We start from the raw sequence: 121,896 nt of genomic DNA on the forward strand, positions 1-121,896 counted from the left end.
AGTTCTTAACCTGAAGCACTATTTCTGGGTTAGAGGGGTCTGTAACCTGAAGCGTATGTAACCTGAAGCATATGTAACCCGAGGTACCACTGTACTTTTCTGTAGTCTCTTCCCTCAAAGGAATGTAAACAGTGATTTGCGAGGTCCAACAGAACACCACACCAGAACAAAGAGAAAGGGAAAGTGAGAGACCTAGACTCCTCGTGGCCTGAGTATTATAGTCAGCATAACCTTGACAGAAAGGATAACAGAACCAGTTTAAAGCAGCTGTACTCAGCTTCCCAGAAGGAATAACCCAAACATCAGAAACCTTCTGCCTGCTTCTTCCACATGGAAAGAAACCTTCCAGAACACTCTTGAATTAAGTAGAATAGGAAAGATCTCTACACATCAGATCAATACTTTCTGTACTAAGAAATGCAAACTGACAGTATTTGCATTCTCACACTTGTCCTGGGCCTAATGAACCTGCCAGAATCTGGCTCTGGTTTCTTGGAATCTGCTTCGTGTGATGATGGCTCCCTCCTGTTTTCAGTCAGGGTTGAGCCCTACGAAACAACCATCTAAGATTGATAACCCTTGGAGAAGGAGGACTGCCCAGGCCTGGAACTGTGACTAGTTACAATGTTGGGCAGAACCCAGCACGCTTGGATATGACTCTGGTGGATTTTGGTTTTCATTGTAATTGTTCATTTAGAGATACATTGAATTTGATGGCGCTGTGGTCACGGTTCCATATTGGTTCAGCTACAATTACACTGGGTCCTGGGCACCATCCCTCTGCTCACTCCCATCTGTTCTAGGACACAGTCATTTGTGGTATATAACACTGGAGATAAGAGAGTGTTCTGTGCATCCCATAAAGTTGGAGCTGAAAGACACCCTCCCAGTGCTACTTTCTGGACTCCATCCCAGAGATACGATTGGAACTACTGTAACACAATGCGCCCAATTCCCATTCCTTTAGAACTGGTCCAAGAGGATGCTATGGTCAATAATAAGCTCTATGAATGATATTTGAAAACTGTGCCAGATATAATAATAATAATAATAATAATAATAATAATAATAATAATAATAATTTATTTGTACCCCGCCCATCTGGCTGGGTTTCCCCAGCCACTCTGGGCAGCTTCCACAGAAACCAAAAATACACTAAAATATCACACATTAAAAACTTGCCTTAAGATGTCTTCTGAATGTCAGGTAGTTGTTTATCGCTTTGACATCTGATGGGAGGGCGTTCCACAGGGCGGGTGCCACTACCGAGAAGGCCCTCTGCCTGGTTCCCTGCAGCTTTGCTTCTCGCAATGAGAGAACCGCCAGAAGGCCCTCGGCGCTGGACCTCAGCGTCCGGGCAGAACGATGGGGGTGGAGACGCTCCTTCAGGTATACTGGGCAGAGGCCATTTAGGGCTTTAAAGGTCAACACCAACACTTTGAATTGTGTTCGGTAACGTACTGGGAGCCAATGTAGGTCTTTCAAGATAAGCCAGTTTCCTAACTGGATTCCTCCATCCAGGTATTGCCAGTTTTGACAACATCCATCACATGTTCTGGGGTGACTGAACCCAGTCCGTCTTGCTCAACAAATGGTCAGTCTTGTCAAAACTGACAGTGTCAATTATCTGTTTGAGAGTGCACAGGAGCGCATGCATGCTCTTATGTGTAAAGCCATGCCCTCTTTGCACTTGAGAATCTGTGGATCCTGATCTTGGTTCTTCTGGGTGCCAGAAGACATGACCCAAAGCACACACAGCGCCCAAAGAAGAAAAACTATTTGAAATAGGGCTGTGCTGAAACCCATCCTCCAATTTGTCACAACTTTTATTCCCCCTGCAAAGAGGCTTCAATGTTCCCGTCTCATTCTCAGAGCATTTTAGAATTTCTTCATTCAAAGGTTTGACTTAAAATAATAATGAACAGCTGTCAGGCACACATGAGGCTTGCAGGAGAACGCATCTTAGGGTGTTATAGTGTTTTCAGAAAGCACTTGCACCCATGTGGACTGCAGGGTGCTGAAAAAGACGATTTGCAGAACGAAAGAAAGGGCACTCACAAAGTAAGCTAAGTGCAATTTTAAAAAACCCTTCATCACACCCATGAGAATCTCAGCATGGTAATTTCATATGCAATTTATTTTGGCATTAATTGCTGGAGAAAATAAAACGAAAGGCTTTTTGGCACAGCACTAATTTAAGATAAAAAGTTAGATCATCACTGCAATGTGAAAAGGTTGAACATGCCACTATTTTTCTAAAATGGCACCTTTAAATAAATGAAGCCAATGCTTCAATAAAAAGTGGCCATTTCTGCCTTGCCCTTGTTTCATTTCTGTTAACAGCAAAATGCCTGTTTCCTGCGCCTAGTTTCATTATTCCCTTCCCTTTTGTTTCATCAAATGAAAATATTATTTATGTGAGGGTTGAACAACATGTTTTATTGTACTATTTTTCTCGTGGTTTTATTGGAAAAGATAGCATGATTTTATGTGTTAAACAGTGGTGGTGACTAATTTCCCTAAACTGAAAAATGAGAGGTTCAAAGTTTAAGTCTTCACACACAGTAGGTTTTGTTTGCTTGTATTGGGGGGGAATAGGTGGTTATGGACAAGAAGCAGCTTGTATAAAATTCAAGTTGTCCAGTGCATAATAAAAATGAACTTCTGCCAATTGCCCAAATGTTCTTCCAAAACAAGGGCGGTGTACCTTTGGCCCTTCAGATGTTGATGAACTGGATCAGCCCTAACAAGTGTGGCCAATGGCAAAGGATGATGGGAGTTGTAGTTCAGCAACAACTGGAGTGCCAAAAGGCCACCCATTATAAAGTCACAAAGAGTAAAGGACAGGTTCACACGCAGAACAACATAAGCTCTCATGTTGGTGAGGACAAAGGTTTCCAAGATTTCACAAACTCCCCTTGCTAGCCATTCATGGTACGTATAACAATGGAAATTAAGAAAATGTGTATCCAGGCTTTAGATAAAAAAACCAAGTAAGAAAACCATGAAAACTTATGAAAAAATAAATCAAATGTATTAGATAGCATATATTTTGACTGTTTCCTAAATATATATCTATTTATCTATGGAATTTTTTTTTAAGTAGCAAAACTCTAGTTCGCCTGACTGAAAATTTTGATATATTTATTGCCTTGTTTCAAAGTGATGGAGTACATAATGGCAGAATATATATGATAAGTAACCTCCTTTTGGATAGGAGTGTCCTCTCTGCTTTCAGAATCTATGTAAAATAATAGCAACGGTTAGCAAACCTAGAGATACTCAGGAAGTAGAAGACTTAAATTATACTGATACAGTTTAACGTGAGATTTTCCAAAAACTGCAGGTAAAATCATTTTGGGGGGGTTGCATCTATAGAAACATCATGGGTGTATAAGCAAAACACAAATAATTTGGCTGGCATATTTATAAGGTGATTTTAAAACCCCTCACCTAACAACCTTGAAGGAAGCCAGTTGTATTTAGTCCAATCTTTATTAATATGTATTTAAATAAATTCACTGTACAACTGCATTATCCAAGACAAGAATATAGAAAAATTATTAGAATCTGGTGAAGAGTGGATAAACATCCGGCGAGCCGGGTCCGGTCCAGAGGCTGTCACGTGACGGTGTCTTTCAGGGTGAGCGCGCGCGCACAGACACGTGTCCAAAAAAAGAACCCCTGTGGGAATGCGCCCTTCTAGTCTGTTTGTTCTTGAATGGGCTTGTGAAATGTCCATCTTCTTTGCAGTGCAAGAATATGAGGCATCGTTAATGTTCAGAAAGGAAAAGGGCCCCCAGCAGGCTACTGGGGAGCTTGTGGATGCCCTGACCGTCCAAAATGCTGCTTCTGCCCTCCTCGTTTTAGTGAGACACCTACCAAGGGTTGGGGGGGTTGTTTTGCATTTTTTATATAAAAAAAATGTTTTAATGTTTCTTTAAGCAGAATGTTCTCCCGTTGCACAGGAGGACCCTGAGCACTTTTTAGGCAAAAGGAGCCGGAGCTGCGGCGTCCCCGGCGGGCGCAGGGCGCTCCGGGTCTGCGCCAGCCCATCTCTCCCGCTCTGTCTCGCTGAAGTCGGTTGTCTATTTGTTCCTTCACGGCTCCTCGTCCTTAGATTAGATTTCTCCTTTCTCATTACCAACCTTAATAGACCTTTCAGACCTAATTCCAGCCCCAGATATTATCTGACCCGTATAATTAATTAATTATAGCCCAAATATTATAGATTATTAAAAATAGCATAACTAATAGTGTAATATCTCAAGCTGTCGACTTTAATAGTCAACATTGTCTTGGTCTCTCTTATCAGGCTGGGACACCCGGTGAGAATATTGATTCCTGGTAATTTTAACCATCATCTGCCATCCTGATGGGTAATTGTCAGATTTTCACCCGAGTCAACGCTCATTTGAAATCGTTAAACCGTCGGCAGAGCTCCCGGTTGATCTTAATGTTTCCTTTTTCTCCCCCTTCAATATGTTGCAGCAACCGAGAGGAAAATAAATAGAGGGGGAGAAAAGAGATAGTTGTGGCAGGAAAAAGCCATCTGATTCTCCCCTCGCGCTCGCGCTCTGACAAAAAGGCGAGCGTTACGAATGGTCCCGGCGGCTAATTTTGGCCTCTTTTGTTTTATTTCGAGATCGGCCCGGTTTTATTTAAAGCAAGAAGACGGGGAACCTCCCTCTCGCTCCCCGAGGGGAGGCGGCAGCCAGGCAGCGGCTCTCGCCGTCCCCTGCGCGGCTGCCGGCTGCCGGGCAAGCGCGCACTGGAGTCCGCTGCGCGGCGCCTCCCCTCGGGCTCAGCCGGCCACTTTGCCGGGCTGGCGGGGCTTCTGTTTGCGGGCTCCCTTTGAGTTCAGGATCTGGGCCTTGGAGAGGAAGAAACTCCAGCAACCAAGCGGGGCTGGCGCACCTCTAACTGCACAATTCCTGTTTTCGTTTCGTTTGGAAAGGCAAAAAGGCGCAGTTCCGCTACCGAGGCCCTTGGGGGGCTTTGGGTTTATTCAGATTCGGGGGGGAGGCGTTATGCAGGGTCAGAGCAGACTCGGAGCTGAGCCATCGAGGACTCCACCGGGCCGAGGCGAGCCGCTGCTCCTTGGGGGAAGGCGCTGGCGCAGAGGCGTCTTCCAAGGATCCCTGCACCCCAACGGGGACAGATTTCGTAGGGGCAGCCTGGCCTCTCTGAGGGATCTACCCGGGTCGAGATGAGTGACGAGGGGAGGGGATCCTACAGAAGTCAGAGGGCAGGAGACGAAATCATTCCGACGGCATCAATGCATGGCAACAACATTTATATGAATAATCTGTTTCAACTCCGGGGACTGGAGAGATCAGGTGTGAGGTCCGATCAACAGAGGAGGGGGGACGTTAAGCAGGATTCTGGTGGACTCTGGTACAGGGGTGATCAGCCACGTAAGAGGAGCTGAGCCGAGACGTCATGGGAGAAGCAGGCACTAGCAGGGTCCGCGAGGGTGGGCTGGCGGGGAAGAGATTCTTCTGCGCGCGCGCGAGGTTCCCAGGCCCCCATCCCCGAGCGCAGCACCCCTGGATCCTGCAAGCCCAGCTGCCTGTGCGCGCCTCTTTCCCCGGGAAACCAGCGAGAAGGGGGGGGATACCCCCGTTTTAATAGGCCCTCGGAGGATTTCCCGGAGCATTATTTAAACTTCTAATTATGATTCATGCGTGTGATAATATTAATTTAATAATCAAGGAGATGTGCAGGAAGCATTAACCTCAATTAAGCTCATTACTAGCCTAACCTGAAAATCCCCTGAGCTTTTAAATCTTCCAGGATGAAGAGCTGACAATGTATTGATAGAGGGCAAGATCAGCTCCATGGCCTCTTTCCCTCCCACCTACCCCCATTCCATTTGTTGGGGAGAATTAATGTCTCTTTGACTGGGGCTTGATTAGCAATTTAAATAATTTTTAACCTTTATCGTGAAAACAATCTCTGCTCGCGTCATTTCAGGAAGTGGGAGAAACCCAAACAACATGGAACTCATCTCGTTGTGTGCCCCATATATATATTGCCACTGCTGAGAGTTTTATAAGAACCTGCGAGCAATTTTAAAAAACTCCAGTAGCCGGACCTCTATCTTGAGCCACAAAGTGTCTGGGACTCAGCGAGGTGGGGAATCCTCCCCTCTCCAGAATGGAAAAGTACCCACGAAAAGTTTGACTCCTTGCACGCGCAGAGGTTTGCCTGTGGTGTCCCGGGACGGTGCTGCTTTTCAAAGGGACTCGGTCCTCCCCAAAAGCCCCATACGGACAAGAGCAAGAAGTCCTTTCCAACCCAGCCTATTTAGAGACTGCCTAGTGGGCCGGGCTAGCTCCTGTATTTACGAAATGCGGGGGGGGGGGGAGTGTGGAACCACGAGGCAAGCAGAAACCAAACGGACGCAGCTAATTTTTTTGCTGCCAATTCCCGACGCGTTTCCAACACGAAATTCCTTCCTCCGGAGAAGTGAATCAGCAGCAAAGCCAATGGAAGAACAATAATATTAAGGTTTGCGATTAGGACCGGTGCTGTTCTTTCATTCGCTTCGTTCCAGATTCGTTTTCCCTGAGGAAAGACTCTCAGGATTGAAACGCTGTTTAATCGTAAATGTTGGATCTGGCCCAAGCAATCATGGTTACATCACTGTGCCTGGAGATTTCCAAAGTGCCCAAAAATGGTCCCTGCCCCCTAGGAACTACCAGTCTATTATAACTCAGCACAATGACGCCTGAAAGGGACTGAAAGTCAGGGATAAAGAAAGCAAGGCTATGTCCTTCTCTCAGCGACAGATACTTCGAGCTGTTCGACAGTGGAGCGGACTCCCTCGGGGCGTTGTGGACTCTCCTTCCTTGGAGGTTTTTACGCAGAGGTTGGCTGGCCCTCTGCCATGGGTGCTTTAGCTGAGATTCCTGCGCTGAAGGGGGTTGGACTAGATGACCCTCAGGGTCCCACCCAACTCTCCAATTCTATGATTCTAAGACTTAATTGCAGCACGGGAGTTGTACCAAAGAACTGACAAGCTCAGCTGCGCGTTGCAACCGGGCGCTCCTCCGGTTGAAGCTACCCCGAGTGAGTGGCGAGAATAAAAATGGGGCAGCCCCCGCGCGCCATAGGGTGCAAGCGATGCTCTTTAAACAAAACCTGGTCGTCGTGCTGTTGGTGTAAAAGCTGCTTGTCTTTCTGTTGTCAATTGTGCTTTCACACCAGTGGAAACGTCTCTGCGTTTTGCAAAGTGTGTGTTGGGGGGGGGGGAGGAGTTCAAGCAGAACTGAAAGAGTCTGGTGGTTCTCCTGGGGCAAAATGACCCGCCTGGCTGTGCTCTTCTTGCCAGTACCCAGTCCTCGTCATATTGGCCGTCGCTGCGCTCTCGGGAAATGATGGCGGCCTCCAGGAAGAAAGAGAATCGCTTCTTTACGCGGCGCTCCAAATAAGTGCAGCCAAGACAGGACAAAGGGCGAACGCGCGACGGGTGCTCTCGTCTTTTCCCGTCGGAAATGTTACAAGCGTTGAAGGCACGGGTTTAAATTCATTCATTAATTAATTGGCCGGTTTGGGAAGAGACGCCTTCCCTCCTCGCCCGCGTCTCCCACCCTCTGAGCACCTTGGGGTGCAGGGCGCGCAGGACAGCCCCCCCCCCCCCGGCCGGAGCCTGGCTCCTCGGTACCCCCAGCCCGGGGCCTGGGCGCGTTTCTCCTTCCCCCGCGATGACCTTTCCGTGCTCTCGGCACACGTTTCTGATCAATGCTCGCGGCTCGGAGGCGCGGAGGAGGGGGGATGAGCACCCCCCCCTCCTGCCCAGTTTCCCCCCACCCCGTGTAAATCCATCAAAGTGACCTTCCCAATATAACAAGGGCTGCTAAACTGTTTTACCACCACGATAAATGTCCTTAATTACCCTGAGATCTGCCTGCGCCGCTGCAGGGCGATGATGAATGGAGGAAAAGAAAAGGTTCATTTGTTGACTGGACTTGGGAAGATCTAATTAAAAAGGAAGTTTGGCGCTGAAACTCCGGAGCGGGACGCGGAACCGGCTGCGGGGAGGGGGTTGGCGGAAGGGGCATGAAAAGACTTTCGGTCTCCAGTCGCTTGGGCAGCCCTCGGGGCAGAGAACCAAGCGGGCGTCGAGCGCCCGGTGGCCGCCTCGACGCACGGCTGGGCCTCGCTTGAAAAGCCCCGGGGCACCCGCGAGTCCCACGAGCTCGGCCAAGAGCCCCCTCGGTTGCCGCAGTTTCTTTTCCCCGGAGGTGCCGAGCTGTCCCCTGCCCACCCACCTGCCTTACAACGCGGCGCCCCCGGAGGGCATCGCTTCTAAGGCAGCTCAGGGACAAGACAAGCTGCTGCCTCGCCCAAGAGGCCGTGGGAGGGGGGGCAGTTAGGGTTGCCTTCCGGGTCCAGTAGGGCCCAGACGTGCCTGCGGGAAAGAGATGTCCGAGAGGAGCGCCCCCAAGCCAGGGACCCTCTGATCCGGTGCCACCTGCGACAGCCCATACCGGGCAACCGGGAGGAGAGCAGGAGAGTCTTGTCCCTGCTTCGGGCTGCCTTGGCCCTCTTCCCCTCCTGCCTCCCAGAAACGGAAAGGAAGAGGTTGTGGCCGCCTGGCTCCTGCCCCGCCTGTGGCCGGGGATGAGGCTGAGACCCTGCCCGAGCGAGAACGGAGATATTATTGCCTGCCACAGCTCGTCGAGGCCCCCAGAATCAGCGCCAACTTTCCCGAGAACAGATAACCGGAGATGGCAGATGGATGGAGATTGCGCAAATGAGCCTCTAATTGACAATCAATTGTGATTAGGAGCAATGGAAGGCCTTCCTTGCGCGCGCCCGGCTCCTTCCTCCTGCCAGGCTGGGGGGGGGGGGGAAGGTGGAGGCAGGAGGCCCAGGAGGCGGCTCCCCGCTTCCAGAAGGTCCCTCTGGGGCCTGTCAGCAAAGACAGAAATCCGGCGTTGGTTCTTCCCCTGGGGGGCTTTGCGTCGGATTAATGCGCAATTAATTGCTCGCCCAAAGTGGCCAAGATGTGTAAGATGCAGATCATGCGGGACGAGTTTTCCCCTAAATATTACTAAGTCCTAAAGCACCCTTCTTGAGCCGGGGGGGGGTGCTCCAAGTAAAAAAGAAGAAAGGCCTCCCTCGGATACCCTGCCAGCGAGGTGTCCAGAAAGAGCCGCTCCGCGCCGGCTCTCCTGCCTGCAGGGACTCCCCTGGGCCCGGCCCACTGATGGGCTAATCATGTCCGAGCCCGACCAAAATTACAGCTGATTGCTTTACCCATTATTCCTTCCAAGTTTTAATTTCTGCTTTCCAAAGGATCATTGCTCGCGGTAATTGCAAAAGACCTGCCCTTGTATGTGTCACTAGACTCAAAGGCAAAAAAGAAAAAAGGGAAAGGGGAAAAAAACCCCACCCCCCTAATTTTTCGTTTATTCTGTCTCCAGTCCCGGCCTTTCTTTTGGCAGGTAATTCAAGCCGCCGTGATCTAGACATCCAAAACAAGAACAGAATTAACGCCCTCAAAGAAGCAAATTGCAGAAATTTCCAGATAGCAAAGGAAATTGCATTTTCCCCTACCCCCCCCCATGGGCTGAAAAGTCCTGTTCTTTTTATTGTATGTTCCAGCTGAAGTGCAAATTATTGGGTGGGGAGTTCTAATCCCGCCGCCCTCCCCGCACTGCTTTGCAGGAGGTCTTGGCATCCCAGGTCTATCTAGCCCGGGCCCCCTGCTCCTGGGCAATTTCCTCTCTCACTAATTCCAGAACAGGGTCAGGAGGGGAACCTGAATGTGGAATTCGAGGGGTTCCCTTGCGCTAAGAGGGCCGGATAATCCGTTTGGCGTCCCTCCACCTTCCTGTGAAAAGGTCCCGAGCTTCTCACGTATCTGTGGTTCTTCTGAACGTCAGTGTGTCCTTGTTCGTGAGCAAGTGCTGCTACTTAGGGGCGGATCTGGAGGGCGGCGATGGTCAAGACCCACCGTGGGACTGGGGGCGAGTGACTTTTGCGCGCAATTTGCGCCTGGGGGTGGAAAGCAGCCTCTCCAGTCGCTGAGCCCGAGCGCGGCGTTTCGGCGGATCCCGCAATTATTTCAAAGCGAGCGCCTCCTTCTCCTCCCACCTCGCCAAATAAGGCTATTTAGATGCTTTCCAGATGAGTGGAGGGCGCTGAAACCGAGCTGACAGCGAAGTATATCTCCGGCAACCCCGCCATCCTTCACCCTCCCGGCCGCCCCCTCTCCACCCTCCTGCGCGCTCCTCTGGGACCAAGGTTGCTGGCTGTTCTGGGCAAGGGATTAATTTGCAGCCAATTACCACCGGGTGCTAAATATGAATGCATAACGAAGCCCCCCCTCCTGCGGGAAAGGAGGGTGGGATAAATGTCTAGGCTGCCCCCCCAGAGAGGAGGGGCGGGGGTCAGAAGCCGCAGCAGCGCAGGGACCTTTTGGAGCGGAGCGCACAGACGCGCCCGCACACTCTCCGCGCCTCGCTTTCCCTGCCAAGTTCCTCCTCCTCCTCCTCCTCCGGAGGGGGTGTTTCCAGGCGAAGTTTGCAGAAGGAAGTCATCCGGAGGGGGAGGGCGGTGGAGGGGGGAGGGCTGCTCTGTGAGGAGTCATGAACGTGAGGCGAGACAAGGCTCAGGTGGGTGACGTCTCTATTCCGGCTGCAGCGGCGGCGGCGGTGGCGGCGGCGGCAGCGAGCCCTCCGGAGTGCCTCTTGGGGGAGCCCGGGTCGTGCAGCTGGCCGAGGGGGGACAGCATGGACGGGCCGGCGGAGCAGCGCCTGACGCCCAGCAGCGACCTGCCGCCGGTCTACTCGTGCCCCGTCAGCAGGGACAGGCAGGGAAGCGAGAACGCCAACAACACGGCCGGGCCCGAAGGGGCGGGCGGCGCCTTGCCCGTGGTGCACAGAACCACCTCCTTCTCGGTGCTGGACATCCTGGACCCCAACAAATTCAACAGCAAGAGCCGCAGGCACTGCGCCGTGCTCTACAAAGCCGCGGCCGGCGGAGAGTACACGCTGGTGGGCGAGGAGAAGCTGGACGAGGCGGGCGTGGATGCCAAGGCTCTGGCTGACGACTTCCAGGCAGCCAGGAGAAAGTCCGCGGCCGACCTGCGCAGTAAGTACCACGGGCCGCCCTCGCCGCCTTCCTGGCATCCCCGACCCCGCAGCAGCAGCAGCCACGGATGACCCCGGTGGGTCCCGTCTAATCGCCTGCATTGGCTCGTCCGCCCCTTCTGTCTCCGCGCAGGAGGCGCTCCTCTGTTGCTGCGGGCCAGCCAAGGGGAGCAGAGGCGCTCAGGAGAGCGGGCAAGCCCCCGAGGCCCTCTGCAGAGAGGGGAAGGGAGGGCTTGGCGGAACTCTTCCCGGTCAGTCGCGCCCAAAGTTTTGTGCCAGGCAATGCCACCAAGTGGGGGACTAGGCAGAGGGAGAGGGAGCCTGGGAAAGGAGAAAGACGCCTCCTTTCTCGGCCTGGAGAATTTCTCTTGCCGGAGAGGAAGGGGCCCGGGCCGGCGCTCCAGCGCTGGAAGATGCCTGCTCTGTGCGCGCCTAAGCTTTAAGGCCGGGGCAGACTCTGCGCGCTGCTTTCTTGGACTCAGGCTGAAGGGAACGGACAAGCCAGGCAGCATCCTGCAACTCCAGGTGGCCGGCTAGGTTCTCAGGAGATGGCACCACGCAGCCAAGTCCCCTTTTGAGGGGGAGGCAGCCGCGACAACCGCCTGGGCCACTGGAGAGCGGCTGGCGTTAGCGGGAAGCCTGCCAGAGCCCTCCAATTGCTTCAGAACCGCAACCGCCGCCTTTCCTGCGCGGGTTCTGGTCCCCCAAGTTAACCTTTTTCGGGGGGAAATGTGCCTTTAAGGTCCAGGGATGTTCTTTTTTTAAAACACACACACACACACACAAGCACAGACCTGGCTTTTCGCTCCCGGCGACAGATTCAATTTTCTCTCTCTCCCTCCCTCTTTAGCTTTTTTTAAGGACAAATCAGACTAATTGTGACAAAATGCTGGTTATCTCTGGAAAAACAATTAAATTCCTTCGATTACATTTAAAGTAAAATGTGCTTAGCAGCGTAAAGAGGCTGCATAATGGGGGAAATCGCCCCAGAGTGGCGTGTAGGACTGAGCGGGTCGATATCCTATTATCGAATTGTGCATATCTCTTTCAAGCACCTTGCAAACTCTCGCCTAACATCTAAATTATAGGGTCAAAATTCGGATAATTACTCGATTAAAACCTATTACACTTATTAGGGCTGCCTATCGACCGGGAAGGGCGTTCGACCCGGGCGCCAGATTGCTTTTGCCTCCGCGGGTCCCTGCTAGGCTCCCGACGCCCCCGCCCTCGCCCTTGCTCCCCTCCGGTTCCGTGGGCTGGGACACCCCTGCGTGGGACCGGGGGGGCCCCGGGGTGCTGGAAGAAGCAGAGCCGGCCACATCCCTGGAAACGCGAGCCGCCGGAGGCCTGCGCAAAGTCAGCAGGCGCGCAACTCCGTGCCCGGCGGTTCGCACCCAGCCTCCAAGGCCTGCGTCTACTCTTGGGCCCCGCGCTCCGGGACACTCCGGCTTCCAGCCGCTTGCTCAGGGAGCCCAGAGAGGTCCTCGGGTCGCTCGGGGCCGCGGGTGTCCCAAACAGTCCTGGCCAGGAGGCGCGGAGGCCCAGCTTTCCTACTCCCAGTGCCAGGGCCCGTCTGGACCCCACTCCTGGGGCCAGATCCTAAGGGCGTGGTGGGGCAGGAGAGGATCTTCGAGGAGTTTAGGGACCTCGATCGGCGAGACTGCTGCGCTCGCACTTTTCTTCTAGGCAAAACTTTGGGGCGCAGTCGAATGGGAAAGCCTCCTATCGAAGCGCCCCGAAAGGATACAGTTTTGTGGCAAGAAAAGCCCCCGCGCAAGAAATGCCGCGCGCACCCAGAGGCTTTGCAAAACCAAACCATTTTGCCTAAACTTTCACTGAGCTTCAAATTTCCCGATCGCGCGCCGGAGTTTCTGCACCTTTCCCCGGGGGAGGCGACAAGCCAAGCTTTGGAGAGCTCGATTGTCCGACAACTCCCCACTTCAGAAATGAGGTTGCGGTTTCTTTTGTCCGGCGAGGATCCTGCAACAGCCCGCGTTAAAACAATTTCTCTATAAATTCGTTTACACCGAGCCAAATTTGAGATCCGCTGTACAATTAGTTCTGGTTTAAAGGAGGTCGATATTGCACAGGAAGGAAATCTGTGTATTTTACGCCCAAGCCTTGTATCCTGGATTTCATGTTTCCTCCAATAATTTAAGTGCGCGAACTTCCCTGAGAAGTTTGGGGGGTCTTGGCGATTTAAGGCTTTTAAAACCAAACAAACAAACCATCCCCAGGCCGCGTTTTGCCACCCGGGAGCTGCTGGCTTTCGAAAAGTGAGATTTTCTTCTTCGCTCATTTGCCTCGTCGGCGAAAGCAAAACACTGGGGAGGTCTGGGGGCACCGGCAAGAGCCCGACTCTCGCCCGAGTCCCATTAATTGGCGATTAATATATAACCCCAAACAAATTAAGTGACCGCTAACTGCTTTGTACATTACACAGAATTGGTTTAATTAAGTTTGGATCTGCTCTAGCAATCGATACAAGTATTTGGTCCAATTAAATCCTTCTTCCAGGGGATAACCAAAAAAACAAAAACAAAAACAAAACGAATAAGCAAATAACGGACAGACAAAGCTTTGATGGGAAGTGAGCGACGTACGGCTTGCTTTTCCGGCTCCATTCGGATCAAGGGCACTTTCTGACCTTTTTAAATAAAACAAAGAACAACAACCAGCTTTTTAAAAATCAGGCCATAAACTGCATGTGTTCTGCCTGCCTTCAACAAGTCCTTTGCAGTAGGGAATGAGGGGGCCATTATTTCCACGAAATCTGGGTGTTGCGGGACGGAGTGCCCGCCATTCGCCCAGCTCAGCTGGCTGGAGAGAAGCGTTTCTCCGGGCTTCCCCCGCGGTCCGTTCCCGGCTTCTCAGGCTTCGATTTGCGCAGGCTGCAAGGCAGCAAGCGAAGGACACCGATCCTTTGACCAATGAGATAGTGCTTATTATTTTTTTAATCATTAAGCCTTTTTTAAAAAAAATAAAATATTATTATTTAGTTGGGAGTTTTGTCCTCCAAGTTGAGCCCGCGCGTTCCTGGCAGTGCAGTACTTTTAGGAAGCCAAAACAGTTCCGTCGACTGATAATCTTCTGGGCTGAGGGGAAAAGGACCTGAAGTCTATAGTGCAGGATGCCAGCAGCCTAGGAAGTCACCCCAGAGGTCCCATCTCCAAGCCATGCCAGGGAACGCGCGCTTTGGGTACTTAAGGGGGACCCGGAGTTTTGTGGTTTGGCGGTTCAAAGCAGGGGAGTGAAACCTCCCCCTGGGCCTGGGCTCCCCTTCTGGGGGTCTTCTGGGCCCTTCCCAGCACGACTCGCAGGCCCCCTGGATGGCTCTGGACGCGCGCGATGAGACCCCCAAAACAACAGAGGCGACCATCGCCTGGCGGCCTGCCGCGAAGGAGGAAGCTCCTGGTGTCGCCCCCCCGCCTGCCCCCTCCCTCTCCTCCTAAATTGCAGCGGCAGAGCATTCAACAAATAGGTCCCGGGGCTCAAAGGCGACGCCACCCACCTTCAGGCCGCGTCCAAAGGCCTCTGCCGCGCTCCAGTTTCGCCTTTCCAAACAGAGCCTCCGGCCAGCTGACCTCACACCCGGGCCCCGCTTCTGCTTCCTCATCTGCCGCTCCCTGAACTTTCAAGGCCGCAAGTTGAGGACAAGGAGTGGGAGTAAGGCGTGTAGAGGGTGGGACTAATAATAATAATAATAATAATAATAATAATAATAATAATTTTGAAGTAGTTTTATCTTGCCCAAGGTAACCCAAAGTGACTTACAACCAACTAATCCTTGCTTTGCGTAAAATGGGCATTCACAGTGATTTTTCTGAGGGGGGCGAAGGAAGTAAAAACTAAAAATAAATAGACAAAGCTAACTTGCATCAGAGAGCAGGTCTTCAGCGGTGACGCCTGGACAGACCTGGTCTCTGAGAAGCTGGTGCTCCAGGTCTACTGCCCACCTACAGGTGGACACGGCGTCCAGACCAATCTCTGTCCGTTTTCACCACTGACCACCTGAATTATTTCCCTGACTCCATTTACTTCCTCCTAGCCTTTATTAATTGCTCTGACAATCAACTTCACAGCCCGCTGCGTAAAACAAAACAAAACACACAACAAAAGCACACGACCCAAATACCAGGTTAACAACACTGAGCTATACTTTAGGGCTGTCCTAAAGTACTTCAGCAAAATGGGTATAACGACACTAGGTTACTTTGTAGCGCTGGCGAGACCCCTCAATTTCTTAGGCACCCTCCTGTCCCCTGCAATATGGCAGAAACATGGAGGATTTTATGCGCATTGGTATTAACAGAATGAAGAAAATCACATTTTTTTGGGTATGAAATAAGACCCAAGTTAGAAACATTATGAGCTCCCGTCTTGGCTGTTACCTTGGCTGACACGCTTTTATTATGAATAAATTTATCGGTAAACAATACTACCCCAATCAAAGCTAAACCAAAACTCCAGACCCCCGAATTGTTTTCCTGTGGGGCAGCAATCTTTTTTTTTCTCCCCACCAGCGAAGACCAGCAGAAAAGGTTTTATAAAAGACCAAGAGTCTCGCCTTCTGTTTGTTTCATTGGCTAGCTCTGCTTTTCGAGATCTCGGTCCCTGATACAACTTAATTCTTCAAGCACCGAGAGCAGAGCAGGGCAGGCAGGGAGGCAAGTTTCTCACGCAACAAATGAGAATGGCTACTAGAAACTTTCTCTTTTAAATGAAAAGTGGGAATCTGGAGTATTAGGGTGGGGGAAGGAGAGACGGCCCCCTCCCGGGTGCGGACACCAATGCCCACCATCAGGATCACGAATAATGTAAAAGTGGCTAAGTAGACGCGCCTCGCTTTTGAACGACACATTTCTGACCCCTACTAGGGCAGAACCGCAGATCCACGCATGTTTGCAGAGCTGTAGTCTGAGGAACTTATGGGGAGAGGGGTAGGGTGAGCAAACTAGAACCGAGAGACTTCGGTTGTGCGGGTGGCGAAATGTGCCCAAGACTGGACGGCTGGCAAAGGAATGTCTCCTCCTTTTCCGTTTTTGACGGGCTGCGCCTGGCGCTGTTGTCCTGGGCGCCGGCCACCCCGGGCCCAGAAGGGGCTGTATGTGTGCTTTGCGCTTGGAGGGGTGGGGGCGAGGACGGCCGCAGGAGCCCGCCCGGCTCACTCTCTTTCGCTTGTGTGTGCAGAGCCCGGCGAGCTGTACCGGAGCGAGGAGGCCGAGCTGGATCCGAGCAAGCGGAGGAGCCCCTGCGCGGGCAGCGAAGCCCCCGACGAGGAGGAGGACGAGGAGGAAGAGGACGAGGAGGAAGAGGAGCTGTGCAGCGAGGAGAGCAGCAGCCACAGCGAGGGGGGCGCCCTCGAGGCGGGAGGCGGCGGCAGCCTAGCCGCGGACGACCTCGGGGCTCACCCGCCGCCCCCGCCGCCTCAGCAGCCCGGAGGCGCCTCCGGAGGGCAGCCGCCGCAGCCTCAGGCCCAGGCGCAGGGCCAGCAAGCAGCGTCGGCGGCGTCCGCGCCGTCGGGCAAAGCCAAGCGCAAGCGCCCGGGCTCGGATTCCAAGTCGGGCAAGCCCCGCCGGGCGCGGACAGCCTTCACGTACGAGCAGTTGGTGGCTTTGGAAAACAAGTTCAAGGCCACACGGTACCTGTCGGTGTGCGAGCGACTCAACTTGGCGCTGTCCCTCAGCCTCACCGAGACGCAGGTCAAGATCTGGTTCCAGAACCGGCGCACCAAGTGGAAGAAGCAGAACCCCGGCGCAGACACCAGCGCCCCGACGGGCGGCGGCGGCGGCGTGGGGGGCGGCGGTGGGGGGCTGCCCGGCGCGCTCAGCCCCCTCAGCCATTCGCCCCCCATGGGCGGCCACGGCCTGGCCATGCACGGCCCGCCGGGCGCCTACGGCAGCCACCCGGCCAGCGGGCTGGTGTGCGCAGCCCAACTGCCTTTCCTGCCCAGCCCCGCCGTCCTCTCGCCCTTCGTGCTGGGCTCGCAAACCTACGGCGCGCCCGCCTTCTACACGCCGCACCTCTGAGGGACCGACGGGGCCCCCGCCGCTGCCACCAGCCCTTGCGGAGCAGGAGACTTGCGCGGGGCCGGCCTCCTACGGTCCCCGCGTCCACCCGACGGAGCGAAGAGGATAGGTACCCTGGCGCCTGGTCCACGGACGATTCTCGCCTGCGGGCACCCGTCACGTTGCTCTGAGCTGCGGGACAAACTGAACAGAGGCCGAAGGAGGCCGCCTCTCCATGTAAATAATGCGCGCTGCCCCTTCTTTGCCCGGGTCCCCTTTATCCACCGCCCCCTGTCCAAGATGCCTCTGCCCCGCAGACTCTCATGGGGAAACGGGGCGCGGCGTCCCTTCCAGGCGCCGTCGAAGAAATGAGGCGCTCTCCGCCCACGGGACCCCGCGCTTTTACGCACTTCAGCGTCGCTGTTTTTAAAAAAGGACGAGGAACTGGGAGGAGGGAGTTTAAAAATGGAAAACCGAGGGGGCTGTCTTACCGGAAATGCGTTTAAAAAAAAAACGAGGGAGAAAGAGACAAGCTTTTTTGTAACATCAGTCAACTATGTATATTTCTGGATGTTATAAAAATTTTAACTTTATAATTTGTGTATAAAGTGCGCAGGAAACATTGATCCAAAAGGTATAGAAAGCACTTTGCTGGAAATCTAAATCAATAAAGAATTGATTTAGTCGAATATGTTCTGCCTGAGCGACTGTTTTTAACCTTTTTTTAAAAAAAAGAAAGAAAAAGAGAAAAAACACTGCAGTCATCGCCAGAGTTAGTTGGCGTTGACAGAAGAAGCAAATAATCTAGGTCACTCACGATCCAGCCAAAGTTAAGCAGTTCTTAGTCCCCCGCCCCTTGTGATTTCCGGAAGATTTCAAGGCGCGCGCTCCGCTATCCCGTTGCAACCGTGCAGGCCGCTTAACCGTACATGGATCCGGCTGCCTTTAATGTTTCTAGTTTTCAAATAAGCCCAAAGCCACCGAGAAGGCTGCCGCGTCTTCCCCCAACACCTCCAGCGTTTCTGGTTTGGAGAGAAACATATTCCGCATGTAGACTTTTTTCTGTGTGGACGTTATTTCCCCTCGTTTATTCCCCGGCCCCTCTCCAATAATTCGTGTGTGCGTGTAAAGGTTCTTCTCTTGGTAGTTTCCAAAGACAGCGAATATAATGTGTTGGGATTAAATAAGTGTAATAAACCGGTCGTGGTTGTATTTTTTAAAATGTACCAATACTGCCATTATTTGTGTACATAAAATATGTAATCAGTTTCTTAGCCAATATTTGGTTTCCCCCTCTTTAAAACTTGCTGCGTTTCGGGAGCTTTTTCATTTCCCATTCCGACCCCCCACCACGCCAAAAACAAAAACAGAAAAACTCCGCTTTCCCTCTCAGTAGCCGGTGTAATTTAGAAGTCAAACGAGATGATGCATATTATCAATAATAATGATTTGTCATTTAAGCTATTTATTAAAAGCCAGAAATATTTGGCTTATCTTCCGCAGCTCTGTGGCGCGTCGGGAGGCGCGCAGGACGGAGTTCAACCCAGGTCAGTAGGTTTTGCAGCCAGGCCGAGGGGGGCACTTTGCATTCCCTTCCCGATCCCCACAGTTTGGCAACGTTAGCCTTTGGACTTGCGAGGTGCGGATGTTTTTAGATTGCAATGGGGGGGGGGACTTCTCTCGCGGGCTGCATTCCTGCGCCCTCCAGCTGCCAGCGCGTTTTCGACGGCGCGCAAGATTCCTGCTGGCGAGGCGCAAAGCCCCGCCGCGTTTTGCAGGGGGCCGGCTGGGCAGCGTTAGCCCTGCTGGCCCCGGGGCCGGAGGGGGCGGGCGAGGGGTCCCCGCTGGCTCCTGGCGTTCAGGTGACAGGGCCTTCCTTTGGGGACGGACGGTCCTTCCTCGGCGCGCGGTGACAGAATTAAACGACTTCTTTCTAATCCCATTAGCTCCTTCCTCTCGTTTGCTTCCTCCGCTGAGCATTTTTGACAGCCTCTTGCTGCCACCGCTGACACTTGAGGAGCGAGGAAGTTATAATTTCTGACAGAGAAATTACAGCTTCGCGCAGACGGCCTCGACGGCTGGGAATGGAAAGGGAGCGAGAGGGAGAAGAAGGAGGGGCGCGCAGCTGGCTGGGTCTGCGCTGGGCGCGCTCGGCCGCCAGAGGGAGCAGGAGGAGCGCGTGACGGGGCTAGGGGACGAAGGAAGGCAAAGAATTCCGCTAATAAAACGCAGAATTCTGCTACTGACATATGCAGACACGGCTGGCTAGGCAACAAAAAACTATATACAAAGTTGCATCGTCCCCAGGCCGGTCAGCGTGGCCATTGGTTAGGGAGGATGGCAACAGGACTGTATAATGGGAGGAGGAATTCCACCAAGTGCTATGTCGTCAGCGCTGGGTGGGAACTGTGACTTTACGTTGCCCAAAGCAACCCAAGGTAAAGATAAAGAGACCCTGACCATTAGGTCCAGTCGTGGCCAACTCGGGGGTTGCGGCGCTCATCTCGCTTTATTGGCCGAAGGAGCCGGCGTACAGCTTCTGGGTCATGTGGCCAGCAAACCAGAGCAGCGCCCGGAAACGCCGTTTACCTTCCCGCCAGAGTGGTACCTATTTATCTACTTGCACTTTGACATGTTTTCGAACTGCTAGGTTGGCAGGAGCAGGGACCGAGCAACAAGAGTTCACCCCGTTGCGGGGATTCAAACCGCCGATCTTCTGATCAGCAAGTCCTAGGCTCTGTAGTTTAACCCACAGCGCCACCCGCGTTTACGTTGCCCAAAACGACCTACAAACAAACAAACAAACGCATCAATGCATCGAAACCAAGCGGGGCATGCCTTGAAATTTTATTATTTATTGAATTTCTTAGCCGCTTTATCTTGCCCAAGGCAATAACAACAACAACAACAACAACAACAACAACAACAACCCTCCCTCTTGCACTGTTCTGGGGTTCTCCCGCTCCCCTGCAGCCAATTTTTGGGGGGGGCTTGGGGAAGGAGAGGGGGGCACTGCTGCCCCAGCAGGACCGGTTGAGCAGCTGACAGGACTCCTTAGCCGAATCCCACCTTTTGCGTGGCTACTCAGAAGTAAGCCCCCCTGAGTTCAAGTGTGTGCACACGCGCATTTGTATCCTCAGCAACTCCTAGGCCCAAACTGACTGCCCCCCTTCTCTCTCCGCCCACCCCCAACCCATGAGCACAAAAACACATTTCAGCAGAGCCAGTACTTTCCCCTGTAGCAGCTCTGAGAGCCAAGGCAGAAAAGAGTGGCTGGTAAATGTTCTTCATCTGCTCATAATAGCAGCACCCAAATGTGTTTATTTATTATGTTCCTATGCCACCCTTCCCAGGTCCCACAGAAGAAAGAGCTTTAGAGGGATAGATTTGGGCTGGGTTCTTATGATTTGACTTGCTGCACAGTGTCCCCATCTGCTGCTTGGTCTGGGGAAAGGATTCTACCGGGAATTTAAACCTCCTTTCTGGTGTTACCTTAGCTGTGGGCAAGCGCCTGCAACGCCAAGGGGATCCCTGCCAGGCTACCACCTCCAATCCTAGATCTGCAGTGGCTCTTTTCCTACAAAGGCTCAGATCTCATCAAGATTAGAGGGTTTTGTTGTTGTTGTTTGTTTTTTGCAGTAATGCTACTTATTGGTTGCTCCTGAGCCACATGGTGAATTCATCACCCTGTAGTTACTCAGCTGCTTCTGGTCTTTTATTTTAGAATTTTCCTCATTTTATTATCCCCCTGCACTATTTTGGTTACTCTTGTGACAGATTTCCATGTGAACCAACTACTATTCACTATTGTTGGGGATGGTGCCTTTCCACCACAGAACCTGTTTGCCACTTTCCTCTCACCTGTATTGAACCTTCGACCTCGGATAGGGGAAATGGAATCCTTAGGAAGGAAGAGCTACCTTCTTTTATATTCCCCAAAACTGACAGAACCATATTTATTTTATATTATTTATTTTAATACTCGTTCTCAATACACACTTTCCCCAAAACCTTCACTTTTCACTGCAGGGGAGATAAAAGTTTGTGATTATCCTACATTTCCCTGCACCTTTTGCAGAAGTGTGTGTGTGTGTGTGTGTGTGTGTGTTTTCTCAATGGACCTTTGCAATGCTGTGCAACAGTTATCCGCAGCCACACACCCCTAATAGAAAACATTGCCAGTGCCACAGAAGATGTAGCTGATGAGTGCCCATCAAAGTGCAACTGTAAAGTGTGGGAATGTTCAGGGAGGCAGGAGAGGATATATTGTTTAATTATATTCTTCCCAACTTGTGTTAACAAGTTCTATAATTTAGCAGAGTAACATTCCCCTTTTTAAACTTCTACAGTGGATAACGTCTTTGCCAGGCTTGTTTAAGCCTCTAAAATAAGTTTCCTGGTAATTCCCCTTTATTCTGTCTTTAAAAGATTAGACACGGCACAGTCTTGTATAAAAGAGTTTACTCACACACATTCTGTTCACAGGTGGATCCCAGAAGGCAGACTTAGGTTACAAAATATATACACCTGGAATCTATCCCATAAGGAGATAGTTCCTTTGTCCTCTCTTGGCTGGAAGCCTCTCAGACTAAGAAAATGTTGCTTCTTCGAGGAATGGAGTCAGAGAGAGAGTTTGCTGCATCCCCTGTGTTCTTTTGTTGCCTGCATAGGTGAGGTCACGCCCACTTCTGGTCACATGCAGAGGAGGAAACAGGAAGTTCCGACTGGCTGGTCCAGACACCCCTTTTTACTGTATGTCCACTCTAGGAATGTTGCATTTGACTGCTCTGTGTTTCACATCCCACATAACGTACCCTTTCAGCTGTACATCTTAACTTGGTAATCTTAGTGTGTTCAGGGTGTTGGTGACTTGTGAGAATCAGATGATACTTCACCACACCTCAACCGGTGTGATGCGTCAGCAAAGGATGCGGAGCCCCAGCAGAGACTTCAGAGATTTCCTGCTCCCGGCAGACAGCTTCTTCCAGAGTCCCCAGTTAAGGGGAAAACTGCTCTCCCACACAGTTCAAAGTGACGAAGTAACAAAGTGTTTATTGCCTCCAGACACAAAGCAAAAACTAAACACGATATACAGTTCCTCAGGACTTTCAAGTAAAGATACATATGTACAGAGAGATCTGCTAACACTGTCACCCTGCTAGTTAATGCTGCTGTGTAAAACCCACAGCCTCGTCCTCTGGCTCTCACAGATTCAGAGTCAGACCCTGACAAGCCAACAGTGCAGGGTCAGTGTTGGTACTAAAGGGTTAAGAGGTAACAAGTCGCTCTAATCACTGAGCAGCTGGAAGTCATTAAGCATCCAAGAATGTGAGTTAGTTTGTATAAATAGTCAGTTCACTCAGTTTGTGGCCGGTGGGCTGATATGAGTTAGGTTTAGAGTAAAGTTTTCTTTATGCCGGAGATAAAAGCATGTGTGCTTTATCGCCAGGGTTTTTTCTTTTGTAAATAAAGTTTTTTCCTGAGTTCCAAAGTGCTTGCTCCAGGATTCTTCATTGAAAGGTACTGACTCTCCTGCCTTCTTAAACCGCTGCACGAAATTCTCTGCTGAGATATGATTTATGGCGTTGGAAGCGCACTGGACGTTCACTTAACATTAAACTAATTAAAGTTTAATGGACAGTCAGGACATAGACATGCAACAGGACATAATTAAAGATTATTATACCTGTCTCTACATCCTGACCCAATGGGGATGTGAATGACTCAGTGAGTCATGCCTTGCTCTGTTGCTATGGTAACCCAGTGCACCTGGTACCCTTATATCAGAACATCCAGACTTGGGGGATGTGCTACTCAAGACACGAGACCAAGCACTGTGTAATTCAACCCATTGTTCACATTTCACCAACAAGGGGGCCTTGCTCTCGAATAAGTGTGCCTAAAGCTCTAGCCACGGTTTTCCTTTAGTCAGCTGAACTTGAAAATGTGCAGTAGTGATAAAAGGGTAAGTAACAACATTTAGCAAAAGCGGTTACTAATCATGATTCCCCCCCGATTTCCAGGTAACCAAAGGGCAACAGACGCCGATCTTTTTGTTAGTTGTGCAAAGAGGGCATTTTAGCAGGTACAACTTTTCTTACTCTGGCATGAAAACGTGTACCGTATTTTTCGCTCTATAAGATGCACCAGACCACAAGACGCACCTAGTTTTTGGAGGAGGAAAACAAGGGGGGGGGGAATTCTGAATCGCAGAAGCCAGAACAGCAAGAGGGATCGCTGCGCAGTGAAAGCAGCAGTCCCTCTTGCTGTTCTGGCTTCTGGGATAGCTGCGCAGCCTGTATTCTCTCCATAAGACGCACACACATTTCCCCTTACTTTTTAGGAGGGGAAAAGTGAGTCTTATAGAGCAAAAAATACGGTACTTGCCCACAGCCCCTTCATTATCAACATGAGGCCTCCCCCCCCCTTCTGGATACTATATTAGATTTAGATATATAGTCAATTGATCCCGTTTATGGAGAATTCTGTTGGCTTGCTCAGTATTGACTTCTGCTTACTGCCAAATCCCCTCCCATGAAGATGTCCGCTATTGGATAGTTTGAGTGACAAGAGCCTGGTGCTCCCTGCTATTGATTCATAGCCTGTAATCTGGACTATTAAGAAAGTAGCAAAATTCATAATGTGCAGAGAGAGACGGCTAACACATGGAGTTTCCTGTGCGTGATAAGTTAGGCTGCTGGTAAGTTCAAATGATAAGTTCAAATGAAATAAAAAATAGCTATAACAACAGCCCACATCATGGCAGAAATGACTGGCAGAATCCGTGACCAGGGAGAAGAATTGATGGAAGAGGATTGGAAAAAGTTCAAGAAGTATTTACAAAAATATTGTAAAATGTTTGAGTGTTAAAATGATGTGGGATGTGAAGGGAACATGGCATTTGGGATATGGTTAAAAGAGCTATGAAAAGAAGAATTCTAAAAAGGAGAGGGTATGACTAGAACAATATTATGTCAAAGTATATAAGGTGGAGTAAAGGATCAAGATAAGGGAAATTAGAGACATAATAAATGGAAATATATAATTATAAACGAGGTTGGAAAAAGGGTTAGAATTTGCTGAATTTGACGGAATAAAGAGGAATACAAAAAAGGGAGATGTGAGGAGGTCAGGAAAGAGGGATATGGAATTTTGAAACTTAAAAGTGGAATTTTTCTTTCTTTTTTTCTTTTTCTTGTTAAGTGTGTATTTTTTGTCTGTTGTTTTTGTTTTTGTTTTGTTATATGTGGTATATGTTTTGTAAAACTTGAATAAACATTTAAAAAAAAAACAGCCCACATCAGCTAGAAACCATGGTTTGCATGCACCTTAGGTTCTTAAATCCCAAGCATCTTACATTAGCAGAGGGTGCTAAAAACCCGGGGAGCTATTGCCAGTCAGAATAGGCAATAGCTCGACTCAATATATGGCAACTTCACATCCTTTTTTTAAAAAATTAATTTATATTTTATTAAGTACAAATTAGAAACATACATATTTACAACAAAAGAAAATACATATAACCAGGGGGGGGGAAAAATAGAGAATACTTTGCCTCTTTTCAAATTTACAGTTATTTATACCTGTATAAAATGTTATTCACAATAAAGGAGTGAAATGAAAGATAAGATATCAGACAAAATAAATAAAAATAAAAATAAAGAAGTAAAAGAAAAGGATCATAGGTGAAAATTTTAAAAAGTAGATAAGTATTCACTATACATAGCCGTTTCCCATCCTTATCTACCTTAAAAAGTGGTGTTGTTTTTTAAAAGACTTCCACCGTTTGCCTCACGCTTTTTTAATAATCCGTTCATCAAATCCTCTGTTCTTCATATTTTCCCTTTGGATTTCCTTAATGTCTCACTTTGTATTTTTTATATTACGCACAAGATTATTCTAAACACAACCAGATTTTTATAGTCGAGCCCTGGTTTTGTAAATAATCATTTAAGAACTCCCATTGCTTCATAACCATGGTTTTGGATTTTCTCCTTATTATATCCGTCAGTTTTGCTAGTTCCAGGTACTCGCAAAGTTTCCCCAACCATTCTCTTTTTGTTGGGATGCTGTCTTCTTTCCAATAGCTAGCAATCAAAATTCTTGCCGCTGTCGTCGCATATAGAAATAAGCTAGTTTTATCTTTTGGCAACTTCACATCCTTACAGAATCCCCCAGAAAATGACCATAGCAACTTTTGGGGGGAAAATGAATTGAAACTAGACAGGCATTTTAAACCCTTGATTTTGCTACAGGGAACTATATTGTCACACACCACCCCAGTCTCCAAGCGGTGCGAGATTGCAGGGGTTCCAGGCACTTACCCAAGATTTGATTTCCTTGGAATGTGGGACAGCAGAGACTGTGGTGTCTTTAGGATACATGGTTTATTTACACTGTGTACATTACAACCTGAGCCTAGGATGGAGCGGCTGACTGCATTAACTCCCGAAAAGGTCTTGCTTCTCCCATTGCCATGCCTTTGAATTCCAACATAACTTCCAGCTTCTGCCTGCTTTTGGCTCAGCTCTCACACACTCCGCCTTTTGTCTTCAAAGTCTTCTTTCTTCTTTGGCGGTCACTCGTAGTTGAGTAAGATTGTTTTCCATTAACATGGTCTTAACAGTGAGTTTGTAGGTGACTGTGGAGGCCAATTCTGGATCCACACATCCTTCCATAGTGGGGACATTGGTTCCCGGGCAGGAGTTGATCACGGTGTGGATTTGCCAAGCGTGCCTTCCTCTTAGCACGTTTCTCCCTTGCGTCCTGAGTTCGAGTGTCTTCAAAGCCCATGACACCTTTGGTAAAGGCTGTTCTCCAACTGGAGTGCTAGCAGGCCAGTGTTTCGCAGTTGTCAGTGTTTATACAACATTTTTAAAGATTTGCCTTGAGACAGTCTTTAAACCTCTTTTGTTGACCACCAGCATTACACTTTCCATTTTTAAGTTCGGAATACAGTGTTACCTCTGGTTACATACTTAATTCGTTCTGGAGGTCCGTTCTTAACCTGAAACTATTCTTAACCTGAAGCTCCACTTTAGCTAATGGGGCCTCCTGCTGTCGCCGTGCCGCTGTGCACAATTTCCGTTCTCATCCTGAAACAAAGTTCTTAACCCGAGGTACTATTTATGGGTTAGTGGAGTCTGTAACCTGAAGCATATGTAACCCGAGGTACCACTGTAGAGTAGTTACTTTGGAAGACGATCATCAGGCATCTGCACAACATGACCAGTCCAACGAAGCTGATGTTGAAGAATCATTGCTTTGACACTGGTGATCTTTGCTTCTTCCAGTACACTGACATTAGTTCACCTGTCTTCCCAAATGATGTGTAAATTTTTTCAGAGACACCTTTGCTGGAATCTTTTGAGGAGTTGGAGATGCCATTTATAAGTACCACCCAGGTGAGGGAGGCAGCTCACCCAATTGCACTTTGGCACAGATCAACTTCTATAGTTATACTAAGAACAGTACTTAGGCCATTGTCTCACAAAGAAATTGGGCTGACTAGTTTAATAATGGGATCCTCCATTAGATTTTAATACTTGCTGAATCCAGGAGTCCAGGAATGAGAAGGTCCTTTGGTATAGTGCAGACGAACTCCTCAACCAAACTCACAACAAATAATTTCTGTCTTTTGCTTTTCTTTTTATGACAGTTATGGCATCAACTAGCTGTTGATGTGTTCAGAAAGGGAGTTGCAATACAGGAACAACCATTTACCAAATGTGGTCCTGCAAGAATTTGAAGGGTGTTTGTGTGTGTGTGTGTGTGTGGAGATTAGTTCAAACTGGAACCTTGGAATGTGCTTGGAAAGTTTTAATATTTCTGTTATATAATATCCCTAGTTGCCCCCAGCATCCATTGGGCAAATGGCATAAAACTAGGCTACAAAACACTTCCAATAAAAAAGATATATATATAGACTGCAGGAATGTTGTGGGTAGCAGGAGAGGATATATTGATTAAATACTCTCCTTTCTAACTCATGCTAGTGAGTTTATTCATACAGCAGAGTACATTCCCCCTTTTACACAGCAGGCAGCTAGTTGCAGATTCATTAGAGGAAGAGTTTGGATATGATATCCCGCTTTATCACTACCCGAAGGAGTCTCAAAGCAGCTAACATTCTCCTTTCCCTTCCTCCCCCCACAACAAACGCTCTGTGAGGTGAGTGAGGCTGAGAGACTTCAAAGAAATGTGACTGCCCCAAGGTCACCCAGCAGCTGCATGTGGAGGAGCAGGGAAGCGAACCCAGTTCCTCAGATTACGAGTCTACCGCTCTTAACCACTACACCACACTGGCTTTCTTAGACTCTCTAAAGTTATATTATTCCCGGTAAGACCGCTTTGATTCCCTAATAAATTAATAAAGACACAACAGTCTTGTTCATTAGTAACAATAAGAAGTTTACTCACCATCAGAGCACAGTTTGATCCCTGAAGGCAGGCTTTAGGCTTGAAGTTACAAGTGAGTAGAAGGAGTGGATTTACCCCGTGTGGGTATATCCCTGTGCTGCTGTCCAAGAGAAGAAAAGGCTTCAAGAGAGGGAGATGGCTGTGTGACTGCACCTTCTGTGCGGTCTGAAAGGGTCACGCCCACCTACCTGGTCACATGCAAAGGAAGGACGCTCCAGACCAGGTGTAACAGAAAGTTCAAGTGGCTGGACCAACATTTTCCTGCATGTCCACTCTAGGCAAACAGGAAATGTTGTATTTGACTGCTTATGTTACATGCCACACAGACAACTCCCCACTAGCACACCATCTACCCGTGTGCGACTGCACACATGTGTGGCACTGGGAACCCAGAAGCGGGGAGCACCCCCCAGGATCATGAGGAGACTCTATCAAGAGCCCAGAGAGGACATCCTCAATGAGCTCCAGGGAGGGTTTCCTTGCAAGCCAGAGGCACTTTATTTGCCATGGTTCACCTTGGGACAATCTTGAGATGGACAGTAGGAGACACCTAGCCGATGAAATTAATTCTAAACAATTTACCAACTTGCTGTATGTTTGACTGTATTCTTCACTGTTATGTACTGAAGTTCTCACCCTGGGCCAGCAGGGGGATACTGTAGATAGTTTTCACTCAGGTCCACATATGCAAATAAGGGATTGAAAGTGACGTTCAGTGATTGGATAGTTACAGGAAATGGTTACTGTTGCGTTCTAGTGGAGCTCTATATAAGCAGGCTGGCTGAACCCTTCAGTTCAGTTCTGTTCTGGCCTGTGAATAAACAAGAGCTGTTTGAAGAATCGCTGTGTCGTCTGATATGTTCACCCACAACTTAACATTTACATTGTGTATGCATGAAATGTTTCTAGAGGGCTGGGGTATATGAGGGTTGCTTGTTATATGATTTTTAAAAAACTGAAAAATAAAGTCATAAAAACAAAACACAGAAACCTTATTTGGAGCACAGTGGCTGCATGATTCAAGAATGGGTTTTTTTTTGTTTTTTTTGAGTAAGTCAATGTAGTTGAGGAAGTTTTAGCCATTTCAAGAAAGATAATGGAAAAGAGGACTTGTAAAAAAAAGTGACAGGCTTCTGGGAAACGATACATAATGAATTTAAAAAGATTCCCCAGATCCCCGAAGCTTTTCTTTGGGGGATTATAAGGGCAGAGGTCCTAAAAAAGATGGTTGAATTGTTTATGCATGCTACTACCGCAGCCAGAATCCTGTATACGCAGAAGTGGAAAGAAGGAGAAGTTCAAACTAAAGAAGAATGGATTTTAAAGTTATCGAACTATGCAGAGCTGGTGAAGCTGACTGCAAAAATAAGAGATCCAAAAGATGAACACTTTGTCGAAGAGTGATGATTCTTTTCAGGCTGTTTAAGAAAAAATTACAGTCCTATGAAATTGTGACCAGGATTCGAACTACAGGCAAGGGAAAGAGAATAAATAAATGATTGTTATGTAAGTCACAATATAATAGATAATAAATAATAGTGATGGCAGCAGATAAAGGATTACAATAGGAGTGTCATGGACATAAGGATGGAAGTCAAAATGTAAGAAATTATTATATTGAAGGTGAATTGAACAATGTTAAACTGTGTGTAAAAAAACCTAATAAAAATTATTATAAAAAAAGAAATATATGGAAAAGTCGGAGGGAAGGGATGTAGTTTGGGCAGGCTAATCAAACTGCTACCCCGTTTCTCTGCCAGAACTTGGCGTCTCCAATCTGGGGGCCTTGGTTGGTTGTGTCTGCGCTCCTCTCCCTCTCAGACCATATTGGTTTCTAGATGTGCCAGTTCAGCTGCTCTAATGTCACAGCCTGCAACATTAGGAAGGCTACACAGGCTACACTGACTGACAACTTTCACTCCATTAAACAGCTGTGGTATATTTGCACCAAGGGCTTGCAAGCAGCACCTTCATGGCTGGTGGAGATAGGATGAGCGTTCTTAAAGGCTCTTGGTGAACAGGGACCAATTTCCCTAGTGGCTAGTGATTATAAGGTAGGATTCACCCTAAATGAGCTTTTTCCCAGCGACAGCAGGTGAAGAAGGGCTGATGACGGCTGATGAACTGATGAGCTCCAGGGGATTAGTAATGAGACCCGGAGACTTTCAGCTTAGTTTTCACTGGTGTGAACATCACTTGTTCCAGCAGTGACTTGAGGTCATTACCAGTTGATAGCTGTTTAGTGAAGTCTCAGAGAGCCACTGGTAATACTTTAATCCCTTTATTAAATGACACCGTCAAAATGCAAGGGGAAGACCAAACAGTTAAATATTGAACTAATTATGGAAGCCAGGTGGACTGAAATATTAGTGCAGGGCGGTATATTAAGTCCATCGGGACAGGATGGTTCACACAGCCCAGCAAAGAAACATCTGCACAAGTGAGGAAAAAACCCTCAACCTGATAAAAGTGATGTTAGCAGTTTAAACCCAGATGTCTGGGGCTTTCATTCAACTGCTGTGAACACTGTAGGGCCTCATCCACACTCTTTCAAAGCACTTTAAAGGTCTGTTTCCAAGCGCCTCCATTTTTTAAATTTTTATTCCAGAGCTTTCCCTGCAAAAAGGAGCAGTTTTCATGGGGAAAACTCAGGGCAAACACTGGGTGCAGAACCATGCCTGGAAAGAGGAGGTCAAATAAAGAAAGAACCTCTACACGTGGTGCTGACACAAAGACTCTGCACATACACTATGCAAAAGAACGAAAGATCATTATCCCTGGCTCCTGGCTCCCCACTTCTCTCTCCGAGGTCCTTCTGGCGGTTCCCTCCCTGCGAGAAGTGCGGTTACAGAGAACCAGGCAGAGGGCCTTCTCGGTGGTGGCACCCGCCCTGTGGAACACCCTCCTATCAGATGTCAAGGAAATAAATAGCTATCTGACTTTTAGAAGACACCTGAAGGCTTGTTTAGGGAAGTTTTTAATGTTTGATGTTTTATTGTGTTTTTAATATTCTGTTGGGAGCCACCCAGAGTTGCTGGGGTATGTATGTATGTATGTATGTATGTATGTATGTATGATAATAATACCATATTTTTCGCTCTATAGGACACACTTTTTCCCCTCCAAAAATTAAGGGGAAATGTTTGTGCATCCTATGGAGCGAATGCAGCCTCCTTGGCTTCAGCAATAGCAACGCGAAGCCTCCGAAGCGCAGAGGGAGCGTTCCCCCCGCGCTCTGGAAGCCTCGCATGGCACCGACCCCTCTCGCTCTCCAGGCTTCAGGGATAGCTGCCTGAAGCCTTCGGAGCGCAGCACGAGTTCCCACTGTGCTCTGCAGACTTCAGGTTCCTTTTGCTGAAGCCGGGAGAGCAAGACTCTCCTGGCTTCAGCAGAGAGGGAGAGCTGCGCAGCGCCCCTTCAGCCAAGCGGGAGGAGAAATGGAAGGGGCTCCGTTTCTCCTGCCGCTTCGCTGAAGGGGCGCTGAGCAGAGAGGGGGATAATTTTTTTTTCTTGTTCTCCCCCTCTAAAACAAGGTGCGTCCTATAGAGCGAAAAAAATGGTAATCTCCCCTCCAACCTCACAATGCCTTCTACAAAAGTGTCTCACACTGAATGTAACGGACCTGTAGAAAGGATTCTTATGAATTCAAAGCAGAGGTGTTATATGCACCTTTGTTATACATGAAAATGTTTCCATAACAACATTTTTTTTAAAAAAAGTTAAGTGTGTATAAGCCCTTAAGTGTGTATAAGTGTGTATAAGCTGTTGTTGCAGCTAAGCATCAGATGAACCGGAAAAAACCCTGCTCAGAAAGCCATTTATTGCCTGCCATCTTAGAACTATTTTCACTTCATTAATTTAGATAGCTGGTAGCATCCCCCCATGTCTAAGTTTAAGACATGGGGGGACGCTAAGTTTAAGTTTGAGTTGGGGGTGGGTGGCACAGCTGGGAGGTGGTTGCAGTCCTACTTGGACAGACGTTTCCAGAGGGCGATATTTGGGGAATGTTCTTCAGCCTCATGGAGCCTTCAACGTGGGGTTCCTCAGGATTCAATTTTAGCCCCTATGCTGTTAGCATCTACATGAAACGACTGAGTGGAGTTATCCAAAGGTTTGGAGTACGTAGTCAGCAATATGCTGATGGCACTCAGCTCTATTTCTCCATTACATCTGCAGGTGAGGCAGTGGAAGTACTGGAACGTTGTCTTGCCTCAGTGGACTGGATGAGAGCCAATGAACTGAAGCTCAATCCAGATAAGACTGTGAGCCCTAGACCAGATGGATGGGATGTTGCCTGCTCTTTATGCGGTTACACACCCTCTGAAGGAACGGCTTTGTAGCTTATTTGAGGCTCAGGTGGTCTCAGTAGTGCAGAGTTCCTTCCATCAGCTTTGACTGGTGGCCCAGCCATGCCCCTACCTGGACAGGATAGCCTAACTTCTGTCATTCATGCTGTGATAAACTCTTAAATTAGATTACTCCAACGCATGGGTGTTGGTGCATCTGAAGGCAGCAACGTTGGCTGGTGCAGAATTCGGTGGCCAGGCTGTTCACCAGGGCAAGACAGTTTGAACATACATACAAACTGTGGGACAAGGACAGCTGTGACTTTAAGGAAGAATGGGAACATTTTACAAATTGTCTCAAAAGACAACAAAATGAACTGGACTCCTTGGCAGGTTTTCAATAAACATACACAAATTTATTGGTTGATAACATGATCGACAGACAATGTAAGGATATGTATAATTTTATAACATGCAGAGAATAATATGTGCAGAGAAATCAGAGAGAGGAGCTGAGGGAAGCCCCGGGGGGGGGGGTGGAAGGGGGGGAAATAATGTATGTGATTATATGATTTGATAATTTGTTATATTGAAATTCCTTAAGAAAAAAATGAAATGTATTCATAAGACAGTTTGAGCATAAAATAACAGCATTTGTACCCCATCCATCTGATTGGGTTGCCCCAACAACTCTAGGCATCTGACACTTATCCTGGCCCAACTGCACTAGGTAAAGGGACCCCTGACCATTAGGTCCAGTCGTGACCGACTCTGGGGTTGCGCACTCATCTCGCTTCAGGCCGAGGGAGCCGGTGTTTGTGCACAGACAGCTTCCAGGTCACGTGGCCAGCATGACTAAGCCGCTTCTGGCGAACCAGAGCAGCACACGGAAACGCCATTTACCTTCCCGCCAGAGTGGTACCTATTTATCTACTTGCACTTTGATGTGCTTTCAGACTGCTAGGTTGGCAGGAGCAGGGACCGAGCAACGGGAGCTCACTCCGTCGCGGGGATTCAAACCGCCGACCTTCTGATCACCTTCTGATCAGCAAGTACTAGGCTCTGTGGTTTAACCCACAGCACCACCTGCACTGCGCTGGCTGCCAATTAATTTCCGGGCCCAATTCAAAGTGCTGCTTTTGACCTATAAAGCCTTAAAACGGCTCAGGACCGCAGTACCTCAAACGCAGCTTCTCCCCATATGAACCGACACAGACCCTGGCCTGCGATCATAATCTGAAGCTTTTATTCAAGTGCCTCCTCCATGAGAGGTCAGGCCTCTTAAATGTGTTTGGGGGGGGGCTATAGGTTTTTCTTTGTTTTTATTATGTTATGTATTCCGTGTTTTCATTTTATATTTCTGTGCTACAAACCACCCTTGGATCTTCAGATCAAGAGTGGCATATAAAATAAAGATATAAATAAGCACCTTTTAATCTAGCACTTCCTTCGTGGATCTCAGGGTAATAAACAAGATCTCCCCCCCCCCACTTTAATCCTCTTAATAGTCTCTGTGAGCCATGTCTATCTGAGAGAATGCAACCCCCCAAGGTCACTCACCTGATAAATACTGAAATTACTGAGAATTGCATGTACATGTTACTGTCTTCTCCAACCAGGGGAGCAATGCGCTGAAGGCAGAAAGCAGTTTTTGCCCATAGCTCTCTGCTGCCATATTCCAGGATTTGTAACTTACTGTGCTATGTCTATTTCGCCAAAGCCTTTGACTGTGTCGACCACAGCAAACTATGGCAAGTTCTTAAAGAAATGGGAGTGCCTGATCATCTCATCTGTCTCCTGAGAAATCTCTATGTAGGACAAGAAGCTACAGTCAGAACTGGATATGGAACAACTGATTGGTTCAAAATTGGGAAAGGAGTACGGCAAGGCTGTATAATGTCTCCCTGCTTATTTAACTTATATGCAGAATTCATCATGCGAAAGGCTGGGCTGGATGAATCCCTGGCCGGAATTAAGATTGCCGGAAGAAATATCAACAACCTCAGATATGCAGATGACACAACCTTGCTGGCAGAAAGTGAGGAGGAATTAAAGAACCTTTTAATGAGGGTGAAATAGGAGAGTGCAAAATATGGTTTGAAGCTCAACATCAAAAAAACGAAGATCATGGCCACTGGTCCCATCACCTCCTGGCAAATAGAAGGGGAAGAAATGGAGGCAGTGAGAGATTTTACTTTCTTGGGCTCCATGATCACTGCAGATGGTGACAGCAGCCACGAAATTAAAAGACACCTGCTTCTTGGGAGAAAAGCAATGACAAACCTAGGCAGCATCTTAAAAAGCAGAGACATCACATTGCCAACAAAGGTCCATATAGTTAAAGCTATGGTTTTCCCAGTAGTGATGTATGGAAGTGAGAGCTGGACCATAAAGAAGGCTGATCGCCAAAGAATTGATGCTTTTGAATTATGGTGCTGGAGGAGACTCTGGAGAGTCCCATGGACTGCAAGAAGATCACACCTATCCATTCTTAAGGAAATCAGCCCTGAGTGCTCACTGGAAGGACAGATCCTGAAGCTGAGGCTCCAATACGTTGGCCACCTCATGAGAAGAGAAGACTCCCTGGAAAAGACCCTGATGTTGGGAAAGATGGAGGGCACAAGGAGAAGGGGACGACAGAGGATGAGATGGTTGGACAGTGTTCTCAAAGCTACCAGCATGACTTTGACCAAACTGCGGGAGGCAGTGGAAGACAGGAGGGCCTGGCGTGCTTTGGTCCAGGGGGTCACAAAGAGTCGGACACGACTCAACGACTAAACAACAGACATGTCTATTTACTTCTGAAGCTTCCAGATGAAAGCTCCTAAAAAAACCCCATAGTGTGAAACTGATGCTTTCTATATAACATTTAACAGTTTGCAAGGATGTGAGCTCTACAGCAGCATTAGCAATAAAGGAAATGGATGGAGGTTGCATTAGCATCAACACAGCCCCATGAATATTGGGACTGGGGCAGGAATGGTTGTTAAAGCAGCAGATGAAGTGGGCACCTAGCATCGTTTGCTGCCTCGAGGTGGTGTTAACTCAAAATTTAAACAATCTTAACAGCCCTGGAGTGCTCCGATTTTTCAAGCTCACACTAGGAGTGTATTAGTCCTGGGAACTGACTTGCAGCCTTTTAATAAAGCAGTTGCGATAGAGATACTTCCAGAGGAAAGAGGACCTGCTGTGTTGAAAAGCTGGTCCTGCATCAAGCTCCAGTCTCCGTAGGCAGAGTTGCTCATCTGAATGTCTTCTCCTCCTGCTTACCGTAAGTGGAGCAGGGGGGTCCTGAATCAGGAAAGAGTGTGATGGAATCCTGCCAAACTGTGCAGGGCTTAACCCCCAACCCCCAGCTCATCAGCTAAAGAGCAGGGGGCGAATCCTGCTCTTATGGCTGAATTTCCTGCTGGAAACACAAGATTTAACCCCAGCCTCTTGCGCATCAGAATACAAGTGATGTCAGCTGATAGGCCGAGTGGGCGTAGTTTGGAGAAAATGGGTCTTGTGGGGCAACTTGGACTCCCTGTTGGGCCAAGACTAATTCGTGAGACAGAAATTCCCCCATCCCCACTCCAAGGAAATGCAGCTCTTTCTGAGAAAAAAACTGTTCTGTTCCTGATAGATGTGCTTTGCATTTTTAAAAAGTCATTTACCAAGATAATCCAAATTTTCAGTTGTCTTCTGAATTTTCAGCACCTTGCTTCTGAAGACATTCATGAACTGAACACTCAGTATAGAATTATGTGCCACTTCTCAACTTATGCACCACAGACAGGCAGCACTACTCCACACTCAGCTGTGCTAAGGTTGGTTAGCTAGCTATGTTTTAGCCATTCCCCCTCCTGATCAGCGTCCTGAATAAATCAGCCTTACCCAGAGTGTTGGGGGGGGGGGGGAGAAAGGGGACCCACTTTGGAAAATAAAAAAGGAAAAAAGTGCTACCAGAAAAGAGTAAGAAAAAAGTATCCACCCACACTAAGTAGAATAGAAGCATAACCACCTGACCCCATCCCATTTACCATTCCCCTTTCTTTCTTTCTTTCTTTCTTTCTTTCTTTCTTTCTTTCACCAATGCATGAACCAAGAACCTGTACATTGACCACTAATAATGAAACACATGTTGTAGATATTTCCCCACATTTATTATGCTTTTTTTGTGATACACAGACATGAGAAAACTCGGTATACTTGTTTGTATAACCTTATTCTTGTTCATAAAACCCAATATTTAAAAAAAAAAAACTAAGAAAAAAGTATCCAAAGCAAAACACACTATTTATAAGTGCAATATCCATAAACATTTTCACAATTTTTTTTGTTACCAGGCCCTCCTCCTCCTCCTCCCATAAATATTTTGATTTTAAATATTCATTTTCATTTTACGTATTATTTCCTTTATATAGCTCTTCAACTCTTTTGTCATTACAAGGCCTTTGATTAATGTCATTTAAAAGAGAATTTACACAGCATGGTCCTGCCCGCTGCGTTGACCCTACCACTCTCCCTCCTGCTAAGGTGCACACGCCTGGCCGTGGGTCAGGTGTGATTGTGGTGAATGGAAGCAAACTCGGCCAATGCATCTTCCTAACTGGCAGTGTAAGTGAGGAGTGAACAGTGAGCTTTCTGCTCAACACAAGCCTTTCACTCTGCTGCTTTTCATGCGCCCAGCTTGATGCTCAATTCTTGCACCCAGAACCTCAGTAGTCTTGAGCTTTATTCAACAGTCTTGCACTAGTGCTCTGCCCTCAGCGGCCACTGTCCTTTCCATGTGCCCATAGATATTTTTTTCTTCTTTTTTGGAGGTGGAATGGGGGAGGGTTTAACTTCAAAAAAACAAGATTTATTGTTTATTTCAGTGTCCACTCATGCTCTCTCCACTGGGCCTATTTTGCAAGCCTGCAGATCCCCAGGCAGGAATTACCATATTTTTCGCTCTATAAGACGCACCAGACCACAAGACGCACCTAGTTTTTGGAGGAGGAAAACAAGAAGAAAAATATTCTGATATCCCTCTTGCTGTTCTGGCTTCCGCGCAGCCTGCATTCACTCCATGAGACGCACACACATTTCCCCTTACTTTTTAGGAGGGAAAAAGTGAGTCTTATAGAGCAAAAAATACAGTAACTTTATTATTACTATTACTATTACTATTACTATTATTATTATTATTATTTATATATCGCCCTATAACCGGAGGTCTCAGGGCGGTTCACAGAACATAGTTGTTCCTCTTTAGGAGTTATTAACAAATTTACATGCAAATTCTTACAAGTGCCACCTACAAGAAAAATGAAGAGATCTGACAACCATCATGAACAAGAGCATTTAAAATGGTACACAAGTAATAAATTTCTCCTTGCCTTGTTCATGTGATGCTAGTCCATAAGGCACGACTTTCCCGTGAAATGAAAATTGTGAGCAAGGCTGACCTCATCCACGAAACCTAGGCAATGACTGTGTGATCCTGTGCACCCAAGGGCCAAGGCGTGCTTTGAAAAGGAAGCCGTTCCAGCAAAACCTTATGCCCCCAGTTACAGCCCCAGAGAATGTTTCTGGCAAAGCGCTGCAAAGCGCTTGTATTCTCCGTTAGTTGCAAGTGTGCTGACTACAGAAGAACACCTTCTCACCTAAAGACAACTGGACAATTGCCGAATCGCAGGAATGAACTCACACATCCAGATTGACACAAAAGCTGCTCAAGGGGAGTTTGTCCTTTGTTGCCAGATGTTATTCTTTCAGGAAAAGTAAATGCAGGTGTTGGAAAAGGAATGTACCAAAAGAAAAAAAGGGGGAGTGTGGGTCCTGAAGCATAGAGGGTGGGAAACATGTGGGATGCCAGATAATAAATAATTAATAATAATAATAATAATAATAATAATTTTTATTTATATCCCGCCCTCCCCAGCCGATACCGGGCTCAGGGCGGCTAACAACAATAAAATAGTACAACATTCTAAAATCATTTCATTATAAAATTAATTCAAATCAAATTGATGGCAACCATTAGATGTTGCTAGACTACAACTCGCATCATCTGTGACCACTGAGTCAAGGTATTAAAAGCTGAAAATCTGCAGTCCACCAAAAAGTAAAAAAATCTAGAGTGTTAGAATATATACAAACCACAAGTCTTCTGTTTAAAATGAAAACAGAACAGTTATCAATATAAGCACACACAAAATTATGTGTACAATTCGTCTTCATTGTAAAATGTATTAGATTACGCAAGTTGATACTAAGTAAACTAGTCCGATCAAATGCTTTCCTCTACAGAGTGGCAGTACTGGCAAATGTCCTTGCAGTTTTGCCATTTATGGCAACTCAGTTTAGTGCATAGTTAAACTGGTTTGCAAACTTTTCGTGTTTTCTTTGATCCATTCGATTCATTGCTTTCACCACCCGCTTCATGGCTGTTCTGTAAGAAGAAAACAAGACAAGATGAAAAGGAGAGAACTAAACTGAGGTTATGCACAAATGTGAGCATCATTTATGAACATGTGAGCAAATATAAGGAAGTGGGATGTGATTAATTGCTAATCAAGCCTCCGCAACACCGCACTGATGACGAAGCAGAACAAATTTATAATCTTAATTAAATTAACTACAGAAATAAGTTTTAATTTAGCAATGGGCTCATTAAGAGAAATAAACAAAGCAAAGTCCTTCACTGTAATGATCGCACACCACACCTTTTATGGCCGCATTCATTTTACACAATCGCTTTAGTGAAATTTTAAACACCGAAGTGGGAATATATGGAACATGTACCTCTAGGGGGCAATGTTTATGATCTTCTGCAGTGAGCAGAAAGCATTTTGCACATTAAAAAGGAATTAACCAGAGCAATATAAACAAACAGCGACTATTTTGAAACTATCATATTAGTTTAATGGGGCCCCTAAACCATGAAGTCTTAACAACAGTCCCTGTGCATGCATGCGTCCATTCAATTCATCCCACAAACCCGCAAATAGCTGTTTTTAACAGAACTCAAAGCATCTGCATAAAATCATTTCTGGAAACAAATTTTGCCCCCACCCCCAAGCATAAACTGAGAAGAGTTGCTCAGATCAGAGGGAAGGGCTTTAGCAGCCCTGAGCCCGACTCCAGCTCGGGAGGGCAGGGTACAAATAAAAATTTATTATTACCGGTATTTATTATTATTATTATTCTACAGACCACACAAAGGGAAGGATCTTAATCCATTTCAATAAACTGAAGCCACTGAATCTTATTTCCATACTTATTTTATATGTGTTAAACTACACAAATTACAGACCGGGTGTGGTCTAGCGGTTAGAGGGACAAAAAATCCACTCAGTCCTAAAGCTCACTTGATGAACTTGGGCAAATCACACTCTCTGTCAAATCGACTTCACAAAACTCCTGCCTCCTACATTTCATGTGTTTTTTCCAAGTATAGACTCAAGGATAAAAATTACTGTATATATTTCAACCCTTCACCAAGTCAGCTTTAGAATTTCTGGAAATCTCTAGTTTTTGAGACAGGTGCCCAGTTTTCCTACTGGCCTGCAACAGGCTGCTCCTAAAGTTTAGCTTCTCCAATCTGCAAATAAGGTAACTGAGGCAAATTTTCTATGAACCTGTATTGTAATATTCTAGCACAACCATCCCCTCCAGTTGCAAGATGACTGGCAGCTGTATGGGCATAAACACCATATGCCCATGTGTGCTGTTCACATGCATCTTGGCTGAATTCTCGCACCCAACTAACTGATGGCACTAACATCAGCCACTGATGGCAGTCAATCTGCAGGTGCCCCAAACCTTCCACACTTCGTTATTCATAGAATCACAGAACTGTAGAGTTTGAAGTGATCCCGAGAGTGATCTAGTCCAATCCCCTATAATGCAGGAATCTCAACTAAATCATCCCTGACAGATGGCCATCCAGCCTCTGTTTAAAAAGCTCCCCGTTAGATACCATCAGCTACTGAGCTTGCCGTCATATTTCCTGGAAACTAGGACAACAATGGAGATAGCTTTGGGCATGTTTTTGCTTTTGCTTTAAACCTTTTAAAGTTGTCTAAGGGCAGAGGATACATGGAGCAAATACAACAGATTAAAAGAGGTGCCCCTTTAAGCGAAACTCCTCTGGCTTGAGGAGTTTACAGGAGGCATTGCTATAAAAGAACGACAACTATGTGGTCATGGTTTTGGAGCGGGAATGATATTTAATTGGCAGGAGAAAAGTGAGTCTTTAGCACGGCACAATGGCCTTGGCACTTTCATGTCATGTAGGTTTTACATTAGCAGCACTAGCTTGTGAGATACTGTAAATGAAATGAGATCCCACTCTGATGATCTGTGTGCAATTTCACTTAACTTTATTGGCAGACTAGAGCCTGGGTTTATCACCTGTACATTTCAAGTAATTTGGGACTGTTATATAAAGCCAAGGTTATCATCTTGTTTAGTGCTGCAAACTATGAAACCTATTAAAACATGACAGATTGAATTCCCACGCCTGGCACTAACACACATTCAAAATCATTAGCACGAAGCACAGTAAACTAAAAACAACTTTTAAAATTTATTTTCTAAAGCTGATGTGAAATTCTGCTTATTAGAACTTTATGGCTTATTGACTCCTCAAAATAAGACCAGATAATACAAGATTGTCATGGACAATGTGGTGTTCTGCGAGGAGAAGAAAAGCGATGCGAGTTTTCATTACTCATAACAACCATTACATCAAGACAAGGAAAGCAACACCATTTTAAAATAATGAACATCCCTCAAAACTGGCTCATTCGGGCTTTTGAGGTTATATAATATTGTAAACACTAGTATTTTTGTTGGAAACAAAAAGTGTTTTGCTTCTCGATTTAATGGCATTTGTTTTGCTCCACTTGGATTGATCACACTTGCTGTCGTTCTGCCACACAGAGGCTGGCTTCAAACAGTCACTGTGGCACGACTGGAACATGCACTGGTTGCAACATGCAACGAAGGCAGATCTGTACGTCTGGGAATGAAGCTTTCATGTCACCAGCACACATTTGTGGTAGTGGCTGGCACAGCTGTGGAATGAGCTGTGGCTACTCAGGCACAGACCCACAGCCACAAGGATGTCATTTCAAGTCACAGACACATTTCTGTCTTGGGCCCGGTCTTATTCAACATCTTTATCAACGACTTGGATGATGGACTCAAGGGCATCCTGATCAAATTTGCAGATGACACCAAACTGGGAGGGGTGGCTAACACCCCAGAGGACAGGATCACACTTCAAAACGACCTTGACAGATTAGAGAACTGGGCCAAAACAAACAAGATGAATTTTAACAGGGAGAAATGTAAAGTATTGCACTTGGGCAAAAAAAATGAGAGGCACAAATACAAGATGGGTGACACCTGGCTTGAGAGCACTACATGTGAAAAGGATCTAGGAGTCTTGGTTGACCACAAACTTGACATGAGCCAACAGTGTGACGCGGCAGCTAAAAAAGCCAATGCAATTCTGGGCTGCATCAATAGGAGTATAGCATCTAGATCAAGGGAAGTAATAGTGCCACTGTATTCTGCTCTGGTCAGACCTCACCTGGAGTACTGTGTCCAGTTCTGGGCACCACAGTTCAAGAAGGACATTGACAAACTGGAACGTGTCCAGAGGAGGGCAACCAAAATGGTCAAAGGCCTGGAAACGATGCCTTATGAGGAACGGCTAAGGGAGCTGGGCATGTTTAGCCTGGAGAAGAGGAGGTTAAGGGGTGATATGATAGCCATGTTCAAATATATAAAAGGATGTCACATAGAGGAGGGAGAAAGGTTGTTTTCTGCTGCTCCAGAGAAGCGGACACGGAGCAATGGATCCAAACTACAAGAAAGAAGATTCCACCTAAACATTAGGAAGAACTTCCTGACAGTAAGAGCTGTTCGACAGTGGAATTTGCTGCCAAGGAGTGTGGTGGAGTCTCCTTCTTTGGAGGTCTTTAAGCAGAGGCTTGACAACCATATGTCAGGAGTGCTCTGATGGTGTTTCCTGCTTGGCAGGGGGTTGGACTCGATGGCCCTTGTGGTCTCTTCCAACTCTATGATTCTATGATTCTATGACACTGTGGATGTGTGTATTATTTGAAAACAGCCGCTGTTTACATATTGGTGCTACTTTAATGTTTGTTGCACTGGACTCCTTTTAGGAATAAAAGCGGGATAAATAATAATAGGAAGATGCTGAAACATTAGCGATAACATTTTGAATGTATGAATAAATTGTGTTAAAACATCAGGTCAGACAAATGATACATTGTGCATCAGCGCTGAGGACACTTCGTTGCAGAAGATGCAATTCCAGCTTCCTTGAACAAGAGTGAGCTGGAGAAGAGGGAAATCCCATTTGAGAAAATGTCTGGTGTGCACTGCTCATGCAACTACACATAACTGACCCAATTCAAAGGGTATGAAAAGTCTCAAAGTTTCCTAACGTTTTTACTCTGAAGAAAGATGGATAGAAGGGCTTTCCTTACTCCATCTCATGTGCAGAGCACTCTAGAACGTTCTTGGCTTTGGCCTGTATATGCCTGTTCCCAAAATATAGGGAAGAAGCAAGAATGGGAAAAAATGGGAAATGAGCGAAGTCCCAACTAAAGAAGAATGGCAATTCAAACTGATGGAATATACGCAGCTTGCGGACCTATAATATAGAAGAAGAGAAGAAGAAGAACAGATGTTTAAAGAAGATTGGAAAATGTTTACTGAATATATGGAGGGAAATATTTGAAAACGTGGGCAGCATTAAGATGAAATTCAACAGTGTAAATAAGTTTTGATGGATGTAATAATGGAATACTGAATGGTTTAGTTTATATAAAATATGCAGGGATTTATGTTATGCTAGGGACGCGGGTGGCGCTGTGGGTAAAACCTCAGTGCCTAGGACTTGCCGATCGTACGGTCGGTGGTTCGAATCCCCGCGGCGGGGTGAGCTCCCGTCTTTCGGTCCCAGCTCCTGCCCACCTAGCAGTTTGAAAGCACCCCTAAAGTACAAGTAGATAAATAGGTACCACTTTATAGCGGGAAGGTAAACGGTGTTTCCGTGCGCTGCGCTGGTGCTGGCTCGCCAGAGCAGCTTCGTCACGCTGGCCACGTGACCTGGAAGTGTCTCCAGACAGCGCTGGCCCCTGGCCTCTTAAGTGAGATGGGCGCACAACCCTAGAGTCGGACACGACTGGCCCGTACGGGCAGGGGTACCTTTACCTTTATGTTATGCAAATGAACCATGCAAATGAAAGAGAAGAAGGGGTCACATTTTAAGGTTGTTTAAATGAATATTCTAAAATATAAAACAGAAAATTTAGTAAAAATTATAGAAAACAAAACAAAAAAAGGAGAAAGAATTCTTATTTAGTGACAGACACAAAGCATATGCTTTCTGCACAAACATGCTACAGTTTCAGACTTGTTGCTGCCTATTTCTTGGGACCAGATTTCTAAATGATCAGCACCCAGGCACTGAGCAGGTAGTTGCCCTTGTGTATAGTCAGATTTGTAGAGGGGTTCAACATACTGGCTTGCGCAGGATTACAGTTTTGAATTGGGAGCGCTTAGCTATTTCGTAAGCATAGATTCCTGGATCTAAAGAACAGACTCCTCAAACAAAGAAGAAATCTATACAACCAGCAAAGCTGTTAGCTGACCAGTTTGGGAATAAGGAAGAGAGGGTGGAATCCAACCCTAACACTTAATAGCTCTGTTGGGTATAAATGAAAATAGAAATATGAGCATGTGCCATATTATTCTTAATATCTCTTATGCTCCATCCCATTTTCCTTAAAAAAAGTAGCACGATTTATGTAATCAACACATGCTTTGGATTTGTTTTGTATCTTATGCAACTGAATATCAGATGTATGCATAAGCTGCTACTTTATTCTGTAACATTGTCAAGGAAACCCAGCACTTCCACAGTCTTTTGTAGTAGAAATAATGCTTGATAAAAATGTGAATTAAAAACAGATATCCATTACTTTAAGGCAAACACAATGCACAGAGATATGGAATGCATACAATGTGCAATAAAGTCCAATCACCGCTGTTCAAATGATGACAATGATGTTACCAGTAACATACCTAATATGGACAGCACAAAAACTAGCTGTTCTTATGTAGCAATATTCCATGAATCAACACAAATAATTTTAAAATAAATCTTATCGTTAACAGTTTTAATACTGTGTGTAACTTCATATTTTTGACTCAAGTGACATAATTTCAGATTTCCAGCAACAGCGTTTCTGGTACCAAAACCTGTATTTTCCTTGATACTGTATATAAAAGGCACACTCTAAAGAAGTAAGGCAATGTTCCTGCATTGCAGGGGGTTGGACTAGATGACCCTTGGTGTCCCTTCCAATTCTATGATAAAAACAAAACTAAATTAGCAGAGCAACAAACAAGATAGGCATTATAAGCAAAGTAGCCTCTTACTTATCGAAAACTTTCTTTTCCAGGCGGGAGCGAGAAGTGTTTGCCTGCTGCTTCAGGTCTGTGAGGTTTGCATATTTCTTTTTCTTCCCTTTCTTTTTCCCTCCTTTTCCACTGTACCGAGAGGATCCAAGATCAGCCCCAGTGGCTGCTTCAACTTCTCTCATGAACTCTGGGTCTTGCCACTCTAGACAAAGGCAAAAACACCAACAAGCGTTTTATTGCTGAATTTTCAGAATGTCAGAACCGAATTAAAAATGGAGGCCGAGTCAGAAAAAAATCAAACCATTCCACACCGAAGAGATATCATCTAGAGCAGCTTCCCTCAACTTGTTGCACTCCAAGTGTTTTTGGTGAATGATTTCCATCAGCGCAGCTGGTGTGCGCTGCATTCCAAACATCTGGAGGGCACCAGGTTGGGGAGCACTGATGAACCTTTGCATTAAGTGCAAATGGAGCTCTAGAAAAATTCCAAGGCAAGTCCTGGAAGGGCAAAATTAAAGCACTCACTTGCAGCAGACGGATGACACAGTTTACTTTTTTTGAAGTAAAGGAATACAAAGCAGAACAATTCAGATACAGGAACTATTAATCCAAGATTAACAAAAACTAAACAGTTTATCTCCCAGTAAATAAGAAGGCAGCACAGACACACAGTTTAGGAACCCTGTGAATGGAGCGATTGTTTAAACACAACAAAAAAAACGCTGGCGTTCAGTAGAGATGAAATGAGCATTTGAGTAAAATGAAGGAGCAATTTAAAAGCCTTTGAGAAAAATCGATAGCGTGCCAAGAAGAGCAGCCTTTTTGAGCACTGATGGGCCCCTAAAGCTCTTCATACATTGTTACTGGTTTAGCAGCAGGGAAAAGAAAATTACACAGTTTGCAAGGGGTAGGGCGGAATCAATACTGTAGTTAGTAAAGAGATACTATTTCACATCTGACTGGCCAGGGGCTGCCTTCACTACCTTGTCCTGATACCTGTTTGTTAACAAGTCACTAAGGGTTGGAAAACCAGATATTCTTCAGGGCTGACACAAAAAATAGGCACTTAATTTGCTCCTCTGTGTGAACTATTGTAAAAGGATGAACACTGCAGATTAGCAGGTCAGCCTAATCCCTCATGATTCGTCGTTTCAGGAGAGCCTGAAGCTCCGTGGACACTTGGGCTAGGATGTAATATTTTTAAACAGTCAAGAAGCAGAAATCAAGGCTTCATCACTATTACACTGTAGCGTGAGGATATAAAGAGCACAAGAGGGGACTCAAAATGCTTCGTCTTTTACCGTATTTTTCGCTCTATAAGACACACCAGACCACAAGACGCACCTAGTTTTTGGAGGAGGAAAACAAGAAAAAAAAATTCTGAATCTCAGAAGCCAGAACAGCAAGAGGGATCGCTGCGCAATGAAAAGCAGCGATCCCTCTTGCTGTTCTGGCTTCTGGGATAGCAGCGCAGCCTGTATTCGCTCCGTAAGACGCACACATATTTCCCCTTACTTTTTAGGAGGGAAAAAGTGAGTCTTATAGAGCAAAAAATACGGTACTTTGCCTCACATCCCAACTCTTTATTTCTAGTCTGCAAACAAGGTAGATGCCATTATTTTCAGGGGACCCAGATTTTTAAAAAAGGGGACACGCTTTCTGAAACCTAAAGGCCAGTGTCCATTTGAGGGAGGGCCAGGTGTCTTAACAGGTGGAGCAGAGCCAGCTGGTTCTATTTTGCTAGACATTCTCCTCCTTTGCAAAGACACCAAGGACCACGTAGAACAATTGCTGCCTTATTCTTGCCAAACCATCCCTTTAACTGGCCCAATTGCACTGGCTGCCAATTAGTTTCAGGGGCCCAATTCCAAGCTTTGGTTTTGACCGATAAAGCCTCAAGGGGCTCATGACCACAATACTTCAAGGACTGCCTCTCAATCAATCGACATATGAACTGACCTGGCCCCTGAAATCCATCTTCAGAGGCCCTTCTTTGTGTGCCCTCTCCACAAGAGGTCCGGAGGGTGGCAATACGATGATGGGGCTTTTTTTGCAGCGGCTCCGCATTTGTGAAACTGCTCTCCCCAGGGAGGCCTGCCTGCCGCCTTCCTTACACACCTTCAGGAACCAGGCAAAAACATTCCTCTTCAACTGGGCCTTGGGCTGACTAACATCCTATATCCTTCTGAATGTGTTTGGTGGAGGGGTTTTGTTTTGTTCTTGTTTTTATTATGCATTTTGTATTTTTATCTTTATGCTGAGAACCGCCCTGGGATACAAGAATGAAAGGCAGTAAAGGTAAAGGGACCCCTGACCATTAGGTCCAGTCGTGACCGACTCTGGGGTTGCGGTGCTCATCTCGCTTTATTGGCCGAGGGAGCCGGCGTACAGCTTCCGGGTCATGTGGCCAGCATGACAAAGCCACTTCTGGCGAACCAGAGCAGTGCACGGAAACGCCGTTTATCTTCCCGCTCGAGTGGTACCTATTTATCTACTTGCACTTTGACGTGCTTTCGAACTGCTAGGTGGGCAGGAGCAGGGACCGAGCAACGGGAGCTCACCCCGTCGCGGGGATTCGAACCACCGACCTTCTGATCGGCAAGTCCTAGGCTCTGTGGTTTAACCCACAGCGCCACCCGCGTCCCTTGAAAAGCAGTAGGCAAATTTTAAAAAACAGAGAAACAATCCAGGAGTGGGAAGCCTTTTTGGCTCCGTAGGTGACATGCCTATCAAGAACTGCCTCATAGGCCAAATTTGACAGGTGGCGTCGCTACAGAGCACCTCTCAATCCATTGACATCACAAATGATGTCAGGGGATTTGGCAGTGGGCAGCACAGCACTGCTGAAGGGAAGTTTCTTTCCTTCCTTTCAGGGGGAGAAAACCTTCCCGTTGGCAGTGTCTTGCTTTATTTCTGCAATGTGTGCAGCCAAACAGATCAGTCTGGGTGCACACGAAAGCTCTCTTGTGTACCCAGACCAAGCAGGGTCACCCTCCCTTAGCACCAGCTGACACTGGGTAGCAGGGTGGATAAAAATGAATGATTCAAAAAATAAATCGGATTTTTTTTATTTAAATCGGATTTTGTTGATTTAAATTGGATTTTTAGAATAGAACGCTTTTGGAAGAAAAATCTTTCTAAAGATAGTTTTCTATTTAGGATACATTATAGTCCAAAGGCTATTTATCAGGAAATAAGGATTTGTTTTAAGCTTTTCATGTGTGCTAAAATTCAGTCTAAGTTTTTGGGTTTTTTTAAAGTTAACCACATCAGTTAATAAACATGGATACACATGTCATAATGTTATTGCTTTAGTTAAATAAATTGTTTAAATTGTTATTAAGGAAATGATTGTTTTTTCTCCTTCCAATAATGTACAGCAGAAAAGTTGTCCAAATATAAACAGTTAACTTATTAAACCTCACAATAATTTCATAATTATCTGCCTATGTATTTCTAATGGTATAAGCAAATCAGTCATTTTTGATATAACTGTAAAAACTGCTCTGAAAATTTATTATTCCAAAAATGAAACTATCATCTGGTTGTAAATATTAAGATTATAGAGCAAGAATGAATCTTTCTGTAAAAAAAAAGAAGAAAAAGATTTAAATCAGGTCTTACTGACTAGTGATTTAAATCAAGTATTACTGACTATAGTGATTTAAATCAATTTGATTTAAATCAAATCCACCCTGCTGGGTAGCGAAGGTTTCCTGCTAGGTTTGGGGGTGTGACCAAGCTCTCTGAAGAGAGCTCTCTTGTGCACCTGGACCAAACAGGATTGATCTCCTGCAATATCACTCAGTGGGAAGAGAACCTGCTTTGTGCTTGAAGCATTTTGCAAGTGTTTTTGGAAACAGCTTGTATTTCTCCTTGAAGTGACTGGGTGGCCAGAGGCAGGGGGGTGCTGAGGGAGAAGCGTGAGCTGTTTCAAACAGTGCTTTTGCTAAGGAGCATGTGTTAAATCCTGCTGGGAACAAGGTGTACAAGCCAATGCGGGATTAAGCCCTCTCCTCCCGCCCATCAGCCAACACAGGCATAGGCAAACTCAGCCCTCCAGATGTTTTGGGACTACAACTCCCATGATCCCTAGCTAACAGGACCAGTGGTCAGGGATGATGGGAATTGTAGTCCCAAAAAATCTGCAGGGCCGAGGTTGAGGGTGCCTGAGCTAATGTCACTAGCAATGAGAAGTTGGGTGTGGTTTGGGGAAAATGGCTTATGGGCCAAACTAGACCTTCTGGCAGGCCAAGACTGGCCTGGGGGCCAGAGGTTTCCCACTCCTAATTTAATTCAGCTCTGACTGGCATTTGTGCTGCAAGGCCTGAAGCACAGGGACCTTTTCAGTTTTGCTACTGAGGATCTGATAATTTAGCTTCTTTCTTGTTCCAGTTATGACTTTGACTGTAGCTATGCTTAGGCTATGAAGTGTAGGAATGTAACATTTCACCCGAAATTAATTTGTTGAAGTTTGTGGACTATTATCTAAAAGCAGCAAAATAGTCATTTCCTTTGGAATTTAGAAAATGGCTTCTGCTACACAAAATATAGAGCTTTAATTTATTAAAAGTATTTTGGGTACAACCAAAATGCTGTAAAAAAAGGTATTAGTAAAGATGACTTGTCCTTTCTAGCACCAGGAATAATCTATTTTTTCTCCAAATTTCCACCAAAGATAAATCCATGTTTTAATTTATAAATTAAATTAAATTAACTTTGCACATATTTTAAACTCAATAATCACAGATTTCATTAAACATACAAACCTGGTTGCTTTTCTTTTTTCTCAAACTGTTGCTTTGCTTCTCTCTCTCTGTCTTCTTGATCAATAGGAGTCCCGGAATCATCCCGGGGGATTATTTTTCCATGAAATGGGCACTTCAGAAAGAAACAATGATATTTGTGCTGTTACACACACATTCTCTCTCTCTCTATATATATATTCATAACAAGTTAGGCCTGATTAGAACATTTTTTGTAGCTTATGGATAGAACAGAGAAGCTGCAAGTGGGTTTATTTGAGATACATGACTGATTCATATCATTCTGGATATGGGAATATCCCAACAGCAGGTGGTCATGTAATCCAGGGAACTTTGCTCTGCTATCACTGGAACCAGTTCTGAAAACTCCTATTTGTAGTTCCCTGAAATGCTTATTTGAGCCAAGGGTTTGGTACAAATTCTCTGCACTCAACATACATGCAATGCACTCCAAGCTTTTTCATCCACCTGCAAATTCCCAATATACAAAAACCACTGAGAAAGTGATAGTGAAATGAAAGGGTGTTTTTTTTGAGTATCTTTAGAAGATAGAGAGGTAGCCTTGAGAGATATGAATTTGTGGATTCACTTAATCATCTTTCTTTCTTTCTTTCTTTCATCTTACTCATATGTGCATTTTCTTTGTATGGAGTATGTTGCCTGCCTTAACACAAAGTACTTTCTGCTTGAAAATGTAAGAATGGACTTAGTGGATCAGACCAAATATCCAACCTGCAACCTATGAATGTGTCTGTTCCTTCTGGGGAAAAAATCTGGTCATCCCGTCTTGAAGGGCAAGGCTAAAGCATTTGCTCTACAAAGAAAGGCCTTAAATTATTTGTGTTCTTAGTTTCGGGGTGGGGGAAAGGATGTTTAAAATGAGATTATACTGCAATGAACATCAATGTGGAAAATCTGAATACAAACTATTATCACAGTAAATGTGCAATCATGTGCATGCCTACTCAGAAGAAAGTTCAACCAAGTTCAATGGGATTTACTCCCAGGCAAAGAAGTACAGGATTGCAGCTGTAGTCTTTAAGAAGTGATCGAACCCTTCACTGTTTTGCTGCTGCAGAGCATAGCTATCCTCCCAGAAATATTTTATTATGTTTTATTTTTAAAAACTACCTTGCTTTTCCTTCTGCAAGAATGCTAAAAGGACCTACATTTTTTAAAAAAACAACAACAAACCCACAAAAGCTACAATCATCAACAAATTGCAACCCCAAACTCCAAGATAAAAACGACTAGTGGAATTCCTTCACTCTTTCAGAGCAGTAGAACTTGAGGTCATCCTCTGTTTTAGGAAAACAGAGGACATTCCCTCTTTTAGGAAAACAGGGAAGCATTTCTTCAAACAGTTCTTTTATGGCTGGATTTAAGTTTAATATACCAAATTGAGGACTTGAAATTCTTCATATTCAAAGTCCATTTTGGCATTCTCAGTGATCTTACACCACAAATCTTATGGTCAGAAATATCCTGAGTAGACATTATAGTGGTACTGAATAATTCGGCATCAAACTGTTAAAAGGCTGTGCCCAGGCCTCAGTCCTTTCCATTCTGCAAGTCCAATTTTGCTCCATGTTGGTCTGGCAGCAACAAGATTATTTTCCATCATTTAATCATGAATTACGGAGGCAGGCTTTTAGAGAAAGGAGACCTAATTCAATTCCAAGTAATGCAACAGGTGTATTATGTGGGACTTCATTTTGGATTACATTCAATTCTTCCCTTCTAGAGTTTCCCTCAAACTGCTGCCTCATATCTCTGGCCAAGCACATTACAGTATTAATATTTTAAAGAAATGGCAAAATAGGACCAAGTGGGACGCTCTAGAGGTGTTATTAAGCACCCACCTTAAATCTATCCTGCCTTTCACAAAGTCCTCCATTAGGCATTGGGGCCCGGCATTTGTGTTTCACTGGCTCAAACTTGCCAGCAAATGTTATACATCTGCTCTTCAGCATCTCTGCAACTTCTTTGTTTTCCACTTCCTCTTCCATTTCGCTGGGTGCCCAGAAGCGATGCTGAGAAGAACATCTAGAAAACAGAACAGTTACATCAGTGCTTTGTCATGAATATAAACCTAAATTCTAGAGAGACATTTTAACACCATCTCCTGATATATGACATACTCTTTTAAAATATCTAAACACTGCTTGAGCTACATGCCCGAATTCCTAAACAACTTTGATTTTTTAAAATATTGAATATATTTAATTCAGCTGCAAGCTAAAAAAATATATAATGAGGATTGCAAGTGATTCACTTCTCCATAAGCAGCTTCATCACATATTTTGTAAGGTCAATTTATCATTTTGTGTTTTTACGTTGTAAATAGCTTTGTGATCTTTGGATGAAGTGTGGCGTATAAATTTAATAAAATGAATTCTAGAAATGGATCAGGTTATGTCAGAAACGCTGTCTGTCATCAGACGGCTCATAAAATTTGCAAGTGTGCAGAAAGTTTTTTACATTTCAAGGTTTCAGTAAAAATGAGCAGATAAGGCTTGATGCGTCACAATTTAAGAGAGGAATTTTTTTTACATATTTTAAAAGAAAACGTGCAGTATATTTACTTAATAATCTTCCCAGAACCTGGTTGCTCTTGGCCCCAGTAGAAAAGATCTAACCCAAAAGGTACGACCGGGGCCTTGGCCTTTTCTTCTTCAGACTTATTGTTGGGTGACGCTGGTTCAGAATTTCTAGATTTGTAGGATAAAATATAAATGATGAAGAGACAACAGTTACTATCCAGAACGACAGGAAACATTCAACAATTGGCATCCACTTCACGTTAGACCTACTTCAACTTTTAGCAGGTCAAAATGCTGTGAAAAGCAAATACTTTAACTATGACAAGGAATTAACGATTCACGAGAAGACGTGCATAACTCTCAGATGATTTTCCAAGGTACTTTAACAAGAAAAGCTAAGAACAATACAACACAAACCAAGCAAGAACCACGATGCTGATTAAATACTGCCTTTGTCTTTAGAAGTCTAAAACAGTATTGTACCACTTTAAGCAGTCATGAGTTCCCCCAAAGAGTTATGGGAACTGTAGTTTGTTAACAGGGCTGGGAGTTGTTCAGAGGCTCCTACTCCCCTGATGGAACTACAATTCCCATAGTTCCCTGGAAAGAGGAATTGACTTTTAAATCACTCTGCGAATTGTAGTGCTTTGAGGGGAATACAACCAGTGTTAGAAACAGAGATATGAAAGCTAGGAGATGAACGGCACCTTAAACCTGGGTTATGGGTGCAACAATGGAATGTCAAGGTCTTATCCAAGTCGTGTCCAAATGAAGAGAACAACAACGAACATAACCTTTGGCAAAAAGAAAAGTGGAAGCAGACAGTAAAGGTAAAGGGACCCCTGACCATTAGGTCCAGTCGTGGCCGACTCTGGAGTTGTGGCGCTCATCTCGCTTTATTGGCTGAGGGAGCCGGCGTACAGCTAAGCCACTTCTGGCGAACCAGAGCAGCGCACGGAAACGCCGTTTACCTTCCCGCCGGAATGGTACCTATTTATCTACTTGCACTTTGACGTGATTTCGAACTGCTAGGTGGGCAGGAGCAGGGACCGAGCGACGGGAGCTCACCCCGTCGCGGGGATTCGAACCGCCAACCTTCTGATTGGCAAGTCCTAGGCTCTGTCGTATAGACCACAGCGCCAGATGGGCGGGGTACAAATAATAAATTATTATTATTATTACTACTACTACTATTATTATTATAATACCTGTAAAACCAGACTAACCCAAGAATATGTTCAAGGCAGGCTGATTGATGAGTACAGCCACAGGAGGGAAAACAGGGCAGGCAAGAAGACTGAGGGACTAGAGACAGTTCAGAGGATCCCCTTTACCCGCCTTCCCCTCAAAAAAGGGAGACAGACAGGACTGCCTCCTCCCTGCATCAACAGCATCTTCTCCACAGCTTTACCCAAAGTCTCTTCCTCTGCCATGAGGGTGAGCTTGGTTTAGCAGCTCAAACTTGGCCTTGCCCTTTCGGTGGTGGCAATCACTAGCTCCCAGAGGCATCGTAGTTGGTGAGGGCAACCAGGGCAAAAATCCCAAACACTAAATAAAACCTCTTCTCTGCAGGAGAGAAGCAAGGTTAATGCTCTGAAAGTTTAAGGCCTGCCTCTGTTTTGGACGTGAAATGCAAAGGGTAAGATTGCAAACGGAATATTGGTCTCCTTACAACCTGGCACCTGGAAGATGTAATCTAGGCAGTTTATCTTGGATCATTTTCCACGTTGCAGCTGCACAGGTTGGGTCAAGTTCCTCATTGCTTCTTTTAGGTTGGGAGGTTGCTGCAGATGCTCTTCCTGTCGCAAAGGGTTTTGAAGGTGATCCTGGTTCCAACCCTACAAAAGAAAAGAAAAGTTGGGGTAAGCACACATTTGCTGACATATACTGTATGAAGGAAACCTATGTCTCTGAAAAGTAACAGCTGGTCAGTTTGTACAGCGCGTTTCAGAAATGGAATACTGATCTGTGGCAAAATTCTGGTCTTCACCAAAATACTAACTCTAGCTGTATAGGACAAAATTTCATTTGTACCCATATTTCTTTAGAAAGTCCAAGAAAAAGCACCACTGCCCAATTTAGATTCCACATTAACAAATGTCTCCAACCAAATACTTTCCCCTCTCTGTCAGCAGCAGAAAATACAGAAATACAGCGTCTGATCTAGCATATCTGAGAACTTGTGACACTATAAGAGGAATGGAAATAGAATTGGAAGAGGGCAACCCAGGGGACACTCTAACAGAACCCTCTTGTTATACAGTGATGGGACAACAGTTAGTGTTCCAAGACCTGTATTTGCCACTGTGATTGCAGCTCCAATAATAAGGAAGCCAACTGACAGCCCCAAGGAGTCCTGAACTTTGTCGTTTGCCAGTTATGGAGCTGGTCTGGCCACCCTATTATGTTGGCTATTGTTAGTAGGTTAAGCATTTTGTGACTTTCTATCCCAGGCATAGGCAAACTCGGCCCTCCAGATGTTTTGGGACTACCACACCCATCACCCCTGACCACTGGTCCTGTTAGCTAGGGATGATGGGAGTTCTAGTCCCTACACATCTGGAGGGCCAAGTTTGCCTATGCCTGTTCTATCCAATCCTTGTTTCACTGCATATAGTGAGACTGCCCACGACAATATCCCTTTTCTTGCTTTGGTAGGAGAGTCCCATGCAAGAAGATCAAACCTATCCATTTTGAAGGAAATCAGCCCTGAGTGCTCACTGGAAGGACAGATCCTGAAGCTGAGGCTCCAATACTTTGGCCACCTCAGGAGAAGAGAAGACTCCCTGGAAAAGACCCTGATGTTGGGAAAGATAGAGGACACAAGGAGAAGGGGACGGCAGAGGACGAGATGGTGGGACAGTGTTCTCGAAGCCACCAGCATGAGTTTGACCAAACTGTGGAAGACAGGAGTGCCTGGTGTGCTCTGGTCCATGGGGTCACGAAGAGTCGGACACGACTAAACAACTAAACAACAACAAACAAAACTCTCTTCAAAACAATGGGCTCTTCTTCGCTACCTACTATCATCCCCCCCAAAAAAACCTTTTCAACTTCTACTAAGTTTGAAAGTGTTGTTTATGCAAGGAGATGGGGTGGGAGAACTTGACATGCAACTCTTTTCTCTCCAAGGATGAATCTCCAGGTAATACTGACCCACCCACCCTCAAACAACCACCTGCTACTGTTCAGGACACATTGCAGTCCCACATATGGGATCTACTCATGAGTAGGTCAAGTCACTGGATCTTCTAGAGCTTGGAGCCCCCGCTCCCTTTGACTGATGATGGCTTTGGTATCAGAGACCTCAGCTGAAGGGCCAGGTCACCACCTCCCCTCCCCCCAGATACCACGAAGGTCAATTTCAAATAACAGAAGCCTCTATGGGGAGGAAGGCAAATGGGCTGCAGAAAGACTTTCAGAGACCAGCAAGTTACATGTAAGTGCAATAATTCTCTCTTTCATGGGCTTTGGCAGTCTCATTTTTTTTTTGGGTGGGGGGAGACTAGAGAACTTTTAGCTAATGGAGGGGTAGAGGCTCGGTCACTTGAAGATAATCTGTTTCCAGTAAATTAAACCAAATTCATTCTAATAATTAGGCATCAAATTAATTTTGATTACATAGAGTAAAAACAAATACTCAAGAAAAATACTATTTTGGGGCAGAAAGCATGTCTGTACCAGAAACAGAACAAAGCTCGATAGCTAAAGCTAATCCCCCATCCAAACCCCTCCGTTTTCAAATATCCTTTATATTATCACTACTACAATACCCTGGTTCAAATTTATTGCAATACTTGGTTTTAGGAAGATTTTTTTTTTAAAGTCCAATCTCCTGGTGGTGTTTGTTGTTGTTTAAATTGACCAAATGGCACCTATTTGCCTGAAGCAATAAAGTAGACAGCGTTAAAGAGATAAATCAATAGGAGGAAATAGAGAGGCTGGGATTTCAGCTGAAAGTTAGGCTGCTGAATGCTGACATTATTGATTTTAGCTAGTTCAGCTGGCCTTGTAATTAAAATGTAAATTTGAGAAAGAGATTGTGTCCTGACAGAAATGGTGGGATTAAGGGGAGATAAAAGCTCCTCAATGAAAATTCAGAGAAAGTAAAAGAACAGGTTTCATCAGCCATTTGGACTTAGGAGAATCAGAAGTAGGTTGCAGTATATATTTAATTGAAAAGGGGGGGGATCCCACCGAACTAGAATGTAAATAATATGAACAAAAAGATTTGAAGAAAAAGGTTTTGCTCCCTTTCCTCCATTCTGTTCTGCGCATAGCCCTTGCTAATCCAAAATACATGTCTATCAACACAACATGGCACACAAATGACTACTTCAGGCATGCCGAAGGGCAAGTGTGTGCTGAAGAGAATTTTTATTGCCTTTTTCCTTTTAACATAAACATGTATGCACATACATGCACACACACTCCTTACCAGAAATGGATTTTCATACTTCCCATGAAGCTAGTTACATTTTTCTTTGGCTCTTGCCCACTGTTGTCATTTTACCATTTGTCCTAAACGATTTGGGTGCTGAGTTATGATGACTGTGTAACCAAAACAGGGCTACTGAGGCGAGAAAGGGATATCACTATGCTCAGGGAAGTCCCAATACATTACTACTACTACTACTACTTTGTTGTTTAGTCGTGTCCGACTCTTCGTGACCCCCTGGACCAGAGCACGTCAGGCACTCCTGTCTTCCACTGCCTCCCGCAGTTTGGTCAAACTCATGCTGGTAGCTTCGAGAACACTGTCCCACCATCTCGTCCTCTGTCGTCTCCTTCTCCTTGTGCCCTCCATCTTTCCCAACACCAGGGCCTTTTCCAGGGAGTCTTCTCTTCTCATGAGGTGGCCAAAGTATTGGAGCCTCAGCTTCACGATCTGTCCTTCCTGTGAGCACTCAGGGCTGATTTCCTTCAGAATGAAGAGGTTTGATCTTCTTGCAGTCCATGGCACTCTCAAGAGAGTCCTCCAGCACCATAATTCAAAAGCATCAATTCTTCGGCGATCAGCCTTCTTTATGGTCCAGCTCTCACTTCCATACATCACTACTGGGAAAACCATAGCTTTAACTATACGGACCTTTGTTGGCAAGGTGATGTCTCTGCTTTTTAAGATGCTGTCTAGGTTTGTCATCGCTTTTCTCCCAAGAAGCAGGCATCTTTTAATTTTGTGGCTGCTGTCACCATCTGTAGTGATCATGGAGCCCAAGAAAGTAAAATCTCTCACTGCCTCCATTTCTTCCCCTTCTATTTGCCAGGAGGTGATGGGCCCAGTGGCCATGATCTACTACTACTACTAATAATAATGCTTGCCGAAATAGGGGGAAAATAGGAAGAATAAAACTAAAGGGGGAAACCAGCCACCTGCAACCCCCCCCCCAAAAAAAATCCCTGTATAATGGTGATTGGGTATTCTGTGGCCACAGAATGCTGAGTATCTGGTGAGGGACAGGAGGAACAGAACAGAGTGTACTTTCTCCAAAAAGGCATGGGTGGCCGGCTGACGCTCTCAACAGAAGCACTCCACACTGCAACCGTTCCTTGCAGCTCCCGCAATAGTTTGGTTAAAAATGTTCTGTTGGGAAAATCTTGTTTGTATGTGCATGCATGAACACACCACGTGGTATAATATTCACTGAAATCATCATTCCTAGTGAGGGGCAGATGGGGCTCAACCACCTGGGAAGGTGGCCCATCTTGGAGAAGGAAAACTGTGATCCTAAACCTCTGCTATGAGGGAGGCAGGTGGCGCTGTGGTCTAAACCCAGAGCCTTGGGCTTGCCAATCAGAAGGTCAGCGGTTCAAATCCCCGCAACAGGTTGAGCTCCCGTTGCTCGGTCCCAGCTCCTGCCCACCTAGCAGTTCGAAAGCATGTCAAAGTGCAAGTAGATAAATAGGTACCACTCCAGTGGGAAGGTAAATGGCGTTTGGGTGTGCTACTCTGGTTTCACCAGAAACGGCTTAGTCATGCTGGCCACATGACCCAGAAGCTGCGGACAAATGCCGGCTCCCTTGGCATTTGAGCACGCAACCCCAGAGTCTTCCACGACTGGACCTAACAGTCAGGGGTACCTTTACCTTTTTAAACTTCTGCTGTCTTGCATGATATCTTCAGGAGAAGGAAAGCCTAAGGTAAGGGTACGCAACCTAAGGCCCATGGGCCGGATGCGGCCCAATCACCTTCTCAATCCGGCCCACGAACGGTCCAGGAATCAGAGTGTTTTTACATGAGTAGAATGTGTCCTTTTATTTAAAATGCATCTCTGGGTTATTTGTGGGGCCTGCCTGGTGTTTTTACATAAGTAGAATGTGTGCTTTTATTTAAATTGCATCTCTGGGTTATCTGTGGGGCATAGGAATTCATTCATCCCCCCCCCCAATATAGTCTGGCCCACCACATTGTCTGAGGGACTGTGGACCGGCCCACGGCTGTAAAAGGTTGCTGACCCTTGGGCTAAGGAGTAAACCCTACATAAATCCGGAGTGGAGTCCCTAAGAGGGTTGGATGGCACCTTGTATGCCTCCTTCCAGCAATTCCTGAAGCCAAGCTGGTGCCAAATGTCTTGTTCTGCTTTACTTTGGACCATATCAATGAGGCAGAGGGGGACCTTGTTGTCTTGACAGCTCAGGACCCCCATATACACTGCCCAGGCTTATGGCCCGGGGAGGCCACTTCACTGCTGCTAACACAGTGGTCTGGCTTCACCCCCAGAGGTGCACTCCATTGTCTCTCAAGACAGATGGATGCCAACAATCACGATCTATTAATGACTGGAAAGTGACCAATTGTAACACCAATTTTAAAAAGGGATCTGGTGAGTGGCGAGGTCCTGGAAATTACAACCAGGAAGCTTAAAGTTTCTTCTGGGATAATTCGTGGTAAGCCTTCTCAAAGGTAGAATTACCAAGCATATAGAAGAACAAGTCTTAAAGAAGCAGAACCAGTATAGCTCCAGTCTCACTAACCTATTTGAGGTATTTGTCAAGAAGCAGCTAGATAGATGTGAGCTGGCTGATAAAGTATACTTGGACTTTTAAAAAGCATTTGACAAAATACATCACCATATACCGTATTTTTCGCTCTATAACACGCACCCGACCATAACACGCACGTAGTTTTTAGAGGAGGAAAATCCGTAGGCATGCCACCTGTAGGCATTCCCTCCATAACACGCACAGACATTTCCCCTTACTTTTTAGGAGGAAAAAAGTGAGTGTTGTGGTGCAAAAAATACGGTATTTCATCCGACTCCTGAATAAGCTTAGCAGTCATAGAATAAGAGGAGACAGTTTCTTGTGTATCAGTGAAGAACCAGGAAACAGAGAGTGGACACGTCTCCCATTGGTGGGATGCAGAAAGTTGAGTTCCTCAAGCAAGGCCAGATTTAGGTTTGATGAGGCCCTAAGCTACTGAAGATAATGGGGCCCTTTATATGTCTAGCTGTCCTTTGTCAACAACAAATTGTGGCTATTTTTTTGTGCTGAACATATGCTATATAGTAATTTATGGACCTAATAGGTATCTAAAGCCATTTGCAAATAACAAAATATGTTTTTTTATCAAAGTATATTTTTATCTTATATTTTGGAAATGTACATTTTTTGTTTTCCTATGAATTTTTTTCGGGGGCCCCAAGAGAGTGGGGCCCTAAGCTATAGCTTGTTTAGCTTATACGTAAATCCAGCACTGCCCACAAGGATTCATATTGGGACCTGTGCTTTTACATAAATGATCTAGTTAAAGGTGCCAAGGCACCCAAATTTGCGGCTAATAATGCATTGTTCAGAGTGGTTAAAACAAAAAGGGGTTGTGGGGGCTCCAAACAGATCCCTCCAAACTGGGTGAATGGGAAGTAACACGGCATATGCAATTCAATACAAGCAAGTTTAAAATGACGTACAGTGACATAAAATCCTATTGTCACATATATACACTAATAGTGCCTGAAATAGAAGTAACTGACCAGGAAACAGATGTGGTGATTGTATTGGATAGCTTTGATAAAAATGCCAATCCAGTGTGTGGCAGCTGTAAAAGAGGTGCAGCACTGACACTGAAGTGGAGACATTGGGATCCTACTCCATACAAACAGTTTTTGGCGACAATTCATGTTTAATGGAGAGTGCGCTGTGAGCATGCAATTGGTCCACCATGCAGAAATTATTTATCAAGTAGCACCTGAATGAGTCCCGTCCCCCCTTATACGAGGTTCTCTTGTAATTTCCAGCCTATTTGTTTTAATTACTTTGACAGAAATTTTATTCTTTATACAATGTCCTTAATCATGTGTTCTCCTTTGTATGTCTACAAAACCATGTATGTACATCACATTGTTTTGTAGCTATACAAAGGAGTATATATGTTTAGGGAAGTTTTTAATATTTCATGCTGTATTGTTTTTAACACTTGATTGGAAGCCGCCCAGAGTGGCTGGGGAAACTCAGCCATATGGGCGGGGTATAAATAATAAATTATTATTATTATTATTATTATTATTATTATTATTATTATTATTATTATTATTAGATGAAGGACATTGTATAAAGAATAAAACTTTTGCCAATGTAATTAAAACAAATAGGCTGGAAATTACAATTCCAAGAGAACCACATGTAAGGGGGGGAGTGGGATCTGCAAGAAAATGTTGCAATGGATCTTCCCCTCTTATAGGAATATGAGGGAGTTGCCCTGCTAAGTTTATTATTTAGTGTATTTCTGCAAGCCTAGAAATTTCTCCAAGCATTCCGACCTTTCAGTCTTGCTGATCAGTAGCCCCTTTTTGGTTCCATTTCTGCCTTCACCTGTCACCTGAGTTTGCTAGTAAGAAGAAGTGATAGTCTGCACCCTGGAAAAATATCGATCGATAACCTCGCAAGACGAATGCCTCGCAAGACGGAAAACTCGCAAGAAGAAAGAGTTTTCCGTTTTTCGAGGTGCTTCGCCAGACGAATTTCCCTATGGGCTTGCTTCGCAAGAAGAAAGCCCATAGGGAAATCTCCGGGGACCTCTTTTAAAATGCTGGCGGTCGGGAGCAAAGACTTTCGCCCACCGCCGGCCTTCAGAAGAGGTCTTTGCTCCCGACCGCCTGCCTTCCCGGGATAGCGGAGAAGCGCTTTTGAAGGCAGGCGGGGGGGAGCAAAGACTTCTGAAGGCCGGCGGGGGGCAAAAGTCTTTGCTCCCCCCCGCCTGCTTTCCCGGGACAGTGGAGACTTCTCCGCTGTCCCGGGCAACCTTCGCTGCCGCCCGCCAGCATTTTAAAATCGCCCCGGGACAGCGGAGGCTTCGCTGCCGCCCGCCAGCATTTTGAAATCGCCCCGGGACAGCGGAGAAGTCTCCGCTGTCCCGGGGGCTTTTAAAATGCTGGCGGGCGGCAGCAAAGCCCTCCTGTCCCCGGAGCTTGCGGGGCAGGAGGTGGGGAGAAGGGCTTTTCTTCCCACCGCCAGCCTTCAGAACAGCCTTCTGAAGGCTGGCGGTGGGAAGAAAAGCCCTTGTCTCCCCCCCCCCCCCAGCCTTCAGAAGAGGTCGGGGGACAGACTGTCCCCGGACCTGGTCTGAAGGCGGTTTCCATAGGAACGCATTGATTGATTTTCAATGCATTCCTATGGGAAACCGTGCTTCGCAAGACGAAAAACTCGCAAGAAGAAAAAACTCGCGGAACAAATTAATTTCGTTTTGCGAGGTTCCACTGTATTGCATATTCAGTATTGCATTACATGCAGAGGTACTTTGTTTTTTTTTACACACAACAGTTTTTTGTCTGAGTACATATCCATCTATTGTTGTTACAACTGTTGCCTGCATGCTCTTTAAAACCACTCTTTCACAAGTCAAATCACTCTTGGTGTCCATTTATGTATGCATTCCAGACAGAGGAAGACTGGGGTGTCAACTTATATGACTACAGGCATACAAAACAACAAGCAAACTGCAAAATGGTTGCCATCCTGAGAGATCAGGTGCAAGTGTAAATAAGGATTATACAAATGAGAGGTCATTAAAAACCCTGGTAATGTTAATTTGGCATGACACCCCTTAATGGGTTATGTCTTCACACTTCAGTTGTCTAATCACCTAAATTCTTTTACAAATTTACATTTTATCTTGCACATGGAAACTCAAATCAACTCACTCCTCCTCTCTCTCTTATTACAATATCTATTCAAACTCTCAATTCTTGCCTTAATTTGCAGTTAGAATATACGTTTTGACATATTAAAAACCCCAGTGCAAAGCAAAAAAATAACTAACTCAAAACATAACATTTTGTCCCTTAAATTAAGACTCTGACTTGGCATATTTGAACACTGACTCATCAAGAAAGTATTGTGAATCGGGATTAGTTAGTACAAGGATTGTGAACTGATGGCTTTAGACACCAACACAACCCCCACCCACTGACTGCACAAAGAGCCCAACCATTTTTAATTCATTTATTTTTTAAATGGTTTAAGTTGTAAATAAAACTTGCCTACTTGGTATCTCATCTTAAGTCTTTTCTAATGCTTGTGCAACAATAAGTACCGTATTTTCCGCTCTATGAGACGCACCAGACCACACGATGCACCTAGTTTTTGGAGGAGGAAAACAAGAAAAAAAATATTCTGAATCTCAGAAGCCAGAACAGCAAGAGGGATCGCTGCGCAGTGAAAGCAGCAATCCCTCTTGCTGTTCTGGCTTCTGGGATAGCTGCGCAGCCTGCATTCGCTCCATAAGACGCACACACATTTCCCCTTACTTTTTAGGAGGGAAAAAGTGAGTCTTATAGGGCAAAAAATACGGTATTTGAAGCAGGGGTGGCTAGCCTGTCTCTGCTCCATATGCTGTTGGATTGCAACTCCCATTAGTCCTGAGCACTGACCATGCTGGGTGGCAATGGCGGGAGCTTCAGTCCAGCAGATATGGAGGGCCATCCCTTATTTAACGTACTGAGCCAATAACTCTATATTCCCTGGCTAATAAAACTTGTTTCCCCATGGTTCAGGAGCCCTGCTCAATTAAGTTACTTTCCCTCTTATTTGTGTTCCTAAGCACATTCTTTCTTCAAATATTCCATGTTCTAATCAAGGGTAAAATTTCAAAGAATCCTGTTTCAATATAGATTGTGGTCATATAATGCTAGAGTCCTTGGAATCATAATACAGTGGTACTTCGGGTTAAGTACTTAATTCGTTCCGGAGGTCTGCTCTTAACCTGAAACTGTTCTTAACCTGAAGCACCACTTTAGCTAATTGGGCCTCCTGCTGCCACTGCGCCGCCAGAGCACGATTTCTGTTCTCATCCTGAAGCAAAGTTCTTAACCTGAGGTACTATTTCTAGGTTAGCGGAGTCTGTAACCTGAGGTACCACTGTACATGTACTTTAATATTCTATCTTTTATTGCAATTTGGGACATCACCTTCTTCTGATCAGTTTACTGGAGTATTCAGATGAGAGTTTGGTTATGAACTGTTTACCATACAAGGTCCTATATATTACTGAGCAAATGGCTTTTTTAAATTATTGCTATGTGTACTGAGCTCAGTTTCTTTGGTCCCCTTGCCTACTTTGTTGTTGTTTATTTGCATTATGTCTTCCAATCTGAATAGATCATAAGACCGTGATGAAGATATTTCATTCATTTAGAAAATACTCCATACTTTATTGTACATGTCACATGTCTTGTTTATAACTCTCATGTGCGTACACAGGGTGCAATGCTGTGCATGACTACATTCGCTCCTAATTAATGCTTGATGGCAGTAACTTTATTAAAACAGTCAGTTTGCGCAACACATTTCCAACACCCATACCAATGAAAACTCAATATATCTTGATGGAGGGTGTAACTGAAAAACGAGAGAGAGAGAGAGAGAGAGAGAAGAATAAATCAACATATCAGCCATCTAGACAGGAAGCAGAATTCACTGATTGAAAAATCACAATGAAACAAAGACTAACAATGATTTAAATCAAGTTTCCTCTTATTATTGTTTACTGAATTTATATACCGCCCGATACCCGGAGGTTCCTATAGGGTGGTATTCACTGTGAGTAGAAGCCACTCACAAGAACTACTACCTGAGCTTTGCCCCCTTTCCCCATGCTCCCTGAAAGTGACTCGAGGGGGTGGGGGTTGGAGAACCCCCAGAACACTGTTGGGAGGGGATGGGAAGGACGGGGGGACTGTTTCATCTGGCAAGCTCAGTGGTAAAGTCTGCTTTTGATGCGGTTTTACTCCACTTCAGGGGCCAGCAAACTTTTTCAGCAGGGGGCCGGTCCACTGTCCCTCAGACCTTCTGGGGGGGGCCGGACTATATTTTTTTTTGGGCGGAGGAAATTAACTAATTCCTATTCCCCACAAATAACCCAGAGATGCATTTTAAATAAAAGCACACATGTAAAAACGCCAGGCAGGCTCCACAAATAACCCAGAGATGTATTTTAAATAAAAGGACACTTAAAAAGTAAAGGTAAAGGTACCCCTGCCCGTACGGGCCAGTCTTGACAGACTCTGGGGTTGTGCGCCCATCTCACTCAAGAGGCCGGGAGCCAGCGCTGTCCGGAGACACTTCCGGGTCACGTGGCCAGCGTGACAAAGCTGCATCTGGTGAGCCAGCGCAGCACCCGGAAACGCCGTTTACCTTCCCGCCAGTAAGCGGTCCCTATTTATCTACTTGCACCCGGGGGTGCTTTCGAACTGCTAGGTTGGCAGGCGCTGGGACTGAGCAACGGGAGCGCACCCCGCCACGGGGATTTGAACCGCCGACCTTTCGATCGGCAAGCCCTAGGCGCTGAGGCTTTTACCCACAGCGCCACCCGTGTCCCATAAAGGACACTTACTACTCATGTAAAAACCTGCTGATTCCCCGACCGTCCGCGGGCCGGATTTAGAAGGCGATTGGGCCGGATCTGGCCCCTGGGCCTTACGTTTGCCTACCCATGGTCCACTTGATGGCGTTTGGAGTACTCTAGGAATAATCACTGTCACTTGAAGTCCAGGTGGCTAGGAGTGCCTACATATGCTTTGGTTGGTGAGTCAACTATGGTCCTTTCTGAACACAGATAGCCTAGCTACACATCCATTATTTATTATTTATTATTTATTTATTTCATAAAAGTTAGGGAAGCTTTTAATGTTTAATAGGTTATTGTATTTTAGTGTTCTGTTGGAAGCCGCCCAGAGTGGCTGGGGAAACCCAGCCAGATGGGCAGGGTATAAATTAATAATAAGAATAATAACAATACTACTACTACTACTACTAATAATAATAATAATAATAATTATACACCGCTTGATTGGAAGAAACCTCTATGTGGTTTACAAAAGCAGTTTCTACTGAACTGCTTTCAACAGAAATACAAAAACCAAGACTATCGAGATTTCATGTATGTGTGCATATGTTTCAGTCACCATCATGTGCCACTTCAAGGCACAAACCACTTGTTAAAAATCAGCGCACCTAAGTGAATACAAGTCTTATTTTGGTTAACGTGCCCTTGGAAAACAGCCCTATTTCTTCAAATGGGTTTCTAAGCTTAGACTGCTAGATATATAAAGCACAGGGGATGTCAGTCAGAATCTTGACTAAGCTCTAAGAACAGGAAAGGGCTGATGAGTGTGAAAGCAAAGATTTCATGGAGGTAGAAAGCTCTAAATGTCATTGTTAAATTAGGGCTGCAGGCTTTAATTGATTAATTAGTGTCATCAATCAATGAAAGCCTTAAGCACACCTTAAAAATGTCCTCAGATTAATCAGTGAAGCTGAGAATAAAGATTATGGACTCTTCAAGGGCCTGCCATATTGCTGTCTTCCTCATACCAGTACCAAATTTGATGAAAGAAAATAAATTAATTAAAAGCAGCCTTTTTCTTCAAGTCTGTATCCAAAGTAATCGGGAATATTATCCAATTAAGTGATTAAGTATTAAATATCACCTTTAATCCCAACAAGCTTTTGCGCAATACACTGCAAGTTTTCACCCTTAAGAGAAATCTCAATTTCTTCTAGAATCTTCAAAACAAACCTTGATTGAAAAAATATCAGTTTGTATACTCATTTAAATGTGATTCATTAATTAATCAACTGGTTGGAAGCAAAGGCAAGAAAGCATTTAAAAGTTGTTTATGCAGCTGATATCCACATATTAAATATGAACACTTATCAGCACAAGAATATTGGAGCTTACCTCCAATATTGGCGCTTACGCCAATCCTATGCACACTTACCTGGAAGTAAGCATCACTGAATAGAGTGGGACTTACTTCTGAGTAAATATGCACAAAAATGTGCTCTGAAGATTCCACAAGAGAACAATAAGAAAGACTGAAATTTTACAAAGAAGAGTAGCAAACATTCCCGAGAGCAGAGAGAGCCTGCTAGGCTTTGGAACGAGTGGCAAATTTAAACTGAATTTATCATTTTTACTATTCTAAAACTGCAGTCACAAGAAACTGAATGGCATGTGATTAATAGAACTCAGGTCACTAAGAAGCTTTTTGAGACCATATAGTTGGAATAAAGACAGAGGAGTTAAGGTTATTTTGGTAGTTAATTTTAGACAGATAAAGAATCAAGTATATAGAATTTTAAGGATCATTAATAAACATGCACATCTTAATGGCAATTCCATTCTGACTGGAATCTGAAGATATGCATGAGAGCCAAAGAAGCTGTATTAACTCACATTTCACATTGGGGTGGGATAATTAACTCCTTGAGTTTGGGGGGCTACGACATCTAGAGATTTTCCTGAGCCAATAATTTGGGCAAATGTGGTGCCAAACTCTGGCACATTAAAGATTGACAAAACATGGCTTGCTTAAGCATGACCAGTCTTGAGATCAGTCTGAATAGATGCTTAGATGACAAACAGTCAAAGATTGCTGCTGCTCACAGTGTCACTATGAAATGTTGCAGCCTGTCCTTTCTGCAGTTATGTTACTAACATCCCTGGAAGAAGTTGTTTCAGTTTATCATAGCATTCTTTCAGCAAGTCCTACGGTATTCTAAAATATGAACCAAAAACCCGCTCAGCAGTCAAAGCTCTGTTTCCAGATTAAAACATTTTCTTCCTCTGTGATATACCGAAAGCTGCTAAGCTTCCAAAACCCACAGACCCACGAAAAAGAAGATTACAAATAACTGGCGATAAACACAAACAGTGGCCTTATACAATGAGGGATGTGATCTAAAATGCATGTGACTTTAAAAAAACGAGGCTTTAAAATAAAAGCCAGGAGAATATTTTTCTTCTCAACCTTTGTATGAGGTTTTGTACAGACACCCTGGTTTATCGGTCCCCTGAAAAACTGGCATGACCTGCAACAAGTAATACAAATTCTACACTGTTCGGTCAGATGGTTGTATCCTGCTCTGTGCACCTGAGTAAACAATTATCCTGTGCATGGACACACATACACACACAGGTGCACACACGTACGTACGCTGCAATTCTTGGTTCAAAGCTAAGGTGAAATATGAGTGAATAAAATAAGCCTCCTGCCCCGACCAAAGTTGACTCCTAGAGGATTTCTGTTTTTGTAAAGTCGGTCTTGCTCCCCCTATCTATGTACTGATTTCCTCACAGCAGTCGGAAAGATTACCCACCCCACTGATCACTTTATTACCTTGTAATGGCTGTTTATTTGCTTTAGCGCAGTAGTAACATGCAGTGATGAAGCTTTTCACAGCTGAGCAAACTCACCGTATTCATTACGAAGGTGGTCTGGAATGTAGGGCTCATAGCCCTCCTTCTCAGGGACGTCGACAAACTCGTCCTCCTCGTCACTGTCATCTGTTGCTTTCATCTATGAAGAAAAGTCAAAAGCACTGAAGAAACACGGAAAACACCCAGCGGACACCTCATGTGAACATCCCTCACATAAACGCTTCAGCTACAACAGGCACCTCTGAAGAGCTGCCATCCGGTTTTATTTTCAGCGTTAACCAGAACACTATATGGAACATACAAAGCACTGTTAAAAACAACATTTCAAGTACAGTATTTACTGCCTTCTCCTGGAAGGGGATGAAATCTTCTATCCTACGTACGCATGAACTTCACTGCTGCTTCATGTTTTGTCAGGAACTGGGTTTCCTCAATAAGCAATGTACCATAAACAAAGCCTGAGGTAAAGGTACCCCATACCATTTGGTCCAGTCGCAGACGACTTTGAGGTTGCGTGCTCATCTCGCTCTATAGGCCGAGGGAGCCGGCGTTTGTCCGCAGACAGTTTTCCCGGGACATGTGGCCAGCATGACTAAGACACTTCTGGTGAAACCAGAGCAGCGCACGGAAACGCTGTTTACCTTCCCGCCAGAGCGGTACCTATTTGTTTACTTGCACTTTGATGTGCTTTCAAACTGATAGGTGGGCAGGAGCAGGGACCGAGGGAGCTCACCCCGTCGCCGGGATTCGAACCACCGACCTTCTGATCGGCAAGCCCTAGGCTCTGTGGTTTAGACTACAGCGCCACCCGCGTCCCTCAAACAAAGCCTGAACCATCAGTTTGATTGTGTGGGGCTTTGTATACCTACCTTGCAAAAGCAGCCTTAGGAAATCATTTACAAGCAACATTTTACTCCAGTGTATTCCCATTACATATTTTAACTAAAAAAAATTACTTAAGCACTACACCAGGACGCATGCCTTCAAGGAGTCTGTGACTCTGAGATTTCATTTTTTAAAAGTCTGTCTATTGGCTTCCTAGAAATAAAGTGAGGAAGAAGCAGGTAAATTAGCTCGGCTGCTCCTGCCTTTCACTGTTTTTAGCCAATGAGAGAAGTCAAAGTTGTGATTGACAAGTTAGCTGTTTCAGTCTCAGGCGATAGGAAACCCCAATTTCTGAAGAGCTGCTGTTTCCCCCTCCTTTTTTGTGCAATTTCTATCTCTGTTTTTGGCACATGGAATCTCTGTAGTTTGCCCAAGCCCAGCACAGCTGTCAGACAGGTCAGAAAAAAACTATGTACATTTGTAATGAATATAGTACAACTTTATTTATCCTAAAGGTTTTGGGTATCACTCCACAGAAAAGCAATATAATAAACGGGGAGAAAGTTTGGAGGTGGGAGAACAGGAAGTGATTTTGAGTATTCTGGGCAAGCAAAGTTTAAGAGTTTGGCTAAGTATAATCTGGACAGAATTAGGCTTTGCCTCTTAAGTTTGTATTGGGCTTCTAAGAAAAGTGATAAAAGTGAGAAGTGTGTAGAAAACAGAGGGTTATTTCTAAAACATTTAAGGTTTTCATTATTGATTATGATTTTCTTGTGACTAATCTCTGGAAGCCTTTTCTGGCTGAAGAGTGGTATAAAAATGTTTTCTTTTTCTGCTAGTTGTATAGTATGCCAAAAATCTTGCTGCTTGAGCACAGTGGAGTTTGCTTGGGTTCTTGAGGCAATGAGATGTGTTCACAGGTTCGTAAAAAATTGGACTCAAGAAACCAAAAACAATAAATCTTATTTAAAAAAAAAATAGGTGGGGCAGCGCTGGGAAAGTCTCCCTTTGAATATAAGAGCAACCTAACTGGATCAAGCCAAAGGTCCATCTGCTCTAACATCTTGGTTTGTACAATGGCAGCCAGAAGCACCAGGAAACCCTGTTATCTGTCTCTCCTCCTTCAGCATACTCAGATAGACTGCCCCCAAACCTGAAATATAAAAGGTGTCCATCAATGGATATTTAGCAAATGTTGCTACATAGAACCTCAAGGTTCACAGGCAGTCTGCTACTGAATAAACTGAAGCTGTTGAGGCTAATGGCAGGAAAATGCACAGTGTAAAGCATTATTTTCTCTTAATCTACTGCTCCTTTTCATTGGAGGATCCAGAGTTCTAACATTGCAGAAATTAAGAAAACTTAAAGAGTACCATTAAAACATTTGCACAAGGTAGTGCTTAGAAAGATACCCAAAATGTAATCTCATATATTCCCAAATCTGCGCCATGCAAACCTTTGTATGTTTACTCAGAATTCAGACCCACTAAGTTCAATGTGGGAGTTTGCTTCATAGTACAGTGGTACCTCTGGTTGCGGATGGGATCCGTTCCGGAGCTCCGGTCAGATCCTGAGGTTTCCACAACCAGAGGTGCCTGTTCTGCGCATGCACGCTGCGCGTAGAGCGCTTCTGCGCTTGCGGCGAAACCCAGAAAAATACTTCTCGGTTTGCCATTTTTGCAACCCGAAGTTTACGTTGCCCAAGCGTAACATAAGCCGAGGTGCTACTGTAATTGTGTTTGGAATGTACGGTTGAATCTGGATAGTTTGAAGGATATCAACACAAATTCAGCACAATCAATGGATCGATACAAGTTCACAGTTTTGTATACACTTTGGTTCAAGCCCCACTAATACTTGATTAACAAAAACCTAGAGCTGCCTCCAAGTTTCCCCCTCCTTTCATCCTAGCAGCCAGGATGCAACTTTCCTGTGGTCGGTTCACCTGATATCAGGTACTCCCTACAACTTATTTTCTGCAAACTATTACATAAATTAAAAAAATTAAAATATTGTCCAGTAGCACCTTAGAGACCAACTAAATTTGTTCTGGGTATAAGCTTTCGTGTGCATGCACACTTCTTCAGATACTCTCTTATTACACAGTAAGTGCAAATACAAAATGTGAACGCTTTCCAAAAAGGCATAGCCATGTCTCAGCACAGACATGCTGTGCAGGAACTAAAGTCCAGGCACTCATTAAGAATTTACTGTATAGTTAACTTAAAGTACAACTCTATACATTTTTACTCAAAAGTAAGTCCCTTTGTGTTTAATGGAGCTTACTCTCAGGTAAGTGGGTACAAGATTGCAGCCTTGACTTTCTTGTGAGGAAGAAGAAGAACTTAAATACTGGCAGTCCACCACGTTTAATGTCATTTTATAACAGAGGGGTATAAAGACCAAAAGTTAACACACTAAATTAAATTATTATCATTAAAATAAAATATATTTTATAACATTTTAAAACCCTGTTAATATAATTCAGTGATTTTGCTGCTGGGGCAGAAACTGGAAAGTGGCAGTAAGCTTTATTATTTTACTGAGCTATTAAGGAAAATACTAACTGTATGTTTTTCCTTACTACTTTACCTGTAAAAGTAAAAAAGTAAAACACGAATAAATAAAACTTAAGCAATTTTAAAAATGAAAACAAGTCATTCTGCTTTCTGCAGTCCCTCATCCCCAGTGGTAACAGGCCTAAAGTAACTCCTTAAGAATTTCCAACCACCATAGTACAGTCTTGCAGGAAGAATATATACAAGAGGCATACTGTACAGCTTCTGGGTCATGTGGCCAGCATGACTAAACCGCTTCTGGCGAAACCAGAGCAGCGCACGGAAACGCCCTTTACCTTCCCGCCGGAGCGATACCTATTTATTTACTTGCACTTTGACATGTTTTCGAACTGCTAGGTTGGCAGGAGCAGGGACCAAGCAACGGGAGCTCGGGAGCTCACCCCGTCGCGGGGATTCGAACCGCCGACCTTCTGATCAGCAAGCCTTAGACTACGATACCTAGTCAATGTGGGACTTAGACCACAGAGGGTTTAGACCACAGAGCCACCCACGTCCCTTCCGTATCTAATAAATGGCAGTAATTGATTGTGACGAGTCTGTCCTCTGCATAGACTCTGGTGCAGAGTTCATTTTTCAGACAGCTATCTGCCATATTCCAGCTGTCCAGCCTAGGAATGCATCTAATTGTGCATGCAGAGGCAGCCTTACTTACACACTTACACATACACGCACCTACCTTTCATTTCCTACACTGGATCAAGCCCCTGGGCTGCTGTGTTACTCATGAACCAACAACTACCCACACTTTTATAAAACATACTGTGTTTTTAGAGAGAGAGAGATGAAGATTTTGGGGAAGAGGATGTTTGGAGACTTTTATATAATAGTAACTTAAGACAAAAAGTAAGGCGTGGTTTAACACTAGATTCAGAAGGCGTTCTTTCCTGCTCTCTTTTAAACATTTTAACTTTTACCTGGTGATGAGAGAAAGGCCATTCACCTATAAGTTATCAAAGTTTCTCCTAGCTTAACTAATTATAGGGTCGACATTAAACTCCAGTGGTGAGTACATTACTTGTTCCAAACTAGCTGAGAAGACTATATATATATTGAGAGGTAACAGCTTCTGTCAAATAAATTAGAAAATAGAACTCCGAGGGACATAATTACTAGGCAATTCTTTTATAGGGAAATATTTGTGGTTTTTTTTAGTGTATTTCATAGGAAAAGTTTTAACTCAGAAGTATAAAAACCCCCTTTCAAACCAAAAGCAAAAACAGTCAAATTCTCCTTTATTAAGGACCACTGACAAGCAAAGCATCCATGTATGACAGAATACAAATAATTTAAATTGTGTATGGTTATGGGGAATACAGCAAATGTCTTTTTTAAGGTTGCCTGTTCTGTAACTGGTGGGCAAATGTGAAAAAGTCAACACAACGTTTCTAAAGACGTTCCCAGATTTTATTTCACATGGACACACAGAGAAGCCAGGCTAAAGAGGCCTCAGTCAAATTCCTAGTGCAAGAACCTGATCGGAAACCAGAGGGGTCAACACTGCTGCACACTTGCAGGTTCCCAAACTTTGAGACCCTCACAGAGCTCTGCTGAGAAGAGAAATAATAAGATGCAAAGTCACTTTGTTTAGGCACAATCCATGAGCAGTGCATTTAGGCACTATAGGAAGCATTAATCATAGGAAACTGTAATTTTTGTTATCAGTCCAACACTAATCAAAAGGGAAACCTGTCACTAGCACTGACCTGTGAAACGTCCCAATTATACTCTTTGAAAATGACAGGAGCACTTAACTTCCTCACTGAGTAAATGACGACAATCAATCACGTTTGAATAACAATGAGCCACGGAGCTGAAAATTATTTTTTGTATAGAATCTACCCAGGAATTTATGAAAGGTGAAAAGCAACCCAAGGTTTTAGGGCCATTATAGCTTTCAGCTAGTGCAGTGCATATCAAACACTAAACAGAATTTATGTGTTTTAATTTTCTAAAAGGTAGATGTGGACTTGGTGCTACAATGCATAACATATAATGCCAGGTTTTAAATATGAGGGTCATTTTCATAAAATATTATGCTTATTGTCTGCACCCTTGAATTCACTGAGGAATTTATTAAATTCATATTTCCTCTAAAAATATTTAACTGCTTAGCTAACTATGAGAAATTAAGCCTCAGCTCCTAGATAGGAAAAGATTCGTTTTTGTATCATTTTAAAACAAGTCACATTTTTCTTCATTTGTGAGTAAGCAAAGATAAGTGCTTAAAAGAGGCATGTAAAAGGAGGTAGTAATGAACAAAGCTACTTTACTATTTCAGTTTGCAGCATAGAGTTCCCTTTCTTTCCATAAAAATCTGCTTACTTGATGCAAAATCCTGTACTGTGTAGCCAGAAAAACCTTATGCCTAGGATTCTACCCTTAAGCAGCAGGTTTGTGCCAACAAACACTCATAGGGCTTCAATTTCCCTCTGCTAACTCAATGTAATTCAGCCAGCCCAGCACTCCAGTTCTGACTCTCTCCACCGAAAGCACACACTTGGCAGCCACCCTTGAGGGCCAGTAAATCCTTAGCAATAGTCCCTTAAAAAGACCCCCAACTCCATTAAGAAGCACTAATGAAGTAAGTAAAGCTCACACTCCAACCAGCTAAGATGAATAAGCAGGATTTAGCTGGTGCATCCCTTGCAGTAGAACAAACATGGCTGAAGCTCATCCAATGCACATCAGAATCCACATCCAGCTGTCAATTCTGCCAATCCACACAGCATTCTTTTCAAGAGGAAGTGCGCCCCACCTTGAGGCAACTAGTTAACACATAAATGCCTTTTTAAGAGCAACTACAGTGGTACCTCGGGTTACAGACGCTTCAGGTTACAGACTCCGCTAACCCAGAAATAGTACCTCAGGTTAAGAACTTTGCTTCAGGATGAGAACAGAAATCGCACAGCGGCGGTGCGGGAGGCCCCATTAGCTAAAGTGGTACCTCAGGTTAAGAACAGTTTCAGGTTAAGAATGGACCTCCAGAACGAATTAGGTTCGTAACCCGAGGTACTACTGTATTGTGGAGCACTGGGACAGTCACTTTAAAATGCCCCTTTTGTACATGTACTCTCAAATATAAACCAATAAAAATGATGGTTCAGGTGACACTCATTTAGTTTCAAACCATTATGCTTGCCAGTATAAGGTTCAATTTGGCCACTTGCAATTTTCAGCTTTTACAAACAACTGTGTGTGTGTGTGTGTGTGTGTGTGTACATACACACACATATCTCCTGGGTTTTGTCCTACTCCTAGAAAAACACAACTGTTTAAGGAATTATTTCCATTCCTTAAAACCACTATCCAGAATGAGGATGGAAAGCAAATCACAACTCATATAGAGACTAAACTGGTTGTTCTCATCACATTACTTGTGAACAAAACAAGCAGCTGGGATCCAACGAAGCAGTTCAGTTAGTGCATGGACTTCTGGCTGTGCAACTGAACTCGCCCCAGGTCTGTTCTGGTGTTTTCCCCAACCTCCCAAATCAGATTTGGAGAGGGCCTGGTGGCAGGTGGTAGAAGAGAGAGAAAGAGAAATTTCCATGGCACAGTCAGAATTCCTTGCACTAATGGAACTGCTTCGTCAAATACAGCCCTTTATAATTTTTAGTGGAGAGCTATTTAAATATAAAATACATTTCTCCTATATATTTAGCAACATTTCTTTTCAAATATCCACAACCTAGCTCAAACCTTACTGTTTTCTGCTAATCAAGCTTCGGAGGTTTTATAGCCCACCAACTTATTATTGTATCCTCCTTTGGAATCTTAATAATATTTCCCCAAATGTTAATATAATCTCATTATGTGTTCTTCCCACTGAATAACCAGGCACCTCCTACAATTATTTCCTGTGATCTTCCCGCACCATCCATGCCAGCTGGTGCTACTGGGGGACACGGCCAATGAGAGGTGGCAGGGCTGTGGCCATGTTCTTCTGGTTTTCTCCCCATCCTCCTTTGCAAAGATACTGTGGACATAACATTGCAGTTTTGCAAACAGCAGTTAACTGAACTACAGGGTTTTACTTTGCTTCTGAAGAGGGTCTCCGATGACACAATCTTCCAGTGTGGTTTCATGCCACAATAACTGCACACTGCTCAGAAGTAAGCCACACTGAATTCAATGGGGACCGCTCATAAGTATGTTAAAGATTGCCGCCTGAATTGCTTAGTCTTAATGGCGCTACACAAGATGGTTAACAAGGGGCCTAATAAATTTCTAGACTTATGGGGGCAATATTATGCCCCTTCCCTAGCTTATTAACTTTTTCCATAATGTGAAATAAAGTGGGGAGGTATTAAGTACACAAGAACCTGGAACACCACGGTTAAAATCAGCTATGCCCCCGAGCACAGATGAAACCAACCACCCCCTGATGGCAAACAGTGTCTCTCTCCCTTCCTAGTTCTTCCTCTGAAAATAGCTCCCTCATGAAGAGACTAGGGCTAGAGGGTGGATCCTATCAGCAATCTTTTGATCAATATGCAGATACAGCATTTCTATATTCACTTTTCTTTCTACTGCAAATAACTCTGCTTCTGGAGCCGACTCTGGAAAAAACTGTATTATACAAGCAAAAGCAATGGCCAAGAATTCACAGATCTGGTGAGGTGCACGTGTATATAACAAGAAGCTACAGCTAATTGTTCACTGCATCTGGGCTCATTAACATTTTGTTGCCGGATTTCTTGTTCTGCCTTTCTGAACACTTTTCATTCCTTTCCCCCCAGCCCGAGAAATCTCTTTCTTTCAGGTATGGCTATGTGGCAGGCTTGGTTTTCCTTCCTCTAACATGATGTAAGGCCTCCTCAGATAAGTGAACTCTAAACTTCATTTGTCTTTCAGCAGGCTTGATGACTATGCATTTAAAAACCCATTTTATCTTATAAACTAAAAATTAAATGTACTCAGCTGTGATGGTCATCATTGCATCTGCTATTTATATGCTAATACCCTCACTGGAAGATCTTGCAAATTATTCCACCTACCAATATTTCATGTGCATCTACTCACAGTCAACTAAATATTTTTTCCAAGAGGAGAGAGCATTTTTTTTGCCAAGGAATTAATACTTACTGCAGTGGAACCAATTTATATGGGCAACTTTATGTGAATGCATTTTGAATTCAGCCATGATGTAAAATATAGTCAAGTCATCTTAAATGAAGGAAAACTACAATTTGTGTAACCAAATCACGTAGTGTTCATTAGCAGAGTATAAAAGCCTTTTGGAATGACTGACAATATAGGGCAAAACAAGGTACCTTACTGGAAATGAGATTTTTACAACTTCTACACCTGTTAAATCATAAATGTAAATGTCACATTAACCAATCTGTAAACAATTTGCTTTTCTTTCTTAAAACTGCAGTAAAACACTGGGCTAGGAATTCACTGTGAATTCAGAATACTACTTACTGTATTTGTATGCTGCTTTTCTTGTACAAAATTAAAAGACTGCTCTCTTAAAGAGCTCTTTATCTGCACAGGCAATTTGCACCTGGGTTGCATTCCAGGTCATCGCGCACAAGAGCGAAACACCCATAAGCTGGTTCCACCTCCTTTTCCGGCCACTTCCAAGTTGCTGCGATGCACACGTATGCAGTCGTGCATCAATTGGAGGCGGATATATCTGTTGTTGCCTGTAGTATATATCAACAATGTATGGAGAAGGGTGGTGATGGTGGCAGAACTTCCAGGCCGGCTTTATGGTACTAGAGCTTGTTCCTCTCGATGGGCAATCAGTGTCTGACCATTACAGTGGTACCTCCGGTTGTGGGTGGGATCCGTTCCGGACATCCAGCCGGATCCTGAGGTTTTCGCAACCGGAGAGACCGCTTCTGCGCACACGGTAGTAGAGCGCTTCTGCACATGCGCGTGTGGCAAAAACCCGGAAATATACTTCTGGGTTTGCTGCTTACGTATCCTGAAGTTTACGTAACCGGAGGGCTACATAAGCAGAGGTACGACGGTATTTCCCTTTCCCCTTCCCTTTCCTTCCCTATTAAGCCTATTAAGTAGCTCCAAATTTGTCCAACAAGATCCTGTTGGGAACAATTTTATTGCTTACTGAGATAAAGGAGTATTTTATGCACTACCTTGCTTAAATACAAAGCACTAGAAAGTATTGTTACTCCTCCTCCATTTTGCTATGAGTTAGTTCTATGGTGGGGTTCTAATTTTTATCAGACAAAAAAACATAACTTTCTTGATCATCCATATAACCAGGAAAAATGAGGTTGTATCCAATTAAGTTCTACTCAAGAGTAGGCCCACTGAAATTAATGAACCTAAGTCAGTCATGCCCATTAATTTCAATAGGTCTATTTTGAGTAGGACTAGCATGGAAGACCGGGCACAATCCAGCAAAAAGTGACCCACCTATACACATGTTGAGATGAGCAAGATGTTTAAGCAACATCCTGAAATTTTGTTTCACACAAATGTTGCTGCGCCTAATTATTTCCCTAGGCATGTTATGTTGCATAAGTGTTTTGATATGGCAAGCTTTAATTACCAACAACATCGTTTATGTCAGAAAGAAAAGACTGCCCAGAACTGGAATGCAGGCAACTTTGGTTAATGTGAAACAGACAAGAGGCTGGTTTTGAGATCTGAGCTAGAAGGAGGATAGGAATGTTGGGACCTCTATAATGTACTTTAAATTATTCCCATAGTCAACCCCTGCTGTTTACTCCTATGAGAAAAAGTGTAGCAGTTGAGGACACCACAGGCAAGATCGCTCCCCTCATCTCTAACAGGGAAAGAAGGGTGGTCTCTATTGAGAACATACCTGGACTGTTTCTTTAATCTATCCATCACAGAGACAAGCATCTTGCTAATTTTCTTTAAAAGTAGGCTGCAGTGGGAATCATCTGCTGTAAAAGGCAGTTAGGGCTATGATCTGCACCCTGAATATTATTTCCCTAAAATGGACCGCGAAGTTGAGCAGTGTAATGGGGTACTGTAAGTTCTCCCATCCACCCAACTTGATTCAGGTTGCCCAAGATGGCAACTCCTCCCTGGGCCAACACTCTCCTCACTGAAGAAAAACCACCTGCAGCCAAAAGAAAAAGGAAGGGGGGGCAGTCAAAATGAACCTGTTTCCTTCACAGAGGAGGAGCTTCTAGAGACTGTTAGGTAGAGAGAAACAGGTTTCAGCAGCGACCCAAGCAACGAGGAAAGTCATCAGCCCCAGAAAGCTACGGACTGAGATGGCACCAAGATGCAAATCTCCCTCCTTTGGGAAAGAGATCAAGACCACAAGGCAAAAGGGCAGTGGGAACAAGACTCTAACCTAGGAATGAAGAAACTTCCATTCCTCCCCCTTTGAATTTTTTTTTAAAAAATTGCTTTAGTTTTCTTGACTTTGCCTACCCTCTAGTGGACACTGCCACTGTAACTCCAAGTTCTTTTATAGCCAAGGCTTATTGTTTTGGATTAAACAGCTTTTGCCTGCTGCCCCCTTTCTCTGGAGAATGAGGGAAGACCACCCCTTGTTTTCCTCTTGCCGCATTATTAAATGCTGTGCACCACTAGCTTAAGAGTCAAACTAAGGCTAGCCCCTCTGGAGCCAAGAGCCCAGCAGAGCCCCACAGAGCTATCTGCTCTGGCCCTTCCTATGACCTCTGACCCTTCAGAGGTAGCATGCTACGTGAAAAATGGGTGGAGAATGTCAGCAAAACCACACAACCAGTTCACGGAAACGAACACCTAGAACCATCCTCTACCACAAATGCAAACCCATCCACATGACGCAATTATTCACCTGTGAAATACAAGCCATGATGTGCTCCAAGCAGACAAATCATTCTAGTTCACTGATACAACACAGCCCAAAGCACAGGCTTCAGAGGAAGGTACCCACACATACAGACAGTCTAAACTTGCCAAGCGCTTAGACAAGCTTTGACGACAGATGCTTCTTAGGAACTACAAACCTGGGCAGAATGCCACCTTCATGCATCTATTTAGCTGTGCCACGCTTTCTTCCAAGGAAAAGCTTTTATGCTCAGAACATCTTAAACCTCTTTCCAGTATGGATGTAGGCGAGTATTACAATGCTACCTCGGGTTACACACGCTTCAGGTTACATACGCTTCAGGTTACAGACTCCGCTAACCCAGAAATAGTGCTTCAGGTTAAGAACTTTGCTTCAGGATAAGAACAGAAATGGGGCTCCAGCGGCGTGGCCCCATTAGCTAAAGTGGTGCTTCAGGTTAAGAACAGTTTCCGGTTAAGAACGGACCTCCAGAACGAATTAAGTACTTAACCCGAGGTACCACTGTACTTACTAACCAAATACCCCTATGTGATTCAATGCAGCTACATAGCAGTGAAATTATATTTCACCTGGCCATTCTAGAGTCAGGGTGGCATAATAGTTAGTGTGTTGGACTAGGACCTGGGAGACCAGGGTTCAAATCCCCCTTCAGCCATGAAACTCACCGGGTGACCTTGGGCCAGTCACCATCTCTTAGCCTAACCTACCTCACAGGATTGTTTAAGGGATGAAATGGGGAGGAGAACCACCTTGAGCTCCTTGGAAGAAGAGGTGGTATATTAATAATAATAATAATAATAATAATTCCATAGCAATGATAAAAAGCCTGATCTGCAATCTAGCAAGCCAGATTTTAATAGAATAATAGAACCACTTATTTTGAGCATATAACAGAAAACAAGCCTATAAAAGCAATATTCAAAGCATCTTACAAAAGATAAACAAAAAGACCATTTTTTTCTCTGGGAATTATAATAATGCTATTATTCCTCTGCTGTACCTGATGCAATATGCTAGCATAAGTATTACAAAATAAGTGAGGGGTAACTATTAAGGGATATACCTTTGCCAAATTATTAAGTAACACAACCTCATCTCTAATCACCCCTAGACAATCCCCCTTCTATGCAGCATCTACCACAATATATATTTAATTAGGAAAAGAGACAAAAGTTTATTTATGCTGTATCAAAATGCCTTTTAATCTCATTTCCACCCCTGATTGCACTCATTCTTGTACCATCTTATTTCTGACCTGTACTGTACTAAGACTGCCAATGTTCCTTAGAGCCAGTTTGCACATTACACAGGAGCGGGAAGAAGAGACGTCTCATTGGTTCACCCTTTACCTTGCTCTACCTTTGCTGGGACTGATGAGGACAGCTGGACTAGCCACACCTGCACTGAAAGCATCTTTGAAATTTAGAGATCACCCCAAAGTCAGCTGCCCAAGAACCCTGAAATTCTCATGTTATAGCCTATGTTACGCCGAGAGTTCACAGAAAATAGGTGGCACTCCTTTTATGTACTAAACCAACAGAAACCACTTTGGTCAAATGAACATTAATCGATACCTTGACCAGGGAAAAAGTTGCCATTTCCCCTAAGTTTATACTACATATGTGAGTGGATATGGAGGGGAAATGTAAAAATATGCATTTCTTTGCAGATCTGTCATGTAACTTTAAAACATAGTTTAATAAACTATAGGTAATAAACCATGGGTGGAATTCAACATCCCGCTCTACTGAATATCAGCTTGCCAGATGAAACAAATCTTCTGCTTCTGCCAATTGGCAGATTAATATTCTACAGTCTTTTAAATGAGGCTGTGGGAAGATTGGGGGGGGGGGTCATTGCTTTGTTTTAATTATTTACTTGTGTTTTTATGTTGCATTTTATTCTGAGAACCACCCTGAGATCTTTTGATGAAGGGTGGTATATAAATTTAAATAACAATAACAATTATTACAGTCAGCACCGGGGGGGGGGGGGGAAGCTTCTGCATATGGTTTTTTTTGGATGAACCCACCACATGTTTAACATTATGTGTTCACCAGGTCAGTTCCATGTGACAGCTTTTTATGTGTGCCTTCATTTGTAAACTATTCTTCAGCTCTTATTTACAGAATTTGTGGATTATCAATGCTTCACAACGCAATTTTTGATAAGAAGATTACTCTTAACAATATCCTTCATAAAACTAAAGCAGGGGAAGAGAAATACTGCTATTTTTATTTTAAGCTACAAAAGCCGATTTCTTTTGTGTTTTTAAGCACTGGAAATGAATTAGATGACAAGTAAGCATAACTACCGAGAAATGTAGCACAGGTAAAAAATACTAGGCAGTTATGAGATATTTTGAGGACGCGGGTGGGTTAAACCACAGAGCCTAGGGCTTGCCGATCGGAAGGTCGGCGGTTCGAATCCCCACGACGGGGTGAGCTCCCGTTGCTCGGTCCCTGCTCCTGCCAACCTAGCAGTTCGAAAGCACCTCAAAGTGCAAGTAGATAAATAGGTACTGCTCCGGCAGGAAGGTAAACAGTGTTTCCGTGCGCTGCTCTGGTTCGCCACAAGCGGCCTAGTCATGCTGGCCACATGACTGGGAAGCTGTACGCCAGCTCCCTCGGCCAATAAAGCGAGATGAGCGCCGCAACCCCAGAGTCGGTCATGACTGGACCTAATGGTCAGGGGCAGTGGCGTAGCGTGGGTTGTCAGAACCCAGGGCAAGGCAAGTAATTTGCACCCCTAACCCGTGGATTTGCGCCCCCTGACCCTAACCCCCAGATGTTGCGGCCGGTGCGGCCGGCCCCCCCTGCACCCCCCACGCTACGCCACTGGTCAGGGGTCCCTTTACCTTTACTTTATGATATATTTTGCATTTAACACTTTAGCCTTATGAAGATCTTTGGGGAAAGATTCATGCCATACATACAGATAAAAACATTAGTTAAGAACGGCTAATTTAAGCTACTGTCTATAAATGAGTGCATTTCCAATTTAAATATTGATGGGAGCTATAATATTCTATTCACCACAAACACATTCAAATCATGTGGACAGAAGCAGCTCCCAGCATGCTGGATGTGCTCCCTCTACTGGCCACCTGAAATAATTTTAGCTACATCTTCAACCTAAAAAATATTCAGATAGAAGTTGCATTGATTTCAACAGGATCTACTGCCAAATTAGGTGTGCTCTGAATCACAGCCTTAGAAGCAAACGAAAACAAAAATCCAGTTTCCAGAAAAATTGAGAGGGAGAAAAAAGCACAATGTAGCTTTGGGGTGGGGGAAGGATTCAAGTCTAATTTAAAACATCTTCAAAAATACAGCTCTCAGCAAATGCTAATATTTATTTTCACTAAAAGAGGATATGAATTCAAGTGCTATGCCAGTGTTCACATATGCCCAGATAGAAACTTGAAATCTTGTGCTGGCCTGACCTGATCATCCTTTGCAGAATCTTATTGTATATACGTCTAAGGGCCTAGAGCCAACACAGTTTTGGCATATGCAGTGCCAATTTAAAAAGACAGGTAAGGTTCAATTCCGACATTTCAACAGATAATGGTTAAGAAAATTTAACCATGGCTTAGCATAGGGCCCAAATTGACAACCTATAATTATGAGCATTGCTTCATCTGCCATGACATTTTACCGCCCAGAGTGCCTGGGGAGGGCCGGCCAGATGGGCGGGGTAGAAGTAATAAATTATTATTATTATTATTATTATTATTATTATTATTATTATTATCGAGACCTTTGTGAATCCTGAACTTAGTGCTCTGTTTACAACATACGGACTTGTCAACTGTGTTCGTATAAAGATCTCTGTGGCATCACTGTACGGACAACTGATGGCAAGAATGATCCACCATCACATGCGTTCTGTTTCCGCCACTATCATAACTGCACCCCTTCATTCTGCAGTTTCTTGCAGTGAACAAATAGTAGTATTGCCCTGCATGTGAAGAGGGGTTCCTCAGTCGAATTCCCTTTTGCTGGAGACTCAAATGCCTGAACATTTTTTGGGTAGATCATAACTTCTTTCATAAGTCAGTGAGAACTTAGTGCTTTCTATATTTTCTTAGACTTGCTGATCAGACGGTTGGTGGTTCGAATCCCTGTGATGGGGTGAGCTCCCGTTGCTCAGTCCCAGCTCCTGCCAACCTAGCAGTTTGAAAGCACCTCAAAGTGCAAGTAGATAAATAGGTACCGCTCCAGCAGGAAGGTAAATGGCGTTTCTGTGCGCTGCTCTGGTTCACCAGAAGCGGCTTAGGCATGCTGGCCACATGACCCGGAAGCTGTATGCCGGCTCCCTCAGCCAATAAAGCGAGATGAGCGCCGCAACCCCAGAGTCGGTCACGATTGGACCTAATGGTCAGGGGTCCCTTTACCTTTACACAGTACCTCTCTATGCGTATACCAAACAGGTGGGAAGAGGGAAATAGGACTGGAGCTACTGGCCTCAAACCCACCCACCCCATACCCACATGTTCAAGATGTAAGCGCATAGGCTCTCCTTTCCTACGCCCTGTCTAATCTGTGTTACTCAGAAGTGACTTCAAATTTATTTGAGACATAGAGGACTAGTGTGTCAACGGCTCCTCAATTTTAGGACCAAGCTCAATTGGTCCTAAATTGGCTGACCATAGCCCTCTTTAGGCATTGCGGCCTCTCATATAATGACAGGTAGAGTGTGGGTACAAAAATGTGGAAGCAAAAGTAGAAGTTATTAAAATGTAGTTTTAATAATCATGGAACATTATTCTTTAAGAGTTCACACTATGGGAAACCCTTCACTAAAAGACTAACTATACTGCGTGTTGACTAGGACTAATGCATAGCTGATTTTATGATATGTGAAATTACCCAATACAGCGGCTTTAGGGGACAAGTGAAATCAGTTACCCCAAGAAAAGCAATTTGATAAAAAGATGAGACCACTTTGATTTTTCTACAGCAATCTCTCACCCCATCTCAGTTACCACTGTGTTCAGTATATATTGCTCTGTGTTCAGTATATATTGTTCAGTATATAAATGCTCTGCTATCTAAAGACACAGCAAACTATGAAGCTCAGAGAGAAATCCAGATAATTAATACAAAGCAGGTTCAAAGATATTAAGTTTTATGAAAAGTTTAAAGAGATTTTAAAAAACGATTTGCATGTTAAATTTATAACCCCACCTTTTATTGCAGCGTGATTCTGGCATGAGTTACAAACAGTTCAAGACAATGAAAGATCCTGGTCTCTAGAAACGAACCCCCCCCCCATAACCAAGGTATATATACAAGACTACGATATGCCATATTGAGGCCATATTGTGACATTATGTTCTAAATTCAGGTCACGTATTCCTCAAACTATACCAGAAATATTTAACTTAACTCACCATTGTCATCTTCCTGTCTTTAAAACCAATATTCATTTCCTTACATTTCTCTGTGGCACGCTCCAATTTGTTTTTAAGATCAATGGCTTGTCTTAGATGTTCATCATTTATTCCAGCCCTTGTGAACAACTATAAAATAAAAACCGCAACATTAGCTGACTTGGCATTCACATACATGCCAAAATTTCATGCACATTTGGCATGCCATGGGAATTTGTAATACAGATAACTCGCAACTTATGCACATTTAATTTGTGTGCCATTCAGCTTCACACACCGCTGGTTAATAAAAAGTAAAGGTAGCCACCACCAAACTCATATTAGGGAAATACATTTATTAGATGAGATGGTAAATAATGTGGGGGGTAGGATCTGGTTGCTTATAATGTTGTGATTTTAGATGAAGATATTGGCAGGATGCTCATTAAATGTGCAGATGACTCCTAACTGGGAGGGGTAGCTAACGCTGCAGAAGACAGAACTGGGATTCAAGATGACCTTAGCTGATTGGAGAACTGGGCCCAAACTCACAAAATGAATTTCAGTAGGGACAAATGTAAGGCTCTGCACTTAGGCAGGAAGAACCAGCTGCAGAAATATAGGATGGGGGACACCTGGTTTGCCAGTAGTACATGTGAAAAGGATCTAGGGGTCTTAATAGACCACAAGCTGAACGTAAGTCAACAGTGTGATGCAGCAGGGGGAAAGCTAATGCTATTCTAGGCTGCATCAACAGAAGTCTAGTGTCCAGGTCAAGGGAAGTAATAGTACCACTCTATTCTGCTTTGGTCAAACCACACCTGGAGTCATGTGTCCAGTGCTGGGCACCACAATTTAGGAAGGATATTGACAAGTTTGAACATGTGCAGAAGAGAGTGATCAAGATGATAAAGGGTCTGGAAACTAAGTCTTATGAGGAAAGGTTGAGGAAGTTGCTGCAGAAGAGGAGACTGAGATGTGATATAACAGCCACCTTCAAAGTGCTGCAGATGAAAAAGCAAACCTATGTCTTCAAGTTACAAGAAATGAGATTCCAGTTAAACATTAGGAAGTACTTTATGACAGTAAGAGCTGTTCACCAGTGGAGCAGACTCCCACAAGAGGTTGTGTATTCTCCTTCATTGGAGGTTTTTTATGCAGAGGTTAGATGGCCATATGTCATCTATGCTCTAGTTGGGATTCTTGGATTGCCGGGGGTTGACTAAATGACCCCTGAGGTCCCTTCCAACGCTGCAGTTCTGATTCTATGTAATGCCAGTCCTCCAACAGCAATTTCCAAAGCAGAAGTACAGTGGTACCTCGGGTTAAGTACTTAATTCGTTCCGGAGGTCCATTCTTAACCTGAAACTGTTCTTAACCTGAAGCACCACTTTAGCTAACGGGGCCTCCTGCTGCCGCCACGCCGCTGGAGCACGATTTCTGTTCTCATCCTGAAGCAAAGTTCTTAACCTGAAGCACTACTTCTGGGTTAGCGGAGTCCGTAACCTGAAGCGTATGTAACCTGAAGCGTATGTAACCCAAGGTACCACTGTATTCTGATATCAAGAATTTCTAGAAAGGAAAGGCTTACCTAAGATTAACTATATTACAAGCATCCTGGAAACCACCCAAACCCTATTCTCTTCAATCAAAATACAACAAAGTAGGGGCCAAGTAACTCTGTCTTACCACCAGTGCTCACTTTTCCCAATCCAAAAGAACAATGACTGGCTAGATTTTCCTGTTGCATCTGATTAAGATCCTAGTACCAAGGAGTACAATAAATGTCCATTTTCTGCCTTAACTAGCGTTACTGTACTTGTCAGTGAAACTATAACGCTGACTGCACCATTAAGAAAGCACACACACAGAATCTTCTCTCCACTGGGTTAACTTTTTGAATAGAAATTTATGAAAGCTTTTTAAAGCGTGAGATTATGAAAGTTTTGGTTGAAATCAGAGGAGATGGAAATAAAGGAATGTGTGACACCTCCCTCAAATACTGAACACAGCTCAGAAATAAAACATCAGTATAAGTTTGCAAGGCTCCAAAGTTCACAAAAAACAATGCTAATTGTGCTTTCAATTCAAGAATGCCGAAGTTAGTGTAGAGCCCAGGGGAACTAAAATACCGTATTTTTCGCACCATAGGGCGCACCGGACCATAGGGCGCACCTAGTTTTGGGAGGCGGAAAACAAGAAAAAATTATTCTGAACCCCAGAAGCCAGCAAGAGGGATCTGGCTTCTGGGATACCGTGTGGCTGTTCTGGCTTGTGGGGTAACCGCACCAAGCCTCTTCAGGGCAGCGGGATGAAGGCTCCCCCTGCCCAAAGAGGCTGCACAGGGCTAAAGCAGAAGCCAGGACAGACGCGTCGCTGAAGGGGCACTGCGCCTTCTCTCTCTCTGCGCAGCGCCCCTCCTTCACAGGAGAGGTGCTGCACAGAGAGGGAGAAGGGGCAGCGCCCTTCAGCGAAGCTGGAGAAGAACAGAAGGAGACCCTTCTGTTCCTCCTCCGGCTTCGCTGGACAGGCGTGTCGCTGCGAAGCGGGAGGAGGAACAGGAGACCCTTCTGTTCCTCCTCCGGCTTCGCTTGATAGGCGCGTTGCTCATGGGGCGCTGCGCCTTCTCTCTCTCTCTGCGCAGCGCCTCTCCTTCACAGGAGAGGCGCTGCGCAGAGAGTGAGAAGGTGCAGCGCCCTTCAGTGAAGCTGGAGAAGAACAGAAGGAGACCCTTCTGTTCCTCCTCCGGCTTCCAGGACAGGCGCATCGCCGCGAAGCCAAGGAGCCTGCATTCGCTCCATAGGACGCACACACATTTCCCCTTCATTTTTGGAGGGGAAAAGGTGCGTCCTATAGAGCGAAAAATACGGTACCACATGAGCATATTAGCATTTTGACACACAGAGAATAAACAAAATACAGAATTTTTTTTAATTCTCAATGGAAGAGTTTTTCCTTACCTGAATCCAAGACTGTACAGAAGGCATGAATTTGTTTCTGATGAGCTTATAAGCGTCCGTAGCATTATTTATTATAGCTGTATTGTCTTCATTCTCCTGCAATTTCACATCTAGCAGGGGAAAAACAGACAATGAGCAAATGCATATCAGATTCACAGAATGTTTTGGTACAGTATTAATTTATTTACTTATTTATTACATTTATATCTCACCTATCCTCTAACCTCAAGGTGGCATACATGGTTCTCTTCTCTTAGCAGCCTCCAACTTAGTAGGTTTGCCTAAAAGCAATAGGATATTTCTCCACACAATCTCTCCTCCCACCAATCTGGTTTTATAATTCAGTAGCTGCCACCACAAGAGTTTGGTGAGTAACTAGACGCTTAAATAACTATTAGTAATACTAATACATCACCTTCCACACATTTCTCAAGGCAATGTACAAAGTACAGTAAACAACAAAAAACAACAAAGAAAACAGCAGCAGATATTTTTTAAAAAAGCAATACGAAGTAGACACTCATGCTATGGTGCTATGCTATGACCTATTCTGCTATGACTAGACACTTGAAATAAGATACTGAAAAACAGTAGAAAAAAGGCCGGAGGATTTCTTGATAGGTCTTAATTTGAAATCTGTGACTTCCAACCTTTTTTTCAAGCCCTACTCGCAAAAATCAACAGTCAGAGGAAAGCAGGCCAGGAGAAATATATTTTCCACCCAGGAATGGCAACATGCAGTGGTACCTCTGGATACGAACGGGATCCGTTCTGGAGCCCCGTTCGCATCCTGAAGTAAACGTAACACGCGACTGCGCATCTGAGCATGTCGCATTTCCACGAAGGACGTCACTTTGAGCATCTGCACATGAGCAAGTGGCGAAACGCGCTCTGTTACTTCCGGGTCGCCGCGGAGCGCAACCCAAAAATGCTTAACTTGAAGCTACTTCAACCCAAGGTATGACTGTACTTATAACAGATTCTAAATACTTGGTTATTAGCTGATCAGTGACGATGATCATTTAACCTGTAATTAAAAGCATTGTAATTAATGATTACGTTCCAAAGAATCCCTATACCTGTGGCTATTTCAAGATTGAGACTGTATTTATGAGATCCAAGACCATGGCTCCGAACAAAGGTGGCATAGTCATCTTCTCCACTGGCAGCAGCAGAAGTCAATTCAGAATTTAAAGAGTCTTCCGTGCCTCCATTCTCCTCCATTTCGCTATTCAAGTCTTTTTTGTTACCAGCTTTCGGAACCAGAGAGATGGAAGGAAGGTCCTTGCTGCAGCAAGGCTGCTCATTATCGTCAAGGAAATGTGCCTGTTGAGCTGCCCTCTCCACAAAAGAGCAGGAAACAGTTTTGTCCAGTTCAGCCGTCCTCCAATTGACTGTTTCAGTGTCATTTGCCATGAAGTCAAAGGGATCTGGCATCAGAAGCTGAAAACAATTCTCCATCTCAGTCAGCACAGCTTCGATTTCTTGTGACATATCTGTCAAGTGGTGGTAGTTTTAAAATACTGCCATAAAAATACAGAAATATCACATACACCAAAATAAGTTTGTTCCCACAGAAGTTATTTTTGGACAGAGTTTAGTCTACTTTTTGCCTATGAAACTCTTTCATAACGCTATAAATGTTTTCATATGTATTGTTTTTTATCTTGTATTTTTATTAAGTGAACCGCCCTGATATCTACGGATGAAGGGCGATATACCAATTTAATACATAATAATAATATAAATAAATAACTACTTTCCTTATTAAAATTACTAGTACAGTCGAACCTCGAAAGTCGAACGCCTTGCGAGACGAACATTTTGGCTCCCGAACACCACAAACCTGGAAGTGATTGTTCCAGTTTGTGCTTCCTGCAGCCAATCAGAAGCCGCACCTTGGTTCCTGAACATTTTGGAAGTCGAACAGACTTCCGGAATGGATTGCGTTCGACTTCCAAGGTACGACTGTATTGACATCTTCAAATGAAATTAGGACTAATGAACCACCCATTAAGGCACTAAACCCCACTCACCTGCCATTTCCCTCTCAGCTTTTTTGGCTTTTTCTTTGTAAATATTATCCAACCTTTTTTGCTTCTCTTCATCTCTCTTCCTTTCTGCTAGAGTTCTGGCATTTGTATCTTGAAAATCTACCTACAGAATTGTAGAATATATTTTATTATTTTTGCCGTTGCTGAAAACGTATCGTGCATGTCAAGACAAATTTTCTTCGGTGGTCAACATCTGAAAGGAACAGACTGCACAAAATAATACTTTCAGATATTTCTAAAGCCTCTGTTTTTGAGCTAACAATAAAAGCTTCTTCTCAGCAGCTTAGGGCAAATCTCACAGCAAGTCCTTACTAGTAGCACAAGGTGATACTAATACAGATTGTGTTCTATGTGCATGGGAAGGCACACAGATTTTCTTAAGCCATTCCGGTTTAAGAATACTTACCTTTTTTGTTTCAAATACTTAAACGATGCAAACTTTCAGTAGAAACACACATCTGATGCAGGAAATTCATTTTTCAGTTTCGTCTTTGTTAAATAATAAGTATTTTAGTATTACCAAGCAGTCTATGTGCAGCAGCACTTTAAAGTAATATAATATGGGTCTTTCGTCTACTTATGTATAAAGAACCATATATTTTTTGTTCACATTTAATATATTTACGTCCGCTAGCAATGAACTAAACATTTCCAACACTTTATTTGTATAAAGCCACTAAGCATTCAATCAAGAAAGTGAATATTTAAGTACCTTCTTATTCTGTTTTAGGAAATGGAATCCTAGTGAAAGTTTCTTGTAGGCCTCTCCATATTTCTCATGCCACTCCTGTACAGATTTAATAGCAGCTCTTTTTAGCTTTTGTGCCACTTCAACCGGTGGGGGAAGTGGCTGATCATAGTCTGTTTCCACTGTGAGCTCCAAGAACTCTTGGAAGTTTGAAATGATTAAAGTCCTAAACTGATGGGAACGAGTGAAGAGTTCATCCACAACTTGAAATGCTGACAGCCGTATCTCTGCGTGCTCTTGATTCAGCTGTGTCATCAGCAAGTGATAAACATGAGTAATATGCTCATCCGAGGACCTTTGGAAAAGTAACCAGCATGATTAGCAAGAAAGCAAATATAGTACCGTCAACAGTGAAGTTTATGTTTTTTTTAAAGTAACACCCAGCACAAGAAGAAAACTAATTCTCCCGAATCGTTACTCCACACTTAACTTACTTCTGAACAAGCATGCACAGGATTGCACCCCCGCTCCAAATAATAATATAAAGAACAGCGGACAGCCACCAGGGAAACATTTGCTTTTAAAAGAAAGATTCCCAGATTTGCTTTTTAACAGATTCTTTTTAAAAGAAAGGTTCCCAAATTTGCTTTTTACAGCAGGTGGGATTCTTTATGCACAAAAACGGAAAGATGAAGACGTTCCCACCAAAGAAGGATGGATAAGAAAAGAGAAGGACTATGTGGAATTGGCAAATTTAACAGCTAAAATAAGAGAACTCAACGACGATTGCTTTATGAAAGAAGGGAAGCCCTTTTTGGACCATTTAAAGAAATATTACAGTATGATGAATTTGCGAGCAGGGTTTGAACCATAAATAACAGAACTGGATGAAAGATTGTTGCGTTATTGTGATGATAATAAAAGAAGGGAGACAAGGGGCAGCAAAGGGAAGGAATAAAACACACCATGGAAAAATGGGATGGGAAGCGGACAAGAAGAAAACAAATGTATTGGAATGATGTGAACTTTTTGGAAATTTAATAAAAATATATCCAAAAAGGAAAAAAAGAAGAGGAAGGAAAGGTTCCCAGATGAAGATGATGGACTTTGCAGAACTGGCCAAGCTGACAGGCAAAATCCAAAACCAGCACGATCAAGTATTCCAAAAGGACTGGAGTAAATTGCAATTCACCATTGCAAGCAATTAACATCGCTAGTAGGGGTTGCCTGAAGATTTGTAATGAGGATTTTCCTACCATTCTATATTTATTTAAATTCTGAGTTATTCTGCAATGAGTGCAATTAAAATTGGGAAAGGTACTAAACGCAAGGATTAGAGTGTAAAGGTTGATTTTGAAAGCCATGAGGAGGGAGGGAAGGAAGTCGATAGGCTCTAAAGAGGCAGGGAAGTAAAGTGGATAATAATGATGTGGATGTATATTATTAAAGGGAAAATAAATAAAAATTACACACACACACACACACACATATATATACACACACACACACACACACACACACACATATACATATATATAAACACACACACACACACACACACACACACACACACACATATATATATAAGATAAAATAAAATAAAATAAAATAAAATAATAAAATAAAGGGGGGGTGTCTACATTAAGAGGTCCCTACTTGCACATCTTCTTCAGCTCCTTGAGCTTGGCGGGGTCCAGGCGCGGCTCCCCCGAAGTCGTGAGCTCCTCCACCAGCTGAGGCAGCTTGCCGTCCATTTCTGAAGGGGAAACGCGGCTGTCCGAGGACGAAGCGAGGGGCGCCTCGCTAAGGAAACGAAGCCGCGGCTCTCCGCTGCCCTGCGGGGCGGGCGTCGCCGGCGCCTCGTTCCTCCCGAGGCCGCTTCCCCGCGCTGGGAGACGCAGGCCGCGGAAGCAGCCGGAGGAAGGCCTCGGCCTCTCCCACCCGCCGAGCCCGCCCCCTCCGCTCGCCTGCCCGGCTCGTCAGGCTGCTGGGGCGGATTCCGTGAGAGGAAGGCGGGGAGGAGTCCGGAGGGGAAGGGAAGAAGGGAAGGGCTCCCCCCGCCTCCGGTCGAGCTGCGGCGGCCTCAAAGCAGCCGGGCTGCTGGAGGGCGAGCGCCGGGAAGGACGGGGGGCTTCTTCTGCCGGCTGGCTTCACTTCAGCTTCGCCCGGCTCGCCGGCTGCGGCTGTTGCCGGGCGGAGATAGTCGTGTCCCTTTATCGGCAACCTGCATTACAGCCGCACGTTCTGTTTGGGCTGCCCTTGCTGCAGAAATGCCAGTTCCAGGAAGTTGGAAGCTAAGGCTGGTGTCCCCCTAATCCATAATTCTATTGCTAAGGCTGATGCCCCACAATCGATAATTCTGTTGCTAAGGCTGGTGCCCCCCTAATCCATAATTCTGTTGCTAAGGCTGGTGCCCCACAATCCACAATTCTGTTGCTACGGCTGATGCCCCCCTAATCAATAATTCTGTTGCTAAGGCTGATGCCCCACAATTCATAATTCTGTTGCTAAGGTTGATGCCCCACGATCCATAATTCTATTTCTAAGGCTGATGCCCCACAATCCATAATTCTATTTCTAAGGCTGATGCCCCACAATCCATAATTCTATTTCTAAGGTTGATGCCCCCTAATCAATAATTCTATTGCTAAGGCTGTTGCCCCACAATCCATAATTCTGTTGCTAAGGCTGATGCCCCACAATTCATAATTCTGTTGCTAAGGTTGATGCCCCACGATCCATAATTCTATTTCTAAGGCTGATGCCCCACAATCCATAATTCTATTTCTAAGGCTGATGCCCCACAATCCATAATTCTATTTCTAAGGTTGATGCCCCCTAATCAATAATTCTATTGCTAAGGCTGTTGCCCCACAATCCATAATTCTGTTGCCAAGGTTGATGCCCCACGATTCATAATTCTATTTCTAAGGCTGATGCCCCACAATCCATAATTCTATTTCTAAGGCTGGTGCCCCCCAATCCATAATTCTGTTGCCAAGGCTGATGTCCCACAATCAATAATTCTATTTCTAAGGCTGATGCCCCACAATCCATGATTCTGTTGCCAAGGTTGATGCCCCCCAATCAATAATTCTGTTGCTAAGGCTGATGCCCCACAATCCATAATTCTATTGCTAAGGCTGATGTCCCCCTAATCCATAATTCTGTTGCTAAGGCTGATGCCCCATAATCCATAATTCTGTTGCTAAGGCTGATGCCCCCCAATCAATAATTCTGTTGCTAAGGCTGATGCCCCCCAATCAATAATTCTGTTGCTAAGGCTGATGCTCCCCAATCAATAATTCTGTTGCTAAGGCTGATGCCCCCCAATCCATAATTCTGTTGCTAAGGCTGATGCCCCCCTAATCCATAATTCTGTTGCTAAGGCTGATGCCCCCTAATCAATAATTCTGTTGCTAAGGCTGTTGCCCCAGAATCCATACTTCTGTTGCTAAGGCTGATGCCCCACAATCCACAATTCTGTTGCTAAGGCTGTTGCCCCCTAATCAATAATTCTGTTGCTAAAGCTGATACCCCACAATCAATAATTCTGCTGCTAAGGCTGATGCCCCACAATCGATAATGATGCAGGCCTTCCAAGTGTCCCTATTTTCCAGGGGCAGTCCCAGATTTGCAGAATCCATCCCGGTTTCTGATTTGATCCCGGAATGCCCCGCTTTTCCTTAGGACGTCCCTATTTTCATCAGAGGACGTTTGGAGGGTATGGTAGGATGTCCCTATTTTCATTGGAGAAATGTTGAAGGGAACATCTATATTCATCAAGGAAATGTTGGAGGGTATAAACTAGGTTGCGCCATGTCATAAATTGTGCTTGCTCTCAACTTACTCTCCATGCTGCTCCTACACTTTCCTTCAGGCCCAAATCCCAATGGGAAGAATGGGGTGCCTGGACCAGCAATGAAACCTCACGTTGTACTGGCCCTATATTGCCTTATCGCAGCGCTAGAGAAATCCTCTTGTGTTGACTCATCATTGTTTGCAGGATAGTTAAACCAGACTTTCCTGTCCTTGATGTTCTCCATTGTGTTAAGACTGTGGTTCCCATGCCAGCTGGAGATGATGTGAGTTGTTATCCAACATTTCTGGAGAGCAGCAGTATTGATAGCTGTTCAGTTTTCAAAAATACAGTATCTGTATAATCCAATAATCAGACAAGTATCCAGAAAATACTGAGTTGTCAGCAGTATTAGGTAAAATATCTGTAATGTGACCATTTTAGTAGTGAAGGTTAACTCCCCGCACCAATTCCTAGTTTCAAGAACAAATTAACACTCCACTGTCAACTAAGGAAAAGAAACAATGATTATAAAAGGGTTTGTGTTTACAGTCTTTATTAGCTAATCAACATCAACATGCAAAAATAAATGCTAAATACAAACTTCTACCATATGGTTTTTTCCAACTACAATGGTTTTATTTGGAGAGTGATAAGGATGTGATTTGCAGCTGTTAAAACTGAACTAATCTCTTGTGTAATGAATACCCTAAAATTACATAATTAATCCTGCAAGGCATCTTCAAAATTTGCCCAACACTTAAGGTTACCAGCTGATCTTTATGTGAGTACATTCTCAAAGTAAGAAATAAGGCAGTAGCACTAATGGTTTGATATTGAATCCTATGCACATAGTAACTAATAAATGAAGAATTTTAACACTATGGTCAACTGGAAGAAGGACAGACATACAAGCAGTGCATTGTGCCTGTAATGTTTTCAGTTACTTCGTATTTATGCAGTCTTCCCAAGATGGTCAATGCGTGGAGGGTTTTTGGAAGAGAATAAACCCTTGCAGTACTTTTCAAAGAACTCCTAACTGATCCAGTTAAATCAGCCTTGTGTTAGTGTTGCCGTCAAGCATCTACTATGGCCTATGGGATCATTTCAAAGGCAGAATGGAAGAGGATTTCAAACAAAAGGGTCTTAGCCAATTGCTAACACAGAAAAAGGAAGCACACAGACCTACATCACACTTTTGACATTGCAAATCTATTTCCAGTTTATGTGTCTCATGCTGACAACCACATTTGAAGGGGAGATGCACGTGTGTGCGTGCACACACTTGAGGCCACAAGGTCGACACACATTCAGAGGCCGTGACTGGCCCCAGTTCCCTGGTGCATGTATCACAGTTTTGCATATTTGGCCCCTTCAAATAATAAGTTCTTCCATACATGGGCACATATTGGTGATGTTGAAAACAGGTCTGGAAGTGTGAAATGGCCCTTTGAGGTTCACTGTAACTTTTTTCTCATGTGAAACTGTCCATTTTTTGAGCTGAGTTTTTGCTGGATGATTATTTGAGAAAAGTCCAATTACTGTAACAAAATCCAAACATTCAATATTTGTTCCCTCCAAGTACAACCTTTTAGTCACACTTCCTCAGTTTCTAAGAGTGTATATTGTTGTTCATTGATCTTTGGTCGCAATAAAAAATGCCACCAACCAATCTGATTCCCACCCCAGCTCTCTTAGCCACACTCAAGATCTTTCTCTACAAGTCATGCCAAAATATATTATGTCAAATTCCAGCGGCACTTCATTGTATGTACGAGGGAATTACATAATGTAGACCTTCTCAGCTTGTGAGAAGTTGAAGACTTCTTTGGTTCTTGGGCAAACTACTTTATCATCTTGACGAACAGAAAGCAAAGACTGAAACAAAAAGAAGAGAGATTAATTATGATAGTCCCAGAGTGAAATAAAGCATTTATCCATTCTTCAGTTTCTGTTATCTTAACTGCAAAGTTTTAAGAGCTGGAAACAGCTATACACAATCCAAGACTCCACACTGCTATATACACACACTAGCCAATGTCTGTTCAGCCTTTTAGTAATCCTATTTTGACTGATTTTTTTATTATTATATACAATATTTATATATTGCCTAATAAAGTTTAATTGAGTAGTTTAAAGGTTTAAACCAAGTAAGAGACATGCTAACACAGAATAAGACTGGGAAATGCATAAAACGCATGTAAAAATTTGCAACAAGTTAACATTAGCGTAAGAATCTAAAAAGCAATAAAATATAAATATTAAAAAGCCTGGGAATATTTTTAAAAGGCTCCACAATGTAGGCACCAGGCAAGTTTCTCCATGGAGGGCACCCTATAACTGTAAAGGTCCTGAGTTTCCAGGTGCTGAGTTTCCTTTGATGGGAATCCAGGGAAGGGCATTGAAAGATTATTTTAAGTTCTGGAATAGGTGCACGTAGGAAAAGGTGGTCTTTCTGGTAAACTGTCAACCAAAGCCAATCAGAGCTTAAAACGGTTCATAAGAACCCTTTGAACTGGACCTGACAATGGACTATAAAGCTGGTGAAGTTGGTGAAGCACTGGTATATGAGCATTATCAATCTGTCTCAGCTGCTTGCTGCTTTGTGTTGGAGCAACTGAAGATGCAAGACAAACTGAAGTTTCTGGACCATCTTCAAAAGCATCCCCATGTACAATGCATTCCAGCAATCCAAACAGGAGGTTAACAGGTATCAAAAGTTGTAGCAAAGCTATCTTTGTCCACATCAGCTTAAGCTAATAAAAGGTATTCTGAGCTACGGAGTCTACTTATGCCTCTAGTGACAAAGAAAGAGTAGACCAAAACTGCATGTGAGCCCTTAAGGCAGGCATGGCCAAACTTGGCCCTCCAGCTGTTTTGGGACTACAACTCCCATCATCCCTAGCTAACAGGACCAGTGGTCAGGGATGATGGGAATTGTAGTCCCAAAACAGCTGGAGGGCCAAGTTTGGCCATGCCTGCCTTAAGGGGAATGTAACCACCTGTAGCCCATATGAAAACCACTCAGCCAGGCAGACAAACCACCCTATCACAGCATTCAGTGTTGGCTAGATTGAGTCTGAGGTCTCCGGGCCCATTACTGTGCTCAAAAACAAAAAAGACAACTAGATGCAGGAGAAAACCCAGAGAGAATAAATTCCCAAAGTGCCAAAATGTTTTATTATGCTCAACATATTCAAGAATTAAGAAGTTATTTCATCCGGAGCGTCTTAAACTTTTTAACATTAACCCGCAAAGATAATTTTCTGAAGCTTTGTCCTCTGATGAATTCAACTAAAGGCCTAAGCAAATTATCGAAGGCTTTTGTAGAATTCAGCAAAGCAGAAAGCTGTACAAGTTAAAGTTGGAAGGTTCAGTAAGTTCCTAACTTGGCTCCCAGTATGTTTCCGAGCACAATTCAAAGTGTTGGTGCTGACCTTTAAAGCCCTAAACGGCTGAGGTCCTGTATACCTGAAGGAGCGTCTCCACCCCCATCGTTCAGCCTGGACACTGAGGTCCATCTCCGAGGGCCTTCTGGCAGTTCCCTCACTGCGAGAAGCAAAGCTACAGGGAACCAGGCAGAGGGCCTTCTCGGGAGTGGCACCCGCCCTGTGGAACGCCCTCCCATCAGATGTCAATGAGATAAACAACTACCTGACATTTAGAAGACATCTGAAGGCAGCCCTGTTCAGGGAAGTTTTTAATGTGTGATATTTTAATGGATTTTTAATCTTTGTTGGAAGCTGCCCAGAGAGGCTGGGGAAACCCAGCCAGATGGGTGGGGTACAAATATATTATTATTATTATTATTATTATTATTATTATTATTATTATTATTATTTCCAAACAAATTTAACGCCATTATCTGTTTTAGGAAGCTACATACAGTATATCACAATAGTTTGAAACATCTATGGAAAAACACTTACATTGTATCCATACACATATCCATTTGGAAGCATCATGGGAGGATTATTTTCATTCATCACATCTCCTGAAATCTTGCAGACTAGTCGGGAGTTGGCACAATGTGCCATTGGCAGAGGCTGAGCCAGCTTATTTAGGGATTTGCTACAAACAGGGCAGTCAGGGTTTTTGGAACTGCCATCCTCTTTATAACATTGTCTATTTAAAAGTGAGTTAAAGGACAATAGATAAATTACATATTTGAATAACAAACACCGAACAGAGAACTCATTTGTTACAGAAGACGGCTTTTAGGCTTATATGAAGAAAGTGGATCTGCAGGTGCAGATGTTGATTTCAAGGACAACCAGTTTTGTTTTTGTATACTTCTGAGCCTCCTGAACCTGTTAAATTTTCAGCTCACTAAAACAGCGGCCATGACACCAGATGGCTCAGGGCTTGCTCAATTTTTTTTTACCAAGCGCGTAAAAATGCACAAGTCTTTTCTGAATTCTGGTATTACAAAAAAAATTACATAAAATCCCAATTTATATCAAGATTAAGATCCTGTGTGTCATGCAATCTGCATTTTGGAGAACACAAACAATGAAAGATGGCTGCTCTTTTTTTAAAAAAAAAGTATTCAAGGCATAAACATATGTCTTAAATTTGGATATAAATTGGCCAAACGCAGCTCAAGAAACAGATAGTCTACAAAAAACTGATTTTTTAAGGACCAAGTTTCAGCATCCCACTGTGATGCACTGAAGGATACGGTGTTTTTATAGCTGAAAGCCCGGCCTGGAGTGTTATAGTAAAGACAGAGTTGTTCCCCAGCTGATGCAGCCTGTAGTTATCATATCTAAACTGCTGGATTAGCATCCTCCACCGGGCAGGGTCCAGAAGATCCTGTGGGGGGAAGACAGAGACACAAAAAGCAAAAGGCAGACTGTGATATTTCAATAGTTTCAAAGTATTGGGAATGTAATTATGCACTGCAACCAGTTGAACCAGGAATTTTTTTGTGCATCTCAGTTTTAATACTTTCAAATAGGCCAGCGGGGAATCACAACCGTTCCCAGCTGTCAATATCAAGAAGCAGATTAACAGAAGATTTTGCCAATAGCAACAAGCAGGTTAAATGCATGTTTGAAATCCTTAATATTTAATAAAGGTAAAGGGACCCCTGACCATTAGGTCCAGTCGTGACCGACTCTGGGGTTGCGGCGCTCATCTCGCTTTATTGGCTGAGGGAGCCGGCGTACAGCTTCCGGGTCATGTGGCCAGCATGACTAAGCCACTTCTGGCGAACCAGAGCAGCACACAGAAACACCGTTTACCTTCCTGCTGGAGCGGTACCTATTTATCTACTTGCACTTTGAGGTGCTTTCGAACTGCTAGGTTGGCAGGAGCAGGGACAGAGCAACGGGAGCTCACCCTGTCGCGGGGATTCGAACTGCCGACCTTCTGATTGGCAAGTCCTAGGCTCTGTGGTTTAATAATGGGCATCAATAATGTGGTTTAATAATAATGGGCAATAATAATGGGCATCAATAATGTGGTTTAATAATGGGCATCAATTTAGAGTCAGTAAGCATTAGGGCATTAGTACACTGCGGGTGGCGCTGTGGGTAAAACCTCAGCTCCTAGGACTTGCCGATCGCATGGTCGGCGATTCGAATCCCCGCGGCGGGGTGCGCTCCCGTTGCTCGGTCCCAGCGCCTGCCAACCTAGCAGTTCGAAAGCACCCCCGGGTGCAAGTAGATAAATAGGGACCGCTTACTAGCGGGAAGGTAAACGGCGTTTCCGTGTGCGGCTCTGCCTCGCCAGGGTAGCTTCATCACGCTGGCCACGTGACCCGGAAGTGTCTGCAGACAGCGCTGGCTCCCGGCCTATAGAGTGAGATGAGCGCACAACCCTAGAGTCTGTCAAGACTGGCCCATACGGGCAGGGGTACCTTTACCTTTTTACACTGCAAAAAAAGGGGGGGAAATCCTCTGCCCATCTTTTTAGCTTAATTAAATTGACACATACCTTGTAAGGAGAGATATGAGTATCTGAAGGGAAGGCCAACATTCCCATCACCTGTCGTACCTCGTCCAGTTGATTTCCTTCAGCCTGGCTGAAATGCTTCCTTGCATGTCTGAAATTCAGAACGCAAAATTACTCTGCTTGCATCCTTGCATGTCAATGTTTGCTTTATGTTCTTTTTAAGAAGTACCAACCCTTACCTGCAAAGAGAAACATTTTTCGAAGCAAATCTTACAACCCCAGGAAGTTTTCTCACTTATCTATGAAAGTACTATATTTCTGAGGCACAAAGTTTATTCCAGAAGAGAATCCAACAAGCCGTGATCATCCATCAAAACACAATTTTTGTTGCAAGTCCTGGGGAGTGTCTGATGCAAATATAGTGCTAAACATTGTGAAGAGACTGAAGGGTGTGTACACCCCTCATCTACAATGTCACCACCATAGCAAGAATGGCGTGGAAACACTTTTGATTTTCATGTAGCAGTGTTAGGGCTGATGAGGACCAACATGCTGTCAAGTCCGCTGTTGCAGAACAGCAAGAATTGCTGTTGTGGCAACAACCAGGTACCAGAAGAAGAGTTCTGGCACTCTGAACATCAGCTGGTCCGTTCAATGCAATTATCTCACAACCTCTGCTTTTAATTCTGTGTGACCAACACAGCTAGTATGTCGCCAGTCTTCTTCCTTGCAGCACCCCTTGTCCTGGGATAAGACGGTGTTGAGTAAGAAAAACAAAAATTTGCTGAATACAGGTAACTCACAACATAGGCACATTTAACTTGCACACATTCGACTTTATTGGCATTTTAAAAAAAAAGTTAAAAGAGGGCAGAAAGAGGGTGGGTGTCTGGGAAAACAGACTTTGGCAATCCCAACTGCAATTGAACAAAACGTGTTTTGGTTTTTACACACTATCCCTGGAACATACCCCCACGTAAGCTGAGAGTTGCCTGTATTTTAAGGCATTAGTTTAGAGACACAACATGTCAGTTTGACAAAGCAGTAATGGTGCTGTACAACAGCTCTAAAATGGTCTAAAGAAAAAAACACACAAAATCTAAGAATACCGAGTTACACTAATACACAGTGAGTCGTTTATCTAACTCCAAAAAGCAGGACTCCCTCAATACGAGGCCTGATAGGTGTTTAGCTAAGGTTATCTGAGCAAATTCATTTTACCTGCTGGCTTGCAGCTAGAAAAGTCACATATTCTAATGGTTCCTTCTAATAGTCTACTGTATTGTGCCGATTCGATGACTCATCGTGCAAACTGAGCTCTACACATTCATATCAAAGTTCCAAGGGTTATATCGCACAACACCAACAAATGGCAAAGAGGGAAGAGTGATGATAGAGACTGGATCAATTCTCAATGGTTCCCACAGTTTACTTTTATCGTATTTAAATCAATCTGCAACCTGAGATACAATTGAGAAGGGGAAAATATTGATCCTCATCACAGTTTGAGTAACTTGGGATAGTTAATCACTAGTCCAATGGTGTTCAAGTGTAGTATCTGACACCTTCTTTGACATAATGTTCTATGATGTAGCTTATTTCTACTTCATCGCCTTTACATTATCCTACCATCTACAACACTACTAACACCAACACTGTCCCTAGCAGAAAAATATGATGGCAAGTCTTAACGTATCATGCAGCAAAGGCCTTTCTAGATGTCTAGTATTTGGAAAAGTTTAGCTTCTTGGACCATCGTCTCTGCTTCCTTAAGGAAGGATTTCTGGAAAGAGATGTGTTGCACCTCAAAGTGGTTGGCAAGAATATGTTTGCTAAGAGTCTCACAAACCCGATCAGGAGTGCTTGAAACTAAATCCTGTGGGGAAAGAGGACAATAGTTGGTCGACGGGAACACTTGGTACTGGGGATAATAGCTTCACTGGCGCACATGAAACTGAGGTTGTGCTCCAGAAACCTGCTAAAGGGCAGGAAAGTACAAGGAGGAAGCAGCTGGAGCGAATGACTATATTAACGCACAGGGTATAGGAACCAAGCAAAACTATTTTGAGCAAATATGGTCTAATAGGCATCACTGAAACCTAGTGGGATGAGACTCATGACTGGAATGTAGAAATTGAGGATTATAACCAGTACAAAATTCTGCACATCCTATTTCCATACCTGACAGCATCCAGTCTCTTGTTCTGTCGAATAAGTTCAATGAACTCCTGAATCCTTAGGCTGAACTCCAGACAGCTCTAAGATTAAAGAAAAGAAAGGGTTTTAGATGTGGCCATATTTAACCCGTGATCTTAGACATACTTACTTTACATTGTGTTACACTGAAATCAATAGAAGTTTTGAGTTAATATATTTAGGATTAAGGTGTATGCAGTTCTATTTGTTGGCGTTTATGTCAATAATGATGTGCCACTAAATTACAATATAATATAATATAATATAATATAATATAATATAATATAATATAATATAATAATATAGGTTGAGTTTGCACCTCAGAATTGAATGCTATTAAAAATCCTGTTACTATGACTAAGGTCTGATTTCTAGCCAGTGTTACCTATCTGCATTTTAAATTTGAATTTTGTGCCGTAACTGCCGTACTTTTTGAGAAGCAACAATCAGGCATAGGAGGACCTGCATCTTTCAGTGAGACCTCTTTGAACAGGAATAAGTTATTATTCCACACTACTTAATAAAGTTTAAAGAAAATCAAAAGGCATTTGTTCATCGGGGGGGGGGGTAGATGGACTGAGGTCATCCGCAGGTTAAATGTTTACAGTACTTGGTGATAACAGATCAAATTACTCCGTACTGAAGTTCTCTTAACATTTCTTCATTGTAATGCGAAGGGCTTGTATTAAAACTAACCTTCACTTAAAACTGATCCTAATGTTCTCTTTTTATATACAATCATTAATCAATTGCACTGCAATATTATCCATGTGACTAAAGTTTTTAAAATATCAGTAAATGGGGGTGGGGTGCTTTTTTAAAAGTTTATTTCAGTTTAAAACTGCAGTCTGCTTACATCAAGGCAGAGTTAAAATACCCTTCCCCAACCTAACACCCTCCAGATACTACAACCTGTACCAGCCCCATCTGCTGACTATGCTGTATGGAGCTGATAGGAGTTGAAGTACAAAACATCTGAAGGGCACCAAGTTGCGGAAGGAAGAGTTAAGGAACACATTGCAATGTGTGTATTTATGCATAAATGCTACAACTTGCACTGCACCAGACATTATCACATGTCTGTACTGCTATGGCAGCTTTCCTCCTTCACACCAGTGTGGCAAGTTACAGTTTCAGGATCACATATCCTGCAAGTTTATAGTTAACTGAACTATAGCTAACTCCATACTGAACTATAAAGAGGTTCCCTCCCCCTAATTAAAGGACACTACACATTCATATTCTGCTTTCTTCTGCTTATCTTGTAATAAACCTTTTCCAATAAAATATTACGTAACGATTGTATGCCACTGAAATCCTATACTGCCCAAGTCGACAGGACCTGGGGCAGTAAGGTTTCTGCATGCAACTAAGACTGTACCGAGAATTTGCAAAACAAAGAGCTGGTGTGGCAAATGTTGGTACTTACCACGGTAAGTTCCTTCTCTGGAGGGAGAAAGGGGATCCCTTGTGGGTTGTCACTGCCCACTTCTCCACTGGCAGGAAGTCACATTTTTGAGAGGGCACGCCTGGTGGGCGGGGAAACCCCCTCACCAGTTCAATTCGTGCTTAAGAAAGTAACTGTATAGCCAAAAATTAAACAACTTAACAGAACAGGAAGGAAAAGGAACACAACTTGTTAGGAGAAAGGAACTCAGCTGTCCCACAGTGGGATATACCACTCTGTTCCTGAGGCCCAGTCCCAAGAAGAAGAAGAGGAGGAGGAGGAGGAGTTTGGATTTGATATCCCGCTTTATCACTACCCGAAGGAGTCTCAAAGTGGCTAACATTCTCCTTTCCCTTCCTCCCCCACAACAAACACTCTGTGAGGTGAGTGAGGCTGAGAGACTTCAAAGAGGTGTGACTAGCCCCAGGTCACCCAGCAGCTGCATGTGGAGGAGCAGGGAAGCGAACCTGGTTCGTCAGATTACGAGTCCACTGCTCTTGTAAGGCAGCCCAGGTGAAGAAGAGAAGAATGGTATGGGCTAAAGAATAAGCGAAGGGAAAACTGGGGTGGAGAGAGAGAGAGAGAAGAGGCCCCTGAACATTGGTGGGGGCCCCAAACCCCCGTCAATCCTCAGTTCTTTGTGTCCAATGGCCTCCCCCCACAATGGTCACTTGGGAAGACTGGATCCCCTTCCTCCCTACAGAGCAGGAACTTAACACGGTAAGTACCAACATTTACTTTTCTTTTAGTAGAAGGAGGGGATCCTGTGTGGGATATCTCAGCAATTACCAGACTGGGTAACTGTGGGTAATGGTGTTCACCACCTACTGAAGCCCTCATTTCCCAAAGGAGGCCTTGGCTGAGTTGTAAATGTTTAGCTAGTAATGCCTCATGAAGGTGGGACGTGAGAACCAGGTGGCTGCCCTGTATATGTCACCCAGAGGGGCTTGGGTCCGAAATACCACTGAGGCTGTTGCGCCCCTGGTGGAAATGGGCTGTGATACCCGAAGGAGCCCATCCCCGCTCCCGGAACCCCTCACAGCTCCTGGTGATGCAGGCCTTTATCCATCATGCTAATATTGCTGGGGAGGCCTTGTGTCCCTTGGATCTGGACTGGACGGAAACAAACATGAATTCTGATAGGTGGAATTCCACTGTGCACCTGAACCAGATCCTGATGGGCCTGCACACATCTAGAGAGTATCATTCCTTCTCCCTAGCGGACTTGGGCTTTGAGCAGAAGGAAGGGAGGACCACCTCTTGAGACCTTTGGAGGTTGGAGGTAACCTTTGGAATGAAGGTCTAATCACAGCATGGCAGACTCCTTCGGAATAATACATAACTCCTTGTGGGCCGAAAGGGCTGCAATCTCCAATACCTGCCGGGCTGAGGTGGTAGCCACTAGGAAGAGAGCCTTCCAGCTCAGGAACTTCAGAGGTACCATCTGCAGGTGCTCAAAGGGGTGGGAGAGACCAGTGAGCACCTTCAGTACCATATGGAGGTCCTAGGTGGGGAACCTGTGCACTTTAGTAGTGGGAGGAGTAGTAGTAGTATACCACCCTTCATCCAAAGATCCCAGGGCAATATTAGCAGCACTGCCAAGAAGCATTTGACCAAGGAGAAGGAACTCAGAGGGGCTCCTACTGACCTAAACACTGAGCCCAAGGCTGCTACTTGTCTGCCAAGGGTGTTGAGGCAGAGCCCTTGGTCCAGGCTACGATGTCCATTGTCTGCCCTGCCCAGGTTCCCAATGACTCTTCTGATGAGTCCACAGAGAGCTCCATCCTCCTAACCAGCTCTCCTCCTGGGCAAAAAAACCCTTCCGTAGCTTTTCACCCCTTTCTGAAACCTTCTCCCCACCATGGAAGGTCCAGAAGCCTCCAAGGGCTGTAGGCCTGGAAGGCCAAAGAAAAGGGATACCCGAAGGAAGAAGTGGAGAGATCAATGGTGCCAGGAGTGAGCAAAAAAGAGGCAGGCAGAAGAGGAGCAGGAGTAGAAAGATGACCCAGGAACAAAGCAAACAAAAGATCAAAGGAAAACGCCTTTCAAAATGGTGTTCCCACCTTCTCTCTTTTGCCTGGAGCTCCTGGCAAGAGCAACCTTCAGTGGAGCTAGCAGGAAGTTGAATTGACTGGGGGTGCACCAGGTGTACCCCCTCAAAAATTTGACTTTCTGCCAGTGGAGAGGTGGGCGGTGACAACCCACACAGGATCCTTTTCCTCCTCTACAGAAAAAGAACTTACCATGGCAAGTATCAATGTTTGCTTTACACCACACCAGCATGTGGTGGGGCAGAGCCGCCCTGCTAACTTAGCATTGCTACTTTTTACCTAGATGGTGCTGGGACAGAGTGGAGGCTGTGTGTGAACACCAGCAGCCTCACTGGTAAAACTGCCTCGCCACATTCCCATCCAGGTAAACAACAGGGATGCCGGTACTGGGATCCTGGCTCTGCAGCACCACACACACCACTTCTGGCTAAGACACAGCCATGGATCAAGAGGTACCTGGTTTCAATCATCGTCTCTGCCAAGAACTCCTTAGGTGGCCTTAGGGAGCTGAAGTAGACAGTGGCTTGCCTATCTGCAATGTGTAGATAATGTTGACTTACCTTAGAGGAATGCTGTAAAAACAAGGATTACCTATGTTAAGTGCACTCAACACTTTTTAAAGCACTATAATTATTTTAAAGCAAGGAAATGTAACTGCATGTGGTTATGCTGCCCAGAAACGAACTTCTACCAAAGGCACCTTTCCCCAATATGAAATTACATCTGTTCGCACCCAATTCAATTTTCCTACTATAAAACTTGAGCTTTGCTTACAGAACGCTGTTCAGTAGAATACAAAATTGTAGCTATGTAAGCCCTGTACTTCTCCATATCCCTGCCCAAGTTATTTTTACACACAAGATTTATAAAATTTGTTTTGTTAGGTAAAGCTAATTTAGTAAGTATACTTTAATCAACTGGAAACAAATTTTGCCCATGATACAGCTTCACCACATGGGACAACTTCTAAGAATCAAGCTAGATTACATTAAATGCATTTTTAACCAATACAGTTCCTGGTGGTAGTGATTATTGTTTATCCATTCACCTCTGCTCATTCAGGCATAATTTTTTTTGCAACCCATAAAGGTTACATTAAATTAAAGCATCATCCAGTTTGCATACCTTCATCTTCCTGAGCCTAGATTTGTTATCATGACACCAAGCTAAGCAAGTCATTGTTTCTTGTCTTTCCAAGGATTCTTCTACTTCTTTGGCAGTCAGGAACATCTCAATATTTACCAGATCCTAAACAGAAATAGGAGTGTGGGAGAGAGAAAGAAAAAGTGAGAGACAAGGGGAATGACACGATATACAGCTTTCGTTAAGATAACTAATAAGCTTTTCAAGATGACCCAAACATTGAGGTTTTTCCTTTTTGTGGGGACAAGGGAGGGATTTGCAGAGCACCAACATAAGGACAGTCAAACTCCTTTTCCTTAATGAAGAAAGATTTTTATCCAAATCCTAGTCAATGTCTATGAAATAAAAAAATAAAACATTTATACAGTGGTGCCTCACAAGACGAAATTAATTCGTTCTGCGAGTTTCTTCGTCTTGCGGATTTATCGTCTTGCGAAGCACGGTACTTAGCGGCTATTAACGGTACTTAGCGGCTTTAAGAAAAAGGAAACGAACTCGCAAGACGTTTTCGTCTTGCGAAACAAGCCCATAGGGAACTTCATCTTGTGAAGCGACTCAAAAAACGGAAAACTCTTTCGTCTTACGAGTTTTTCATCTTGCGAGGCATTCGTCTTGCGAGGTACCACTGTACTGGGCAAAATCTGAAGAGCTATTTTAAGTACACTCAAGGGCTTGGATGTGTCTAGGGAATCTTAGCTTTTTCCCTTTGAGGAATAGGCCTCAATAATCTGTCACAAACTGCTTTTCAAAACTTCTTCAGTGTCAAAGAATGTTTGCCATGTACGGGGGGCGGGGGGGGGGGGGCTTCTGTTCAAGAAACATAACTAAAGTTCCCTGAACATATGGAACTAGTTGTGCAGGGCTCTGGTTCCAAGCTTTTAAGTATTTCCTTTTTAAAATAACCTGATTTAAAATACTGGAATTCAATACAAACATACAGGTGTCTGTATCCAAACAAAATGGACCCCTGCCTCTCTATTAAACATGATGAGTTAGTCTGCTTTCCTATACAGAAGAACAAACAGAGGCAAAGATGTATGATTTGAAGTCAAGCACTGCAAATTACACAATACAATGTGCATTTCTTAATGCCAAAAGCATCCTTTCATTGCATGAAAAAATAACCCTGCTTCTGGCAAGTTTTGGGCACTTTACCTTCAAGTCCTGGCCTGTGTCTAGAGGACCATACAAAATCTCAATTCTACAACTGTTCACCAAAGAACAGAAATTTTGTAAACTAGAAGCATGTGAATCGTAAGATTAAAGACTTTGGATTATTCTCTAGAGTGTCTTCAGTAGGAGAAGGTTTGAAATAATTAAGGTATAAGATACTACAGGTGCAACAAACAAATTATTAATACGTGTACAGTAACATAGTTACTACTTAAAGAAAAATTAAAGAAAAACAGTAATGAGGTTTAGAGATCTCTTCTTTGAGAGTACTTTTCAACTCTTCCCCTTCTTTATCCTTGGGGCTTTTGACACTGTATAGGCCAATGAGAATTTTTACATACACTGTATATTTTGGAAACTTGTTTGTTTTCTATGCATTTGGACTCTTCTTATGATATTGAAACCAAATTTTTGCATGATGATTCCTGAGACCAAGAAGCAGGTTTTTGTCTAAGTGGCTATAATTGGATTCCATACTGAATCAAGATGGCAGAATGAGCCTTTCAAAGAGGAGCAAAGGAATGGTAAGGCTGCCTGGAGTCCCATCTGCACCTTTTTAGAGCTGTGAAATCCTGAAAGATTCAAATGGTGTTGCCCCTTCTGACTGATATGCTCTGCATTCCTAGTCAGCAAAGATGACTGTGACCCTACATACCAATGTGGGATAAATTAAAAGAGAGCTATTCTGTGAAAAAGCACCCAAGGCTTGTGAAAAATTTCTGGCAGTCTGCACTAGTAACTACAACAATGGCTGTATTTTTTCACTGGAATATCAAAGGATTTATGGTGCAGATCAAAGATCCAACAGGTTCTGGAAAAGGAAGAACTATGTTAATAACCAAAATAAAGACCTTGTACCAGCCACTCAATATTCTCAGTGGAGAGGTTACATTAAGTAATTTGTTTGAATGTTGAATTTGTAAGCGTATATCTGGAGACAATGGATAAAACTCACACCATTAGATGTACTGCTGGATAAGTGTTGAATGGTTCTTGTATTTGTATATAAACCATTAAAAATTTGTTTAAAAGAAAAGGAGGAAAGAGCTTTTGGGGCTTAAGATTTGAAGATGAATAGAGTGAATACTTAAAACACAGTGTTCGTTCATGGAATTGTTTCCATGGCAAATAATGGTCCAAATACAAATGGATCCCAATTCTTCATCACCTATGACAAACAGCCCCACAAGGACAAGAAATACACTATTTGGGAAGGTAATCAAATTGCCAGTGAGTGAGAATACATTCCACCCCCTTAATGACATAATGTTAAAGATGTTACAATTCATGCTAATTCTTCTGCTCAATAGCTAAAAATGCCAATGCAGATTTCTGAAGGACCGGCTTGAAAAACTGCTGCTGAGTCTTTGAAGACAGATGGAGCTTGTGCATTTTCTCTTGGGATTATGGACTTCCCAAGCTTTTCAAATTTCAACATTTCACAGGACAAAAGGCCACTTTTTGATGTGTGAAATTGTACACATTTAAGAAAGCTGGGTTCACTTAAAAAAAAAAAGGAAAAAGGAATGAGTCTTTCAAAACTGCAGATTCTTTTTGGTTTCTTAGAATTCCCAATGCCCAAGAAAGAAGCTGCTACTATTTTATATCTGATACATAGCCAGATACAGCATCGGTACATAAAATGGTATATGAAAATACTTTCTGAGCTGCAGTTTCAAACTGCAAGCCAGGAAAATGTACAATTTCTCTCCAGTATAAAGCCTTTCTGTACTTGGAAACTGAAGGACAGAGAGGAAGACGCAAGCTTAGTACTCTCTTTGATATGCTGTAGTCTTCCATTTGTTGGTTATGTTTGGTTTTTGATAGCTGATCCCGTCAGGCATAGGGTCAAATACGGAGTGAAGAATGGGGGAAGAGAAGAGGCATGATCGCAGGATTGCAGAGTTGGAAGCGACCCTGTGGATCATCTAGTCCAACCCCCAGCAATACAGGAATAACACAAGGCAGTGAACATAGAGAGTTTGCTTCCGCCTTGTAGCTTACCATGCCTGACTCCGACAGGAAGCTGCCTCCATAACATCACCCCCTCCCCCAAAATCAGGATCTAGACTCCCAGCCTTAAAGACACAGCAGGCACCCCAGCACTGAACGATTACCTTTGAGGTCTCCACGACAACCTTTCATTTCTCAAGGAAAGTGATGTCTTCCAGATAAGCAGTAGTAATAACAATCTAATAACTGGAAGTAGCCGGGAGGGAGCAGATAGCTATCTAGATTCCAGACAGTACCAAATAAAGCAGCCTTTTGTACTTCATCACAGCAAATACCAACCTCAATGCCACTTTGCCTGGCCAGCTTTACAGCTGTATTGTAATAGCCACATCGCAAGAGATGCTCCACCATCATACGATCCATGCGTTTTTTCTTCCACATGTTAGCAGCAGCTGGTTGGTCACTGCTGTGCTCCTTGAGATGCTCAATTCTGCGCTTGCATAGTTTTGCACTCTCGTCTTCAGCCTGGATTGATTCCACTGCCTATATCAAGAAACCCCTCATTCAGTCAGAAGTTACACTGAACAGGTCTGTACTCCACATTTCACATTTCTACCATGTAAATGTAGAAAAATATATACAACCTACTAAGAAAGACAACATCAAATACAACACCCTCACCCCACCCTGGCAACCGTTAGAATTCCTGCTCCATGATTGCAGTCATGGGGTTGTTGTCTTTCACATGACGGTATATGTTTTGACTCCACAGAGTGGGAAGTGACGGAGACAGGATGTTACTGTGAAGTGGGACTATTGTCCTTTGTTCTTTTTCTCTTTGCTGTCTGCTAGAGAGAGAGAGGGAGCCATGTTGCAGTGCTCCGTGTGTGTTTATATGTAAATAAAGTAGATTAGCCAAAATGCTGAGTTGCTGAGGTCTGTTACGCAAGCTGCGAAGACTCTGCAGATCCCTAAGTGTGCTGGTGTCGGTCGCTGTGGTGTTCAGGCAGAAGAAAGCTTTTGAAGCTCCTGAACAATCGACCAGGAAGGAGAGAACATGCCAGTCGGGCATGTGTCTCTGCCAGGGTCCTACTCGAGAGTAAGACGAGCTCCTGACAGCAGCAGTCAAGTCACAGTATAGCTGAAACATATACTACCCAGGACTATGGGACACACACAAACAGCCATTATTACCATTTACCACTTATTTGTTAACATCCTTGTAGTTAATGGAGATATTGGAGGAATCAACTGTCATACCATGAACATGCAACTGTTTAACAAAGGAAGCTGAGGCTTCTGACAAAGGGCAGAACATGACTTTTCAGTAACACACGGTGCTTATTTTGCAGTCACCATACACGTATATTTAAAATATTGGTGGGGCCAGAACCTTGTGAAATGTTCCCATCAAAAATTTATAATCTAAATCTAATACAAAGGTAGACACACCTCACTTAAATCAATGGGCTTAATTATAGCCACAATTGTGCTGAATTATGGTCCAGAACCTGTGCAACACTATGTACAGTCGACTCACAATCTGCACACATTTAACTTGCACGACTGCAACTTCAGTGCTTGGTGGCCAACCAGCTGATATCACACAAATTAAGCACATGGAAGGACGAGAGCTTAAAAGCTCTCAGGCTTGCATACTGGGTTCTGGGAAGGTATCACATGGGCTCTGGAAGGCTCCTGCAAGACCTCACAGGAGCCCCCCAGAGCCTGGTAAGCAGGCAGAAGGGCTTAAAATCTTAAAAGCTCTCCACCCTGCTGGGGTGGGGGTAAGCAAAGCCAATACATGATTTTGGTTTTATGTGCAAAAAGGATTTGCATTTTTCCAACCTGGTTTGCTCCTCATGTTTTCTGCAGAATGTTACTTCTACGTTGAGCTCCTTGTTAGGTCATTTGGGGGCTGAAGAATATTAACCTTTTTAAACAAACATTTAGAAGTTACCGTATTTTTCGCTCTATAGGACGCACTTTCCCCCCTCCAAAAATGAAGGGGAAATGTGTGTGCGTCCTATGGAGCGAATGCAGGGGGAAGGCAGGCAGGAAAAGCCCCCAAAAGCAGCACACAAGATCCCTGCGGCTCTTGCGGGCTTTTCCTCTCCAGCTGGGAGAGGCTGCGCGGGGCTATGGCTTCTTTACTGAACTTCATTGTTCTCACAGACGTCTTATCTTCCCATGGTTTCCAGAAACTGGCATTCAGAAGCTTTGCTGCTTCTGACTGTAGAGGCAGAGCATAGCCATTGTAGCTTGTAGCAGCTGAGAGCCCTCTCCTTCTCCACGAATTTGTCCAATCCTCTTTCAAAGCCACCCAACTTACCTTTCTTTTCAGAACACTGAGTTTTTCAACTACTCCGTCAAGGAGACTAACCACAGAATCCACAGCTGGGCAGCTGCTCAGCGTCTTCTCCAGCTCTGCTACAACCATAGTTACGTGGCTGGTCTCTCGGTCAATGTTTTTCTGAGCAGCTCGGAAACGTTTGTTCAGCGTTTCGTATGGCACCTTTAAGCAGAAGAAAACAGTGTTTACATCAAAACTCTTGTGCTTTCTATTTCTATTTAGGAAGACAGGAAGCATCCATTGGCCCACTGAGTCACACCACTGGCCCACTGAGCTCATTACACCAGCCTTTGCCCAATGTACAGCACGTACTCCAAGATGGAGAAGCCTGGTCTCCACTGATAAACAACTTTCCATAGATTTTAAGGTGTGTTTTCCAGTCCTACTTGGAGATGTTTACTGTATCTTATGTGGAAAACTCTCAAAATTTTAAAAATAATATTTTTTAAAAAAAACCCAGTTGGCTCTCCCTCCATAAAGGTGATCTAATCACTGTATCTCTAGCTGCAGGTCTCACTCAATATGTCAAAGTACTTAAAGCACTCAGGCATTTGATATGTTCTATGTAGTATCCTTTGCTGGATCAGTCTTGGTCAAGTATCTAATGAAGCAGATATAAATGTCTGTAAAGCTGCCTTCCAATCCAGAAGCTGCAATCCGAGTTTAAATTTTGTGTTCCACTTACTTCTGATAGAGTCTAAATTAGGTGTTTATGTTCCTCAGCATATGAAATGCTAACATTTATGAAGACTTCTTGTGAAAACCACAGTGCAGGCCTCCTGCAGCACATCAAGTGGGTCTACCACAGTGAGCACACATCTGGACCAGATTTTGCCTCAAGCTATATGCATTGCTATGCTGCCTCAGGGGCAGGAATTGAATTCCTCCCAAAAGGCTATAATGCTATAAATGCTTTACATTTATTGCCTTCACTCAGAACTTATGGGAGATTTACAATAACTTTATCTAAACATCCACAGGAATGGTTTGTTTGCTAGTTATACATGAAATGCCCCAAATGATTAAATGGGCATGAGCATAAGAGTCAAAATTAAGTTGGACCACAATCAGCATCTAGGCTTGTACAGCAGCTTTTGCAGGAGCATATTGTGCAGGGCACCTTAAATGCTTAGAGCCTAGAGCTACTTAGCAGGGATACTAAAAATAGAGACGAGGTAGATAAAACATAGGTATTGCCCTTATGACCCAACTATGATATATTAGAACAAAAGATGTGATAATTTTATCAGAATTTGGAATCCTCTTATTTAATAGTGTTTGAAAATAAATTCAGTGCTCTATATTCAAAGTTTTGATTCAAATTATAGGTAACTGCAACTATAAAACCACAATTAAACAGTACATTTTTTACATTTAATATATCTTTTAAATGTGTGCATTGATAGAAAACTAATAAACTTCCCATCCATTCATATTTGAAAAACAATACAGACCATTCTTTATTTGCTTCCTGAAATCCAATACACTCTAAAGAATTCTTTGTATTTGTCTTGACCTTGTCACTCAATAATCCCAGCCTTCAGAAATTTGTCTAGCTGAGGAGCGGTATGAACTACGCAAACAATTATGCTACTACAGAAGCGCCAGCAAATACCTTTTCCCCCAACTGTTATAAAACAGTTGCCTGTAGGTATAACACAGCAGACGTAAGAAACCTAACCCCTCCCTCCTTATGCTGGTCTACGACCGTAATAAAGTGTTGTTGTTGTAACCAAGTATTGGCCTATATAATCAACTTTTAGCCAGATTTTTGAATAATGCTTCAGATAAAAAGGTAAAGGTAAAGGTACCCCTGCCCGTACGGGCCAGTCTGTCCGACTCTAGGGATGTGCGCCCATCTCACTTAAGAGGCCGGGGGCCAGCGCTGTCCGGAGACACCTCCGGGTCACGTGGCCAGCGTGATGAAGCTGCTCTGGCGAGCCAGCACCAGCGCAGCACACGGAAACGCCGTTTACCTTCCCGCTATAAAGCGGTACCTATTTATCTACTTGCACTTAAGGGTGCTTTCGAACTGCTAGGTGGGCAGGAGCTGGGACCGAATGACGGGAGCTCACCCCGCCGCGGGGATTCGAACCGCTGACCATGCGATCGGCAAGCCCTAGGCACTGAGGTTTTACCCACAGCGCCACCCGCGTCCCTTGCGCCACTTCAGATAAGTGCTTCAGATAAGCACCATTATATATTGAGGGGGAAATGGGATGGGATGGCACAGAGAAGCCATGCCCCTCCAGGGCATCAGCTGGCCTTCTACTTATGGTGGTTGTGCATTCAGCCTCTGCGTGAAAGGAAGCCTACACATGTACAATGTTGTCACAGAGCTCCCCCCCCCCATAGACACAAGGCCATGGGAGAGGGGAATGGCCAGTGGGAGCATGAAGAATGGCTTATGAGCACACTATTCCTCATATGTTCACCCACTGCACAAGGTCACCCATCTAAAAATCCCTATTATTCTTTTCAGAGTGGATTAAAATACCATAATACCACTGCTGAGCAAAAAATGGGAGAGAGGATTTTCAGTTCCTCGACACAAACCTATAAGCTGTTCCAACTGTCTTACATCCACCTTAGTGCAAATCCCAGAGGATTCAAAAATACTCCACACGCCAAGACAACCAACAGCAAGTAGCACCATCACTATTTTCCCAGTACAATGATTTTTGCATCACAATGCAATTGTTTCATATCAATGGGTGTAGCTGAGCCTCTCTCTATCTGCTGTTAAGACAAGACCTCACACAGGCTGGGCAGAACCTGTGCACCCTTAAAATGCTTCTGTCGAGGTAGAGGTTAAACTGCAGGGAGCCCACTGAGCAGCATATGCAATCTGAAGGCAGTGGGATCTGGAGAACAGAGAGAATAGACTATGCTGCCATGGGAAATGAGGTACCGTATTTTTTGCTCTGTAAGACTCACTTTTTCCCTCCTAAAAAGTAAGGGGAAATGTGTGTGTGTGTTATGGAGTGAATGCAGGCTGTGCAGCTATCCCAGAAGCCGGAACAGCAAGAGGGATTGCTTTCACTGCGCAGCGATCCCTCTTCCTGTTCTGGCTTCTGAGATTCAGAATATTTTTTTTCTTGTTTTCCTCCTCCAAAAACTAGGTGCATCTTGTGGTCTGGTGCTTCTTATAGAGCGAAAAAGACGGTAATAGGATCACAGAATGAATAGGATCAGCCCTGCAAGCTGTTTTAGTTAATTATTTAATATAATTTTTTCTTAATCAGAGTATTATACTGCAGCACACACAGCGTTCAAAACTCCCCATTGTCCTAGGCACGTTTTGCGACAGGGAATTTCATAAACGTGAGCAGTTTCTGAGCTCTGGGCGCAGTACTGTGCCTAAGATTTCAGATTAAAATTGCCACTGTGACTCAGAAGTAAATCCCAACCAAGTTCAATGGGGCTTCCTCCCAAGTAAAACGTGCATGGATTGGGAACCTGAACACTTTCTTTTCTTTTAAACCCAACATGCTTTGTTTAGGTTTTAGTTGCCTTGTTTAATGTACTTTTAATGTATGATGTGCTTTTAATTTGAAACATACTAGCCAGTTAGTTATGATGGTCTAAGTAGTGCATGTTAAAGTGTTATCTACCTCAGAGTCAAATAGTGATGCTTAAAATCAAAACAAATTTTGGAGTGAGATCATTGAAAGGCCCTTAAGTCTTAGGTTTGCGAACTGGACACTCAAGGTGGGTGTCTCTGCCATTAGTTGCACAGGCCTTTGTTATGTGTTAATTGTGGTGCCAAAAAGATACGTTTATATGCAGTGCTTTTTTCTGGGGGGATGTGGGGAATGCATACCCTTAACATTTTATGAATCTAAGTTTGGCCTCATTGAGGGGCAGTATTTCAATATGAGTGGGAAAATGAGAGTATCCCTAAACATTTTTAAGGGGGAAAAAGCACTGTTTATATGAAGGAAAGGGGGTGTGGGGAGAATCGAGGGCTTCTCTGCAGAGTGGAAGGAAAGGAGGGCCTTTTGCTGCCTCCACACTTCCAGCCACTCTCTGAAGACTGCAGAAGGGACCCCCTTAAGAATATGGCGGGCGGGTGGCAGGGGAAGCATAACCTTGCTTTTTGAAGTCTTCAGATGAGGACTAGACCACGTAAAAAACGAACATAGTATTTTAGCTGAAGTTCATTCATTTTCAGCTTTGTATTCTTGTTATAAAAAAGGGTGCCTAGACATTCAATTGTTGCACCCATAACCTAGGTTTAAGGTGCCATTTAGCTCCTAGCTTTCATATCTCAGTTTCTAACACTGAGTGCACAGTATGAATAAAAATATTCACACAACATATGAATACAATTAGTAAAGTGCAGAGGATTCCCTTGCCATAAGGATGGACATTAACAGTTCAAATAGTTTTAAAATACTGACATTATAGGAACGAAGATAAAGTAATTATATGATATACACACCCTGAATAAATTTGCTAGCTGTTACTGCTAAATTTCATTTTTAAAAAGCATAACAAATGTTATTAACTTTTTATTCAGCCATTCTCCAAGAAGTTCAGAACAACATACATAGTTGTCTAAGTGATTTTATACTAACAGTATGGTGAGAATGAGAAGATTACTGCCCCAACATTACCTAATGAATTTATTGTCAAACAAGGATGTGAATTTGGGTCTCCTAGACTTGGTTCATTCAACTATACCAGGGAATGAAAATGTGTGGCTCCCAGGATGCTGCTCAACATCATCTGGAGGGCCACAGATTATCCACCCATGAACACATCTTTGCCACTGATAATGTAACGGGGGTGGGGAGGAGATGAACAAGGCAATCAATTACTCAACTTTCAACAACTGGGTGAGATGGGAATCAGACAAAACAACCTAACATCTGGATGGGGTGGTGCCACTCCAGAGCAGTACTACACAGATGATGGGATATAAGCAGCACTAATTTAATTGTATTTCATTATTTTATATGTAAGCTGGCTTCCAGAGCTTACATATAAAGACATGCTTGATCAAATAAATGTAGATCCAGCATTCTACCCATAAACCTGCACCAAAAGACACCCTCATGAAGCAAAATATCTGGTAATAAAACTGAATTTCCTTTGATTAATCTTTTTTTACATAAAAAAATCCAAAAAATGGCATCACAAATATTGCCATTATCAAAGATAAAGTAAAACTTACACATAAAATAAGCAAGAAAGGGAAATCTACAAAGACAATAAAATCAGTGCTATATGTAAGTAAATAAAATTACAGACCAAGTATGACTAATGCTCCAAGCATTCATGCCACTTCTATCAAGAAGAGAGATTGCTGGGTACCAGCTTGGGGGAGTGCAATGACCTACAATGTTTTGCTTCCCTCCACACAACTGGTTTGTCAGAAGGGAACAGTATTGTATTCCTTTCATTGCTTTCTTGAAACCACTAGGCCTGATTGTCCACCACCAATTTCTGCTCCAGATAGACAGATCAAACTAAGTTTCTAGACATATGTAACATTTTTAAATTTCAATATATCATTACCACTAAACCTTTTACATTTTATACACTGTTGGGCACTTCACTTGTTTCACACAATCCTCTTGAGATTCTGGAACATACTGCAGCATGTCATCAACTGAGATCACTATAGGAACCTAAGGAGCATTGACGAACGTACTAGAACTGTATTAGTCAGGTAACTGACAACACAGATGAAAAACCAGGAAAGATGTAAAATGAACTGAGTTCCTTTATGTGTGGACTGCTCAAAGAAAATGCCCAAAGCGGAGATGTTTCAACTGCTGCTTGCTGAATGGACCACGAAAAGGATATTGCTTTGCTTTCTGCCTACTTACTCCTCCTTGCCCTTTTCTACCTAACCGTAAAGTATAATTAACAAGAATTACCTATTGTCTGATTATTTTATCATGTTTGTTGCCTTATTTTAATGCTGGAAACCATTTTGTGATTTCATTTTATTTGCAAAACTAAAAAAGCAATGCATCAGTGGAAATATATATATGTGTGTGTATATACACACACATATATACACTCAGCAATCCCATTGTGTTTTGTTTTTACTTCTGAATAGTTCTGTATAATATAGCACAGTACTGTAAATAAATGGTGGTATTAATCAATAGAAAATCTGAACCATATAAACAGCAATTCTAACAGTAACCAATGATAACCACCAAGTAAGCAGGTTTGAATAGTTCAGAGTTCATTTCCTTAAATGTAAACAGCAGCTTAAACCAGGGCAGTCCAACAAACTGTCCAAGGGCTGCATGCAGCTTTCGGCAACATATGGCACATACCCCACAGCCCTCGTCCTGCCTTCCCAAAGCCAGGTAAGCAAGGCTCTGGGCTTTGGGAACGACGCAAGAGGACTCTAAGACACTGTTAGAGCCCTCTCACCTCCTTCCCAAGCCTAATTAGCAGTTTCCCAGCTTTGGGAATAAGTTGGAAGAGCTCTAGGACTGTGCCAGAGCCTCACGTTTCCTTCCAAAGATCCCACACCTTGCTTAGCTGGCTTTGGGAAAGCACCATGAGGGCTTGCAGGGAGGTTATCAAATTCTGGCCTCAGCCCCCCCCCCTTTGCATATGACAAGCCCATGGGTTCCATGTTGAAGTACTCTTGCAGCCAACTTGGCTTGAAAAGTTGGATCACCATTAAACTGTTCTCACTGATCCAACACTGCAAGAACTGAAAAAAGTGTATTAATTCTGATGTTTAATTCATTAGCTGGAATATACAACTAAAAATCCTTAATAAAAGGGGTATTTTAGAAAAGCCTTATACAAACAAATAAGTATACCTGGTTTTAAATGGACTTCACTCAACATTCATAACCCCACTACGAAATAAAAACACATGTCCTCTGGAGCTATAACACAATGACTAATATCTTTAAAATGGGCTGTAGTTCTTCAATTTCCCTTTTGTTCCTAATGGACATGGATTTTAAAAAGTTTGTAAAGCTCAAGCAGGAGATCATGTTGATTCAGCTATGTGTTTTAAAAAAGAGGAAAGGTGCAGAAGGGAAAGCATACAGAAGATATTATCAATACATGAGAAGTTCAAAGAGAAAAACGAGGTTTGGTTTTTTCCAGTCAATTGTGCAATTTTTACTACACATACCAAAGAGGTGAGAGGCCTTTCCAGTTTTCATTTTCTATCACTAATCATGACGGAATTATTTCCATCCCAGCTATAAGGCTCCTATATACAATATACAATTTGATTTACTCACCTTATGACTATACTATGACTCAAGCCAACATACTTTTGACATCACTATTGTGTACTAGGAAGAGCTACACCTTTTATTAATAGCTCTCTTCCATTAAAATGTTTGTACCTTGTTATCAAGATCCTCCGTTTAGGCTTTAAGACAAATGCCATGCCAATGAATCATCTGCCTCTTTTCTGCATCAGTTTAGTTCTAAGGAGCTTTTCCCAGATAGCCCTTGGCCTCCCTTTCTGTATATCAACACAAGAAACATGCTCTTGGAAGCAAACTTTTTATTTCCCCCCTCTAATTTATATCTATTCTTATTCTAGTCTGTCCCTGCCTCTATGGAACCCTCAAGATTATTCCAAGCATTAGCTGGTCAAAAATAAAGCCTTTGGAAACAAGGTGCTCATTGAGCAGGTGGTGACACTTGGATTTTGGAATTTTCCATAATCTGATTTCCAGCTGCATTTTGTTACTGAAACAGTATTCATCATCCTGGTGTAGGCAAATAAAAGTCCTATTAATGCTTCTGGACCTCCTGGTAGTTTTTGGCAACTATCAAACATGGTATCCTGCTCAATGTTTAAAGTGAGGAGTAGGGGTACTACATCTACATCAACAATGGGGACCCTGTAACCCTCCATATGTTGTAGGATTTAACTTCTAGCAAGCGTGTCCTATGGTAAGGAACATCAGGAACCGCAGTCCAACATCTGGATGGCCATATGTTCCTCCTAATCGTAATGAAAGCACTGAAAGTCATCTAGGGATTTGGGGGCCAGACTCATCAGTGCTCTAATGACACCATACCCACTTCTTTGTTTCATCAAATTCAGATGATGCTGTGAAAATTTGAAATGGATATTCAAACCTCGGTTGTCAAACGTAAGCCTTTTCGGCTTCCGAAATGTTCAACAACCAAGGCTCGGCTTTCAATTGACTGCAGGAACTTCCTGCACTCAAGTGGAAGCCATGTCGGATGTTTTGTGTGTGTTTTTTTTTTTTTTAAAGATAACCTAGCAAGATAAATAGCAAAGACAAGGCTGCATGGGTAAAGCCTCTCGCCACATCACATACACACACAAAATGAAGATTAAGTCTCTCACCATATGTGTGTGTTTATATGTGTGTGTATATAAGTAAAGGTAAAGGGACCCCTGACCATTAGGTCCAGTCGTGACCAACTCTGGGGTTGCGGTGCTCATCTCGCTTTATTAGCAAAGGAGCCAGCGTACAGCTTCTGGGTCATGTGGCCAGCATGACTAAGCCCCTTCTGGTGAACCAGAGCAGTGCACGGAAACGCCTTTTACCTTCCCGCCGGAGCGGTACCTATTTATGTACTTGTACTTTGACGTGCTTTCGAACTGCTAGGTGGGCAGGAGCAGGGACTGAGCAACGGGAGCTCACCCCGTCATGGGGATTCGAACCGCCAACCTTCTGATCGGCAAGTCCTAGGCTCTGTGGTTTAACCCACAGCGCCACCCACATCCCTTGTGTATATACATACACACATATACACTGTATATTTTATATGTATATATATATATATACATACACACACACACACATAAACACACACACACACATATATATATACATATATATACCTATTTTGTGTGCATATAGTGTATATATTTTGTGTATATAGTGTGTGTGTGTGTATACACACACATACTGACACACACATTGTATATTATATATATGTGTGTGTATATATATAGTGTGCGTACATATTTGTGTGTATATATATATATATATATACACACACACACACACATATATATATATATAATATACAATGTGTGTGTGTCTGTATGTGTGTGTGTGTGTATACACACACACACATATATTTTGTGTATATAGTGTGTGTGTGTATATAGTGTGCGTACATATTTGTGTATATATATATTTATACATATATATATATACATACACGCATACACACACACACATATATATATACATATATGTACCTATTTTGTGTGCATATAGTGTATATATTTTGTGTATAGTGTGTGTGTGTGTATATAGTGTGCGTACATATTTGTACACACACACACATGCATATGTAAATACACATACACCCCCCCACGATAACAAGAGAGGCGTCTCTCGCCCTCTGGCCCCCCTTTCCCCCGCTCCTCTCGGGAGCGCCTCGGAGGCCCCCGGCCGCGTTGGTGCGAAATGCCGGGAGGCGTCTCCCCCCGCCAGGCAAGGAGCGGAGGCCTGGGAGGAAGCGGGGCCTCGCCGGGGACAGCGGCCCACCCACCTTGAGCGTGGGGTACTCCTGCACCTTCAGAGTCATCGAGAGCTGAGCGGCCGACTCCTGCACCGCCATCTTGGACCGAGCACCAAATGCCGCCGCCGCCGCCGCCACGGCGCCGCCTCCGCCCGCCCGCCCGCGCTGCTCCTTCTCCTCACAGAATCCTGAGGGAGCCTTCGGTACCCCCTCGCGAACTGCACCCTGGGAGAGAGAGCGCTTCCGCCTCCCCCCCTCCGGCCTTCGGATGACAGACGAGTCCACCCCAAGGGCCCTCGCTCGCTTCCTTCCTTCCTTCCGCTCCCCCCTTTCCCCCCTCAAATGGTTCGTGCCATTAGCGCGACGGGCTGACGCAAGGAAGCAAGGCAGCCAATCAGAGCGCTCCTCTGACACCCGTTCTTCTCTTCTCTTGTCCGCCTCTCTCTGTTTGCGATGTTTTTCGCTTTCCGAGCAGGAATCTGTAAAAGCAGGTTGGGCTGGGGAGGAAGTGACGGAATGGGCGGGGCTTGACGAATCGAGGCGAGGCTTCGGGTTCGACCTGATTGACATCTTCCGGTCGCTGTGCGCCTTCGGCCAATCCAAGCCGACGGTGGGCGGGACTCTGTAGACGCGGAGTCTGAGGCGGCGCTTTCGAGTTCAGTTTGGCGGCGGCCGCTCAGCGAGCGAGGTGGCTGCATCGACGGTCTCCTTCGTCGAGCAGCGAGGACAGCGGGCCTGGTTTGTTTCACAGTTGTTTCTGCCGGTTGGAGCGACGGGAGTGTTTCTGAGCGTGTACAGAGTTGTTTTCTTTCTAGGCTTGGGGAGGGGAGAGTTTCTGTGTGTCTTTAATGGCCTCATAGCAAAGTTGGGTTTATTAAACTGACATACTGCTTTCTCATAGTGATTGGTGTGTGCGTGTGTAAAATGAA

At 44.1% G+C, this 121,896-nt stretch overlaps 3 protein-coding genes and 1 pseudogene across 6 annotated transcripts; 2 read left to right on the forward strand and 2 right to left on the reverse strand.

Moving 5' to 3' along the window:
- Positions 1-10,649: 10,649 nt before the first annotated feature.
- NKX1-1 (NK1 homeobox 1) lies at positions 10,650-18,305 on the forward strand. The gene is made up of 2 exons (XM_053387423.1): positions 10,650-11,106; positions 16,296-18,305. Exons 1-2 carry the CDS (start codon positions 10,746-10,748, stop codon positions 17,132-17,134), a joined length of 1,200 nt encoding a protein of 399 aa, XP_053243398.1. The 5' UTR covers positions 10,650-10,745; the 3' UTR covers positions 17,135-18,305.
- Positions 18,306-37,681: 19,376 nt separating this feature from the next.
- Positions 37,682-91,353, reverse strand: UVSSA (UV stimulated scaffold protein A). Of its 3 annotated transcripts, none has more exons than XM_053387774.1 (13): positions 91,152-91,353; positions 89,520-89,850; positions 88,790-88,910; positions 87,833-88,249; positions 86,754-86,863; positions 83,815-83,943; positions 67,257-67,359; positions 53,238-53,400; positions 51,605-51,730; positions 50,882-51,065; positions 49,023-49,134; positions 44,272-44,455; positions 37,682-38,236 (listed from the first exon to the last, which is right to left on the reverse strand). In XM_053387774.1, exons 1-13 carry the CDS (start codon positions 91,247-91,249, stop codon positions 38,143-38,145), a joined length of 2,172 nt encoding a protein of 723 aa, XP_053243749.1. In that variant the 5' UTR covers positions 91,250-91,353; the 3' UTR covers positions 37,682-38,142. The 3 variants fall into 3 exon arrangements, with proteins under 3 accessions (XP_053243749.1, XP_053243748.1, XP_053243750.1); XM_053387773.1 differs by having other exon boundaries at positions 53,235-53,400; XM_053387775.1 differs by lacking the exon at positions 87,833-88,249 and having other exon boundaries at positions 53,235-53,400.
- A 2,480-nt stretch (positions 91,354-93,833) lies between these two features.
- On the reverse strand, positions 93,834-121,244 carry MAEA (macrophage erythroblast attacher, E3 ubiquitin ligase). Of its 2 annotated transcripts, XM_053387777.1 has the most exons (10): positions 120,998-121,244; positions 111,488-111,670; positions 109,495-109,698; positions 106,012-106,134; positions 105,447-105,458; positions 101,374-101,450; positions 99,235-99,343; positions 97,976-98,109; positions 97,224-97,419; positions 93,834-95,172 (listed from the first exon to the last, which is right to left on the reverse strand). In XM_053387777.1, exons 1-10 carry the CDS (start codon positions 121,064-121,066, stop codon positions 95,077-95,079), a joined length of 1,203 nt encoding a protein of 400 aa, XP_053243752.1. In that variant the 5' UTR covers positions 121,067-121,244; the 3' UTR covers positions 93,834-95,076. The 2 variants fall into 2 exon arrangements, with proteins under 2 accessions (XP_053243752.1, XP_053243753.1); XM_053387778.1 differs by lacking the exon at positions 105,447-105,458 and having other exon boundaries at positions 120,998-121,242.
- LOC128413619 (peptidyl-prolyl cis-trans isomerase-like 3) lies at positions 107,838-108,512 on the forward strand (annotated as a pseudogene).
- Positions 121,245-121,896: the final 652 nt, after the last annotated feature.

The sequence above is a fragment of the Podarcis raffonei genome, chromosome 5, assembly GCF_027172205.1.
Source record: "Podarcis raffonei isolate rPodRaf1 chromosome 5, rPodRaf1.pri, whole genome shotgun sequence".
Lineage (NCBI taxonomy): Eukaryota > Metazoa > Chordata > Lepidosauria > Squamata > Lacertidae > Podarcis > Podarcis raffonei.

Coding starts and splice junctions, on each gene's coding strand:
- MAEA (XM_053387777.1), bottom strand. CDS start 121,066: ATGGCGGTGCAGGAGTCGGCCGCTCAGCTCTCGATGACTCTGAAGGTG. Junction 106,135..109,494: donor CCAGGCAAAGTGGCATTGAG/GTTGGTATTTGC, acceptor ATTTCTGTTTAG/GATCTGGTAAATATTGAGAT. Junction 98,110..99,234: donor CTCATATCTCTCCTTACAAG/GTATGTGTCAAT, acceptor TTCCCCCCACAG/GATCTTCTGGACCCTGCCCG.
- UVSSA (XM_053387773.1), bottom strand. CDS start 91,249: ATGGACGGCAAGCTGCCTCAGCTGGTGGAGGAGCTCACGACTTCGGGG. Junction 86,864..87,832: donor CAATCTTGAAATAGCCACAG/GTATAGGGATTC, acceptor TTCCCCTGCTAG/ATGTGAAATTGCAGGAGAAT. Junction 83,944..86,753: donor CTGTACAGTCTTGGATTCAG/GTAAGGAAAAAC, acceptor TTTATTTTATAG/TTGTTCACAAGGGCTGGAAT.
- NKX1-1 (XM_053387423.1), top strand. CDS start 10,746: ATGGACGGGCCGGCGGAGCAGCGCCTGACGCCCAGCAGCGACCTGCCG. Junction 11,107..16,295: donor GTCCGCGGCCGACCTGCGCA/GTAAGTACCACG, acceptor TTGTGTGTGCAG/AGCCCGGCGAGCTGTACCGG.